This window comes from Agelaius tricolor, unplaced genomic scaffold (assembly GCF_023055355.1).
Source record: "Agelaius tricolor isolate 1412-34295 unplaced genomic scaffold, bAgeTri1.0.p SCAF_161, whole genome shotgun sequence".
NCBI classification, from domain to species: Eukaryota; Metazoa; Chordata; class Aves; order Passeriformes; family Icteridae; genus Agelaius; species Agelaius tricolor.
Window position 1 is genome coordinate 1 of NW_027269421.1, and position 112598 is coordinate 112598.

The 112598-nt window shown below is 63.3% G+C and overlaps 9 protein-coding genes and 2 long non-coding RNA genes across 56 annotated transcripts; 3 read left to right on the top strand and 8 right to left on the bottom strand.

The window, feature by feature from the left end:
* Nucleotides 1-2372: 2372 nt before the first annotated feature.
* LOC139586988 (uncharacterized) lies at nt 2373-3330 on the bottom strand. Of its 2 annotated transcripts, none has more exons than XM_071420778.1 (2): nt 2658-3330; nt 2373-2605 (listed from the first exon to the last, which is right to left on the bottom strand). In XM_071420778.1, exons 1-2 carry the CDS (start codon nt 3328-3330, stop codon nt 2373-2375), a joined length of 906 nt encoding a protein of 301 aa, XP_071276879.1. The 2 variants fall into 2 exon arrangements, with proteins under 2 accessions (XP_071276879.1, XP_071276880.1); XM_071420779.1 differs by having other exon boundaries at nt 2408-2618.
* Nucleotides 2996-9133, bottom strand: LOC139586987 (calsequestrin-1-like). Of its 8 annotated transcripts, none has more exons than XM_071420773.1 (6): nt 6882-9133; nt 5486-5531; nt 5323-5377; nt 5120-5220; nt 4904-4981; nt 2996-3863 (listed from the first exon to the last, which is right to left on the bottom strand). In XM_071420773.1, exons 1-6 carry the CDS (start codon nt 8348-8350, stop codon nt 3633-3635), a joined length of 1980 nt encoding a protein of 659 aa, XP_071276874.1. In that variant the 5' UTR covers nt 8351-9133; the 3' UTR covers nt 2996-3632. The 8 variants fall into 8 exon arrangements, 7 of the variants coding, with proteins under 7 accessions (XP_071276874.1, XP_071276878.1, XP_071276876.1 ...); XM_071420775.1 differs by having other exon boundaries at nt 3724-4382; nt 4546-5220; nt 6882-6952; nt 7802-9133; XM_071420772.1 differs by having other exon boundaries at nt 3724-4382; nt 4546-4981.
* Nucleotides 9134-9854: 721 nt separating this feature from the next.
* On the bottom strand, nt 9855-29115 carry LOC139586990 (sodium/potassium-transporting ATPase subunit alpha-2-like). Its single transcript, XM_071420781.1, is given in 24 exon segments — nt 9855-10018; nt 11303-11394; nt 12249-12350; nt 13904-14034; nt 14761-14906; nt 16108-16231; nt 16673-16827; nt 17231-17399; nt 18426-18576; nt 19365-19501; nt 20347-20403; nt 20405-20523; nt 21469-21658; nt 22436-22570; nt 22657-22766; nt 23303-23501; nt 24423-24691; nt 25232-25349; nt 25769-25903; nt 25975-26088; nt 27015-27218; nt 27664-27723; nt 28739-28843; nt 28942-29115. Coding segments are annotated over 24 exon segments (3210 nt in total). The 5' UTR covers nt 29101-29115; the 3' UTR covers nt 9855-9989.
* LOC139586992 (uncharacterized) lies at nt 20518-21162 on the top strand. Its single transcript, XR_011678117.1, has 3 exons — nt 20518-20690; nt 20858-20962; nt 21042-21162. It is a non-coding gene; the product is annotated as an uncharacterized lncRNA (long non-coding RNA).
* Nucleotides 29116-38753: 9638 nt separating the features above from the next.
* LOC139586991 (G protein-activated inward rectifier potassium channel 3-like) lies at nt 38754-44224 on the bottom strand. Its single transcript, XM_071420782.1, is given in 4 exon segments — nt 38754-39935; nt 41591-42398; nt 42400-42534; nt 44159-44224. Coding segments are annotated over 3 exon segments (1245 nt in total). The 5' UTR covers nt 42526-42534; nt 44159-44224; the 3' UTR covers nt 38754-39624.
* Nucleotides 44225-45953: 1729 nt separating this feature from the next.
* On the top strand, nt 45954-53556 carry KCNJ10 (potassium inwardly rectifying channel subfamily J member 10). Of its 36 annotated transcripts, XM_071420758.1 has the most exons (5): nt 45954-46115; nt 50698-52052; nt 52142-52177; nt 52248-52283; nt 52355-53556. In XM_071420758.1, exon 2 carries the CDS (start codon nt 50698-50700, stop codon nt 51835-51837), a length of 1140 nt encoding a protein of 379 aa, XP_071276859.1. In that variant the 5' UTR covers nt 45954-46115; the 3' UTR covers nt 51838-52052; nt 52142-52177; nt 52248-52283; nt 52355-53556. The 36 variants fall into 36 exon arrangements, with proteins under 36 accessions (XP_071276859.1, XP_071276850.1, XP_071276832.1 ...); XM_071420749.1 differs by lacking the exon at nt 52248-52283 and adding an exon at nt 52178-52230 and having other exon boundaries at nt 50698-52143; XM_071420731.1 differs by lacking the exon at nt 52142-52177 and having other exon boundaries at nt 50698-52124; nt 52195-53093; nt 53131-53556.
* A 675-nt stretch (nt 53557-54231) lies between these two features.
* On the bottom strand, nt 54232-64740 carry F11R (F11 receptor). The gene is made up of 9 exons (XM_071420763.1): nt 64584-64740; nt 61766-61822; nt 60162-60275; nt 59490-59633; nt 58098-58300; nt 57720-57822; nt 56803-56910; nt 55936-56162; nt 54232-55055 (listed from the first exon to the last, which is right to left on the bottom strand). The coding sequence occupies exons 1-8, from the start codon at nt 64702-64704 to the stop codon at nt 56149-56151; spliced, it is 864 nt and encodes a 287-aa protein (XP_071276864.1). The 5' UTR covers nt 64705-64740; the 3' UTR covers nt 54232-55055; nt 55936-56148.
* A 1788-nt stretch (nt 64741-66528) lies between these two features.
* On the bottom strand, nt 66529-77624 carry USF1 (upstream transcription factor 1). Of its 2 annotated transcripts, none has more exons than XM_071420768.1 (11): nt 77470-77624; nt 75311-75379; nt 74680-74729; nt 73745-73863; nt 72474-72575; nt 71438-71627; nt 70609-70696; nt 70194-70252; nt 68965-69059; nt 68752-68880; nt 66529-66980 (listed from the first exon to the last, which is right to left on the bottom strand). In XM_071420768.1, exons 1-11 carry the CDS (start codon nt 77526-77528, stop codon nt 66891-66893), a joined length of 1050 nt encoding a protein of 349 aa, XP_071276869.1. In that variant the 5' UTR covers nt 77529-77624; the 3' UTR covers nt 66529-66890. The 2 variants fall into 2 exon arrangements, with proteins under 2 accessions (XP_071276869.1, XP_071276868.1); XM_071420767.1 differs by lacking the exon at nt 66529-66980 and adding an exon at nt 67034-67152.
* On the top strand, nt 77621-78478 carry LOC139586986 (uncharacterized). Its single transcript, XR_011678115.1, has 2 exons — nt 77621-78218; nt 78277-78478. It is a non-coding gene; the product is annotated as an uncharacterized lncRNA (long non-coding RNA).
* Nucleotides 78479-78513: 35 nt separating this feature from the next.
* Nucleotides 78514-88687, bottom strand: ARHGAP30 (Rho GTPase activating protein 30). Of its 2 annotated transcripts, XM_071420765.1 has the most exons (12): nt 88445-88687; nt 87335-87437; nt 86331-86475; nt 86171-86253; nt 85595-85702; nt 84841-84968; nt 83857-83992; nt 83179-83279; nt 83014-83079; nt 82200-82589; nt 81442-81737; nt 78514-80648 (listed from the first exon to the last, which is right to left on the bottom strand). In XM_071420765.1, the coding sequence occupies exons 1-12, from the start codon at nt 88551-88553 to the stop codon at nt 78588-78590; spliced, it is 3726 nt and encodes a 1241-aa protein (XP_071276866.1). In that variant the 5' UTR covers nt 88554-88687; the 3' UTR covers nt 78514-78587. The 2 variants fall into 2 exon arrangements, with proteins under 2 accessions (XP_071276866.1, XP_071276865.1); XM_071420764.1 differs by lacking the exons at nt 87335-87437; nt 88445-88687 and having other exon boundaries at nt 86331-86922.
* Nucleotides 88688-91361: 2674 nt separating this feature from the next.
* Nucleotides 91362-102683, bottom strand: NECTIN4 (nectin cell adhesion molecule 4). Its single transcript, XM_071420780.1, has 9 exons — nt 102620-102683; nt 99263-99613; nt 98140-98430; nt 96647-96761; nt 95160-95323; nt 93749-93896; nt 93057-93135; nt 92342-92476; nt 91362-91634 (listed from the first exon to the last, which is right to left on the bottom strand). The coding sequence occupies exons 1-9, from the start codon at nt 102681-102683 to the stop codon at nt 91362-91364; spliced, it is 1620 nt and encodes a 539-aa protein (XP_071276881.1).
* Between the last annotated feature and the right edge of the window lie 9915 nt (nt 102684-112598).

Below are 112598 nucleotides of genomic sequence, written 5' to 3' on the forward strand. Positions count from 1 at the left end.
CTCCCCTCCCCCTCCCCGACACCTTCCCACGCCCCCCCCCCCCCCCAGGAACAGACGCTCCCCCCACGCCCCCCCCCCACGCGCGCACAGCCGCGCCCCCCCCCGCTCCTCTCCAATAACAAACCCTGCCCCCCCCCTCCCCCCCCCCCGCAGCCCCCAGCCCCTCCCCCCACGCACAAACCCTCCCCCATCCCCCCCCCCCCCGTGTCCGAGCGCGCGGCCCCTTTAAGGCCGCCCATGACTCAGCCCCGGCCGGACACGGGGCCTTCCGGGGGGGGGGGGCGGGGACCGGGACCCCCCCCCCCCCCCGCCGCTCCCGCCCCTCCCGCGTTCCCAGGCCCGGCCCGGCCCCCCCCGAACCGGGAAACGATCGCGATGGGACCGGGGGGAGGGGGGGGTCCTGGGTATTTCCCACCCGCCCCACACCGTGGGACCCCCCCCCCCCTCCGCCCCATTCACGTTTCTCATGCAAAGCGCCTCATGAATATTCACGAGGGGCGTGGCCCGGCGGGGCCCCATTCAGTGGGGCGGGCGGGGGGCTCGGGGGGTTTTTGGGGGGGATTAATCCGGGTTTGGGGCGGGCACGACACGGGTGGGACGGAGCCCCCCGGCCTTGGCGCCCCCCGTGGGGGGGTTTGGGGGGCGCCCATCCCATCGCTGCCCCCCCCCATGCCTTGCCCACCCCCCCCCCCTTTCGGGGGTGTTTTTGGGGGGGGTTGGGGAGAGCGGGAGGCGGGGGGAGGGTCCCCCACGAGCCCCCCCCACGCAGCGTGGGGGACAAGGGGCCCTTTGTGCCTCGGGGAGCGGCGCGGCCGCCTCCGGCCCCCCCGGGGCCCCCCCGGAATGCGAGGCACGGCCCCGGACCCACGGACACGGCCCCGGACCCACGGACACGGCCCCGACCCCACTGTCCGGCCCCGACCCCACTGTCCGGCCCTGACCCCACTGTCCGGACCCACGGACACGGCCCCGGCCCCACGGACACGGCCCCGGCCCCACGGACACGGCCCCGGACACACGGACACGGCCCCGGACCCACGGACACGGCTGTGCCGCCCCGCCCTGCCCCACCGCCACCCTCCCGCCCCGTGTCGCGGGGGTCCCACGCGTGTCGCGGGGGGTCCCGCCCTGCCCGGCGGCCGCAGCATCCCCGGCCACAGCTGGGGCACAGCTGGGCGCGATCCTTCCCCCCCCGCCCCATACACCCAAACCCCAATCGTGCCTCAGTTTCCCCACGCGGGGCCGCTCCGTGGGACGGGGCACGGGTGGGGTGGGGGGCGTTGAGTCCCGGGACCCCTCCCCAATCCCGCCCCGTCCTGGTCCCTTTCGGGGCCCCCGCCCGGTCCCGGCGCGGGGATGCGGAAGCGGCGCCTCCCGCGGCCCAGTTTGGGACCAGTTCGGGACCAGTTTGGCCCCGGTTTGGCCCCGCTGGGCCTCGCGCGCCCCTTCCCCACGCGCGGGACCCCCCCCCTCACAACCCGAAGTGTCCCCAAAAGCGTTTTTGGGGGGTCCGGGGGGTGTCAGCCCGCCCGGTCCCGGGGGATGCGGTGGCACCGCCGGTACTGGGCGGTACTGGGAGCACTGGGCGGCACCGCGGGCACGGGACGGGACCGGGAGCGCGCGGGGACAGCGCGGGGACACCCACGGGGGGGCTCGGGTGGGGCTGGGGGGGGGAAAGGACCCCGTGTCCCGCGTGGGGAGCGGGACCGGGATGGGGAACGGGACCGGGATGGGGAACGGGACCGAGACCGGGACCGGGACCGGGATGGGGACACCGGGGATGGCGGGGACAGGGACACGGTGGGGAGGGGGGGGGTGGCGGGTCCCGCGTCCCGCGTGGGCCCCGGGAGCCACCGAGTGTCCCCCCCTTCCCCCCCCCAGCGTGTCACGGGTTCGAGCCCCCCCGGCAGCGAAACGGGAAGTGAAAGCGGGGGGGGGATGGGATGGGGGGCACCGGGGGAGGACCGGGGGCACCGGGAGAGCCTGACCGGGACCCCCGGCGCCGTTAACCCCTTCCTGCCCGCCGCGGGGGCATCGCCGGAGCGCGGGGGATGCTCCGTGGGGCGGGGGGGGTCACATAGAACGGGGGGGGGGGCATCGCCGCGGTTCGGGGCCGCCGGAGCGCACCGGGAACGGCCCCGGGAGCGGCCCCGGGAGCGGCGCCGGGAGCGGATGGAGGCGGCGGCCGCGGGGTCCATCCGGTGCCGGAGCGGCCGCGGGGCCGCCGGTGGGGCCGGGGGTCGCTCGGTGGGTCCGGTGCCCCCTCCCCCTGCCCGCACTTACCGGCCGCGGGCGCTGCCGGTGCCGGTGCCGGTGCCGGTGCCGCCGCTCGGGCTCTCGGTGCCGCCGCTCTGAGCGGGGGTGGGCGGGGCTTAACGGGGCGGGGTCGTCGGGGGAGGGGCTTGGAGGGGCGGGGTCAGGCGGGAGGAGCCGCCCCGCCCTCCCCCCTTCGCCCAGGGTCCCCCGCGGCCCAGATTTGGGGTCCCCGCGGTGTCACCGCCCGGGCTGGGGGGCACAAGGGGGGGACAAGGGGGGGACGTGGTCACACAGGGGCCCGGGAGGGCATCAGGAGCTGGGATCCGGTATTGGGGTCTGGAATTGGGGTCTGGAATTGGGGTCTGGAATTGGGATCCCACTATGGGACCTGGAGCAGGGACCCCAGTCTGGGATCTGGTACTGGGATCTGGTAAGGATCCCATACTGGGATCTGGTATTGGGGTCTGGTATTGGGATCCCATACTGAGTTTCCATACTGGGATCTAGTATTGGGATCTGCAGTTGGGATCCCATACTGGGATCTGGTATTGGGGTCTGGTATTGGGATCTCTCCCTGGGATCTCCCATGGGAACCTTGTCTGGGGGATCCCATCCAGGGATCTCATGCAAGGATCTCGCCCAGCTCCATGGATCCCCTTCCCCTGGGGACACTGCCTGGTCCTCTGGGGGTTTTATGGCCTTATGACCATCATCATCATCATCATCATCGTTGTCATCATCATCATCGTCATTGTTTTCATCATTTTCATCATCATCATCATCATCATCATCATTGTCATTGTCATCATCCTTGTCTTCATCATTGTCTTTGTTGTCATCATCACTGTCATTGTCATCATCATCATCATCATCATCATCATCATCATCATCATCATTGTTGCTGTTGTCATTGTCATCACCTTTGTCATCATCATTGTTGTCGTTCTGAGTCATCGTCATCGTCATCATCATCGTCACCATTGTCATTGCTGTCATCTTCATTATCGTCATCGCAGTCATCATTGTCATCATCATCATCGTCATTGTCATCATCATCATCATCGTCATCATCATTGTCAGTCATTGCCATTGTCATCAACATCATCATTGCCATCATTGTCATTGTTGTCATCTTCATCATTGTTGTCAGTCAGCATCGTCATCACCTTCATCATCATCATTGTCATTGCCATCATCTTCATCATCATCGTCACCGTCATCATCATCGTCCTTGTTGTCAGTCAGCATCATCATCGTCATCAACTTCACCATCATCATTGTCATTGCCATCACCTTCATCATCATTGTCATTGCCATCATCGTCATTGCTGTCATCTTCATCATCATCGTCACCATCATCATTGTTGTCATAGCTGTCAGTCAGCATCAACTTCATCATCATCATCATCGTCATCATCTTCATCTTCATCGTCTTCATCTTCATCATCATTGTCATCATCTTCATCGTCATCATCATCATCGTCATCGTCATCTTCATCCTCACCATCCCCAGTGTCCCCCTCCAGGACCTCCTGGAGCCACTCCAGGACCTCCTCAGGCCCCGGCAGATCCTCCTCATCCTCCATGTCCAGCCACACGCTGCTGGCCTGGGGACACGGGGGGGACACTGGGGTGACACTGGGGTGACACTGGGGTGACACAGATTGTGGGGGACACCAGGGGGGTGATGCTCACGTGGTCACTGACATTGACCATGGGAGTGACACTGGGGTGACATTGGGGTGACACTGTGACACTCACAGGGTTGGTGCCATTGACCACAGGGGTGACACTGGGGTGACATTGGGGTGACACAGAGGTGACACTGGGGTGACATTGGGGTGACACAGATTGTGGGGGACACCAGGGGGGGTGATGCTCACGTGGTCACTGACGTTGACCATGGGAGTGACACTGGGGTGACATTGGGGTGACACTCACAGGGTTGGTGCCATTGACCACAGGGGTGACACTGGGGTGACACAGGGGTGACACAGAGGTGACACTGGGGTGACATTGGGGTGACACCAGGTGTGGGGGACACTGGAGGGGTGACATTCATGTGGTCAGTGCCATTGACCACAGGGGTGACACAGAGGTGACACTGGGCTGACACTGGGGTGACACTCACACGGTCGGTGACATTGGTTTACACAGGAGTGACACGGGGGTGACACAGAGGTGACATGGGGCTGACACAGAGGTGACACAGGGGTGACACAGGAGTGACACGGGGGTGACATGGGTGTGACACGAGGGTGACACGGGGGTGACACTGGGGTGACACACGGTGTCATTGACTATGGAGGTGACATTGGTTTACATGGGAGTGACACAGAGGTGACACGGGGGTGACACAGAGGTGACACGGGGGTGACACGGGGGTGACGCGGGGGTGACACGGGGGTGACACGGGAGTGACACAGAGGTGACACGGGGGTGACACGGGGGTGACACGGGGGTGACGCAGGGGTGACACAGGGGTGACACAGAGGTGACACGGGGGTGACACAGGTGTGACACAGTGTGACGCGGGGGTGACACGGGTGTGACACGGGTGTGACACGGGGGTGACACAGAGGTGACACAGAGGTGACACGGGGGTGACACGGGGGTGACACTGGGGTGACACGGGGGTGACACTCACTAAGTCGCTGGCATTGACCACGCCCAGCTGTGGCCGGGTCAGGTCGATGTCGAAGGTGTCCTCCCAGGTGGGGACGAGCTGGGGGAGGGGCAGAGGGGACACCGGAGTCAGGGGAGGGGACAGAGGGGTCAGGGCCAGTCCCAGGGGAGGGGACAGAGGGGACAGAGGGCTCAGAGCCCCCGGGGGGCTGTGGGGGTGTCCCCCCCCCCCCGTTACCCCCGGGAAGAGGCCGGGGTCGATCCAGAGGATGCTGAAGTCGGGCTGGTCCCTCCTGTCCTGGGCCACCTCCCTCAGGGTCTCCACAAACTCGAACCCGTCTGGGGGAGGGGACAAGGGCGGGGGGGGTTCAGGGGGGGGGGGCTGAGACCCCCCCCACTCCCAGGGACCCCCCCCCCAATTCCCTTCCCGCCCCCCCTCACCGGGATCATCCCCGTCGGCGAAGGCCACGATGGGGGTCCCGTGCAGGGCGTCCTCCTGGGGGGGTCACGGTGACGTGGGGGGGTCCCCGAGTGTCCCCCGAGTGTCCCCCGAGGTTTGGGGGTCACGGGGGGTGGGGGGCTGGCGGGACCCCCCCGCACTCACCCAGCTCTCGGCCGCGCTCTGAGCTCTGAATTCCCGCAGAGGGACCCTGGGGGGGTTTTGGGGGGGGGTGAGGGGCACCCCCAAATTTCACCCCCCCCTCCCCTCCCCCCAAGGAGCCGCTGCCCCCCCCCCCCCCCAAAACCCCGAGTGCTGCTTTGGGGGGGGGGGGGCTCAAATTGGGGGGGTCCAGAACAGGCGGGAATGGGGAGGGGGTGACAGGGACGAGCCCCCCCGGGACCCCCCCGGTGTCACCGCTCTGGGGGGGGGGGGCGGGGGGGTCCCGGTGTCCCTCGGGATTGAGGCCGCGGCGCGGGGGGGGGGGGGATGATCCGGGGGGGGATTAAATGCGGGAATCTCCCGGCAGCACCCGGGGCTTTAACCCTGCCCGGCACGGGGGGGGCTCGGCAGCGCCCCCGACCCCTCCCCGGGACCCCCCCGGGACCCCCCCGGGGCAGGGCGGCCCCCCCAGACCGGCGGGGAGACCCCGGGGCTGCCGTGGGAAAAGGAGGGGGGGGAGATGGGGTGGGGGGGGTGAGAATCGGCCGTTCCCATGGTAACCGGATCCCCATGGCAACCACATCCCCATGGCAACTTGTTCCCATGGCAACCACATCCCCATGGCAACCACATCCCCATGGCAACCATTGCCCGTGGCAACCTGGCCCCATGGCAACTTCACCCCCATGGCGACCACATCCCTATAGCAACCGTCCCCATGGCAACCATGTCCCCATAGCAACCACCAGCCCATAGTAACCTCTCCCCATGGCAACCTGTGCCCATGGCAACCACATCTCCATAGCAACCACGTCCCTATGGCAACCACATCCCCATGGTAGCAACATCCCATAGTAATCACGTCGCCATAGCAACCACCAGCCCATAGTGACCTCTTCCCATGGCAACCTGTCCCCATGGCAACCACATCTCCATGGAAACCCCATCCCCATGGCAACCATCACCGCCCAGTGACCTTCTCCCATGGCAACCACGTCCCCATGGCAACCATGTCCCCATGGCAACCACGTCCCCATGGCAACCACGTCCCCATGGCAACCACGTCCCCATGGCAACCACATCCCCATGGCAACAATCCCATAGCAACCACATCCCCATGGAAACTCCATCCCCATGGCAACCGCTTCCCGTACCACCCCCCTCATCTCAGCATCCCGTTCCCATGGCAACCGGCCCTGATTTGGGGAGGGGTCCCTTGGGGAGGGGTCCTTGGGGCCCCCCCAGAAGCTCCGGGGCCGCTCCAGGCCCAGCCCCAGCGCTGCCTGGAATGGGGAATTTTGGGGAGATTTTGGGGGGATTTTGGAGGAATTTTGTGATTTTGGGGGTCCCAGGGGGTGCCAGGGGTCACCCAGCCCCCCCCAGCACCCCCCGGGCTCACCTGGGGGTCGAAGGTGGCGAGGAAGAGGAGGGAGGGGTGGAAGCACCGGGCGGCGACGAAGGAATGGAAGGCTGGGGGGGAATGGGGGAAACTGGGGGAACTGGGAATGGGAACTGGGGGAACTGGGAATGGGAACTGGGGGAACTGGGAATGGGGGATTGGAGACAGGGAACGGGAACTGGGAACGGGAACTGGGAATGGGAACTGGGAATGGGAACTGGGGGAACTGGGGGAACTGGAATTGGGGGATTGGAGACAGGGAACTGGGATTGGGAATGGGGATTGGGAACTGGGAACTGGGAATTGGGAATTGGGAATGGGATTGGGGGATTGGGGATTGGGAACTGGGAATGGGAGCTGGGGATTGGGAACTGGGCATTGGGGGATTTGGAATGGGGGATTGGGAACTGGGAACTGGAAATGGGGATTGGGAACTGGGAACGGGGAATGGGGAATGGGAACTGGGAACGGGGAATGGGGAATGGGGACGGGGAACTGGGATTGGGGGAACTGGGAATGGGAACTGGGACTGGGGAAAGCGAGTGGGGGAACTGGGGAAACAGGGACTGGGATTGGGAATGGGCAACTGGGAACTGGGAATGGGATTGGGGGATTGGGGGATTGGGGACTGGGGATTGGGATTGGGAACTGGGAACAGGGATTGGGGAATGGGGAATGGGAACTGGGAATTGGGGGATTTGGAATGGGGGATTGGGAACTGGGAACTGGGAATGGGATGAGGGAACGGGGAATGGGAACTGGGAATTGGGGGATTTGGAATGGGGGATTGGGAATTGGGAACTGGGAATGGAAAACGGGGGATTGGGGATTGGGGGATTGGGGAGCTGGGACTGGGATTGGGCGCTGGGGACACCAGGGTGGCGCGGTGACACCCAGCTGTCCCCGGTGTCCCCACGCACCCTCCGCTGTCCCTGGCAGCCCCCAGGGCCTTCGGGCTCCTCCTCGGTGTCCCCAAAGTCCCGGAGCTGCTGCACGGGGGGGGGGCCGGGGTCAGGGGGGGTCACAAGGGGGGGGGGGGGGCTGGGGGTGCCTTTGGTTTCATGGGGGGCTCTGGGATTGTCCCCGGGGCCAGGGAGAGCTTTGGGGGGGGGGGGTCCCTGAAGGTCTGGGGGGGATCTGGGGGTCCCCCGGGCTCTGGGGGTGTCCCCTGGGATCAGGGAGGGCTTTGGGGGCGTCCCCAAATGTCTGGGGGGGCTCTGGGGGTGTCCCCAGCCCTGAGGAGGTTGGGAGGCTCTGGGGGGGTCCCGGGGGGGTCTCACCTGGCTCAGGAAATGCAGCAGCTGCGGGGAGGTGTCACAGACACCGGGACAGACAGCGGGACAGACAGCGGGACAGACACCGGGACAGACACCGGGACTGACACCCGGACAGACACTGGGACAGACACCGGGACCCCCCGGGACCCCCCGGGCCAGGGCCAGCAGAGCCAGGAGCCACAGAGGGGACATGGGGGACAGGGACAGAGGGACAGAGAGACACGGGACAGACGGACAGGGGGACAGAGGGACAGAGGGACAGAGGGACAGAGGGATAGAGGGACAGGGGGACACGGGGATGGACACACGGACAGAGGGACACGGGGACAAGAATGGACACGGGGACGGGACGCGGGGAAGGGGATGGACACACGGACACGGGGAAGGGACACACGGACACGGGGAAGGGACACGGGGACACACGGACACGGGGAGGGACACAGCCAGGGGGACAGGGACACCCTGGGGACAGACGGACAGACCCCGGGGACACACAGACCCCGGGGACAGACGGACAGAGCCCGGGGACAGACAGACGGACACCGCCCTGGGCGCAAGGACTCCGGCGACCCCCGCGGGGACACGGCGACAGCGCCAGCCCCTTCCGGCGGCGGGAGGGGACGCGGCGGGGACAGACGGACGCGGCGGGGACAGACGGACGCGGTGCCACCTGCCCGGGCCACAGCGGGACGGTGACACCGTCCCCACCCCGGCTCGGGGGGTGGCAGCGGCTCAGCCCGACCCCTCTGTCCCCAAATGTCCCCAAATGTCCCCCAATGTCCCCAAATGTCCCCAATGTCCCCAAGTGTCCCCCCCCCTCCCTCCCCGCTCCTTTTTGAGAAGGGAAAGAGGATCCGGGGGGGGAGGGGGCTAAAAATAGGGGACCGGCCCTGGGGACACCGCGGGGACATTGGGGGACACTGGGGGGAAATTTGGGGGAAGTTGGTTGAGATTTCGGGAAAATTTAGGAGGAAATTTGGGGGAAATCTGGGGGGAATTTGTGGGAATTTTGTGGAAATTTGGGGGAAATTTAGGGGCAAATTTGGGGGGATTTGGGAGAAATTGAGGGGGGGATTTGGGGGAAATTTGGGGGGATTTGGGGAAAATTTAGGGGGAAATCTGGGGGGATTTTGGGGGGAACTTGGGGGAGAATTTGGGGGGAAAATTAGGGGAATTTGGGGAAAATTTAGGAGGAAATTTTGGGGGGAATTTGAGGGAAATTTAGAGGGAATTTTGGTGGGGAATTTGGGGGAAATGTAGGGGGAAATTTGGGGGCATTTGGGGGAAATTTGTGGGAAATATGAGGGGGAATTTGGGGAAAATATGAGGGGGAATTTGGGGAAAATATAGGAGGAAATTTGGGGGGAATTTGGTGGGGAATTTGGGGGAAATGTAGGGGGAAATTTGTGGGAAATTTGTGGGAAATATGAGGGGGGATTTGGGGAAAATATGAGGGGGAATTTGGGGAAAATTTAGGGGGAAATCTAGAGGGATTTGGGGGGAAATTTGGGGGGAATTTGGGGGAAAATCTGGGAAAACTTGTGGGAATTTCACGAAATTTGTGGGAATTTGGGGGGAATTTAGTGGAAATTGGGGAAGTTTGGGGGAATTTGGGGGAATTTGAGGGGTCTGAGGTCTCCCCGCCCTCCCCTCCCAGTCCATCCCAGTCCATCCCAGTCCATCCCAGTACGCGGGGGGGGTTAAACTGGTTTATTGCTCTGCAGGGGGGGGGGTCCGGGTGCCCCCCAGTTCAGGGGGTCCCGACCCCCCCCGGGTTAGTGTTGGGGTGGGGGAGGGGCTCCGTGGGGGGTCCCAAAAAGGGGGGAGGGGATCAGTAATAGGTTTCCTTCTCCACCCAGCCTGCAAAAAAAAGGGGAGGGGGCGTCAGGGGGACCCCAAATCCCAAAAGCTCCAAAGCCCCAAAGCCCCAAATCCCCAAATCCGGGGTACATCCAAAAGCCCCAAACTCCCAAATCCCCAAATCCCCAAATCCCCAAACCCCGAATCCCAAAACCCCAAATCCCCAAACCCCCAAAACCCCAAATTCCCAAATCCCAAAACCCCCAAACCCCAAATCCCCAAAACCCCAAATCCCCAAATCCCCAAACCCCAAACCCCCAAATCCCCAAATCCCAAACCCCCAAAACCCCAAATCCCCAAAACCCCAAATCCCAAATCCCCAAATCCCAAATCCCCAAATCCCAAACCCCCAAAACCCCAAATCCCCAAAACCCCAAATCCCTAAACCCCAAATCCCCAAAACCCCAAATCCCCAAATCCCAAATCCCCAAATCCCCAAACCCCCAAATCCCCAAATCCCAAACCCCCAAATCCCCAAATCCCCAAAACCCCAAATCCCAAATCCCCAAATCCCGGGTACCCCCCAAATCCTTGGTGTTTGTTTTTTTTGGGGTGCCCTCCCCGTTTTTATGGGGTTTTCCCCTTGGGTTTTGGGTTCCATCCCATTTTTTGGGGTTTCCAATCTTTAAGGTTCCCATTTTTTGGGATTTCCATTTTTTAGGGTTCTCAGTTTTTAGTGTTCCCATTATTTTAGGGTTCCCATTTTTTAGGGTTTCAGTTTTTTGGATTCCCATTTTTTGATGTTCCCATTCTTTTGAGGTTTCCATTTTTTGGGGTTTCCATTTCTTTAGGATTTCCGTTTCCCTCCATTTTTTTACCCCACATTTTCTCACCCCCACATTTTTGGGATTTCCCCACATTTTATTCCCATTTTCCCCCATTTTATTTCCTTTTTTCCCATTTTTTTATATTTCCCCCTTCCCCTCATTTTTAGGGTTCCCCCATTTTTGGGGTTTTCCCCATTTTATTCCCATTTTCCCCCATTTTATTCCCATTTTCTCCCATTTTATTCCCATTTTCCCCATTTTTACAAAAATTTCCCCCATTTTTTCCCCTCGCATTTTTAACCCCTCAATATTTTAGGGTGTCCCCCGCATCTTTTGGGGTCCTCCCCATATTTTGGGGTTTTCCCCCATTTTATTCCAAATTTTTCCGCATTTATTCCCATTTTCCCCATTTTTTTTAAATTTCCCCCCATTTTTCCCCCCAAATTTTTCCCCCAAAAATTTTTTATGGTTCCCCCCCCCCATTTTTTGGGGTCCCCCCCATTTTTTGGGGTCTCACCTCCGGGGTAACGCCTCAGGATCAGTTTCCTGACCTCGTCGTAGGCGAAGATCAGCAGGGAATAGGGGAAGGCGCAGAACCACCAGGTCACCCTGGGCACAAAAACCCCAAAATTGGCACCCCAAAATTTGGGGGACCCCAAATTCCAGGGGGCTCCATTTTTGCCTCCCCCAAGTTTTTTTATTCCCCCCCCCCCAATATTTTAATTCCCAGTTTTGGAGATACCGCCCCAAATATTTTCATTTTCCCCCCATTTTTTTCTGTAGGTTGGGGGATTTTTTTGGAGGGGAATTTTGGGGTTTTTTGGAGGATTTGGGATTTTTTTGGGGGGGGGATTTGGGATTTTTTTGGATGGGGTTTGGAGGGGAATTGGGATTTTTGGGGGATTTGGGATTTTTTGGGGGTATTGGAGAGGTCTGGGGATTTTTTTTTGGAGGGGATTTCAAGAGGAATTGGGGATTTTTGGGATTTGGGATTTTTTGGGAGGTCTTGAGCAGTTTTGGGATTTTTTGGATGGGGGTTTTAGAGGGGAATTGAGGATTTTTGGGGGATTCGGGATTTTTGGGGGGTTTGGAGCAGTTTTGGGGTTTTTTGGGTCCGTTCGAAGAGGGATGGGGTTTTGGAATGGGTTTGGGGGGGAATTGGGGATTTTGGGGGGATTTGGGGTTTTGGGGGGGATTTGGAGCAGTTTTAGGATTTTTTTGATGGCTCGTATAGGGAATTTGGGAATTTTTTGGGGGGGATTCGGGATTTTTGGGTGGTTTGGAGCAGTTTTAGGATCTTTTGAGGGAGACAGGAAGAGGGATGGGGTTTGGCGTGGATTTGCGGGAATTTTGTAGGGGAACCGTGGATTTTTGGTAGGATTTGGGTTATTTTAGGATTCTGGGGGATTTTTTTGGAGGGGAATCGGGGATTTTTGGGGTGGGATTTTTGGGGTGTCCCTCACTTGAGGGGGTACATGCGCAGAGCCACCCCCATGCCCGGGCAGTAGGACAGGAACGCCGCCAGCGCCGTCTCCTCCAGCAGCCCGAAAATCAGGATCTTGTTCCTAAAAAATTGTGGGGGTTTGGGGTTTTTTGGGGAATTTGGGGTTTTTTTTAGGGTTGGAGGGGTTTTGGGACTTTTTGGGGAGGGGTTGGAAGGGGCATCAGGGATTTGGAGTGGGTTTGTGGGAGGGGGATTGGGGATTTTTGGGAGAATTTTGGGGGATTTGGGGTTTTGTGAGGGGCTGGGGGATGTTTTAGGGGTTTGGGGTGGGTTTGGGTAGAATTTTGGGGTAGTTTTGGGGTATTTTTGGGGTGGTTTTGGGATGATTTCGGGTGTGTTTTGGGTGGGATTTTGGGCTGGTTTTGGGTGGGATTTTGGGCTGGTTTTGGATGGGATTTTGGGGTGGATTTGGGGTATTTTTAGGGTGGTTTTGGGATGATTTCGGGTGTGTTTTGGGTGGGATTTTGGGCTAGTTTTGGATGGGATTTTGGGGTGGATTTGGGGTATTTTTGGGGTGGTTTTGGGATGATTTCGGGTGTGTTTTGGGTGGGATTTTGGGCTGGTTTTGGATGGGATTTTGGGGTGGATTTGGGGTATTTTTAGGGTGGTTTTGGGATGATTTCGGGTGTGTTTTGGGTGGGATTTTGGGCTAGTTTTGGATGGGATTTTGGGGTGGATTTGGGGTATTTTTGGGGTGGTTTTGGGATGATTTTGGGTGTGTTTTGGGTGGGATTTTGGGCTGGTTTTGGATGGGATTTTGGGGTGGATTTGGGGTATTTTTAGGGTGGTTTTGGGATGATTTCGAGTGTGTTCTAGGTAGGGTTTTCAGGCATTTTGGGGGCGTTTTTGGGATGGTTTTGGGATGTTTTGGTCTCCAGTTCGTGCCCTGCTGGAAGACGGAGTTGAGGTGGATTTTGGGGAAATTTTGGCTGGTTTTAAGTGGGATTTTGGGGTGGGATTTTGGGGTGAATTCAAGGTAGGATTTTGGGGTATTTTGGGGTGATTTTGGGATGATTTCAAGTGGATTTGGGGGTTGTTTTGGGCAGGATTTTCAGATGGTTTTGGGGTGGTTTGGGGGTATTTTTGGGGTGTTTTGCTGCACTCCATGTCCTGATAGAAGATGAAGTTGTGGCACATTTTGGGGTGACTTCGGGGTGATTTTGGGTAGGATTTTTGGATGGTTTTGGGATGGCATTTTGGGGTATTTTGGGGTGTTTTGGCGCAAGTCATGTCGTGCTAAAAGACAGAGTTGAGGTGGATTTTAGGGTGGGATTTTGGGGTATTTGGGGATAATTTCAGGTGTGTTTTGGGTGGGATTTTGAGGTGGTTTTGGATGGGATTTTGGGGTGGTTTTGGATGGGATTTTGGGGCATTTTTTGGGTGTTTTGTCGCACTTCATGTCCTGCTGGAAGACGGAGTTGCAGCACATTTTGGGGTGGTTTTGGGGTGGTTTGGGGTGGGATTTTGGGGTGATTTGGGGCATTTCTGGGGCGTTTTGTCGCACTTCATGCCCTGCTGGAAGACGGAGTTGCGGCACATTTTGGGGTGATTTTGGGGTGGTTTGGGGTGGGATTTTGGGGTGATTTGGGGCATTTTTGGGGCGTTTTGTCGCACTTCATGCCCTGCTGGAAGACGGAGTTGCGGCGGGTCTTGCAGATGATGAGATCCGCCCACTGCACCACGACGATGCTGGCGAAGAACGCCGTGTGGCACGTGAACTCCACCACCTTGCGCTGCTCGTACGTCTGTGGGGAATGGGGAACGGTGAAAAACCGGGAAAGCGGGGAGGAAACTGGGAATGAACAATGCGGGAAACCAGAGTGAAAAATGGGGAAACGGAGAGGAAACTGGGGGTAAACAACAGGGGAAACTGGGGAGGAAACCACACGTGAACAATGGGGAAACCAGAGTGAAAAATGGGGAAACTGGGGAGGAAACGGGGGAGGAAACTGGGAGTGAACAACGGGGGGAACCGGAAGTGAAAAACGGGGAAACCAGGGAGGAAACCACCAGTGAACAACTGGGAAAACCAGAGTGAAAAACGGGGAAACCAGGGAGGAAACCATGAGTGAACAACAGGGAAATGGAGTGAACAATGGGGGAAACCAAGGAGGAAACCGGGGGTGAACAATGGGAAAAAACAGGGAGGAAATGGGGAAAACTGGGAGTAAACAGGGGAAACCAGGAGTGAACGGGAGAAAGGGAGTGGAAATGAGGCAAAAATAGAAGAGGAAATTGGGCAGAAATGGGTGTGGAAATGGGATGGAAGTGGGTGTGTAACTGGTGTGTAAAGTCGGTGTAAGGGGTGTGTAGGGTCCCTCACCCGCTCCTGCCCCTGGGAATCCTCCAGGTCATTCTTGGAGCAGAGAGTAAGGGCTGTGTAAAGGTTGTGAAGCTGGTGTGTAAGCAGCGTGTAAGGAGCGTGTAACTGGTGTGTAACTGGTGTGTGGGGTCAGCGTAGGGTCCCTCACCCACTCCTGCCCGTAGGAATCCTCCAGGTCATTCTTGGAGCGGTCGTCCCAGGCCAGGCGGATCCCGAGCAGCGTCCCCGGCAGGAACCCGTTCTCAGCCAGGATCACGAAGTAGGTGAAGAACCCGCCCAGAGCCTGGATCATCCCTGAGGGATCGGGATCAGAGCCATGGGATTGGGATAAAAACCATGGGATTAGGATCGGGATCAGGATCAGGATCAGAGCCATGGGATTGGATCACAAAGTGCATGAAGAACCCGCCCAGAGCCTGGATCATCCCTGAGGGATCGGGATCGGGATCAGAGCCGTGGGATTGGGATAAAAACCATGGGATTGGGATGAAAACCATGGGATTGGATCACAAAGTGTGTGAGGAACCCGCCCAGGGCCTGGATCATCCCTGAGGGACCGGGATCGGGATCAGAGCTGTGGGATTGGGATAAAAACCACAGATTGGGATAAAAACCATGGGATTGGATCACAAAGTGTGTGAGGAACCCACCCAGAGCCTGGATCATCCCTGAGGGACCGGGATCGGGATCAGAGCCGTGGGATTGGGATAAAAACCATGGGATTGGATCACAAAGTGCGTGAAGAACCCGCCCAGAGCCTGGATCATCCCTAAGGGATCAGAATTGGGATTGGGATTGGGATTGGGATCAGAGCCATGGGATAAAAACCATGGGATTGGATCACAAAGTGCGTGAGGAACCCACCCAGAGCCTGGATCATCCCTGTGGGATCGGGATCGGGATCAGAGCCGTGGGATTGGGATAAAAACCACAGATTGGGATAAAAACCATGGGATTGGATCACAAAGTGCATGAAGAACCTGCCCAGAGCCTGGATCATCCCTGAGGGATCGGGATCGGGATCGGGATAAAAACCACAGGATTTGGGATCACCTTGGGACCCCTCACTGAGCGATCTGGCCATAGACCATGCTGATGAGCCACTTGTTGACCATGAGTGACCATGAATGACCATGAATGACCCCAGAGTGACCCCAGAGTGACCACTGACCGATCTGACCATAGGCCATGCTGATGAGCCGCTCGTTGACCATGAATGACCATGAATGACCATGAGTGACCATGAGTGACCATGAATGACCACGAATGACCCCAGACTGACCATGAGTGACCCCTGAGTGACCCCTGGGAGTGACCACTGACCGATCTGACCATAGGCCATGCTGATGAGCCGCTCGTTGACCATGAATGACCACGAATGACCATGAATGACCACGAATGACCATGAATGACCACGAATGACCATGAATGACCATGAATCACCCCAGACTGACCATGAGTGACCCCTGAGTGACCCCTGGGAGTGACCACTGACCGATCTGGCCATAGGCCATGCTGATGAGCCGCTCGTTGACCAGTTTGTCGCTGCGGGGGTTCCGCGGTTGCCGTTTCATGATGTCGCTCTCGGCCGCCTCGTAGGCCAAGGAGATGGCGGGGACCTGAGGGGACAACCGTGCCACCCGGTGTCACCCAGTGTCACCCAGTGCCACCTTGTGTCACTCAGTGTCACCCTGTGTCATCCAAAGTCACCCAGTGTCACCCAGTCACGGGATGGTGGCAGTGCCCAGGGACAGGAGGGTCTGGGGTCTCTGCAATGGGTTTGGGATCCCTGGCTGGATGTGGGGTGGATTTGGGGGGTCCCTTGGATGAGTTTGGGATGGATTTTGGGTCCCCGGTTGGATTTGGGATGGATTTGGGATCTCAGGTGGATTTGGGGTCCCTGGGATGGATTTGGGGTCCCTCCTCACCATGTTGGTGCCCAGGTCAATGCAGAGGATGGTGACGGTGCCTAGGGGCAGCAGATTGTTGGCCGTGATGGATTTGGGGTGGATTTGGGGTGGATTTGGGGTGGATTTTGGCAGATTTGGGGTGCCCCTCACCATGTCAGTGCCCAGGTCAATGCAGAGGATGGTGACGGTGCCCAGGGGCAGTGGGATGTTGGCGATGATGAAGAGCAGGAACGGGGTGATCTCAGGGATGTTGCTGGTCAGGGTGTAGGCGATCGACTTCTTCAGGTTGTCGAAGATCAGGCGGCCTGCCAGGGGACAGCCGTGTCCCCAGATGTCCCCAGATGTCCCCAGATGTCCCCAAATGTCCCCAGATGTCCCCAGTGCTCCCAATGTCCCAAACACCACAAATGTCCCCATTGTCCCCAATGTCCCAAACACCACAAATGCCCCCAATGTCCCTAATGTCCCAATACCTCAAATGCCCCCAATGTCCCTAATGTCCCAAACACCCACAAATGTCCCCAATATTCCAATATCCCAAACATCCCCAATGTCACCAATGTCCCCAATGTCCCCAAAGTCCCCAACACCCCCAATACTCCCAACATCCCCACATCCCCAATATCCCGAATATCCCCAATGCCCCCCAATTCCCCCCAGTACCCCCCATGTCCCCGATGTCCCCAAAGCCCCGTGTCTGTCCCCGACCTTCCTCGACGCCGGTGACGATGGAGGCGAAGTTGTCGTCCAGCAGGATCATGTCGGCCGCCTGCTTGGACACGTCCGAGCCCGCGATGCCCATGGCGATGCCGATGTCCGCCTTCTTCAGCGCCGGAGAGTCGTTCACCCCGTCGCCCGTCACCGCCACGATGGCGCCCTGGGGACACCGGGGACGTTGGGGACACTGGGGGCATTTGGGGCCATTGGGAATATTGGGGGTATTGGGGATATTGGTTATGTTGAGGGCTCTGGGGACATTGAGGGTATTGGGGTCATGGGGGCTTTGGGGACACTGGGGACATTGGGGATGTTGGGGTCATTGGTGACATTGGGGACTTTGGGGACATTGGGGTCATTGGGGACACTGGAGATGTTGGGGCCATTGAGGATACGGGGAACATTTGGGATAATTGGGACATTGGGGGCATAGGGGACTTTGGGGGCATTGGGGACACTGGGGACATTGAGAGCGTTGGGGGACATGGGGGACATTGGGAGTATTGGGGACATTGGGGGCACAGGGGTCATTTGGGACATTGGGGACGTTGGGGACATTGGGGACATGGGGAACACGAGATACTGGGGTCACTGGGAGTTTTGGGGACACTGGGGACACTGGGGGCATTGGGGATGTTTTGAATATTGGGGACATTCGGAATGTGGGGAAGATTGAGGACATTGGTGGCTTTGGGGACACTGGGGACATTGGAGGTATTGGGGACATTGGGGACACTTGAGGACCCTGGGGACATTGGGGACATTGGGAATATGGGGAACACTGCAGATAGTGGGGACATTGGTGGCTTTGGGGACATTGGGGACACTTGAGGACATTGGGGGCATTGGGGACACTGGGGGCATTGGGGACACTGGGGGTATTGGGGATGTTTTCAATATTGGGGACATTGGGAATGTGGGGAAGATTGAGGACATTGGGGACATTGGTGGCTTTGGGACACTGGGGACATTGGGGGTATTGGGGACACTGGGGACACTTGAGGACACCGGGGCCGTTGGGAACATGGGGAACACCGCGGATGCTGGGGGCACTGGGGCCATTGGCGTCACCGGGGACATTGGGACGTGGTGACACGGGGACAGGGTGACAGCAGTGGCACGGGCGGCACAGGGACAGTGGCACGGGCGGCACGGGGACAGTGGCACGGGGACAGGGCGCTGTCACCTGCCGCTGGCAGCCCTCGACGATGATCAGCTTCTGCTGGGGGGACGTGCGGGCGAACACGATCTCGGTGTGGTTGCGCAGGATCTCGTCCAGCTGCTCCGAGCTCATGTCCTTCAGGTCCGAGCCGTGCACCACGCACGCCTTGGCCTCCCTGGGGGTGGTCGAAACCCCAAAATCAGCACCCCAAAATTCCTGGGGAAAACCCCCCAGGACCCCAGAATTCCTGGGATCACCCCCAGGATCACCCCAAAATCCCCTCCCCAGCTGCTCCGAGCTCATGTTCTTCAAGTCCGAGCCGTGCACCACACACGCCTTGGCCTCCGTGGGGAGGGGTCAAAACCCCAAAATCAGCACCCCAAAATCTGCTCCAGCACCCCAAAATTCCTGGGGAAAACCCCTCAGGACCCCAAAATTCCTGGGATCACCCCAAAATCCCCTCCCCAGCTGCTCCCAGGTCGTGTCCTTCAGGTGTGACCTGTGCATCAAACGCACCTTGGCCTCCCTAGGGGTCAGCACCCCAAAATCTGCTCCAGCACCCCAAAATTCCTTGAAAGACCCCCCCAAATCCCCTCAATTTCCCCTACCTGGCTCACCTGGGGTTGTCCTGGGGCTCACTTGGGGTTGCCCTGTCTCACCTGGAGCTCACCTGGAGCTCACCTGGGGTTCCTCTGGCTCACCTGGAGCTCACCTGGGGTTCACCTGGAGTTCCTCTGGCTCACCTGGCCTCACCTGGGGCTCTCCTGTCTCACCTGGGCTTCACCCGGGTCTCACCTGGAGCTCACCTGGGGTTCACCTGGAGCTCACCTGGGGTTCACCTGGGTCTCACCTGGGGTTCACCTGGAGCTCACCTGTCTCACTTGGGGCTCACCTGGGGTTCACCTGGCTGACAGGGATGTTCAGCTGTGTCTCACCCATCTCTATCTCACCTGTCTGACTCACCTGGGGTTCACCTGGCTGACGGGGATGTTCAGCCGTGCCGCGATGTCCTCCACGGTCTCGTTGCCCTCGGAGATGATCCCCACGCCCTTGGCGATGGCCTTGGCCGTGATGGGGTGGTCCCCGGTCACCATGATCACCTGGGGGACACCGTCAGCACCTGGGGACACCTGGGGGACACCTGGGGACACCTGGGGGACACCTGAGGGACACCTGGGGACACCTGAGGGACACCCTGGGGACACCTGGGGGATACCTGGGGACACCTGGGGACACCTGGGGGACACCTGAGGGACACCTGGGGGATACCTGGGGGATACCTGGGGGCACCTGGGGGCACCTGAGGGCACCTGGGGGACACCTGAGGGACACCTGGGGGATACCTGGGGGCACCTGGGGGCACCTGAGGGCACCTGGGGGACACCTGGGGGACACCTGGGGACACCCTGGGGACACCTGGGGGACAACAAGGGAAATCTGCAGGACACCTGGGGGATACCTGGGGGCACCTTGGGGACACCTGGGGACACCTGAGGGCACCTGGGGCACAGCCCAGAATGGGGGGGACAAGGGGAAATAGGGATCCCAGGTGAGCTCAGGGGGGTTTTGGGGTCCCGGCTGGGGTTTTGGGGTCCCGGGCAGGGTTTTGGGGTCCTGAGTAGGGTCGGGGTGGGTTTTGGGGTCCCAGGGGATTCAGGGGGGTTCTGAGGTCCTGGGCTGGGGTTTTGGGGTCCTGACTGGGGTTTTAGGGTCCTGGGCAGGCTCAGAGGGGTTTTGGGTTCCAGGTGGGCTCAGGAGGGTTCTGAGGTCCCGGGCTGGGGTTTTGGGGTCCCGGGCAGGGGTTTTGGGTTCCGGGGGGGCTCAGGGTGTGTTTTGGGGTCCTGGGCAGGGGTTTTGGGTTCCGGGGGGGCTCAGGGTGTGTTTTGGGGTCCTGGGCAGGGGTTTTGGGGTCCCGGGGGGGCTCAGGTGTGTTTTGGGGTCCCACCTTGATGCCGGCGCTCCGGCACTTGCCCACGGCGTCGGGCACGGCGGCGCGGGGGGGGGTCGATCATGGACATGAGCCCCACGAAGCAAAGGTCACTGGTGGGGAAATTCACCTCGTCCGCGTCGAAACGGAACCCGCGGGGGAACTTGTCCGGGGGCAGGTACAGGTGACAGAACCCTGGGGACATGGTGGGGGACACTGAGACCCCAAAGACCCCAAAAATACCCCCAGGATCATGGCTGGGGGCAGGTACAGGTGACAGAACCCTGGGGACATGGTGGGGGACACTGAGACCCCAAAGACCCCAAAAATACCCCCAGGATCGTGGCTGGGGGCAGGTACAGGTGACAGAACCCTGGGGACACCATGGGGACACTGAGACCCCAAAGTTCCCAAAAATACCCCCAGGAACTTGTCCGGGGGCAGGTACAGGTGACAGAACCCTGGGGACATTGTGGGGGACAGTGAGACCCCAAAGATCCCAAAAATATCCCCAGGAGCTTCTGTACAGGTGACAGAGCCCTGGGGACACCGAGGGGACAGTGAGACCCCAAAAACAGCCCCAGGAAGCCACGAGAGACCCCACAGGGACCCTCAGGATCATGTCTGGGGACAGGTACAGGTGACAGAACCCTGGGGACATGGTGGGGACAGTGAGACCCCAAAAACACCTCTAGGATTGTGTCTGGGGACAGGTACAGGTGACAGAACCCTGGGGACACTGAGGGGACACTGAGACCCCTAAAACACCCACAGGAGCTTCTGTACAGGTGACAGAACCCTGGGGACCACCAGGTCCCCCCAGATGTACCCGGGACCCCCCAGGACCCTCTCCAAGCCCCTCCCAGCTCCAGGTAGGCATTCTGGAAAGTTCCTCCATGTTCTTATCCAGGATCTTCTCCCCCAGATCCCCTCTGGATCCCCTCTCCAGCCCCCCAGGACCCTCCCCAGGACGCCCAGACCTACCCAGGACCATCTCCCTGAGCCCCCCCAGTTCTGAACGACTCCTCCTCATCCAGGATCTTCTCTCCCAGATCCCCTCTGGATCCCCTTCCAGCAACCCAGGGACCCCCAAATCCCCCCAGAATTTCCCCCAGGACCCCCCCAGCCCCCTGGGCATACCCAGGACCCTCTCCCCGAGCCCCCCCAGCTCCAGGTAGGCGTTCTGGAAGGCCTCGCGCATCTCCTGGTCCAGGGGCTGCTCCTGGCCCTGCAGGAGGATGCGGGAGCAGCGGTCCAGGATGCGCTCGGGGGCTCCCTTCATCACCAGCAGGTAACCCTGGGGGTCCTCCTCGCGCTCGTGGATGGACAGCTGGACACGGGGACGGACAGGGGACGGCGGGGTCATGGGCCATGGTCAGACACGGGCAGCCCAGGGTCACCCAGAGCCATCCCAGTGTCACCAGAGTCCCTCCAGGGTCACCCACATACCGCCCAGTGCCCCCAGTGCCCCCAGTTCTCCCTGTGCCCCCTGTGCCCCATCCCAGTTCCCCATCCCAGTTCTCCATCCCAGTTCTCCCAGTGCCCCCCGATGCCCCAGTTTGCCCAGTGCCCCCAGTGCCCCCAACTCCCCCTGTGCCCCACATGCCCCCCAGTGCCCTCAGTTCCCAATCCCAGTGCCCCCAGTGTCCCCAGTTCCCCATCCCAGTTCCCCCTCCCAGTTCCCCCATTGCCCCCAGTTCCCCCATTCCCCCCGTGCCCCCGATTCTCCCATTGCCCCCATTGCACCCAGTTCCCCATCCCAGTTCCCCATCCCAGTTCCCCATCCCAGTTCCCCATCCCATTTCCCCAATTGCCCCCATTGCCCCCATTCCCTCCATTCCCCCCATTCCCCCCAGTTCCCCCAGTTCCCCTATGCCCCCCATTCCCCCCATGCCCCCTATGCCCCCCGTGCCCCCGTTCCCCCCATGCCCCCTATGCCCCCCATTTCCCCCATTCCCCCCATTCCCCCCATGCCCCCTATGCCCCCCGTGCCTCCCGTGCCTCCCGTTCCCCCATTCCCCCCATGCCCCCCAGTTCCCCCAGTTCTCCCTATGCCCCCCATTCCCCCCATTCCCCCCAGTTCCCCCAGTTGCCCCCCTGCCCACACCTGGTACTTGTTGGTGGAGTTGAAGGGGATCTCGGTCACTTTGGGGTTCCTGTCCCGCATCCTCTTGACGGAGCCACAGGACAGCTGGATGCACTTGAGCAGCGCCGACTCGGACGCGTCCCCGGCTGTGTCCCGCTGTGGGGACACCGCTGTCACCCACCGCCGCCCCCGGGGCCCTGTCCCCTCTGTCCCCTCCCCCGGGGCCGCGGGGACCCCCCCACCTTGGAGATGGAGACGTTCTCCTGGCCCGGCTTGAACACGGCGCGGTTACAGAGCCCCGCGATGCGCGCCAGGGCCGCCCAGGTGGGAGAGCGCTTGTCGAAGGTGGCACCTGGGGACAGTGGGGACCATCAGGGCATGGCCGGTGTCACCAGTGCCACCCATTGATCATCCCAGTGTCACCCATTTGCCACCCCAGTGTGACCAGGGCCACCCAGGTGGGAGAGCGCTTGTTGAAGGTGGCACCTGGGGACATGGGGCACTGTCAGGGCATGGCCGGTGTCACCAGTGCCACCCATTGGTGTCATCCACTGACCACCCTGGTGCCAGGGGATCAGGGTTTTGGGGGATTGGTGTTCAGGGGGATTGGGGTTTTGGAGAATTTGGGTTCCAGGGGATTGGGGTGCCAGGGGATTGGGTACTGAGGTCCCAGGGCATCGGGGTCCCAGGGGATCAGGGTTTTGGGGGATCAGGGTTTTGGAGGATCGGGGTTTTGGAGGATCGGGTTTTGGGGGATCAGGGTTTTGGAGGATCAGGGTTTTGGAGGATCAGGGTTTTGGGGGTTTGGGTACCAAGGCCCCAGGGCTTTGGGGTCCCAGGGGATCTGGGTGCTGGGGGCACTGGGGTTTTCGGGGTGCCCCCGCTCACCCGACTGGTCCTCGGTGGTGTCGGCCTCGTGGATCTGGTTGTCGAACCACATGTGGGCCACGGTCATGCGGTTCTGGGTCAGCGTCCCCGTCTTGTCCGAGCAGATGGTGGAGGTGGAGCCCAGCGTCTCCACGGCCTCCAGGTTCTTCACCAGGCAGTTCTTCCTGGCCATGCGCTTGGCAGTGAGGGTCAGGCACACCTGGGGGGCACCCCGGGGTGTCATTGGGGTGGGATCCCCCAAATGGGGTGAACAGAGCCCCCTGACCCCAAAACTGGCACCAGAACCCCCACAGTGTACCCTCAGTGTACCCTCAATACCCAAACCCCCATTGTCATCGGGGTCAGGCACAACTGGGGGGCACCCTGGGCTCTCATGGGGGTGGCACCCCTGATATGGGGTTTGTGGACCCCTCCCAGCACCCCAAAATTATCCCAGTGCCCTCTCCCATCACGAGGGTGGCCCTTGGGCACGCTAGCCATGATGATGCCCATGAGGAAGATGATGGTGGAGCCATCCAGTAATGCCTCTATTGCCCTCCCAGTGCTCCCAGTGCTCCCAGTTCCTTCCCAGTGCCCTCCCAGTGCTCCCAGTGCTCCCAGTTCCTTCCCAGTGCCCTGTCCCATAGTGACGGTGGCCAGCAGCCCCTCGGGCATCTTGGCCACGATGATGCCGATGAGGAAGACAACGGCCTCGAGCCCCTCCCAGTCCATCCCAGTCAATCCCAATCCATCCCAGTCAATCCTAGTCCATCCCAGTCAATCCCAGTTCATCCCAGTTCATCCCAGTCCCTCCCAGTTTGCTCACCGTGACGGTGGCCAGCAGCCCCTTGGGCACATTGGCCACAATGATGCCCATGAGGAAGATGATGGTCGATGCTCCCAGTCCATCCCAGTTCAATCTCAATCCCCAATATCTCCATCCCAGTCCCTCCCAGTTCACTCCAGCTCACCGTGACAGTGACCAGCAGCCCCTTGGGCACGTTGGCCACGATGATGTCGATGAGGAAGATGATGGTCGATGCTCCCAGTCCATCCCAGTACCCTTTTACACCCCAATATCTCCATCCCAACCCATCCCAGTCCCTCCCAGTTTGTTCCCAGTCCCTCCCAGTTTGCTCACCGTGACGGTGGCCAGCAGCCCCTCGGGCACGTTGGCCACGATGATGCCGATGAGGAAGATGACGGCCTCCAGCCAGGTGTAGCCCAGGATGAGCGAGAGGATGAAGAAGGAGAGGCCGAGGAAGACGGCGACGCCGGTGATGAGGCGGATGAAGTGCTCGATCTCCATGGCGATGGGCGTCCGGCCCACCTCCAGCCCCGAGGCCAGAGAGGCGATGCGGCCCATGACCGTCCGGTCACCCGTGGAGATGACAATGCCACGCGCGGTCCCTGTGGTGGCACCGGGGTGACGAAGGGCCCGGAGGGATGGCACTGCAGGCACTGGGGGAACTGGGGCACTGGGGACATCGGGATGGGGAACTGGGGGCACTGGGGGAACTGGGGGCACTGGGGGCACTGCGGTTACCCATGGAGATGACGATGCTGTGCACAGTCCCTGTGGTAGCACTGAGGTGACAAAGACCCCAGGGGTGGCACTGGGGGCACTGGTGGCACTGGGATGGGGGCATTGGGATGGGGAACTGGGAGCACTGGGGGCACTGGAGGCAATGGGGGCAATGGGGGCAATGGGGGCACTGGGGAGATGACGATGCCACACGCGGTCCCTGTGGTGGCACCCAGGTGACAAAGGGCCTGGAGGGATGGCATGGGCACATGGTGGGGGGAACTGGGGGTACTGGGCGAACTGGGGGCAATGAGGGCACTGGGGGCACTGGGATGGGGCACTGGGATGGGGAACTGGTGGCACTGGTGGCACTGGTGGCACTGGGATGGGCACAGGTGGCACTGGGGACACCAGGGACGCCCCACCTTCGACGCAGTTGGTGGAGAAGAAGCAGATGTTGCGCGTCTCCAGCGGGTTCTCGTGCGTGAACTCCGGGGAGCGTGTCTGGGGCTCCGACTCGCCCGTCAGGGAGGAGTTATCCACCTGGGGGCAGGAGATTGGGGTTATGGGGGGACTGGGGGCATTTGGGGTTATGGGGGGCATTGGGGGGATTGGGGTTATCAGGGGGATTGGGGGGACTGGGAGGATTTGGGTTATGGGGGGATTGAGGTTATGGGGGGATTCAGGGGAAATTGGGGTGTTTGGGGTTATGGGAGCATTGGAGGGGTTTGGGGTTTTGGGGGGATTGGGTGGGGTTGGGTGGGTTTGGATGTCCCCCCCCCCGTGCCCACCTTGCAGCCGTGGGAGGAGATGATCCTCATGTCCGCGGGCACTCTGTCCCCAATGTCCCCAATGTCCCCAATGTCCCCTCAGTGTCCCCAGTGTCCCCAATGTCCCCAATGTCCCCAATGTCCCCAATGCCCCCAGTGTCCCCTCAGTGTCTCCAGTGTCCCCGTGCCCACCTTGCAGCCGTGGGAGGAGATGATCCTCATGTCCGCGGGCACTCTGTCGCCGCCCTTCACCTCCACCAGGTCTCCCACCACGACGTTCTCGGCGTTGATCTGGATCTTCTCTCCCTCGCGGATCACCAGCGCTTGCTGGGGGGCACCGGGCACCTCAGGGGGTGCCCACCCCCCCGGGCCCCCCCCGGCCGTGCCCCCCTGCCCACCTGGGGCACCATGTTCTTGAAGGAGTCCATGATCTTGGAGCTCTTGGCCTCTTGGTAGTAGGAGAAGCAGCCGGTGACGATGACGACGGCGGCCAGGACCACCCCCAGGTACAGCTGGCACCATGGGGGGGGCACCTCAGCACCTGGGGGGCACCGAGGAACCCCCCCGGGGACCCCCAGGGTGGGGGGACAGGGAGGGGACACCCTCGGTGGTTGGACATCCCCCCCATACCCACAGCTGGGCACCCCGAGGGCTGGGGAGGGGACAAGGGGCCACGGGTTTGTGCCACCCCCAGTGCCGCTGTCCCCTTGGCAGCTGTCCCCATGGCACCTTGATGTCGCTGCCCACATGATCCCAGAACCCCCCCGTGCCCCCCAAAACCCCCCCACGCCCCATGTACCCCGCATGTCCCCATGCCCCCCACACCCCCCATGCCCCCCATGGCCCCCCATGCCCCTGGTGTCCCCCACCTCCCTGTGTCCCTGCTGTCCCCATGTCCCCCTGGTGTCCCCGTGTCCCTGGTGTCACTGTGGGTGTCCCTGTGTCCCCGTGCCCCCCATGCCCCCTATACCCCCTGATGCCCCCCATACCCCTCATGCCCTGTGTGCCCCCCATGTCCCCTTTAGCCCCCATAGCCCCCATGGCCCCAATTTCCCCCATGTCCCCCTACACCCCCTGGTGCCCTTTGTGCCCCCCGTGCCCCCCATGTACCCATGGCCCCCATGCCCCCCATGTCCCCCATGTCCCCTGTGCTCCCCATGCCCCCCATATCTCCCGTGCCCCCCACACTCCCCATGTCCTCATACCCCCCATACCTCCCATTCCCCCTGGTGCCCCCCATGTCCCCATGCCCCCCATACCCCCTGATGCCCCAATGCCCTTGGTGCCCCCCATGTCCCCTGATGCCCCCCATGTCCCCCATGTCCCCTGATGCCCCAATGCCCCTGGTGCCCCCCCATTCCCCCTGATGCCCCAATGCCCCTGGTGCCCCCCATAGCCCCCCATAGCCCCCCTGCCCCCCGTGTCCCCTGTCCCTCACGTTGTCGTTGGCGGGCTCGTCCTCCATGGCGGCCTGGATGCCGTAGGCCAGGAAGCAGAGGATGGCGCCGATCCAGAGCAGGATGGAGAAGCCCCCGAAGAGCTGCCGGCAGAACTTGACCCACTCGGGGGTGGTGGGAGGGGGCGTCAGGGCGTTGGGGCCGTCCTGGACCAGGATCTCGGCAGCGCGGGCGTTGGTCAGGCCCTGCGGGACACGGGGGGGACACCAGGGGGACACCATGGTGACACCGGGGACACCAAGGGGACACGGTGACACTGGGGATAGCAGGGGGACAGCAGGGACATGGGGACAGCAGGGGGACATAGGGATAGAAGAGGGACAGCAGGGACATGGGGACATGGGGACACTGGGGGGGACACGGTGACACCAGGGGGACACCAGGGACACGGGGACACAAGGGGGACAAGGGGACACAGGAGAGAGGGACACAGGGACACAGGGACAGAGGGACACGGGGACATGGGGACACAGGGACACGGGGACATGGTGACAGGAGGGACACAGGGACACGGGGGACACAGGGACGTGGGGACTTGGGGACATTGGGATTGAGGGATGTGAGGGTAGAGGGACACGAGGACAGGGGGACAGGGGGACACAGGCACACAGGGACATGGGGACATCTCACCCGGGACAGGTCCACCTGGTACTTCCTGCCCAGCTCATCCAGGGACAGTTTGTGGTCATCCTGAGGGACAAACGCCACCCCTGTCACCGTGCCCCCAGCCACCCCTGTCACCCGTGTCCCTCTGGCTGGGGTGGCATGGCCAGCTGTCCCCAGGCTCCCACACCGCCCACGTCACCCATGCCACTGTCACCTCAGCTGGGTGGCATGGGACAGCTGTCCCCGTGACCCCCCGTCACCCCAGCAGGGTGGCGTGTCCCCGTGTCCCCATGTCACCCACGTCCCTCTGGATGGGATGACACAGCCAGCTGGCCCTGGAGTCCATGTCAACCATGTCACGGTGTCATCCATGTCACCCGTGTCCCTCCGTGTCACCCATGTCACCCAAGTCACCCCCATCACCCATGTCCCCATGAATGCAATGACATGGCCACCAGCTCTGTGTCCCCCATGTGCCCCAATGTCCCCTGTGTCCCCATGGTCCCAGTGTCACCTATGCCCTCCATGTCCCCTGTGCCCCCCCATGTCCCCCTGTACCTGTCATTGCCCCTGTGTCCCCCATGTCCCCTAGCTGTCCCCTGGCTGTCCCCATGTCCCTGTCGCTGTCCCCTGTGTCCCCATGTCCCCTCGCTGTTCCCAGTCCCCTTGATGTCCCCTTGCTGCCCCTATGCCCCTGTCCCTGTCACTGTCTCCTGTCTGCCCTGTGTCCCCATGTCCCTGTCCCCTCACTGTGCCCTGTCCCCCATGTCCCTGTCCCTGTGTCCCCTGGCTGTCCCCTGTCTGTCCCCTGTCTGTGACCCTGTCCCCTGTCTGTGACCCTGTCCCCTGTGTCCCCTGTGTCCCCTGGCTGTCCCCCGTGTCCCCATGTCCCTGTGTCCCCTGTCTGTCCCCCATGTCCCCATGTCCCTGTCCCCTGTATCCCCTGTGTCCCTTGTCTGTCCCCTGTCTGTTCCCTGTCTTTCTCCCTGTCCCTGTGTCCCCTGTCTGTCCCCTGGCTGTCCCCTGTCTGTGACCCTGTCCCCTGTGTCCCTGTGTCCCCTGTGTTCCCTGCCTGTGTCCCCTGTCTGTCCCCACTCACCAGGTTCACCTCCTTCTTCAGCTCATCCAGCTCCTTCTCCTTCTGCTTCCTCTTCCCGCCGCCGTTCTCGGACGTGGTGGCCGCGGGCGAGTACTCGCGGCCGGCCTGCGGGGGACCCCCCCGGTGGGCACGGGGGACCCCTCCCGCGGCCAGGGGACCCCGCCCGGTGCCACCCCCCCCCCCCGCCAGCCCAGGGCCATTACCGTGGGCGTGGAGGTCACGGCCAGCACCGGCGTCACCGTGGCCACCGGCATCGTCGGGGGGGCAGCGGGCACCGGGGCACCGGGCACGGGCGTGGGCGGGGGGGGCACGGCGGGGGGGGGCGCGGCGGGGGGGGTCAGCGGGGACACTGGGGGGGTCATGGGGAGGGGGGGGGTTGTGGTCAATAGGGGGGCATTGAGGCCATTGAGGGGTCACTGTGGTCATGGCGGTCATTGTGGTCACCAGGGGGTCACTGCAGTCACCACAGTGGCATTGTGGCTATTGACAGGGACATTGTGGTCACCAGACTGGCACTGTGGTCACCAGGGGGTCACTGTGGTCATGGCGGGGTCACTGTGGTCATGAGGGTCATTGTGGTCACCAGGGGGTCACTGTGGTCACCAGGGGGTCACTGTGGTCATGAGGGTCATTGTGGTCACCAGAGGGGCACTGTGGTCATTGAGGAGTCACTGGTGACAGGTGACACTGCGGCCATTGAAGGGTCGCTGTGGTCACCAGGGTGGCATTGAGGTCACTGAGGGGTCACTGTGGTCATTGTGGTCACTAGAGTGGCACTGTGGCCATTGAAGGGTCACTGTGGCCATTGAGGTGTCACTGTGGTCATGGCGGGGTCACTGTGGTCACCAGAGTGACACTGTGGTCACCAGGGGGTCACTGTGGTCACTAGAGTGGCATTGTGGCCATGGCGGGGTCACTTTGGTGACACTGTGGTCATTGAGGTGTCACTGTGGCCATGGGGGGGGTCACTGTGGTCACCAGGGGGTCACTGTGGCTCTGTGGGGTCACCATGGCCATGGGTGGTCACTGAGGCCATTAGGAGTCCCCTTGGACACGGGGGTGTCACCGCAGTCAGAGGGTGTCACTGTCCCCACAAGGGTGTCACAGCCAGGGGGGTGCACTGTCACTGTGGGCGTGTCACTGTCCCCGCTGCGGTGTCACTGTCACCATAGGGGTGTCACCACAGCCAGGGGGGTGTCCCTGTCCCCACTGCGGTGTCACTGTCACCATGGGGGTGTCACTGTCACCATGGGGGTGTCACTGTCCCCACTGCGGTGTCACTGCCACCATGGGGGTGTCACTGTCACTGTGGGCGTGTCACTGTCCCCGCTGCGGTGTCACTGCCACCATGGGGGTGTCACCACAGCCAGGGGGGTGTCCCTGTCCCCACTGCGGTGTCACTGCCACCATGAGGGTGTCACTGTCCCCACTGCGGTGTCGCTGTCACCATGGGGGTGTCGCTGTCACCATGGGGGTGTCCCTGTCCCCACTGCGATGTCACTGTCACCATGGGGGTGTCACTGCCACCATGGGGGTGTCACTGTCCCCACTGCGGTGTCGCTGTCACCATGGGGGTGTCACTGCCACCATGGGGGTGTCACTGTCCCCACTGGGGTGTCACTGTCCCCACTGCGGTGTCACTGTCACCATGAGGGTGTCACTGTCCCCACTGCGGTGTCACTGTCCCCATGGGGGTGTCCCTGTCCCCACTGCGGTGTCACTGTCCCCATGGGGGTGTCACTGTCACCGTGGGGGTGTCCCTGTCCCCACGGGGGGTGTCCCTGTCCCCATGGGGGGTGTCACTGTCCCCACTGGGGTGTCCCCACACCCACGGGGGGGTTCCCCCAAGCCGGGCAGAGCAGGAGCCCCCCCAGGGCACCACGGGGCCCCTCCCTGTCCTTGTTGGGTGGGGGTGGCCCTGTCCCCTCCCTGTCCCCTCCCTGTCCCCCCCCCGTCCCCAGGGGTCCCCGCTGGCCCGGGGGGGGGGCGGGGCCGATGTCATGGAAATCTCCGGGAGCCAAAACCAACACCGGGAGCGGGGGGGGCTCAAATTACCGGGGGGGGGGGGCACGGGGGGGGCACCCCCACCCCCCCAAATAACGCCGGGGGGGGAGGCGGGGGGTTCCCTTCCCCACCCCCAACACGGGGGGACCCCAATTGTGGCTCCACATTGAGGGGGGGGGACCCACCTGAGGGACCCCCCCCCCGCTTTTGGGTGTGTTGGGGGTGGGGGCGGGGGGGGGTGTCGGGTGTCGCGTGCGTGTGTCCCCCCCCCCCCCCCCCCCGAATTGGGGACAGCGCCAAGGGGACCCCGCGGGGGGGTTGGGTTGGGTTTGGGGTGGGGGGCAACCCCAACAAACACAGAGGGGTCCCCCCAAAATTGGGGGGAGGGGGGGGTGGGGGGGTTGGGTTTGGGAGGGGGGGGTCGGGGGGGGACAACCCCCAACACAGAGGGATCCCCCCAAATTTTGGGTGCGTGCCCGCGGTCTGGGTTGGGTTTGGGTTTGGGGGGGGTCCGGGCCCCACCCAGAGGGATCCCCCCCAAAATTTTGGGTGCGTGCCCGCAATATGGGGGGGGGGGGGGGTTTGGGTTTGGGGGGTGGTTCCGGGGGGGCGGGCGCGGGGCCAGCGGCGCTCGGGGCCCCCCCCGCGGGCGTTGCCGGGGCACCGGGAGCGGAGCTCGGGGCAGCGCGCGGGCACCGAGCCACGGGCGGGAATTGGGGGGGGGTCCCGCCCACGGGGCCGGCGATTCACAGAGCGGGGGGGGGGGGGGGGGAAGGGGAGGGGATTGGGGACCCCCCCACCCATAAAAAGTGACCCCTGATCATGGGGGGGGGGGCTGCGCCCCACGGGGCTTCTGTGATCCCGGGGTGGGGGGGCGGGAATTTGGGGTGGGGGTCCCGCGTGGGTGGAACACGGGGGGTGCCCTGCAGAGCTGGGGGGGGTCCCGGGGGGGCTGCCCCGCGTGGGGAGGGTCGGGGCTGTGATTTGGGGTGGGGTGGGGGGGGGGTGCCCGGGGGTGGTCACGGGTGGGCGCCGACCCTGGGAAAGGGGGGGTCCCGCGTGGGTTTGGGGTGTCTCGGGTGGGTTTGGGGTCTCTCGGGTGGGTTTGGGGGTGTCCCGGGTGGGTTTGGGGTGCTCCGAGTGGGTTTGGGGTCTCTCGGGTGGGTTTGGGGTGTCTCGGGTGGGTTTGGGGTGTCCCGGGTGGGTTTGGGGGTCTCTCGGGTGGGTTTGGGCTATCCCGGGTGGGTTTGGGGTCTCTCAAGTCGGTTTGGGGTGCTCCGAGTGGGGTTTGGGGTCTCTCGGGAGGGTTTGGTCTCTCTAAAGTGGTTTTTGGGGTTCCCCGAGTGGGTTTGAGGTCTCTCGGGTGTGTTTGGGGTGTCCCGGGTGGGTTTGGGGTCTCTCAAGTCGGTTTGGGGTTCCCCGAGTGGGTTTGGGGTCCCTCGGGTGTGTTTGGGGTGTCCCGGGTGGGTTTGGGGTCTCTCGGGTGGGTTTGGGGTGCCCTGGGTGTGTTTGGGGTGCCCCGGTGTGTTTGGGGTGTCCCGGGTGGGTTTGGGGTCTCTCGGGTGGGTTTGGGGTGCCCTGGGTGTGTTTGGGGTTGCCCCGGGTGTGTTTGGGGTGTCCCGGGTGGGTTTGGGGTCTCTCGGGTGGGTTTGGGGTCTCTCGGGTGTGTTTGGGGTGCCCTGGGTGTGTTTGGGGTCCCTCGGGTGTGTTTGGGGTGCCCTGGGTGTGTTTGGGGTCCCTCGGGTGTGTTTGGGGGTGCCCGAGCTGGGGGGTCTCTCCGCGCGTGGGGGGTGCCCGGTTGGGGGTTGGTTGTTTTTCGGGGCTGTTTCTGCCTGGGGGTGTTTCTTGGGGGGTGCCCCGCGTGTCCCCGTGCCCCGCGTGGGTTCGGGGTGCCCCTGGCCGCCCCCTACTCACCCCTCTGCCCATGGCGCCGCCGTCGCCGTTGCCAGCCCGGGACAATTTTGGGGGGGGGCGCAGCGACAGCGGCCGAGGAAAAAACCCAGCGAGCCCCGCCCGGCCCGGCCCCCCCCCGCCCCAAACCCGCCCCCTCCCCAGCCCCGGCCCGCGGGGGGGCCCTGGGAACGCAGGTGCGCGCGGGGGGGGGGGCGGGTGACCCTTCCTGACCCCCCCCAAATCCAGCGGGACCCCCCCCACATCCGGACCCCCCCTCCCCGGCTCGCATTGAGGGGGAGCCGCTCGTTTTTGGGAGGGGGGGGGGGGCGCTGCCCTGAGGCTGCCGGAGCCTCGGTGCCCCCCCCCCCGGGGGCAGGGGGGTGGTTTTGGTGGTTTTTGGTTTTTTTGGGGGGTGTCGTTTGTTTTTTGGGGGGTGTTGTCTGTTTTTTGGGGGCTGTTGTTTGTTTTTTGGGGGTGTTTTTTGGTTGTTTGGGGGGTGTCGTTTGTTTTTTGGGTGTTGTTTGTTTTCTGGGGGTGTTGTTTATTTTTTTGGGCGTGTTGTTTATTTTTTGTGGGGTGTTGTTTTTTTTGGGGGGTATTGTTTATTTTTAGTGGGGTTTTGTTTATTTTTTGGGGGGTGTCATTTGTTTTTTGGGGGTGTTGTTTGTTTTTGGGGGTTTTGTTTATTTTTTGTGGGGTGTTGTTTATTTTTTGGGGGTGTTGTTTATTTTTTGAGGTGCTGTTTATTTTTGGGGGTGTTGTTTATTTTTTGGGGGTGTTGTTTATTTTTTGGACGCGTTGTTTATTTTTCGGGGGGTGTCGTTTGTTTTTGGACACGTTGTTTATTTTTTGGGGGTGTTGTTTATTTTTTGAGGGTGTCGTTTGTTTTTTGGGGGGTTTTGTTTGTTTTTGGGGGGTTTTGTTTGTTTTTGGGGGTTCCCCAGCCTGGGGGGTGCCCGGAGCTCCCGGTCCGACCCCGCCTGGCACCGGGAGGTGCCCGGGAATGCGGCCGGGGGCTAAAATTAGCCCGGAATGGGGAGAGATGGGGGGACAGCAAGGGGGGGGAAACGAGGGGGCTGTTCCCAGGATCCGACTGTTCCCAGGGTCCGGCTGTTCCCAGGATCCAGCTGTGCCCGGGCTCCAGCTGTTCCCAGGGGATCCATGGTGCCACAGGAGCGGTTGTACCAGGGGACACGGCTGTTCCCAGGCTCTGGCTGTTCCCAAAATCTGGCTGATCCCAAAATTTGGCTGTTCCCAGGCTCTGGCTGTTCCCAGGGTCATCTGACTGTTCCCCCGGGTCTGATTGTTCCCTGGGATCCAGCTGTTCCCAGGGTCTGGCTGTTCCCCTGAATCCAAATGTTCCCAAAATCCGGCTGTGCCCAGGGTCTGACTGTCCCTGGGATCCAGCTGTTCCCGGGGTCTGACTGTTCCCAAAATCTGACTGTTCCTAGGGTCTGACTGTTCCCAGGAATCCGAATGTTCCCAAAATCTGACTGTTCCCGGGATCCAGCTGTGCCCAGGGACCGACTGTGGCTAAATCCAGCTGTTCCCGAAATCCAGCTGTTCCTGAAATCCAGCTGTTCCCAGGGTCTGACTGTTGCCAGGGATCCAAATATTCCCAAAATTTGGCTCTTGCCAGGGTCTGACTGTTGCCAGGATCAGGCTGTGCCCACCCCGCTTTGTTCCCGGTGTCTGATTGTTCCCAGGCTCCGGTTGTTCCTGGGTCTGGTTGTACCCGTGGAGACTCTTCCAGGTGTCCCCTTGTCCCCAGATTCCGGCTGTTCCCAGTGTCTGGTTGTCCCCCAAATTCCGTTTGTCCTGTGTCCAGTTGTCCACAGTGTCCGTTTGTCCTGTGTCCATTTGTTCCCAAATTCCGTCTGTTTGGGCTGTTCCCAAATTCCGGCTGTTCCCAAATTCCGGCTGTTCCCAAACTCCGGCTGTTCCCGCCCCCCCCACCCGTCCCCATCCCCCCCCAGTGTCCCCAGTTCGGTGCCAAGGTCCCCTCCCAGTGCCCCCCCCCCTCCCCTTCCCGGCTTTATCTCCATGGCAACCGCCAAGGGCAGCTCAAGAACGGGGGGAGGGGGGGGCACCAGTGACACCAGTGAGGGACACCAGTGACACCGGTGACACCAGCGACACCAGTGACACCAGTGACACCAGTGACACCGGTGAGGGACACCAGTAACACCAGTGACACCAATGAATGACACCAGTGACACCAGTGAGGGACACCAGTGACACCAGTATGTGACACTTGTTACACCAGTGACACCAGTGAGGGACACCAGTGACACCAATAAGTGACACCAGTAACACCGGTGACACCAGTGAGTGACACCTTCAACACCAGTGACACCAGTGACACCAGTAACAGCAGTGAGTGACACCAGTGACACCAGTGAGTGACACCGGTGACACCAGTAACTGACACCGGTGACACCGGTGACACCAGTGAGGGACACCAGTGACACCGGTGACACCAGTGAGGGACACCAGTGACACCAGTGAGGGGCACCAGTAACACCAGTGTCACCAGTCCGCACCAGTTATCGGCTCCCCCAGCCCGCGGCTCCGCTCCCTGCGCCGGCCGCACCCTCCAGCACCGCCCAGTATCCTCCCAGTATCCTCCCAGTATCCCCCCAGTATCTTCCCAGTATCTTCCCAGTACAGAGCCCGGCGCTCCCCGTGCAGCCCCACACCCTCGGTGCACACCAGTAACCCCAGTGCACACCAGTAACCCCAGTGCATTCCTGCACCCCCAGTACCCCCCAGTTTGTCCCAGTACTGCCCAGTCATTGTCCCCAGCACCTCCCAGTCCTCCCAACGCCCCCCAGTTCCCCCTGTGCTGCTTCTTCCCAGTGCTCCCAGTCCATCCCACTCCTCCCAGTGCCTGTTTGTTCCAGTCCCCCCAGTCCCCTCAATCCATCCCAGTCTCCCCAGTCCGTCCCAGTCCTCCCAGTCCATCCCAGTCCCCTCAATCCATCCCAGTGTCCCCAGTCCGTCCCAGTCCTCCCAGTGCCTCCCCGTCCATCCCAGTCCTCCCAGTCCCCTCAATCCATCCCAGTTTACCCAGTCTGTCCCAGTCCTCCCAGTCCATCCCAGTCCCCTCAATCCATCCCAGTCCCCCCAGTCCTCCCAGTGCCTGCCTGTCCCAGTCCATCCCAGTCCCCCCAGTCTCTCCCAGTCCCCCCAGTCCCCTCAATCCATCCCAGTTCCCCCAGTCCCTCCCAGTCTCTCCCAGTGCCGGTCTGTTCCAATCCCCCCGGTGCTCCCAGTGCCTCCCAGTCTATCCCAGTCCCTTTGTCCCCTGTCCGTCCCTCGGTTGTCCCCCCCTGCCCCCCCTCCCCAGTCCCCGCTGTCCCCCCCGTGTCCCCCCCCGCTGTCCCCCCCCGCTGCCCCCCAAGCTGAACAAACAGCGCTGACGCGGGACCGGGGCCCCGTGCCGGGACCGTCCCCACGGGGGACCCGGGACCGCCCCACGCCCCCCCCCCCGCCCCCTCCCGGAACACAGCCCTGCCCCCAGTCCGTCCCAGCCCCTCCCAGTCCGTCCCAGCCCCTCCCAGTCCATCCCAGTCCCCCCAGTCCATCCCAGTTCTCCCAGATCCCCAGTCGCCCCCAGAGCTCAGACCCCTCAGTCCTCCAGGCCCCCCCCAAAGTCCCCACAGTCCCCCCAGTACCACCCAGTCCCCCCCAGTCCGTCCCATTCCTCCCAATCCCCCCCAGCACTCCCAGTACCCCCCAGTCTATCCCAGCCCTCCCAGTAGCCCCCAGTCCATCCCAGTCCCACCCAGTCCTCTCAGCCCATCCCAGTTCTCCCAGACCCCCAGTCTTCCCTGTTCCCCCCACTCCTCAGAGCCCCCTGTCCTCCAGGCCCCCCTAAATCCCCCCAGTCCCTCCCAGTTCCCCCCAGTCCGTCCTGCTCACTCCTCCCCAGTCCTCCCCAGTCCATCCCAATCCTCCCAGTCCCCCCCAGTTCCCCCCATTCCTCAGACCCTCAAGTCCTCCAGCCCCCCCCCCAAGTCACCCCAGCGCCTCCCACTCCACCCAGTCCATCCCAGTTCGTCCCAGTTTGTCCCAGTTCTCCCCAGTCCTCCCACTCACCCCAGTCCCTTCATTCCCCCCCCTTCCCCAGTCCCCTCAACCCCCTCCCAGTCCTCCCCAATTCCCTCCCAGTTCCCTCCCAGTCCCCCCAACTCCCTCCCAGTCCATTCCAGCTCCATCCCAGTCCTTCCCAGTGCCCCCCCATCCCCTGCCCGTCTCCGCCGCCCCCCGCCCCGCGCAGCTGCTGCCCGTGGGCGGCAGGAATGCGACAGGCGGGGGGACACGGGGGGGGGACAACACGCGTGACACCCTCAGAACACACGGACAGGACACGCGTGACACACGCAGGACACACGGACAGGACACGCGTGTCACACGCAGGACACACACAGAGGACACACGGACAGGTCACACCCAGGACACGCGGGGGGTCTCGGGGGGGTCCCTGTGCCCCCGGTGTCGCTGGTTTTGGGGGTTTTGGGGGGGGTCGCAGCCTCTGCCCCCCACGCGCGACAGGGGAGGGGGCGGGGTCAGGAATGGGCGGGGCTTTGGTGGCCCTCAGCCCCCGTTCGGCTCCGCTCGGCCCCATTCGGGTCCTTTCGGATCCGTTCGGCTCCTCTCGGCCTCATTCGGGTCCTTTCGGATCCGTTCGGCTCCGCTCAGCCCCATTCGGCTCCTTTCGGATCCGTTCGGCTCCGCTCAGCCCCATTCGGCTCCTTTCGGATCCGTTCGGCTCCGCTCAGCCCCATTCGGGTCCTTTCGGATCCGTTCGGCTCCGCTCAGCCCCATTCGGCTCCTTTCGGATCCGTTCGGCTCCGCTCAGCCCCATTCGGGTCCTTTCGGATCCGTTCGGCTCCGCTCAGCCCCATTCGGCTCCTTTCGGATCCGTTCGGCTCCTCTCGGCCTCATTCGGGTCCTTTCGGATCCGTTCGGCTCCGCTCAGCCCCATTCGGCTCCTTTCGGATCCGTTCGGCTCCGCTCAGCCCCATTCGGCTCCTTTCGGATCCGTTCGGCTCCGCTCAGCCCCATTCGGGTCCTTTCGGATCCGTTCGGCTCCGCTCAGCCCCATTCGGCTCCTTTCGGATCCGTTCGGCTCCGCTCAGCCCCATTCGGGTCCTTTCGGATCCGTTCGGCTCCGCTCAGCCCCATTCGGCTCCTTTCGGATCCGTTCGGCTCCGCTCAGCCCCATTCGGGTCCTTTCGGATCCGTTCGGCTCCGCTCAGCCCCATTCGGCTCCTTTCGGATCCGTTCGGCTCCGCTCAGCCCCATTCGGGTCCTTTCGGATCCGTTCGGCTCCGCTCAGCCCCATTCGGCTCCTTTCGGATCCGTTCGGCTCCTTTCGGCTCCTCTCGGCCTCATTCGTGTGATTTCGGCTCCTTTCGGCTCCTCTCAGCCCCGGCTCGGCTCCGCTCGGCCTCACTAGGCTTCTTTCGGTTCCTTTCGCCCCCTCTCGGTTCCGCATCCCCCAGCACCGCCCCCCACCCCTAATCTGGGGGGGGATCCCGTGGGGACATTGGGGAGGGGGCAATGAGGGGGGACCCCCTGCCCACCCTGGGGGTCCCCATGTCCTTGGGAGACCCCAAACCCCACTCTGGAGGTCCCCATGTCCTTGGGAGACCCCAAACCCACCCTGGGGGTCCCCATGTCCTTGGGAGACCCCAAACCCCACCCCTGGGGGTCCCCATGTCCTTGGGAGACCCCAAACCCCACCCTGGGGGTCCCCATGTCCCTGGAGGGGTGGCACTGACCCCTTCCTGCCACCCCTGCAGGATTTGGGGTCGGGGCACCCCGATTTCACCCCAGATTCCTCACTGGAGCCTCTGGATTTCCCCTCCCCCGAGGCCCCAAACCCAGGGATACCCCAAAAAGCCAGGGACACCCCAAATCCACCGTCTGCACCCCAAAAACAGCTCCACCATCGGAATGGGGGTTTTTATTTGATGCACCCAAGGTTTGGTGCCTGCAGGGGCTGCCCAAGGTCCCGTTGCCCTCTCCAGGGGATTTCGGGGTCCCCATCACCCCATAAACCCAGGGACACCCCAAATCAATCAATCACACCCCAAAATCACCACCACCATCAGAACTGGGGGGATATTTAATAAATAAATTCGTGTTTTGGGACCATCACTGCAAGTCGGGGCTGGTCGAGGACCCGTTGGTCTCCTGAGGGATTTTGGGGCCCCCTTTGCCCCCATAAACCCAGAGACACCCCAAAACCACCACCACCATCATAACGGGGAGGATTTTCACTATTTACACCCAGATTTTGGTGGTGTCACCTCGACTTGGGGCTGGCCAAGGTCCCATTGATCTCCTGAGAGATTCTGGGGTCCCCCTTGCCCCCACAAACCCATGGACACCCCAAACCCACCACCACCATCATACTTGGGGGGATTTTTGCTATTTACACCTGGATTTTGGTGGCATCACCTCAACTCAGGGCTGGCCAAGGCCCCATTGCTCTCATGGGGGATTTTGGGGTCCTTCTTGCTCCCCAACAAACCCAGGGACACCCAAAAAACTCAGGGACACCCCCAAATCCACCGTTCTCACCCCAAACCCACCACCTGCACCATAACCGGGGGGATTTTCCCTATTTACACCCAGATTTTGGTGGCATCACCTCAGCTCGGGGCTGGCCAAGGTCCCGTTGCTCTCCTGAGAAATTTCGGGGTCCCCTTCGTCTCCCCAAACCCAGGGACACCTCAAACCCACCACCACCACCACCATCATGGGGAGGATTTTTCACTATTTACACCCAGATTTTGGTGGCATCGCCTCAGCTTGGGGTTGGCCAAGGTCCCATCGATCTCCTGAGAGATTTTGGGCTCCCCTTTGCCCCCACAAACCCAGGGACGCCCAAAAAACTCAGCGACACCCCAAACCCACCACCACCACCACAACAGGGGAGGGTGATTCTCCCTATTTACACCTGGATTTTGGTGGCATCACCGCAACTCGGGGCTGGCCAAGGTCCCGTTGCTCTCGCGGGGGGACATTTCGGGGTCCCCCTCGCCCCCCGCGGCCGCAGCCTCGTCCAGGCGGCTGGGGATGGACCAGTACAGGTGGGCATCGCGGCGGGCGGCGGCGGCTGCCAGCTGGCGGGCGCTGCAGGCCGGGGTGGGCACGGGCACCGTGTGGTGGAAGCCCCCGTAGTCCACCTCGTAGAAACCCTCCTCCAGGCTGAGCAGCGGCGTGAAACGGTGACCCCAGAGCACCTCGTCCGCCAGGTAGGAGCTGCGAGCCTGGCACGTCATCCCTGGGGGGCACGGGGTGGGGGGCACCCCGATATCTCAGTCAGTCAGGGCATGGGGGACCCCAATTCCTGAATCACTCAGGGCATGGGGGACTCCAGTTCCTGAAGAATCCAGGACATGAGAAACCCCAATTCTGATAGGAGGGGTCTGTGAAACCTCCAGAGTTTGGGGCACCCCAATTCCTGAAGGTTCCTGACCCCAGAGCACCTCGTCCGCCAGGTAGGAGCTGCGAGCCTGGCACGTCATCCCTGGGGGGCACGGGGTGAGGGGAACCCCGATATCTGGGTCACTCAGGGCATGGGGGACCCCAATTCCTGAAGCCCCCAGGGCATGGAGGACTCCAATTCCTGAAGAATCCAGGACAGAAGAAACCCCAGTTCTGGTAGGAGGGGTCTGTGAAACCCCCAGAGTTTGGGGCACCCCAATTCCTGAATTACTCAGGGCATGGGGACCCCAATTCCTGAAGGTTCCTGACCCCACAGCACCTTGTGGGACCCCAAAACCTGAAGGTTCCTGACCCCAGAGCACCTCGTCCGCCAGGTAGGAGCTGTGAGCCTGGCACGTCATCCCTGGGGGGCACAGGGTGGGGAGAACCCCGATATCTGAGTCACTCAGGGCATGGGGGACCCCAATACCTGAAGCCCCCAGGACATGGGGGACTCCAATTCCTGAATGACTCAGGGCATGGGGACCCCAATTCCTGAAGGTTCCTGACCCCAGAGCACCTCATCCGCCAGGTAGGAGCTGCAAGCCTGGCACGTCATCCCTGGGGGGCACGGGGTGAGGGGAACCCCGATATCTGAGTCACTCAGGGCATGGGGACCCCAATACCTGAAGAATCCAGGACAGAAGAAACCCCAAATCTGGTAGGTGGGGTCTGTGAAACCCCCAGAATTTGGGGCACCCCAATATCTGAATCACTCAAGGCATGAGGATCCCAATACTTGAATTAGGGCATGGGGACCCCAATACCCGAAGAATCCAGGACACAGGAAACCCCAAATCTGGTATGAGGGGTCTGTGGAACCCCCAGAGTTTGGGGCGCCCCAATACCTGAAGGCATCTATCCACGTGGAGATGACACGGCCCCACTGATGTGTCCCCATGGAGATGAGGTGTCCCCATGGAGGTGATGTGTCCCCATGGAGGTGATGGGTCCCCATGGAGGTGATGGGTCCCCATGGAGGTGATGTCCCCACAGAGATGAGATGTCCCCATGAAGATGACGTGTCCTCATGGACATGTCCCCATGGATCTGTCCCACAGAGATGATGTGTCCTCATGGAGATGTCCCCATGGAGATGAGATGTCCTCATGGAGATGTCCCCATGGATCTGTCCCACAGAGATGATGTGTCCTCATGGACATGTCTCCACAGATGTGTTTCCCATGGACATGATGTGTCCCATGAAGAAAATACATCCCCACAAAGACGATGTGTCCCACAGAGGTGACATCTCCATGGACGTATCCACACAAAGACACCAAATCCCTGTGCCACCAAAGCATCCCCGTGCCACCGAGGTTTCCCCGTGCCACCAAAGCATCCTCATGCCACCAAGGCGTCCCCGTGCCATTGAGGCATCCACGTGCCGCCAAGGTGTCCCTGCACCACCGAGGCTTCCCCACGCCACCGAGGTGTCCCCGCCCCGTTTACCTGTGGCCTCCACCATGCCCTCGAGGATGACGACGATCTCGAAGTCGTCCCTCTCCAGCTGCCCCCGCGACACGTCCCAGAAGGGGCTGCGCTCGTCGATCTCATGGCTGATGATGAGCGGCGACACCAGGAAGAGCCGATCATCGCCGGTCTCGAATCCCACGCTCAGGTCGGTCTGGTCGAGCGGGATGAACTCGCCCTCCTGGGTCTGCTTGGACTGGATGAGCTTGGCGCGGATGGAGGCCTCCACGATGTGCGAGTCGCGCAGGTCGCCCACGCGGAACATCAGGCACAGGCGGTCGTCGCGCAGCGACACCACGGCGTGCGAGGAGAACACCAGCGTCTCGGCGCGCTTGTTGGGCTGCGAGATCTTGACGAACATGCAGCCCACCATGAAGGCGTTGACCATGGAGCCCAGGATGGCCTGCAGCAGCAGCAGCACGATGCCCTCGGGGCACGTGTCCGTGATGACGCGGTGGCCGTAGCCGATGGTGGTCTCGGTCTCGATGGAGAACAGGAAGGCCGACACGAAGCCGTTGAGGTTGTTGACGCACGGCGTCCAGGTGTGGTCGCCCAGGTGCTCCAGGTCGCCGCGGCTGTAGGCGATGACCCACCAGATGAGGCCGAAGAAGAGCCAGGTGAGGGCGTAGGCCAGGATGAAGATGAGGAGGCTGAAGCGCCACTTGAGGTCCACCAGGGTGGTGAAGATGTCGGTCAGGTAGCGGTAGGTCTCGCGCACGTTGCCGTGCTGCACGTTGCACTTGCCGTCCTTCTCCACGTAGCGCTGGCGCTTCCGGGCCCCCGCGCCCCCCCCCGGCCCCCCACGGGCGGCGTTTGGGGGCCTGGGGGGGTTGGGGAGGGGGCTTGGCCTCGGCCGGGACCCCCGTGGGGACCCCCTCGGGGACCCCGCAGAAGGCGGCGTTGTCCTGAGCCATCGGCGGCGGCTGGGGGGGGACAGGGGGTGAGGACTGGGGGGCACTGGGGACCTCAAACTGGGGGGACTGGGATGGGGGGAAAGGGGGGATGGAGACCTCAAACTGGGGGGGACTGGGAAGGAATGGGAGGATTGCACCCCCAAAGACTGGGAGGAAGGAATGGGGGGATGGAGATGCCAAACTGGGCGCACTGGGATGGGGGAGTGGGGAATGGAGCCCTCAAACTGGGGGGACTGGGATGGGGAAATGGAGGATGGAAGCGCCAAACTGGGGAGACTGGGACGGAGGGAATGGAGGCCTCAAACTGGGGGAACTGGGAGGGAGGAATGGGGGGATGGAGACCTCAAACTGGCGGTACTGGGGGGAATTGAGACCTCAAACTGGGGGGAATGGGAAGGAAGGGGGGGAATGCACCCCCAAAGATTGGGAGGAGGGAATGGGGAGATGGAGCCCTCAAACTGGGACGACTGGGAAGGAATGGGGGGATGGAGGTGCCAAACTGGGGGAACTGGGATGGGAGAATGGAGCCCCCAAACTGGGGGGACTGTGAGGGAGGAATGGGGGGATGAAGGTCACAAACTGGGGGGACTGGAATGGGGGAATGGGGGATGGAGGTGCCAAACTGGGGGAACTGGGATGGGGGAGTGAGGGATGGAGGTGCCATACTGGGGGGACTGGGAGAGAGGAATGGGGTCATGGAGCCCTCAGACTGGGACAACTGGGATGGGGAAATGGGGGGATGAAGGTCACAAACTGGGGGGGACTGGGATGGGGGGGAAAGGGAGGATTGCACCCCCAAACTGGGGAGACTGGGATGGGGAAATGGCAGACGGAGATCTCAAACTGGGGGAACTGGGACAGGGCCTTGCACGCGCGCCGAGCTCCCCCCCCGCCCTTGCACACTCACCCCGGGTCACGCGCGCACCCCCACACCCCACAACCCCCCCTTACACACGCGTGTGCCCCGATTGGGGGGGGGGGGGTCCCTAAATCACCACCCCCAATCCCCCCCTCCCCATTCATTCCTGGATTTTGGGGGGCACGGCCGGGTTTGGGGGGGCCTGGCCCGGTTGGGGGCGGCATAACCGGGTTTGGGGGGCACGGCAGGGTTTGGGGGGGGCACGGTCGGGTTTGGGGGGGGCACGGTCGGGTTTGGGGGGGGCATGGCCGGGTTTTGGGGGGCACGGCGGGGATTGGGGGGGGTCTGGCCGGGTTTGGGGGGCACGGTGGGTCTGGGGGTGGCATAGGCGGGTTTGGGGGGCACGGCCGTGGTTTGGGGGGGGGCACTGCCGGGCTTGGCGGGCACGACCGGATTTGGGGATGGCATAGGCGGGTTTGGGGGGCACGGTCGGGTTTGGGGGTGGCATAGCCGGGTTTGGGGGGCAGAGCCGGGTTTGGGGGTGGCATAGCCGGGTTTGGGGGGCAGAGCCGGGTTTGGGGGGCACGGTCGGGGTTTGGGGGTGGCATAGCCGGGTTTGTGGATGACATAGGCGGGTTTGGCGGGCACGGCCGGGTTCGGGGATGGCATAGGCGGGTTTGGGGGGCCCGATCGGGTTTGGGGGGCCCGGGCAGGTTCGGGTGCGCCCGGCCGGGTTCGGGGGTCCCCCCCAGCCCCCCCCCCGCCCTCTCTCACCGCTGCCGCAGCCCCGCTCGCTCCGCGCTCTCCGGGTCCCCCCCCCCCCGCCCCGTTCCCCGGCAACGGCCGCGCTCGGATAAAAATACCGGGAGCCCCCGCCCCCCCCCACCGCACGGACACCGGCCCGGGGGTGGCCAGCGACAGCCCAACCCCCCCCACCCCCCCCGCGATCCGTTTCGCCCCCATCATCAGCGCAACCCCCCCCCCATAATTAGCGCAACCCCCCCATAATTAACACACGCCCCCCCCCCCCAAAATAATTAACCGGGGGGGGCTCCTCATTAACCCAGCCCCCCCTCCTCATCGCCAGCTCGGGGGTGTCCAGCGCTTGCCCAGCCCCCCCAAGCCATTATTAGCCCCTCATTAATTAGCCCGTCATTAATTAGCCCAGCCGCCCCTGCGCTAGCCCAGGGCTGCCGTTCGCTCCTTCGGATTAGTCCCCCCCCCCCATAATTAGCCAGGGGGTGCCCGTCATTAGCCCAGCCCCCTCCCCGGCTCAGCCCCTCCCTCCCCCCCCCCTCATTAGCCCAGACCCCCCCTCATTAACCCAGACCCCCCCTCATTAGCCCAGAGCCCCCCTCATTAGCCCAGACCCCCCCCTCATTAGCCCAGACCCCCCCTCATTAGCCCAACCCCTTATTAGCTCAGACCCCCCCTCATTAGCCCAGACCCCCCCTCATTAGCCCAGAGGGGGTCCCCTGACAGGCCCCGCCCCTCCGGTAGCCCCGCCCCGAGGTCACTCGCCCGCCCCCCCCCCGAGTGGACAAAGGATCTTTGTGACTCCGGAGCGGCCGGGATGGGCCGGGATGGGCCTGGCGTGGGGCAGCCACGGACACACGGACACAGGGACACAGGGACAAACGGACACATGGATACACTGACCAGCCAGCCACAGACACACGGACACACTGACCAGCCACCCATGGACACACGGACACACGGATACACTGACCAGCCATGGAAGCACGGACACACGGACACACTAACCAGCCATGGACACACGGACACGTGGTTACGCTGACCAGCCACCCATGGACACACGGACACATAGACACACAGATACACGGACACACTGACACATGGACACATGGACACACGGACATATGGACACACGGACACACGGATACACTGACCAGCCACAGACACATGGATCCACAGACACACGGACACACAGATACATGGACACACTGACACACTGACCATCCACCCACGGACACACGGACACATGGACACACTGACCAGCCATGGACACATGGACACATGGACACACTGATCAGCCACGGACACATGGACACACGGAAACACAGACACACGGACACTGACCAACGCACTGACCATCTACCCACGGACACACGGACACACTGATCCATGGACACACTGACCATCTACCCACGGACACACGGACACACTGATCCATGGACACACTGACCATCCACCCACGGACCCACGGTGTAGCCCCAGGCACTCCCCGGTGCCCGCGGGACCCTGCCCGGACCCTCCAGGACCCCCCTTGGAGGCACCGGTGCCCAGGGGACCCCTATGAGACCCCCGGTGTCCCCAACGGGACCCCCAGTGCCCGGGGCACAGGGCCCGACCCCCGGGTGCGGTATCCCTGCCTGGACATCCCCCCTCGTGCCCCCCGGTGCCCCCACCGGGCCCCCCATTGCCGGTCGCGATGCCCGCACCCCCCCCACCCCCCAGGGACCCTCATGGCGGTGCCGGTGCCCGCGGGCGGGGTCCCCCTGTCCCCCCCCCGTGCCCGGTAACGTGACCCGGTGCCGGCCGGCTCCTTTTCCACCCCATTAACCCCCGGCCCGCCCCCGGCGGCTCCTCCCCGGTTCCGCGGGGGGGTGGGGGGGGGTGCCCGTCCCGCCGCCGCGGCCCCGCCGAGCCATAAAGCCCATGGGGAGCCGGCCGGGCTGAGCACGGCGGGACCCGCGACCCCCCCAGCAAGGTAAGGGCGGCCCGGGGGGGTCCCCGGGGGTCCCCCATCCCATCCTGGGGGGTGCCGAGGGCGGCGGGCACCGGCCGGTGGCGCTGGGATGGCACCGGCGCTGCAGAGGGGAGCCCTGGGACCCCTTGTCCCCCCCCGCCCTGGTGGCACCGTAGCCCCGATGTCCCCACATCCCTGTGCCGCCATCACCCGTGACACCGTGAGGCCACGTCCCCGTGTCCCCGTGTCCACCCATTGCTGGTCCCCAAATCACTGTGTTGCCCAGTCCCTCATGCCCACGTCCCCAAATCCTTGTGTCCCACATTGCCATGTCCTCGTTTCTCTGGATCCCCATGTCCTGATGTCCCCATGGCACGTACCACCCTGTCCCTGTGTCCCTGGATCCCCATGTTCCACGTATCACTGTATCCCCACATTCCCAAATCCCTGTGTCCCTGTTTCCCCACGTCCCCATATTCCCATGTCCCCATATCCCAGCGTCCCCATGTCCCCATATCCCAGCGTCCCCATGTCCCCATGTCACGTACCACCCTGTCCCTGTGTCCCTGGGATATGGGATACCCATTCTCACATATCCCAGTGTCCCCATGGCCCCATTCCCCCATCACCTTGTCCCCATGTCCCCATATTTGCCCATATCCCAATGTCCCCATGTCCTCATGTCCCCATATCCCCATGTCCCCCTTATTCCCGTGTCCCTGTGCCTCACAGCGATGTGTCCCCATTCCCCTGTGTCCCCATGTCCCCACACTCTCAGATCCTGTCTCCCTCTCCCACGTCCCCAACACCCTGTTCCCCACATCCCCATGTCCCCATGTCACATATCCCCATGTCCTCTGTCCCCACGGCCCTGTCTCTGTATCCCATGTCCCTGTGTCTCCGTGTCCCCATCCCATGTCCCCATGTCACTTATTCCGTGTCCTATGTCCCCATGTCCCCCTGCCCCTCTATTCTGATGTCCCCATGTCTCTGTGTCCCCTGTACCCCACGTCCCCACCCCATGTCCCTGTGTCATGTATTCCCAGGTCTGATGTCCCCAAGGCCTTTGTCCCTTTATCCCTATGTCCCCATGTCCCAGGTGTGTGTTATCCCGGGTGTGTGTTATCCCGGGTGTGAATTATCCTGGGTGTGGGTTATCCTGGGTTGGTTATCCCAGGTGTGGGTTACCCAGAATTTGAATTATCCCAGCTGTTGGTTATCCCGGGAGTGGGTTATCCCAGCTGTGGGTTATCCTGGAATTTGGGTTATCCTAGGTGTGGGTTATCCTGGAATTTGGGTTATCCCAAGGTTAACCCACATTAACCAGGTGTGGGTTATCCCAATTATGAGTTATTCCATTATTCCAGGATGTTGGGTATCCCCAGGTGTGGGTTATCCCGGGTGTGGATTATCCCAGATATGAATTATTCCAGGTGTGAGTTATCCCAGCTGTGGGTTATCCTGGAATTTGGGTTATCCCGGGTGTGGGTTATCCCAGGTATGGGTTATTCTGAGTGTCCCAGTTGTGGGTTATCCCAGAATTTGGGTTATCCCAGATGTGGTCTAACGTGGGTGTGGGTTATCCTGGGATGTGGGTTATTCTAAGTGAGGTTTATCCTGGGATGTGGGTTATCCTGGGTGTGGGTTATCCCCGGTGTGGGTTATCTCAGCTGTGGGTTATCCTGGAATTTGGATTGTCCTGGATGTAGACTATCCCAGGTGAAAGTTATCCTTAGTGTGAATTATCCCAAAGGTGAATTATCCCAGGTGTGGGTTATCCCAGGTGTGGGTTATCCCAGGTGTGGGTTATCCCAGCTGTGACCTAAGGCTCCATTCTGGGGTCCCCCTGATGCAGGGAATGGGACCTGGGACCCCCCCAGGACCCCCGTGGTCACCATGGGGAGGGGGGACACCCCCGGGGCCCCCAGTGGGGACATGGAGGGGACAAGGGTCCCCCAGGTCACACAGCGGGGCCAGAGTGGGGACCTGGGACCCTCATGGTGGCACTGACAGTGACAGAGGACCCTGGGACCCCCAGTGGTGGCCGTGATAGTGACAGAGGAGCCACAGGACCCCCGTGGTGGCCATGAGAGTGTCAGGGGACCCCTGTGGTGACAGTGACAGTAACGATGGAGGTCCCTGTGCCCCTCTCGGTGGCTCTGGCAGTGTCATAGGCCCCCCCTTGGTGACAGTGCCATCAGCCATTGGGATCACTGTGCCCCCCTCGGTGACAGTGGGGTCCCTGTGTCCCCTTGGTGACAGTGCCATTAACCATGGGGGTCCCTGTGCCCCTCTCGGTGGCAGTGCCATTAATGACGAGGGTCCCTGTGCCCCCCTCGGTGGCAGTGCCATCAGCCATGGGGGTCCCTGTGTCCCCTCGGTGGCCCTGGCAGTGTCACAGCCCCCCCTCGGTGGCAGTGCCATCAGCCATGGGGGTCCCTGTGTCCCCTCGGTGGCCCTGGCGGTGTCGCGGGCCCCCCGGGACCCCCGCGCTGGCGGTGGCGGTGTCGCGCGGGGCTCTGCATCTTAACGAGGGCTCCGTCAAAGCGCCTTTGTCCCCCCGCCAGCCCCATTGAAACCTCGGCTCCGGCCGCACAATGGCCCCACTGTCCCTGTCCCCGTCCCTGTCCCCCCCCCCGCCACCGCCACCCCCCCCTCCACCCCCGCCGCACCCACCCCGCGCCCCCCTCCTCAATTCGGGGACCCCTCCGCGGGGCTGGGGGGCCGCTCCTTCACCCCCCCCCAATCCCAGTTACCCCAGTTTGGAGCAGCCCCGCGCCCCAGTTTGTGGGGAGGGGGGGCGCGGCTGGCGGGGCGCCCGGTCACGCCTGGCACCGCCGCGCCGTGGGAACGGTGCCCGCGCCGCCGGTGCCAGCGGGACGCGAGGAACGGGGACGAGTCCCTGGGGGCCCCCCCTCAGTCCTCCTGTACCACCCCCGCCCCCCCATGTAGGGCCGGGCCTTTACGGTGACCCCCAAAGTGACCAGAACACCCCCGAGGGGAAACTGAGGCACGGGGCGGGTGTCGGGGGGGGTTAATGGGTAACCGGTTGTGCCGCGGGCACCGGGAACGGGAACAAGCTGCGGCTTGTCCCGAACCGTGTCCGGCCACCGGAGCACGCCCGGGGGACACGGGGGGCACGCGGGGCCCCTCCGAGGGGGCGGAGACCCCAAAAATGGGGCAGGGGGGTGGGGAGACCAAAAATGGGGGGTGGGGGGGAGAAAGGGGGGGGGGCAGGAGCATAAAAAGAGGGGGGGAGGGCCCCAAAGAGGGGGGGCAGGGGTGTGCAGAGACCCCCAAAGCAGGGGGTGGGGACACGGTGGCTTTGGGGACATGGGGGGACTCTGGGGACATGGGGGGCCTTGGGGATATGGGGGGCCTTGGGGACACGGTGGCTTTGGGGACATGGGGGCACCTTTAGGGGGCAGAGTGACTGCAGGGACATGGGAGGCCCTGGGCACCCCAGGAACTTGGGGACACAATGTGGCCTTGGGGACAGCTGGTGGCTCTGTGGACACAGTGGCTCTGAGGGGACATGGTGGCCCCAGGGACCCCCACAGCCCATCTGGGAAGGAGCAGCTCCGTGTCCCCTCTTTGGGGACACCGATGTCCCCTCTGTCCCGGCTGTCCCCGTCCCTCCCAGGACATTTCCCTGGCGCAGCCAGGACGGTGGCAGTGCCACTCGTGTCCCCCAGCCTTGGCTGCCACGGGGACACCAGGCTCCAAGGGTGCCACCACCCCCCGGTGTCCCCGGCACACTGCCCCTTCCGCGGCGGAAACGGTGGCGGGGCCAGAGGCTGGCGGGGGCTGAAAGGGCCTTTTTTGGGATGGGGACACCGGGACACGGGGACACGGGGACACCGGGGAGGCGCCTGGCGCTGCCCCCGGCCGTTTGTCCCTGTCACCTCCCATTCATCCTCTTCCTCTTCCTCCCGGATGCCTGGGACACTTCCACGGCCACCGGAGCTGCCAGGGGACAGAGGGGGACACTGAGGGGACACGGAGGGATTTGGGAATGGGGGGAGGCACGTGGAGGGATGGAGGGACAGGGGGATGGACAGAGGGACATGGGGATGGACAGGGGGATGGACAGAGGGACATGGGGACACACAGTTACAGGGATGACCACCCTGGTTCCCCCCTGATGTCGTCCTCCACCTGTCCCTCCCCAGTCCCTCACCTGGCCCCATGTCCCCACAGATGTTCTCCACCTGTCCCTCACATGTCCCCCATGTCACCTTCGATCACCGCCCCACCTGTCCCTTACCTGTCCCTCTGTCCTCTGCAGGTGCCCCTCTCTACTTGTCCCTCCCCTGGCCCTCACCTGTCCCTGCAGATGATCTCCTCTATTAGTTCCTCACCTGTCCCTCACCTGTCCCCGCAGATGACATTCTCTACCTGTCCCTTACATGTCCCCATAGATCATCTCCTCCAGTTGTCCCCCACCTATCCCCTACCTGTTCCCCACCTGTTCCTGACGTGTCCTGCACGTGTCTCCCACCTGTCCCTCACCTGTCCCCGTGTCCCCACAGATGATCTCCTCTACCTGTCCCTCCCCTGTCCCCCACCTGTCCTCACCCCTCACCTGTCCCCTGTCCCGCAGATGACGTCCTCCACCAAGGTGTACTACAGCCAGACCACGCAGACCGACAGCCGCCCTCTGATGGGGCCGGGGCTGCGGCGGCGCCGCGTGCTGACCAAGGACGGCCGCAGCAACGTGCGCATGGAGCACATCTCGGACAAGCGCTTCCTGTACCTCAAGGACCTGTGGACCACCTTCATCGACCTCCAGTGGCGCTACAAGCTCCTGCTCTTCTCCGCCACCTTCGCCGGCACCTGGTTCGCCTTCGGCGTGGTGTGGTACCTGGTGGCGGCGGCGCATGGTGACCTGCTGGAGTTCGAGCCGCCCGCCAACCACACGCCGTGCGTGATGCAGGTGCACACGCTGACCGGAGCCTTCCTCTTCTCCCTCGAGTCGCAGACCACCATCGGCTACGGCTTCCGCTACATCAGCGAGGAGTGCCCGCTGGCCATCGTGCTGCTCATCACCCAGCTGGTGCTCACCACCATCCTGGAGATCTTCATCACCGGCACCTTCCTGGCCAAGATCGCGCGGCCCAAGAAGCGCGCCGAGACCATCAAGTTCAGCCAGAACGCCGTGGTGGCGCAGCACGACGGCAAGACCTGCCTGATGATCCGCGTGGCCAACATGAGGAAGAGCCTCCTGATCGGCTGCCAGGTCACCGGCAAGCTGCTGCAGACCCACCTGACCAAGGAGGGCGAGAGCGTCCGGCTCAACCAGCTCAACGTGGACTTCCAGGTGGACACGTCCTCGGACAGCCCCTTCCTCATCCTGCCGCTGACCTTCTACCACGTGGTGGACGAGGCCAGCCCGCTGCGGGACGTGTCCCTGCGCTCGGGGGACGGCGACTTCGAGCTGGTGGTCATCCTGAGCGGCACCGTGGAGTCCACCAGCGCCACGTGCCAGGTGCGCACGTCCTACCTGCCCGAGGAGATCCTGTGGGGCTACGAGTTCACGCCAGCCATCTCGCTGTCGGCCAGCGGCAAGTACGTGGCCGACTTCAGCCTCTTCGACCGCGTGGTGAAGGTGGCGGCGCCCTGCTGTCACCACGAGGCCGTGCGGTTCGGGGACCCCGAGAAGGTCAAGCTGGAGGAGTCGCTGCGGGAGGCGGAGCGGGACGGGGAGGGGGCCCCGCTCAGCGTCCGCATCAGCAACGTCTGAGATGGGGGGACACGGAGGTGACATCGGCGCCGGGGCCAGGGGTGGCAGCGGAGCGAGGGGGTGGTGGTGGGGGTGGTGGAGCAAAGGGGTGGTGGCGGATGGTGGAGGTGTCGCCAGGGGCAGGGGGGTGCCAGCATCTGGGGGTGTCACCAGCCCCAAAGGGACATCAACATCTGGGGGTGTCACCGGATTCAAGGGGACACAAAGATCTGGGGGTGTCACCAGCCCCAAAGGGACATCAACATCTGGGGGTGTCACCGGATTCAAGGGGACACAAAGATCTGGGGGTGTCACCGGATTCAAGGGGTCACCAGCCCCAAAGGGACACAAACATCTGGAGGTGTCACCGGATTCAAGGGGTCACCAGCCCCAAAGGGACACAAACATCTGGAGGTGTCACCGGATTCAAGGGGTCACCAGCCCCAAAGGGACACCAGCATCTGGAGGTGCCACCGGCCCTGGAGGTGCCACCAGCCTCAGAGTGTCACCAAGTCTGGAAGTGTTGCCAAGTTTGGAGTTTTCACCACTTTCAATGGGACACCAACCCCTGGAGGTGTCACCAGCCCCAAAGTGTCACCAGCCCCTGGAGGTGTCACCAACCCCAAGGGGATATCAGTGTCTGAAGAAGCCACCAGTCCCCAAGCGTCACTGGTGCTGAGATGTCACCAGCCCTGGTGGTGTCACCAGTCCTTGGAGGTGTCACCAACATGTGTCTGGAGGTGTCACCAGCCCTGAAGTGACACCAACGCCTGGAGGTGTCACCAACACTTGAAGGTGACATCAAAGTTTGGAGGTGCCACCAGCCCCAAAATCCTACCAATGCCTGGAATTGTCATCAACATCTGGAGGTGCCACCAATCCCAAGATGCCACCAATGCCTGGAGGTGCCACCAGGTCCTGAACGTACCACCAGCCCCAAAGTGTCACCAACACCTGGAAATGCCACCAATGCCTGGACGTGTCACCAGCATCTGGAAGTCCCACCAGCCCCGAGGTGCCACCAGCCCCAAAGTGTCACCAATGCCCAGAAGAGCCACCAGCCAAGACTCCACAAGTGTCTGGAGGTGCCACCAATGCCTGGAAGTGTCACCATCTGGAGGTGCCACCAACCCCTGGAGGTGCCACCAGCCCTGGAGTGTCACCACCCCCTGGAGATGCCACCAGTCCCAAAGTGCCACCAACCAAGCCCTGGAGGTGCCACGAGCCCTACGATGGCACCAGTCCCCAGAGGTGACACCAGTCCCTGGTGCCCCAAAGTGCCACCAACCCCTGGAGGTGCCACCATGTCTGGAGGTGCCACCAACCCCTGGAGATGCCACCAGCCCCCAGGACGCCGCTGCTCCCCCCCCTGCCAGGGGAAACTGAGGCAGGAGCCCCCCCCCTGCCCCCCCCAAGCGCTGGAGCCCCTCCCCGTCCCCCCCCCCCCAGCCCCGGGCAGTGTCGGGGGGGTCCCCCCGGGGGTGTCACCGATAATCGGCCACCGTGTCCCCTCCCCCCCCGCCCGTCGCTGCTGCTTAACGTAGACCCCGCAATTAACGCGGCCCCCCCCGCGCCGGGGCAATTAGTGCCACTAATTAAAGGTGTCGGTAATGAGGAAGGAGCGGGACCCCCCCCCCCCCCGCAAAACCGCCCCTCCCCCCCCCCCCAAGGGGGGGCCCGAGCTCGGTTTGGGGGCGGGGGGGGAGGGGCAGGAGTTCAATAAAGGTGACGTCGATGGTGGGGGGTGTCCCCAGTGTCCCCACGGTGTCCCCGATGTCCCCTCAGCCCCAGGGACCCCCCCGCAATGTCCCCAGTGTCCCCCAATGTCCCCACTGCGACCCCCAATGTCCTCACTGTGACCCCCAATGTCCCCACTGCGACCCCCCAGGGACCCCCCCCGATGTCCCCACTGTGACCCCCAATGTCACCTCAGCCCCCAGGGATCCCCCCAATGTCCCCAGGTGTCCCAAATGCCCCCCCTAAAGGGTCCCCCAATGTCACCAGGGACCCACCCAATGTCCCCAGAATGTCCCCTCACTGTCCCCAGAGACACCCGCAGTGTCCCCCTCAATGTCCCCAGTGTCCCCTCAATGTCCCCAGTGTCCCCCCAATGTCCTCAGGGTCCCCTCAATGTCCCCAGTGTCCCCCCACTAATGTCCCCCGAGACCCCCAATGTCCTCCACTGTCCCCCCCCATTGTGCCCCCAGTGTCCCCCCAACGTCCCCAACGTCCCCCCAGTGTCCCCAGGGTCCCGCCAGTGCCCCTCCAATGTCCCCAGGGTCCCCCCATTGTCCCCACAATGTCCCCAGTGCCCCCCCACAATGTCCCCAGTGTCCCCCCCCATTGTCCCCCCGCAATGTCCCCAGTGTCCCCCCCCATTGTCCCCATTGTCCCTCCCGGTGTCACCAGGCCAGGTAAAGGACACAGGTTTATTTCCAGTACCCCCCCCCTGCACACTCCCAGTTCAGGGGGGCCACTGGGACCAGTGGGACACTGGCGCTGTCCCCAGGTGGTGGCACCAGCCCTGTCCCCTCCCAGAGCCCCCCCGGGGACAGAGAGGGGACAAGGGGGGACAATGGAGGGGGGGGGACAAAAAGGGGGAACGAGGGGAGGGGACAAAGGGGACAAAAAGGGGGACAAGGGGAGAATGGGAGGGGACAATGGGGGGGAACAAGAGGGGACAATGGGGGAGACACAAAGAGGGGACAAAGGGGACGTGGGGACCCCCACATTCCAGAGGCAGCGGCGGCGAAGGCACTGGAGAGGCTCTAAAAAAACCGCGGCGAAAATCCCGCGGGAATTCCCAAAAATCCTGCGGGAATTCCCAAAAAATCCTGCGGGAATTCCCAAAAATCCCACAGGGTTCCTGAAATCCCATGGAACTCCTAAAATCCCACCGAATTCCCAAAATCCTGCGGGAATTCCCAAAAATCCTGCGGGAATTCCCAGATCCCACAGGAAATTCCTCAAATCCCGCAGGAAATTCCCCAAATCCTGCAGAATTCCGGATATCCCGTGGGAATTCCCCAAAATCCCGTGGATCTCCTAAAATCCCCACAGAATTCTGAAAATCCTGCTGGAATCAGCAAAATCCCACAGAATTCCCAAAATCCCGTGGATCTCCTAAAATCTTGCGGAATTCCCCAAATCCCGCGGAATTCCGGGAATTGGGAAAAAGTGTCCGGGGGGTGGCGGGGACGACTTCACACCAGGAATGAGGAGGTTTGCTTGAACTCGCCCTGCGGGGACATGGGGACAGCCATGGGGACACGGGGACAGCCATGGGGACATGGGGACATCAATGGGGACACAGGGACATTGATGGGGACACGGGGACAGCCATGGGGACACGGGGACATTGATGGGGACAGGGATGGGGACACGGGGACATTGATGGGGCCATTGATGGGGACACGGGGACAGCCATGGGGACATTGATGGCGACATCAATGGGGACATGGATGGGGACAGTGAAGGGGACAGGCATGGGGACAGGTATGGGGACATTGATGGGGACACGGGGACATTGATGGGGACAGGGATGGGGACAGGGATGGGGCACTGACAAGGACATTCTTGGGGACAATGACAGGGACATCAATGGGGACACTGGGACATTAATAGGGACACTATGGGGACATCAGTGGGGACATCAATGGGGACAGGGAGCCCCGTGAGCCCCCTCCCTCCACCACGATCCCCAGGGACACTGGGGACATTAAAGGGACACGGTGACATCAATGGTGACATGGGGACATCAATGGGGACATCACTGGGGACATGGAAACAGCAATGGGGACATCAGTGGGGACATGGGGACATCAATGGGGACACCCATGGGGAGTTGGGGACATTAATAGGGACACCAATGGGAACATGGGAACAGCAATGGGGACACCCATGGGGACATGGGGACATTAATTGGGACATGGTGACATCAATGGGGACACGGGGACATCACAGGTGACACCATCCCCTCCCACCACCCCCCCTGGACCCTCCTGCCAAGGGACACTGAGGACACCAGGGTGTCCCCCTGCCACTGGGGTGTCCCCACCGGGGCGGTGGCAGGTCCCTGCGGTGTCCCCGTGGTGTCCCCGCGGTGTCCCCTGTGCTCACCTCGCTGCGCCGCGAGGGCTGGCTGTAAATCACCTTCTTCCCGCCGGCGCTGCGGGAAAATCGGGATTTTGGGATGTGCCACCCGCCCCCGTGTCCCCTCTGTCCCTACCAGGGGAAACCCCAGGGACCGGGGGGACACCGAGGTGACACCAGGGTGACACTGGGGGGATGGGGTCACCCAGGAGGAGGAGGAGGAGGTGGCTCTGGTGTCACTCACTCTGTTTTTTCTGGAAAAAAGGGAAAAAACGGGGATCAGGGAAGGGAGGGGGACACAGCGGGGACATTACTGGGACATGGGGACGGACATGGGGACATCCCCAGGGACACAGGGCCATTCCTAGTCCACCCCAGACCATTCCCAGTTCCTCCCAGTCCATTCCAGTCCTATTCCCAGTCCCATCCCAGTTTGGTCCCAGTCTCATCTCAATCCGTCCCATTCCCTCCCATTCACTCCCAGTCCACCCTAGACCATTCCCAGTCCCTCCCAGTCCATTCCCAGTCCATTCCCATCTCATCCCATTCCCTCCCAGTTGCTCCCAGTCCCTCCTAGTCCATTCCCAGTCCCTCCCAGTCCATTCCCAGTCCCTCCCAGTCCCTCCCAGTTCATTCCCAGTCCATTCCCAGTCCCTCCCATCCCATCCCAGTCCCTCCCAGTTCATTCCCAGTCCCTCCCATCCGATCCCAGTCCCTCCCAGTCCATTCCCAGTCCCTCCCAGTCCATCCCATTCCCTCCCAGTCCATTCCCAGAACCTCCCAGTCCATCCCATCCCATCCCAGTCCCTCCCAGTCCATTCCCAGTCCCTCCCAGTCCCTCCCATCCCATCCCAGTCCCTCCCAGTTCATTCCCAGTCCCTCCCAGTCTCTCACTGCTGAAGTAGCCGCGCCTGTGGGCGAACCAGACCCCGAAGGCGGCGAGGCCCAGGACCAGGAGCAGCAGCACCACGGCGGCCACGATGCCGCCCACGTTCACCTCGCCTGCAGGACACCCGGAGGGGAGCGGGGGATCCCGGGGATCCCATGGGATCGGGGGCATCCCACGGGAATGGGGAGACCCCACAGCTTGGGGGGGTTGGGGGGATCCCACGGGATTGGGGGGGATCCAACGGGATTGGGGAGATCAGGGGGATCCCATGGGATGAAAGGGATCCAACAGGATCAGGGGGATCGGGAGGGATCTGCAGGGATCCTACAGGACTGGGGGGATTGGGGGAATCCCACAGGATCAGGGGGGATCGGTGGGATCCAACGGGATTGGGGGATCCAATGGGATTGTGGGGATCAGGAGGGATCCAGGGGATCCAATGGGATCGGGGAGACCCCATGGGATTGGGGGGATTCAATGGGATCAGGAGGGATCCAACAGGATCAGGGAGATCCCGCTGGACTGGGGGACTGGGATCAGAATGGGGATTGGGATGGGGATTGGGATCAGGATAGGGACTGGGATTGGGAAGGGATGGGGATCAAGATTGGGATCAGGATTGGGGATCAGGATTGGGATCAGGATGGGATCAGGATTGGGATCGGGATTGGGATCAGGATAGAGACTAGGACTGGGAGGGGATGGGGATCAAGATTGGGATCAGGATAGGGATGGGGATTGGGATTGGGGATCAGGATTGGGATGGGGATTTGGATCAGGATAGGGATCAGGATTGGGATGGGGGAATGGGGATCAGAAAAGGGATCAGGAAAGGGATCGTGATGGGGAATGGGGATTGGGGATCAGGACTGGGATCAGGAATGGGATCGGGATTAGGATTGGAATTGGGATCGCTCCTTACTGGCCTCCATGCGGAAGACGTCGGATTTCTGGGGGCTGCCCACGTTGTTGGAGGCCTCGCAGTGATAATCGCCCGTGTCCCAGCCCCCCACGGGCTCAAAGACCTGCGACGGGGCAGGGGTCAGGGAAATGGGGGAAAAATGGGGGAAAATAGGGGGGAAATGGGGGGGAAATGGGGGGGAAAATGGGGAAAAAATGGGGAAAAAACGGGGGAGGAAATGAAGGGGAAAGCAGGGCAGGAAAAGGGAGAAAATGAGAGGAAAACAGGAAAAGGGGGAAAGAGTGGAAAACAGGGAAAGGGGCAGGAAAAGGGGAGGAAAAGAGGGAAAAGGGCAGGAAAAGGGGAGAGGGAGAGGGGCAGGAAGGCCCCAGCACTGACCAGCTCCCCCGTGCGCGGGTCCAGGCTGTAGGAGGAGTTGCGGAAGGCGGGGCTGGATTTGGGGTCCTGGGGCAGCTCCGTGCCGTCCTTGTACCAGCGGAAGGTGGGAGGGGGCGAGCCCTGGGCCTCGGAGCAGCGCAGAACGGCCCGGGCACCCACGGTGGCTGAGCTGGGCACGTGGGCCAGGGGCTTCCCCGGGGGCACTGCGGGGACAGGGACAGTGACACAGGGACAGGGACACAGGGACAGTGACACAGGGACACAGGGACAGTGACACAGGGACAGTGACACACTGCCCAGAGTGACCATGGGGACAGTGACAGTGACACAGGGACAGCACAGCCCAGGCACCCACGGTGGCTGAGCTGGGCACGTGGGCCAGGGGCTTCCCCGGGGGCACTGCGGGGACATGGGGACAGTGACACAGGGACACAGGGACAGTGACACAGGGACACAGGGACAGTGACACAGGGACAGTGACACACTGCCCAGAGTGACCATGGGGACAGGGACAGTGACACAGGGACAGTGACACACTGCCCAGAGTGACCATGGGGACAGGGACAGTGACACAGGGACACAGGGACAGTGACAGGGACACAGGGACAGTGACACACTGCCCAGAGTGACCATGGGGACAGTGACAGGGATACAGGGACAGTGACAGGGACAGTGATGGCACAGCCCGGGCACCCACGGTGGCTGAGCTGGGCACGTGGGCCAGGGGCTTCCCTGGGGGCACTGTGGGGACATGAGGACAGTGACAGTGACACAGGGACAGTGACACAGGGACAGCACAGCCCGGGCACCCACGGTGGCTGAGCTGGGCACGTGGGCCAGGGGCTTCCCCGGGGGCACTGCGGGGACAGGGACAGTGACACAGGGACAGTGACACACTGCCCAGAGTGACCATGGGGACAGGGACAGTGACAGCATTGCCTGGAGCCACCATGACATGGGACAGGGACAGTGACCAGCACTGCCCAGAGTCACCGCAGGGACAGGGACAGTGACAGGGACAAGACCAGGGACCAGGACAGGGACGGGGACAAGGCCGGGGACCAGGGATGGGTGACAATGACATGGCCAGGGACAAGGTCAAGGACAGGGCCAGGGCCAAGGCCAGGGATGGAGACAAGGATAAGGGACAAGGATGGGGCCGAGGACAAGGCTGGGGACAAGGGACAAGGCCAGGGCTGGGGACAGGGGACAAGGCCGGGGTTGGGCACAGGGGACAAGGCCAGGGTTGGGCACAGGGGACAAGGCCAGGGCTGGGGACAGGGGACAATGCCGGGGTTGGGCACAGGGGACAAGACCGGGGTTGGGGACAGGGGACAAGGCCGGGGTTGGGGACAGGGGACAAGGCCGGGGTTGGGGACAGGGTGGCCTCACCCTGGACGATGAGGTTGACCTCGGACTTGGCGATGTGGCTGCCATCCCCCACCACCTCGCAGATGTACTTGCCGCTGTCCTCCCGCGTCACCGACGCGAAGCGGATGGACGTGGGCGAGAACTGGACACGGTCCCGGTACGGCTCTGGGGGACACCGGGCTGGGACATCGAGGGGACACCCCAGGGACACCCCCATGGCCCCACGGGGACACCCTGATGGCCCCACAGGCTTGGGGAACCCCCCAGTGTCCCTGCAGAGAACCCCCCAAATGTCCCCATGGGCTTTGGGACCCCCCAAATGTCCCCACAGGCTCAGGGCCTCCCTGATGTCCCCACAGGGCCCCCCAATGTCCCCAGTGTCCCTGATGGCCCCCATATCCCCAGTGTCCCCGCTGTCCCCAATGTCCCCAGTGCCCCCCAGTGTGCCCATTGTCCCTAGTGTCACCAATGTCCCTGGTGTCCCCAATATGCCCAATGTCCCCCAATATCCCCCAGTGTCCCCAATATCCCCTGCTGTCCCCACTGTCCTCAATGTCCCCGGTGTCCCCCAATGTCCCCGCTGTCCCCAGTGTCCCTGATGTCCCCCTGTCCCCCAGTGTCTCCAGTGCCCCCAATGTCCCCGCTGTCCCCCAGTGTCCCCAGTGCCCCCCAGTGTCCCCGCTGTCCCCGTACCTGTGAGCTCCCCCCCGTAGTAGATCAGTGTCAGGGATGAGCCCCTCTGGAATTTCCACTCGATGCGGGCGCTGCCCGAGCTGGAGCGGAACGCGGCGCAGCGCAGCTCCACGGCTGGGGAACGGGAACGGGTCAGAACCGGGAATGGGAACGGGTCAGAACTGGGAACGGGAACGGGTCAGAACCGGGAACGGGGGCAGAACCGGGAACGGGGGCAGAACCGGGAATGGGAACGGGAACGGGTCAGAACCGGGAACGGGTCAGAACCGGGAACGGGGGCAGAACCGGGAACGGGGGCAGAACCGGGAACGGGGGCAGAACCGGGAATGGGAACGGGTCAGAACTGGGAACGGGAACGGGTCAGAACCGGGAACGGGTCAGAACCAGGAACGGGGGCAGAACCGGGAACAGGGGCAGAACCGGGAACGGGGGCAGAACCGGGAATGGGAACGGGTCAGAACTGGGAACGGGAATGGGAACAGGTCAGAACCGGGAACGGGTCAGAACCGGGAACGGGTCAGAACCGGGAATGGGAACGGGAACGGGTCAGAACTGGGAACGGGAACAGGGGCAGAACCGGGAACGGGAACGGGGTCAGAACCGGGAATGGGAACGGGAACGGGTCAGAACCAGGAACGGGGGCAGAACCGGGAATGGGAACGGGGGCAGAACCGGGAACGGGGGCAGAACTGGGAACGGGAACGGGGGCAGAACCGGGAACAGGAATGGGGCAGAACCGGGAATGGGGGCAGAACCATGAACGGGAACCAGGGCAGAACCAGGAACGGGGGCAGAACCAGGACAAAACCGGGACCAGAACCAGGAACGGGAACAGGGGCAGAACCGGGAACGGGGGCAGAACCGGGAATGGGAATGGGGTTGGAACCGGGAACGGGAATGGGAGCAGAACCGGCGTCAGAACCAGGAACGGGACCAGAACCGGGGCAGAACTGGGACCAGAACCAGGCAGAACCGGAACCGGACAGAATCAGAATCAGAACCGGGACGAGGATCAGAACAGGGACCGGGGGCAGAACCAGGGTCAGACAGAACTGGGACCGGCACCAGGGTCAGAACAGAACCAGGGTCAGAACCAGAACTGGGACCAGAACCAGGGTAGGACAGAACCAGGACTGGGCAGAATGGGGTCAGACAGAACCGGGACCAGGACTGGGACCAGACAGAACAAGGGTCAGAGAGAACTGGGGTCAGAAAAAAACGAGGTCAGACAGAACCAGAACTGGCACTGGGACCGGGGTCAGACAGAACCAGGACTGGGCCCAGGATTGGGGTCAGACAGAACCAGGACCAGGATCAACCAGAACCCAGCTCAACCCCAACTGGGACCACCCAAAACTGGGATCAGCCCAAACCCAGGATCACCCTGAACTGGGATCAACCCAAACTGGAATCAGCCCAAAACTGAGACCACCCAAACCAGGCTGACCCCAAACTGACCCCCCCAAACCTCCCTGGGTGGAGCCCCCACCCCTGGGTTCGGGACAGCCCCAGGTGCATCCCCGGGCTGGTGACACCGCAGGGACACCATGGGGACACCGGGGACACCACGGGGACACCACGGGGACACTCCCGGGGTCACTCACGTTTGTTCTCCGGCACTTCCTGGTCCTCCGAGGTCACCTGGGCTGCGGCCAGCACGGCTGCGGGGACACCGGAGGGGAGGGGACGTCACCCGGAGCCCCAGCAGGGCCACCAGGAGCCAGGGCAGGGTCACCGGGGCCGCGAGGTCACCGGGAGCCCCGGGCACGGCCACCAGGAGGTCACTGGGCACGGCCACCACCGGGAGCCGGAAAATCCCGTCCGGCCACTCCTGCCCTGCCCAGCTCCTGCCCGGTTTCTGCTCAGTTCCTTCCCAGTTTCTGCTCAGTTCCTTCCCAGTTTCTCCCCAGTTTCTGCTCAGTTCTCTCCCAGTTTCTCCCCAGTTCTTTCCCAGTTTCTACTCCATTTCTGCCCAGTTTCCACCCAGTTTCTACCAAGTCCTTTCCCATTTTCTGCCCAGTCTTTTCTCAGTTCCTGCCCAGTTCGTACCCAGTTTCTACGCAATTTTTGCCCAGTTCCTGCCCATTTTCTACCCAGTTCCTGCCCATTTTCTACCTAGTTTCTGTTCAGTTTCTGCCCAGCTCTTTCCCAGCTCCTGCCCAGTTCTTTCCCAGTTCCTGCCCAGTTCTTATCCAGTCTCTGCCCATTTCCTGCCCAGTTTCTCCCCAGTTCTTTCCCAGTTTCTACCCAGCTCCTGCCCAGCTTCTTTCCAGTTCTTACCCAGTTTCTGCTCAGTCTCTGCCCAGTTCCTGCCCATTTTCTACCCAGTTATTTCCCAATTTCTGCCCATTTCCTACCGTTTCTTCCCAGCTCCTGCCATCTCTGTCCAGTTCCTGCCCAGTTTCTGCTACCCCTGCCCAGTTTCTGCTCAGTCTCTGCCCAGTTCTTTCCCAGTTTCTCCCTCGTTCTTTCCCAGTTTCTGCCCATTTCCTGCCATTTCTGCCCAGTTTCTCCCCAGTTCCTGCCCATTTTCTGCCCATTTCCTGCCCAGTTTCGCAGGAAACCGGCTGGGAATGTCACAACCCCGAGCTCCCTCGTGTCCCCTCCGTGTCCCCCCCCGGAGCTGGGACATTCCCGGTGCCGGGATTGGCTCCGGTGACTCATCCCAAGCGGGATTGTCACCGGGAATGTCGCCGGGAACGCCTCGGCCGCCACCCGCCCGCGCCACCTTTGCACCCCGGGGCCGCTGCCAAGCGAAACCCGGGCGGGAAAACCGGGATTGGGGGGGAAAAATCGGGAGTTCTGGGGGAAAAATCGGGATTTTTGGGGGAAAAATCGGGATTTTGGGGGGAAAAATCGGGAGGTTTGGGGGAAAAAATTGGGATTTGGGGGGGGGAAATCGGGACTTTTGGGGGGAATATTTTAGATTTGGGAGGGAAAAATTGGGATTTTGGAGGGGAATCGGGATTGGGGGGTGAAAACTGGGATTTTGGGGTGGGGGGAAATCGGGATTTTCGGGGGGAAAATGGGGATTTGGAGGGGAAAATCAGGACTTTTAGGGGGAAAGTTGCGATTTGTGGGAAAAATTGGGATTTAGGGGGGAAAAATCGGAATCGGGATGGGATTTTGGGGCTGTTTGGGTGGATTTGGGGAATAAACAAAGGATGGGAACATCCCGTGGGAGTCTGGGATCAACCCGGAGTCGGGGCCTGCCAGGACCGAGTTTAAATCTGCGGGGATTGGGTAAATCCCGACCTGGTAAATCCCAGCCTGAACCGGGACCATATTTGGGATCGGGCTCATCCCAACCCAGTCTGGGTCTAAATAAACCGGGACTGGGTTAATCCCGATCCATTTTGGGTTTAAATAAACCAGGATCGGGTTAGTCCCGACCCGGTTTAGTTCAAATAATTTGGGATCAGGTTAATCCCGACCCATTTTGGGTCTAAATAAACGGGGATCGGGTTAGTCCCGACCTGTTTCAGTTCAAATAATTTGGGATCGGGTTAATCCCGACTCCTTTTGAGTCTGAATAAACCGGAATTGGCTTGATCCCGACTCATTTTGGGTCCGAATAAACCGGGATCGGGTTAATCCCGACTGGGGCCGGGTCCAGCCCAGGCGGGATCGGGTTAATCCCGGGCCTGTCGAACACAATGGAGGGGACAGGAAGGCCACCCCCGCCCCCACCCCCGCTCCCGGTGCCTCCGCTCCGGAATTCCCGGGGCTCGGGGGGGGGGGCCCGGGGCCGCCGCTGCCGCTCCCGGTGACCCCGAACCGGGGGGGTCCCTCCGGGGGCACAAACACCGAGCGCCCCCCCCGGTACCGGCACCGCACGGGGGGGTCCCCATGGCCTCTCCGGTACCGGGACCGGCTCGGGTGCCCCCAAACCCTCCCCGGGCCCGTGACCCCTGCGGTGACCCCGGCCCGGTCCTGACCCCTCCCCCGGTACCGATCTTGCCCCCCACGTGCTCCCGTTAACGATCCCGCTCCCCTTTCCCGAGCCTTCTCCGGTACCCACCGAGCCCTTCCCTTAACGACCCCGCGTTTCCTGAGCCCCCCCCCGGTTCCCGGAGCCCCCTCCCCAATTTCCCGCCCTCCCCCCCGGTTCCCCTTCCCCCCTTCCCCAATTCCCGTTCCCCTCCCACTCCCGCTTCTCCAAGCCCCCTCCCCCACCACTTCCCGAGCCCCCTCCCCAATTCCCGCCCCTCCTCCGCTTTCACCCCCCCCCTCCCCTCCCCTCCCCAATTTCCCGCCCCCCGGTCCCTCCGGTTCCCTGCCCCCCCCACCAGTTCCCGAGCCCTCTCCACAATTCCCGCCCTTGCCCCCGGTTCCCTTTCCCCCGCTCCCCAATTCCCGCCCCTCCCCCGGTCCCCCCGGTCCCCCCCGGTTCCCGGAGCCCCCGACCCCCCCCGCACTCACCGAGCCCCCCCAGCAGCAGCAGCAGCCGCAGCCCCGCCCCGGGCGGTCCCCAGCGCCGTCCCCGGGGCTGTCCCCGCTGTCCCCGCTGTCCCCGGGGCTGCCCCCGCTCCGCTCCCGCCATGGCGCCGCCGCCGCCCCGCTCCAGGTGCGCCCGCCCCGCCCCGCCCCGCCAAACCCCGCCCCTGCCCCACCCAGGCCACGCCCACCCCGCCAGGTGCCGCGCGGGCCACGCCCCCTCCGCGCTCTTATTGGTTGTCCCGCCTATCGGTTCAAAGCGGCGCGCGCTGATTGGTCCGCGCGGTGCCGCCCGCGTGGTTTGATTGGTTAAAGGGGAGGGCGGGGAGCGGCGGCCAATGGGAGAGAGCGCCGCAACTTCTGGCCAATGGGAGCGCGCGAGGGGCGGGGCCTGGCGTTGCCGTGGAGACCGCGCGGCTTCGGCCGGTGGGGGGCGCTGAGGGCCCGGGAGGGGCTCCCAGTCCGGACCAGTTGGGACCAGTTGGGACCAGTTGGGAGCAGTGACCCCGCCCAGGGCTCCCAGTTGGGACCAGTGCCCCCCAGTGGCCACCAGTGACCTCCAGTGACCCCACCCAATGACTGCCCAGAGCTCCCAGTTTGGACCAGTTTGGACCAGTGACCCCCAGTGACCCCGCCCAGTGCCCCCCAGTGACCACCCAGGGCTCCCAGTTCAGACCAGTGCCCCCCAGTGACCCCCCCCAGTAACCACCAGTGGCCACCCAGGGCTCCCAGTTTGGACCAGTTGGGACCAGTGACCCCCCCAGTACAAACCAGTGCCCCCCAGTTTGGCCCAGTCCCCCCACAGTGGTGGCACTAAAGGGGGGGGGGATGAAGCTCCTGGGAGGTTTTGGGGTCCCTTTGGGGTTTTCAAGGGGATTTTGGGGGTTCCTGAAAGAATTTGGGACAATTTCAGGGTCACTTTTGGGGTTTCAGGGCAGTTTTGGGGTCTCTGAGAGAATTCAGGGGGGTTTTGGGGTCCCTTTTGGGGTTCCAGGGCAGTTTTGAGGTCCCTTACGGGGTTTTAGGGGATTTTGGGATCCCTTTGGAAGTTTCAGGGCAGTTTTGGGGTCCCTTTGGGGATTTTGGGGTCCCTTAGGGAGTTTTAGGGAATTTTGGGGTCCTTTTGGGGATTTTGGGCTCCCTTTGAAGGTTTTGGGGTCCCTTTTGGGGTTTTAGGGGATTTTGGGGTCCCTTTGAGGTTTTAGAGGATTTAGGAGATTTTTGGGAAATCCCTTTGGGGTTTTCAGGGGCATTTTGGGTTCCTTGAAGGAATTCAGGGGGATTTTGGGGTCCCTTTTGGGGTTTTAGGCTCCCTTTGGCCCTTTCAGGAGGATTTTGGGGCCTCTTTGGGGGTTTCAGGGAATTCTGGGGTTCCTTTGGGAGTTTCAGGGTCCCTTAAATGGTTTTAGGAGATTTTGGGAGTTTTAGGGGTCGCTTTTGGGGTTTTAGGGTCCCTTTGTGGGTTTTAGGTGATTTTAGGGTCCCTTTGGGGGTTTTGGGGTCCCTTTTGGGTGGGGATGGGCTCTGGGAAGAACCTTAAGGACCCTAAAAAAAACAAATCCCTGTTTTTTATTTCTTTTTTTTTTTTCTTTGTTTTTTTTTTTTTGGTTTTTTTTCTTTTTAAGCCTGGAATTATTTTTTTTTTTTTTCTTTTTGGGGTTTTTTTTTTTGTTGGTTTTTTTTGCAATTCCGAGAGTTTAAAAAAAAAAAAAAATCCCAAAACCCCGCGGGGGGAGGGGGGAGGGGAAAGGGGAAAGGGAGGGGGGAGGGGCAAAAAGGGGGGGGGTGGGGGGGGGGGAGGGGGCGTGAGGGTCCCAACACCCCAAACCCCCCCAAAAATCCCCTCCCCCCCCCCCCCCAAAATCCCAAAACCCCCCCGGGGGCCGCGGGGTGGGGGGGGAGGGGCGACCCCAAATCTCATTTTTGAGTGGGGGGGGGGGGGGAAGGGGAGGGGCCCCAAATTTTAAGGGGGGGGGGTGGGAGTGGGGGGGGGGAGGGGTCCCAAAATGGTAGGGGGTGGGGTGGGGGAGGGGCCCGCCGGGCCGAGAGCGTGGGGGGCGAATTTTGGGGTGCGGGGGCGACTTTTGGGGTGATTTTGGGGTGATTTTGGGGGGATTTTGGGGAGGGGGGGAGGTCACATGATTGGGGGAGGGGAGGGGCAGAACCGAGCGCGGGGGGGAGGGGCTGCGGGGGTGGGGGAGGGGTCCCGGGGGGTTTTTGGGGTGCAGGGGAGGGAGGGAGGGGCGGGGGGTGTTGGGTGGATTTTTGGGGTGAGTTTTGGGGTTTTTGGGGTCAGTGGGTGTCGTTTTTGATGACGATCTCCAGCCCGTGCTGGCGCAGCTGCGCCCGCAGCAGGAGGTTCTTGTTCTTCAGCTCCTCCACCTGCGTTTGGGGACCCCAAAACATCCCCCAGTGACCCCAAAATATCCCTCTGCACCCCAAAATATCACCCAAGACCCTAAAATATCACCCAGTGCACTCCCAGTGTTCCCAGTATAGCCCAGTAACTCCCAGTAACCCAAACCAGCAGGTTCTTGTTCTTCAGCTCCTCCACCTGCGTTTGGGGACCCCAAAACATCCCCCAGTGACCCCAAAATATCACCCAGGACCCTAAAATAACACCCAGGACCCTAAAATATCATCCAGGACCCTAAAATATCCCCCAGTGCAGCCCAGTAACTCCCAGTGCTCCCAGTAACCCAAACCAGCAGGTTCTTGTTCTTCTGCTCCTCCACCTGTGTTTGGACACCCCAAAACATCCCCCAGTGACCCCCAAATATCAGCCAGGACCCTAAAATAACACCCAGGACCCTAAAATATCATCCAGGACCCTAAAATATCCCCCAGTGCACTCCCAGTACAGCCCAGTAACTCCCAGTAACCCAAACCAGCAGGTTCTTGTTCTTCTGCTCCTCCACCTGTGTTTGGGGACCCCAAAACATCCCCCAGTGACCCCAAAATATCACCCAGTGACCCCAAAATATCACCCAGTGACCCTAAAATATCCCCCAGTGACCCCAAAACATCCCCCAGTGACCCTAAAATATCCCCCTGCACCCCAAAACATCCCCCAGTCCCCATCCCAGTGCTCCCCAGTCCCATTCCCAGTCCCATTCCCAGTGCTCCCAGTCTGACCTGCTGGTGCAGCACCTCATTGTCCATCTGCAGCTGCTCCAGGCCCATTGATCTCAATCCCAGTTGATCTCAATCCCATCCCAATGACCCCAATCCCATCCCAGCCCCATTCCCATGACCCCAATCCCATCCCAGCCCCATTCCCATGACCCCGATCCCATCCCAGTCCCATTCCCAGTCCTATTCCCAGTCCCTCCCAGTGCTCCCAGTCTGACCTGCTGGCGCAGCACCTCGCTGTCCATCTGCAGCTGCTCCAGGCTCATAGATCCCAATGACCCCGATCCCATTCCAGCCTCATTCCCATGACCCCGATCCCATCCCAGTCCCATTCCCATGACCCCGATCCCATCCCAGTCCCATTCCCAGTCCCTCCCAGTGCTCCCAGTCTGACCTGCTGGTGCAGCACCTCGCTGTCCATCTGCAGCTGCTCCAGGCCCATCGATCTCAATCCCAGTTGATCTCAATCCCATCCCAATGACCCCAATCCCATCCCAATGACCCCAATCCCATCCCAGCCCCATTCCCATGACCCCGATCCCATCCCAGTCCCATTCCCATGACCCCGATCCCATCCCAGTCCCATTCCCAGTCCCTCCCAGTGCTCCCAGTCTGACCTGCTGGCGCAGCACCTCGCTGTCCATCTGCAGCTGCTCCAGGCCCATCGATCTCAATCCCAGTTGATCTCAATCCCATCCCAACAACTCCAATCCCATCCCAATGACCCCAACCCCATCCCAATCCCATTCCCAGTCCTTCCCAGTGCTCCCAGTCTGACCTGCTGGCGCAGCACCTCATTGTCCATCTGCAGCTGCTCCAGGCCCATCGATCCCAATCTCAGTTGATCTCAATCCCATCCCAACGACTCCAATCCCATCCCAACGACTCCAATCCCATCCCAACGATCCCAATCCCATCCCAGCCCCATTCCCATGACCCCAGTCCCATCCCAGCCCCATTCCCATGACCCCAATCCCATTCCAGTCCCATTCCCAGTCCCTCCCAGTGCTCCCAGTCTGACCTGCTGGCGCAGCACCTCGTTGTCCATCTGCAGCTGGTCCAGGCCCTGCAGCTCCTCGCTCAGCCGCAGGTTGCTCTGCCGCAGCTCCTGGATGTAGTCGCAGGCCTTGGACAGGATCCCGCCCTTGCTCTGTGGGGTTTGGGGGTCACTGCTGGGGCCCCAAACAACCCCAAACAACCCCAAAAAATCCCAAATAATCCCCAAGGCATGGACCTGTCCGGATTTGGTGTTCTCCATGGAGCAGTCAGGGATGATCTTGGACAGCTGCACGATCCAGTTGTTGATCTTGTCCCGGCGCCGGCGCTCCACTGAAACCGGGATTCCCAGTGGGATTGGGATTGGGAATGGGGGAACTGGATTGGGATTGGGAACCAGGAACGGGCATTCCCAAAGGGACTGGGAATGGGGAATGGGAATGGGGGAATTGGGAATGGGATTGGGAACCAGGAACGGGCATTCCCAAAGGGACTGGGAACGGGGAATGGGAATGGGGGAATTGGGAATGGGATTGGGAACCAGGAACGGGCATTCCCAAAGGGACTGGGAACGGGGAATGGGAATGGGGGAACTGGGAATGGGATTGGGAACCAGGAATGGGCATTCCCAAAGGGACAGGGAACGGGGAATGGGAATGGGGGAACTGGGAATGGGATTGGGAACCAGGAACGGGCATTCCCAAAGGGACTGGGAACGGGGAATGGGAATGGGGATTCCCAGTGGGATGGGGATTGGGAACGGGGATTGGGAACAAGGATTCCAAATGGGATTGAGAACGGGGATTCCCAGGGGGATTGGGAGTGGGGATTGGGAATGGGATTCCCAGTAGGAATGGGGATTGGGAACAGGGAATGGGAACGGGAATAGGGATTCCCAATGGGAACGGGGAATGGGAACAGAGAATGGGAATGGGATTTCCGGTGGGGATGGGAATGGGGGAATTGGAAATGGGGATTCCCAATGGGAATGCAAACATGGAATGGGAATGGGGATTCCCGGTGGGAATGGGATTGGGAATGGGGAATGGGGATCAGGAATGGGATTCCTGGTGGAAATGGGAATGGGAATTGGGAACGGGGATTCCCAATGATAATGGGGAATGGGAACAGGGAATGGGAACGGGGATTCCCAGTGGGATTGGAATTGGGAACGGGGATTGGGAACAGGATTCCCAACAGGAATCGGATTGGGAGTGCGGAATGGGAACGGGGAATGGGAATGGGGATTCCCAATGGGAATGGGATTCCCAGTAGGACTGGGATGGGGGAATGGGATTGGGAATTCCCAGTGGGAATGGGAATGGGGGTTCCCAATGGGACAGTGGGAATGGAACGGGGAACGGGGAATGGGAACAGGAATTCCAGGTGGGAATGGGGCACTGGGAACTGGGGTGTCCCTTTGGGATTGGGGTGTTCCTTTGGGATCGGGGTCCCCCGCCCCGGTACCTTCGTTGTGCTGTGCCCGGCGCTTCTCGTCCCGCGTGGCTCGAGGAGCCTCCGACTTCCTGGGGAGGGGCACAGGTGGGCACAGGTGTGTTTGAATGGGCACAGGTGTGTTTGGGCATGTCCCAGGTGTGTCCTGGGTGTGCCCAGGTGTCCCCATGCCTGCCCAGGTGTGCTCCAACAGGTCCAGATGTGTTTTAAGCGTGTCCCAGGTGTGCCCCAGGTGTGTTTGGATGTCACCCAGGTGTGTCAAGGTGTCTCCATGTATGTCCCAGGTGTATCCCAGCACATCCAGGTGTGTTTGGGTATGTCCCAGTGTGTCCAGGTGTGACCATGGGTGTGTCTGAGCGTGTCCCAGTGTGCCCCAGGTGTGTCCCAGGTGTGTCCCAGGTGCCCCCAGGTGTGCCCAGGTACTCACGGGGAGTAGGGGTGTGCTCGGGGGGCGATGGAGCGCTGGGCCCCCCCTGGGAGCACCTCCTGTGGTGACATCATCACAAAAAACTGCCCTGGAGCCCAGAGCCACAGGTGAGACTCAAACACATCCACATGATCCCAACCCAACCCAGGTGACCCCAAACCCATCCAGGTGAGTCCCAACCCATTCCAGATGTCACCAAACCCACCCAGGTGAGCCCCAGTTCAGTTCAGGTGTCCCCAAACCCAACCAGGTGCCCCCAAACCCAACCCAGACATCCCCAAACCCAACCCAGGTGAGTCCCAGATCAGTTCAGGTGCCCCCAAACCCAACCCAGGTGAATCCCAACCGAGATGACCCCAAACCCACCCAGGTGAGCCCCAAACCCAATCCAGGTGAGTCCCAACCCAGACGACCCCAAACCCACCCAGGTGACCCCAAACCCTATCCAGACGCCCCCAAACCCACCCAGGTGAGCCCCATTTCAGTTCAGATGCCCCCAGACCCACCCAGGTGGGTCCTAACCCAACCCAGATGACCCCAAACCCAACCCAGATGACCCCAAACCCAATCCAGGTGAGCCCCAAACCCAATCCAGGTGCCCCCAAACCCACCCAGATGACCCCAAACCCATCTAGGTGAGTGCCAAACCCAATCCAGGCGTCCCAAACCCCCCCAGGTGAGTCCCAAACCCAATCCAGGTGCCCCCAAAACCCAATCCAGATGCCCCCAAACCCAATCCAGGTGCCCCAAACCCACCCAGGTGAGCCCCAAACCCACCCAGGTGAGCCCCAAACCCACCCAGGTGAGCCCTTTCCAGCCAGGTGCTCACCTGTGGGCGTGGGCTGTCCCAGCAGCGCCTCGGAGCTCTGCGTGGTCACCACGGCGGTGGCGGCGGTGGCGGCGGTGGCGGCGGCGCCGTCGGCCACACCTGCCGCGGGGAAGTAGGTGTAGTGAGTCTCGCTGGGAGCCGCCTCCGAGTCCACCTGCTCCTCGCTCGTGAACGCGCCCTGGATCACCGCCTGGGGACAGCGAGGGACAGGTGAGCGGCAGGTGAGGGACACAGGTGGGACAGGTGAGGGACACAGGTTGGACACAGGTGGGACACAGGTGGGGGACACAGGTGAGGGACACAGGTGAGGGACACAGGTGAGGGACACAGGTGGGACAGGTGAGGGACAAGTAAGGGAAAAGTGAAGGACAAGGGGGACAGGTGAGGGGCAGGTGAGAGACACAGGTGGGACACAGGTGAGGGACAGGTGAGGGACAGGTGAGGGACACAGGTGAGGGAAGGTGAAGGACAGGGGGACAAGTAAGGGACAGGTGAGGGACAGGTGAGAGACACAGGTGGGACAGATGAGGGACAGGTGAGGGATGGGGGGACAGGTGAGGGACACAGGTGGGACGGGTGTGGGATACAGGGGACAGGTGAGGAACAGGTGAGGGGGGACAGGTAGGACAGGTGTGGGACAGGTGAAGGACATAGGTAAGGGAGGTGGGACACAGGTGGGACAGATGGGACAGGGGGGACAGGTGAGGGACAGGGGGACAGGTGTGGGATAGGTGAGTCCAGCAGGACACAGGTGAGGTACACAGGTGAAGGACACAGGTGGGACAGGTGGGACAGAGGAGAGACAGGTGAGATGGGGGGATACAGGTGAGGGACAGGTGAGGGACAGGACACAGGTGTCACCCTGCCCCATGGCACAGCCGGGTCACCACCTGGGTGGGGCACAGGTGAGGCCCAGGCCATGGCAGGGGGTGTGGCAGTGGGCGTGGCACTACAACACACCTGGGCCATGGACTGTGTGGGGCACAGGTGGGGTGGGGACAGTGGGTGTGGCAGTGGGCGTGGCCAGGTGACGCACCTGTGTCATGGACTGCGTGGCCGGGTAGCCGCTGATGGCGCTGGTGCCCTCGGTCTGCGCGTCCAGCTGCCCGTCAGCCACCTGGATCACCCGGTACATCACCTGCCACAGGTGGGACAGCACACAGGTGAGACACAGAGACCCCCAGAGCCACCCAGTGTCACCACCTGGATCACCTGCCACAGGTGGGACAGCACACAGGTGAGACACAGAGACCCCCAGAGCCACCCAATGTCACCACCTGGATCACCTGGCACAGGTGGGACATCACACAGGTGAGACACAGAGACCCCCCAAAGCCACCCAATGTCACCACCTGGATCACCTGCCACAGGTGAGACACAGAGACCCCCCCAGAGCCAGCCAGTGTCACCACCTGGATCACCTGCCACAGGTGGGACAGCACACAGGTGAGGCACAGAGACCCCCAGAGCCACCCAATGTCACCACCTGGATCACCTGCCACAGGTGGGACATCACACAGGTGAGACACAGAGACCCCCAGAGCCACCCAGTGTCACCACCTGGATCACCTGGCACAGCACCTGCCACAGGTGGGACACTCAGGTATGACGGAGACCCCAAATCCCCAGTGTCACCACCTGGATCACCTGGGACGGGTGGGGCACCTCACACAGGTGTGATACAGAAACCTCCTCAGAGCCACCCCACGGTGTCCCCCAGGTGTCCCCAGGTGTACTCCAGGTGTATCCAAGCCCCCCCACGTGTGCCCAGGTGTATGCCAGGTGTGCCCAGGTGTATGCCAGGTGTATCTTAGGTGCCTCCCAGGTGTGCCCCAGGTGTATCCCAGGTATATCCAAGCCCCACCAGGTGTGCCCAGGTGTACTCCAGGTGTGCCCAGGTGTACTCCAGGTGTATCCCAGGTGCCCCCAGGTGCACCAGGTGTATTCCAGGTGTACTCAGGTGCTCCTAGGTGTGCCTGGGTGAATCCCCAGGTGTGCCCAGGTGTACTCCAGGTGTATCCCAGGTGCCCCCAAGCCCCTCCAGGTGTACCCCAGGTGCCCCCAGGTATACCCAGGTGTACCCCAGGTGTATCCAAGCCCCCCCAGGTGCCCCCAGGTGTACCCAGGTGTATCCAAGCCCCCCCAGGTGTATCCCAGCTGCCCCCAGGTGTACTCCAGGTGTATCCAGGTGCCCCCAGCTGTATCCCAGGTGCCCCCAGGTGTCCCCAGGTGTACCCCAGGTGTCCCCAGGTGTACCCAGGTGTACCCCAGGTGTGCCAGGTGTACCCAGGTGTGCCAGGCGTGTACCTGCGTGCCGCCGCCCTCGGTCCTGAACACATACTTGACGCCGGGGTCGGGGAAGGTGGCGGCCGATTGGATGCTGGCGATGGCCACGCTCGTGGGGTCCTCGCCCGTGGCCACCGAGCCTGGGGACGGGGGGGAACACGGGATTGGGGGGGGGGGATCCCCAAATTGGGGAGGGGTACCCCAAACTGTCACCCCAAACTGGGGAGGGGGAACCCAAACTGTCAGCCCAAACTGGGGAGGGGGAACCCAAAGTGGAGTGGGCACCCTAAACTGGGGAGGGGAACCCCAAATTGGGGAGGGAAAATCCCAAATTGGGGGTATATGGGATTGGGGAGGGGGAACCCGAAACTGGGGAGGGGGTACCCTAAACTGGGGGGGCACCCAAATTGGGGAGGGGGTACCCTAAACTGGGGAGGGGGACATGGGATTGGGGAGGGGGCACCCCAAACTGTGGGGAGCACCCAAACTGGAGTCGTGGAACCCCAAATTGGGGAGGGGGTACCCTAAACTGGGGAGGGGGAACACTAAACTGGGGGGGCACCCCAAACTGTGGGGAGCACCCAAACTGGAGTGGGGGAACCCCAAACTGGGGAGGGGGTTCCCTAAACTGGGGAGGGGCATCCAAACTGGGGAGGGGAACCCCAAATTGGGGAGGGGGGAAGGAACCCAAAACTGGGCAGGGAGAACCCCAAATTGGGGAGGGGGCACCCCAAACTGGGGATTGGGGGACACAGGATTTGGTGGGGGGGGGGGCACACCCCAAATTGAGGTGGGGGCACCCCAAACTGAGGGGGGATACGGGATTGGGCGGGACACGAAACCTCCCAAAAACCTTCTCAAATCCCCCCCAAAAAAACCCCAAAACCTCCCCAAATCCACCCCAAAACCTCCCCAAATCCGCCCCCCCAAACCCCAATTTCGGGGTCCCCCCTCACCTTCCTGGATCTGCACCGTCCCCTCCTCGGTCTCAGCTGCTTTTTGCTGCCTGGCAGGGGGGAACAAAACAGTGAGGGGGTGGTCCCTGAGCCCCCCAAAATCCCCAAACCCCAAATCTGGGACACCCCCAAATCCCCCACCCCTCGTGTGCCCCACCCATGGGGCAGTTTTGGGGGTCTTTGGGCTATTTTGGGGTTCCAGATCAGATTTGGGGGGGATCTTTGTGCAGTTTTAGGGGGTCCCAGATGAGATTTGGAGATCCTGGGGCAGTTTGGGGGGGTCCCAGGTCAAAGATTTGGGGTCCTGGGGCCATTTTGGGGTCCCAGGTCATCTTGGGGGGTTCCTAGAGCAGATGTTGGGGGTCCCAGGTGAGTTTTGGGGTTCCAGAGGAGATGCTGGTGTCCTAGAGGAAGTTTTGGGATCTCAGGTGAGATTCTGGGGTCCCAGGTGAGATTTTGGGGACCCCAGGTGAGAGTTTGGGGTCCCAGGTAGGTTTTGGGGTCCCAGATGGGTTTTGAGGGTCCCAGGTGAATTCTGGGGTTCCCAGAGCAGATTTTGGGGTTCCAGAGCAGGTTTTGGGGTCCCAGAGCAGATTTTGGGGTCCCAGGTGGGTTTGGGGGTCTCACTCACCCCTTCATGGCTCGGCTCCCTCGGGCATCAGCGGGGCGGGAGCGGAGCAGCCTCACGGCCTTCAGAGCCCTGCGGGGACAGGGACACGGGGACGTGGGGACATGGGGACAGCAGGGACATGGGGACAGCAGGGACACAGGGACATGGGGACAGCAGGGACATGGGGACAGCAGGGACACAGGGACGTGGGGACAGCGGGGACGTGGGGACAGCAGGAACGTGGGGACACAGTGGGGACACAGGGACAGTGGGGTCAGGGACACCAGAACACAGGGACAGTAGGGTCAGGGACAGCATGACATGGGGACAGTGGGACATGGGGACACAGGGACACAGGGACATGGGAACAGCAGGGTCAGGGACAGCAGGACACAGGGACATTGGGACACTAGGGACATCAGGGTCAGGGATGTTGGGAGACAGGGTCAGGGACACCAGGACACAAGGGACACTGGGGTCAGGGACAAAGGGACACTGGGACACAGGGACACCAGGATATGGGGACACTGGGGTCAGGGACAGGACAGGAGCATGGGGATGGGGATAGGACAGGGATGGGGACAGGGACAAGGGGGGTCAGGGACAGGACATGGACACAGGATGGGGACAGAGATGGGGATACAGGGACAGGGACAAGGGACGGCAACAGGGACATGGGGGTCACAGGAGGTCAGGGATGGGGACAGGAGCTGGGACAGGACCAGGACAGGACATGGATGGGACACTGGGACAGGACACTGGGATGGGACACTGGGATGGGACACTGGGACGGGACACTGGGACAGGACACTGGGACGGGACACTGGGATGGGACACTGGGATGGGACACTGGGATGGGACACTGGGACGGGACACCGACCATCCTGACCAGACATTGGCCACCATCATGGGACAATGGCCACTGTGACCTGACACTGGTCACCACCATGGGACAGTGGCCACCATAGCAGGACAGTGACCACTGTGACCAGCCACCAGCCTCCATGGGACACTGGCCACCATGACCTGACACTGGTCACCACGATGGGACACTGGTCACCACCATGGGACACTGGTCACCACCATGGGACAGTGGCCACGGTGACCTGACACCAATGGGGACCTGGCCACCACCTGTGACCACAGCCACACCTCCAGGTGCCCCCTCACTGCCCCCTTCCCCCCCAGGTGACAACGTGTCCCCAAAGCCACCAGCTCGCCCAGGGTGGCACTTTGGGGTCACCCCAAGGTGGCCGTAACCTCCCGCTGTGTGTCCCCAGTGTCACCCCAAGCAGTGACACCACGGGCACCCCAGTGTCACACCGGGGGGAGGGGGGGCTGTCCCTTGTCACCTCCCCCGGGATGGGGAAATGGGGGGGACACCAGGAGGTGACAAACTGGGGGTCACTGAAAGGGGGGTGACAGATGGGGGACAGGGATGAGGGGGTGACAGTGACACACCCAGAGGGACAAGGACCGGGGAGGGACATTCAGTGGGGTGACAGTGACGGTGGGGGGGGGGACACAAGGAGGGGGTGACAGTGACAGAGCCAGGGAGAGACACAAGGTGGGGGAGTGACAAAACCGGAGGGGGGTGACAGTGACAGAGCTGGGGGGGCAGGAAGGGGGTGACAGAGTGGGGACACACAAAGGGGGGGGGTGACACGGGGGGGGGTGACGCGAGGGGGGCGTGGGTGACACGGGGGGAGGGGACAGACACGGAGGGGGGGGTGACAAACAGAGGGGTGACAGCGACATAACGGGGACACACACACGGGGAGGGGGGCGGACAGAGGGGGGGAGGCGACACAAAAAGGGTGACAAAGTGGGGGAGGGTCCACAACGGGGGCGCCACTGCCACGGCGGGGGGTGGGGACGGGACACACGCAAACGGTGACAAAGTGGGGGGGTGGGGGGGGTGGCGACACTCACGGCGGTGACACCGACACACGGGGGGGGTGGTTACCGAGCGGGGGGGAGGGGACAGCACCGGGGGGTGACAGTGACACCCCGCCGCGCGCGCCTGAGGGGGGGTCACCCCCGCCGCCCCCCCCCCGCCCCTCCCCGCGGGCCCGGCGGGCGCGGCCGCTCCCCCCCCGCCGCCGGGGCTGTGCCGGGGCCGCGGTGCCGCCGTTCCCGGCGGGGTTCGCCCCCCGGGGCCGCCCAGGCCCCCCCGGTACCTCTCGGCCTCGGGCCCTGCGCGCCTTCGGCCCCTTGTCTCGCCATGGGCCCCGCACATGCGCACGGCGCCGCCGCGCCGCCATCTTGGGCTCGGGCGGAAGTTCCCCCCTCACGCGGCCCCGGCCCGGCTTCGCGCCGCCATCTTGGGCCGGGGCGCCGCGCCGCAGCGCCGCGCCGCCATCTTGGCGCCGGGCAGGGCCGCCCTCACGGCCGGGCGCCATCTTAGCGCGCGGCGGCTGCGGGCGGCGCCATCTTAGACGGCGAAGGCGCGCGGCGCTTCCGCTGCCCCGCCGCCATCTTAGGTGAGGGCGGCTCCATGTTGGAAGTGGGCGGCACTCGGTGAGGGCCGCGATGGCGGCGTGGGGAAAGGATCGGGCACTGCCAAGGGTGAGGGATCCCCGCCCCACCCGTGGGTACCGGAAGGGTTCGGGGGATGAGCTCGGAGAGCCCGGGCCGCCCCCGTGGTGAGGCCGCGGTGGGCGCCGCCATGTTGAGGCAAAGATGGCTGCGGTGTAAACAAAGGCCGGGGTTTGTGGCCGGCCCTGTGTGGCCTCAGCGTCACCTCGGTGTCCCCCTGTCCCCGTGGGTCTCTGTCCTCATGTTCCTGTATGTCTGTGTGCCCAGGTGCCCACAGCCACGTGTTCTCCTGTCCCTGTATCCCAATGTCCCCATGTCCCCCTGTCCCAGTGTCCCCAAATGACCTCATGTCACAATGTCCCCATGTCTCCCTGTCCCAGTGTTCCCAAATGTCCCCAAATCCCCTTAACCCAATGTCCCTATGTCTCCCTGTCCCAGTGTCCCCAAAGGCCCTCATGTCCTATGTCCCCAATGTTTCTAAATTAAAAAAGAAATTTAAAAAATTAAAATAATAATAATTTTTAAAAATAAATAAATTAGTAAAAATATTTTAAAATAAATATTCAAATTCAAATTCAAATAAAGTAAAATAAAATCTTAAATTAAATTTAAAACTATAAAATTCAATTTAAATAAAAAAATAAAATAAAATCTATAAATAAACACCAACAACCCACCAGCATCTCTGACGCTGGAATTCTCACCTTGGTATTTTTATTATTATAATTTCATTATCATTTCATTCTCACTTTATCATTATTTATTTGCACTCTGCTCTGGGGGGGCCCTGCCCACGCTCAGCGCTCGCCCCCCCCCAGGGCTGCCAGGGGGTCCCGGGGGGACCTGGGGGGGTCCCAGGGGGATTTGGGAGGGTCCCAAGGGGATCTGGGGGGGTTCCAGGTGTATTTGGGGGGGTCCCTGGGGGTGCCGGAGGAAATTTTGGGGTTCCCAGGGGGATTTGAGGGGTTCCCGGGGGTCCCGGGAGGGCACGGGCAAAGTGGGGTTTGGGGGGCACCACGGGCACGGCCCGGGCCAGCATCACCCGCGCCCCCAAAATGGGGAGGGGGCGGCGGGAGCTGCGGGGGGGGTCCGGGAGAAGCCCCAGGGATTTGGGGCGCCCGTCCCGGATCGGATCTGGGGGTCCCGGGGGGTCCTGGGATTTGGGGGGCCCAGCCAGGAGCAGCCCCAGGGATTTGGGGCGCCCGTCCCAGGTCGGATTTGGGGGTACCGGGGTGTCCCAGGATTTGGGGGGCTCGGCCAGGATCGGCTCCAGGGGTCTGGGAGTGTCCCAGGATTTGGGGGGCTCAGCCAGGATCGGCTCCAGGGATTTGGGGCACCTGTCCCAGATCAGATTTGGGGGTCCAGGAGGGTCCCGGGATTGGGGGGCACCATCCTGGGTCACATTCAGGGGTCTGGGGGGCTCACCCCAGATCGGCTCCAGGGATTTGGGGGCGTCCCAGGATTTGGGGGGCTCACGCCAGATCGGCTCCAGGGGTCTGGGGGGCTCTGAGATTCTGGGGGGCTCATCCTGGATCAGCTGCAGGGATTTTGGGGGCTCATCCCAAGTCGGCTCCAGGGATTTTGGGGGCTCCAGGGGTCCAGGGAGCTCCAGGGATTTGGGGGGATCAGCGTGGATCAGCTCCAGGGGTTTGGGGGGCTCATCCCAGATCAGCTCCAGGGGTTTGGGGGGCTCATCCCGGATCAGTTTTGGGGACCCATCCTGGATCAGCTCCGAGGGCCTGGGGGTCCCCAGGTTTTTGGGGGGCTCGTCCTGGGTCAGCTCCAGGTTTTTGGGGGCCAGGGCAGGGGGAGAGGGGGAGCTTGGGGTGGTCCCGGGGGTGACACCAGCCCCGTCTGGGACCCCCCTGGGAACAGACCCCGGGGCTGGGGGCTTGGGGGGCTCTTGGGGGGGCTCAGCCAGGGGTGGGGCTGGAGGAGACCCCCCTAAATCCCGGGGATCCCCCTCCCCCAGGATGAGGGGCTGGGATCCAGCTCCATCCGCACCCCCTTTCCCAGCGGGACCCCCAGGCCCTCCTCCCTCACCCCACACCCCCCTCCTGGGGCTGGGGTCTCCCTCTGCAGCCCCCTCCCCATGGGGGTGCTGGGGGGGGTCCCCCAATCCTGGACCATCCTTTTCTGGGGGTGTTTGGGCCAGAATCTCTGGGATTTCGGGGGTCTCCGGGATCTCTGGGATCTCCAGGACTTTGAGGGTTTTTGGGATCTCTGAGATCTCCAGGACTTTTGGACTCCCCAGGATCTCTGGCATCTCCAGGATTTTTGGGGTCTCTGGGATCCCTGGGATCTCTGGGATCTCCGGGTTCTCCAGGACTTTTAGGATTTTTGTGGTCTTTGGGATCTCTGGGATATCTGGGATCTCCAGGATCTCTCGGTTCTCCGGGATCTCCGGGGGTTTTGGGATTTTTGGGGTCTCTGACATCTCTGGGATCTCTGGGATCTCTGGGATCTCTGGGATTTTTGGGATCTCTTGGTTCTCTGGGATCTCTGGGACCTCCAGGATTTTTGGGGTCTCTGACATCTCTGGGATCCCTGGGATTTCTGGGATCTCTGGGATCTCCGGGATTTCCGGGATCTCTGGGCTCTCCAGGATCTCTGGGTTCTCCAGGGTCTCCAGGGCTGTCCCCTCACTCGGGGGTCCCTCGGGGGTCCCCAGGGGGCTGAGCTCGTCGTGGGCACTCAGGAAGATTTCGTCGGGGTCGGAGTCGGGCTCGGAGGCGCCGGGGGCCAGGAAGAACATGTCCTGCTCCGTGCACTCCTCGATGGACAGGTAACTGTCGGGCTGCTCCGCCCAGCACTCACCTGGCTGAGGGGGGGGACATGGATGGGACCCCCAGGCACGCCGGGAAACGCGGGTGGGTTCACTGTGTCCCCCTGTCCGTCCCATCCCATCCCACTGATCCCATCCCATGGATCCCATTGATCCCATCCCATCAATCCCCTCCCATCCCATTGATCCCATTGATCCCATTGATCCCATCCCATCAATCCCATCCCAACCCATTGATCCCATTGATCCCATCCCAATGATCCCATTGATCCCATCCCATCAATCCCATCCCAACCCATTGATCCCATTGATCCCATCCCAATGATCCCATTGATCCATTGATCCCATCTCATTGATCTCATTGATCTGATCCCATTGATCCTATCCCATTGATCCCATTGATCCCATTGATCCCATCCTATTGATCCCATCCCAATCCCATCCTATTGATCCCATCCCAATCCCATCCCATTGATCCCATTGATCTCATTGATCCCATCCCATCCCATTGATCCCATCCCATCAATCCCACCCCAATTCCATTGATCCCATTGATCCCATCCCACCCCATAGATCCCATCCCATCCCATCAATCCCATTGATCCCATTGATCCCTTCCCATCCCATTGATCCCATCCCATCAATCCCACCCCAATTCCATTGATCCCACTGATCCCATCCCACCCCATAGATCCCATCCCATCCCAATCCCATCCCATCCCAATCCCATCCCATCGATCCCATCAACCCCACCCCAATCCCATTGACCCCTCCCGCCTCCTCCAGTCCCACCCATCCCCAAATCCCGGGAATGCCGCCGGCTGCTCACGTTCATGAACCCGCTCTCCATCCCTTCCTCCACAGCCGGGAACCCGTCCCCGATCCCGGGGGTCCCATCCTCGATCCCGAGTGTCCATTCCTCGATCCCAAGGGTCTCATCCTCAATCCCGGGGGTCTCATCCTCGATCCCGGGGGTCCCATCCTCCATCCTGAAGGTCTCATCCCCGGTGCCGGGGCTCCCCGCCGCCTCCGTGTCCCCGCCGCCCTCCAGCCACGTCTCGGGGCCGTCCAGGAATGCGAAGGAGTCGCGGAGCTCCAGGGAGAGCCGGGTCTGCTCCGCTTCTTCTGCGGGGAGAGCCGGGAGCGCTCGGTACCGGCACCCACCCCATCCCGGTGTCCCCGCCGATCCTGGTGTCCCCGTGATTGTGATGTCCCCCAATCCTGGTGTCCCGCCGATCCCAGTGTCCCCACAGATCCTGGTGTCCCCTCTATCCTGGTGTCCCCCTTATCTCAGTATCTCCCCTATCCCAGCGTCCCCTCTATCCCAATGTCCCTCTGATCCTGGTGTCCCTCTAATCCCAGTGTCCCCTCTATCCTGGTGTCCCCATGATCCTGATGTTCCCTAATCCCAGTGTCCCCCAATCACGATATCCCCCTTATCCCGATGTCCCCCCAATCCCGGTGTCCCCCGTTCTCAGTGTCCCCGTGATCCCGGTGTCCCCCAATCCCGGTGTCCCCTCTACCCCGGTGTCCCCCCAGTCCCGGTGTCCCCGCGGTCCCTCAGAGGTCCCCACCGCGGGGTCTCACCGGAGCGGGGCCGGGGCTCCGGGGCGGGCTCGGGGGCGCTGCCGGGGCTCTGTTCCCGTTCCAGCGCGGGGCACGGGAGCCCGCGGGTGAGGCGGGACAGGTTGGAGGTGATGTGGAAGGGGACGGTGACCGAGAAGGGGCCCGAGATGTGCAGCCCCGCGCATTTCTCGGCGCGGGAGCGGCCGCCGACCCCCGGCCCCGGCCGCGGGGCTTTGGGGGTGGTGGGCTCCGACTTGGTGCTGCTCTCGGCCGCCGCTTCCAGCGGCTCCTCCAGGCTCTCGTCCAGCTCCGGGGGCGGCTCCGGGGCCGCGGGGGTCTCGTCCGAGCTGTGCTGCCGCTGCGGCCGCAGCTTCACCGACAGCTTCGGCAGCAGCCGCGCCGCCTCCGGGCCTGCGGACGGGCGCGTCCGGAGCGGGGCCGGGGGAACCGGGGGTGCCGGGGGGATCACGGGGAGCGGGGTCAGAGGGACAATCCCCATGAGTACAGAGGGACAATCTCAAGGGATGGAGGGACAATCCTGAGGGGTCAGAGGGACAATCCCCAGGGGACAGACAGACAGACAGTCCCGAGGGGTCAGGGGGACAATTCCTGAGGGGACAGAGGGACAATCCCAAGGGGACAGAGGGACAATTCCTGAGGGTTTGGAGGGACAGTCCCCAGGGGACAGAGGGACAATCCCATGAGGACAGAGGGACGGTTCCTGAGGGGACAGAGGGACAATCCCCAGGGGACAGAGGGTCAATTTTATGAGGACAGAGGGACAGTCTTGAGGGGACAGAGGGACAATCCCCAGGGGACAGAGGGCCCCCCTTACCGGACGGTCCGGAGCTGAGCGAGTCCATGCTCTTGGCCGGCCGCAGAGTGACCTTCCCACACTTCTCTGGGAATGGGGCAGGAGAAGGGGATTTGGGGGATTTGAGGGCATTTGGGGACACACCCCCTGCCCCCCCCAGTCCATGGGATCTCCCTGAATTCCCACCTTTCTCCTCCGCCTTCCCCGATTTCCGCTTGGCCTCGTGCCCGGAGCGGCCCAGGTTGAAGATGGATCTCCACTTCTTGGCCTTGAGGGAGCCCTTGCTCCTGTGGGGACACCTGGGATACACCTGGGATACACCTGGGGACACCTGGGATATACCTGGGGGCACCTGGGGACACCTGGGCACAGCTGGGGGCACCTGGGATACACCTGGGGGCACCTGGGATATACCTGGGATACACCTGGGCACACCTGGGCACACCTGGGATATACCTGGGCATGCCTGGGGGTGCCTGGAATACACCTGGGACACATCTGGGGACACTTGGGTTACACCTGGGCACATCTGGGGGCACCTGAGGATACCTAGGATACACCTGAGCACACCTGGGGGACACCTGAACATATCTGGGGGCACCTGGGATACACCTGAGGGTACCTGGGATACACCTGGGCACACCTGGGGGACACCTGGGATATACCTGGGGACACTTGGGATACACCTGGGCACACCTGATGGACATCTGAGCGCACCTGAACACACCTTGAGGGACACCTGGGGGGCACCTGAACACACCTGGGGCCACCTGTGTCGCAGTGAGTTGGGTTTGGGGGTCCCTGAGGGTCCCCAGGGTGGGTTGGGGGTGTCACCTGTGCCCAGGTGGCCGCAGGTGGCCGTACCTGTGCTCGCTGAGCTCGATGATGGTGTGGTAGGGCCGCATCTGGGGGGGGCCATCGCCCTGGCTCAGCGCGGCCGGGACGTGCAGGGGGGGGACACCCCCGGGCAGGAGCAGCGAGCGACGGGGACTGTCCCCACCTGGGACCCCAAAACGGGACAGGGTCACCTCAGGGACCCCAAATGGGACAGGGTCACCTCAGGGACCCCAACCTGGGACCCCAAAATGGGACAGGGTCACCTCAGGGACCCCAACCTGGGACCCCAAATGGGACAGGGTCACCTCAGGGACCCCAACCTGGGATCAGGGAGTGACAGAGGGACTGTCCCCACCTGGGACCCCAAATGGGACAATGTCACCTCAGGTACTCCATCCTGGGACCCCAAAACGGGACAGGGTCACCTCAGGGACCCCAAAATGGGACAGGGTCACCTCAGAGACCCCAACCTGGGATCAGGGAGTGACAGAGGGACTGTCCCCACCTGGGACCCCAAATGGGACAATGTCACCTCAGGGACCCCAAATGGGACAGGGTCACCCCAGAGACCCAGAGACCCCAACCTCGGACTCCAAATGGGACAGGGTCACCTCAGGGACCCCAAATGGGACAGGGTCACCTCAGGGACCGCAGCCTGGGATCAGGGAGTGCCATGGGGACAGTCCCCACCTGAGACCCCAAAAGTTTTGACAGTGTCACCTCAGGGACCCAAAATGTGACGGTGTCACCTCACCTCCACCTTGGAGACTCCCAAAAACGGGGCGTTAACGTTCCCTGGGACTCCCAATGTCCCCTTGGGACCCCCCACCCAAGGTCAGGGGGGACTCCCCACCTGGAGACCCCAAAAAGGTGTCCCCGCAGTGTCCCCCTGATGCCTCTGTGGTGTCCCCACGCTGTCCCCCCAATGTCCCCGCAGTGTCCCCCTGATATCCCACAGTGTCCCTGCAGTGTCCCCACGGTGTCCCCACGGTGTCCCCGCGGTGTCCCTGCCTGGGAGCGGCGCGTCCCCGAAGAGCTGCTCCACGTGTGTGAGGATGAACTCCACCACGATGGACTGCACGCGCACCTCCATGAACGCCGCTGTGCCGTTGAACCCCGAGGCCTCGATGTCCCTCGAGCTGGGGACAGCGGGGTCACCTCAGGGTGAGGGGACAGTGGGGACACATGGGATGGAGGGTGATGGGGCTGAGGGTGACAGGGGTGACAGTGACAGGGTTGGCAGTGACAGAGCTGAGGGTGACAGGGCTGAGGGTGACAGGGCTGAGGGTGACGGTGACAGGTGACAGGGACAGGGGTGTGACAAGACTGAGGGTGACAAAGGAGTGAGGGTAACAGGACTGATGTGATAGTGACAGGTGACAGTGACAAGGCTCAGGGTGACAGGACTGAGGGTGACAGGGCTGGCAGGGGTGACAATGACGGGGCTGGCAGTGACAGGGGACAGGTGACTGGACTGACATCAACAGGTGACAGTGACAGGTGACAGATACAGGTGACAGCAACAGGGCTGAGTGTGACAGGGCTGAGGGTGACAGGGCTGGCAGGGGTGACAATGATGGGGCTGGCAGAGACGGGGACAGCGACAGGTGACAGCAACAGGTGACAGCGACAGGGCTGAGTGTGACAAGACTGAGTGTGACAGGGCTGACAATTACAGGGCTGGCAGTGACTGGACTGACAGGGACAGCGACAGGTGACAGCGACAGGTGCCAGGTGGCACTGCCAGGTGCCAGGTGCCCCTCACCGCAGCAGGTTGGGTGCCCAGACGATGGCCAGGTTCCTGGCGTGCATGTTGGTGCGCCCGCTGTGCGCCGCCATGCGCAGCAGGTGCCGCATCAGGAACTCCAGCGTCCTGCGACAGCGCCACACCTCAGTGCCACGCCTCAGTGTCACACCTCAGTGTCACGCCTCAGTGTCACACCTCAGTGCCACGCCTCAGGGCCACGCCTCAGTGTCACACCTCAGTGCCACGCCTCAGTGCCACACCTCAGTGCCACGCCTCAGTGTCACACCTCAGTGCCACGCCTCAGTGCCACACTTCAGTGTCACACCTCAGTGCCACACTCAGTGTCACGCCTCAGTGCCACACCTCAGTGCCACCCTCAGTGCCCTCCTCAGTGCCGCACTCAGCGCCACGCCTCAGTGCCACGCCTCAGTGCCACACCTCAGTGCCATGCCTCAGTGCCACACTCAGTGCCACGCCTCAGTGCCACACTCAGTGTCACACCTCAGTACCACACCTCAGTGCCACATCTCAGTGCCACGCCTCAGCGCCACCGCCCTGGGGACACCGCCCTGGGGATGTCCCCACCCCCCTCACCTGTAGTGAGGCGCCGGCAGCTCCTTCAGCACCTCCTTGATCTTCACCAGCCGCGCCTCCTCCATCTGGATGGCCACAGCATCCTGTGGGGACAGCACAGTGACGGGGGCCACCCGCCGCCCTGGGGACGCTCTGGGGACACGTGGGGACAGGGACTCACGGCGAACTTGTCGTAGAGCTGGTAGGTGAGCAGGGGGTTGGGCAGCTCGCGGCAGTAGGCCTTGCACAGGGAGCTGACGCAGTGAACGTCCTGCAGGTAAATGTCCCGCGACAGGTCTGGGCTGCGCTGCGCCTCAAACTCCTGCCTGTGGTGGGGATTTGGGGTTTGGGAATTGGGGTTTGGGATTGGGATTTGGAAATGGGGATTGGGGTCTGGGCTGCGCCGTGCCTTGAACTCCTGCCTGGGGTTTGGAATTTGGGGTTTGGGGTTTTGGGATTTGGGATTTTGGACTGGGGATATGGGAATATGGGATTGGGGTCCAGGCAATTCTGGGTTGCCCCAGGAACAGGGGAGAAAAGCACCCAGAGAAAGAAGCAGAGGAGGGAAAAACTTCCCCGGGGAAAGTGAAAGAGAACGGGCAGGGAAAACCCCAAAAGCAATAAAGAGGGAAAAAGGGAAGGAAAGGAGCAGGGGAAGAGGGGCCAGAGTGGGATGGGGGAAGGGAAGGGGCCGGGGGAGGGAGGATGGACCCATCCCCCCCTGCTCCCCGTCCCCGTCAGCCCGAGTCCAGTCCCATCCCTGCTTCCACCTTTTCTCATCCCATTCCTGTCCCCTCCCTCCCGCCCTCTCAGTCCCGGCATCCTCCAGACTCCACCCCCATCCCACCCCCATTGCATCCCATCCCATCCCATCCCATCCCATCCCATCCCATCCCATCCCATCCCATCCCATCCCCGATCCCAATCTCAATCCCGATTCCATCTCATTGATCCCATCCCATCCTGTCCCTGATCCCAATCCCAATCCCATCCCATCCCATTCCCATCCCAATCCTGATCCCAATCCCATCCCATCTCATCCTGATCCCGTCGATCCCATCCCATCGATCTCATCCCATCGATCCCATCTCATCCCATCCCATTCCCATCCCATTCCCATCCCATTGATCCCATCCCACTGATTCCATCCCATCCCAATCCTGTCCCCATCCCCGTCCCGCTGACCGCAGCCGCTGTGTGTTGGAGGACACCCCGGACAGGCGGTAGATGCCATCGACCACCCCGTGCTGCTCCACGAACTCCGTGCAGCTCCGGAGCACCTGCGGCACTGCGGGACACGGCCCGGCCCCGCGGGGCCCCGGTGAGCCCCATCACACCCGATCCCAGTGATCCCTGATCCCATGGGATCCCAGAGCCCATCACACGTGATCCCAGTGAGCCCTGATCCCATGGGATCCCACTGAGCCCTGATCCCACAGGGTCCCACTGATCCCACAGGGTCACTGGTTCCCAAGGGATGGGGCCACGAAACCCACAGGAATGGGGCCACCAACCCCACAGGATGAGGCCACCAAATCCCAATAAATGAGGCCACCAACTCCACCAGGATGAGGCCACCACATCCCAAAGGATGGAGCCACCAAATCCATGGGGATGAGGCCACCACATCCCAAAGGATGGAGCCACCAAATCCTGAGGACCAGGGCCACCAAATCCACAGGGATGAGGCCACCAAATCCCAAAGGATGGTGCCACCATCTCCAGAAGGACAGAGTCACCAAATCCCAAAGGATGGAGCCACCAAATCCACAGAGATGAGGTCACCAAATCCGCAAGGATGAGGCCACCAAATCCTAAGAAATGAGGACACCAACTCCACCAGGATGAGGCCACCACATTCCAAAGGATGGAGCCACCCTCTCCAGAAGGACAGAGTCACCAAATCCAAAGAGATGAGGCCACCAGATCCACAGGGATGAGGCCACCAAATCCCGAGGAACAGGGCCACCAAATCCAAATGGATGGATCCACCAAATCCGCGGGGATGAGGCCACCAAATCCCAAAGGATGGAGCCACCAGCCCCAAGGTGCAGACCCCGCCACCCCTGAGGCCCAACCCCCCTGAGATTGGAGCACCAGCGACCTCCAACCCCCCCAAATCCCGGCCGAGCCCCGGTGGCCACGACGCTTCCTGGAGCCCCGGTGACGCAACGGGTGGCGCAAGTCCCCTCCGAGTCCCCTCCGGGGCCCCTTCCCCACTTCCCCGGGTGGCCCCGGTGGCCCTGGTGGCCCCCGGGGGGCTCGGGGGGGGTCGGGCAGGGTGGTGGCACTCACCGTCCTGCCCCGAGCGCTGGAGATGCTCTTGGAGGTCGCAGCCGAAGAGCCGCTCCCGGGAGCCGCCCTTGCGCCTCGCCCGCTGCCGGGCCTTGAGCGCCAGGGACATGGGGACACGGGGGACACGGCCGGGGACAGCACGGGGGACACGGCCGGGGACGCGGGGGCCACGCCAGGGGGGTCCCGGCGCTGTCCCCGCGGGGGTGGCAGGAAGGCAGAGGCCGCGCTCGAGGCGCTTCCTGCTCCCCGCGGCCACAGCGAAACCACAACGAGGGCGGGGACGCCTGCGCACACGCGTGTGCAAGGGGCACGCCCTGGGGACAGGGGACACGGGAGTGTGCGAGGGGCACACCCTGGGGACACCTGAGTGTGCGAGGGACACCTGAGTGTGTGAGGGGCAGGCCTGGGGACACCCGAGTGTGCAAGGGACACCTGAGTGTGTGAGGGGCAGGCCCTGGGGACACCTGAGTGTGCAAGGGACACCTGAGTGTGTGAGGGGCACACCCTGGGGACACCTGAGTGTGCGAGGGACAGGCTTGGGGACACCTGAGTGTGCAAGGGACACCTGAGTGTGCGAGGGACAGGCCTGGGGACACCCGAGTGTGCGAGGGACAGGCCTGGGGACACCTGAGTGTGTGAGGGGCAGGCCTGGGGACACCTGAGTGTGCGAGGGACACCTGAGTGTGCGACGGACAGGCCTGGGGACACCTGAGTGTGCAAGGGACGCGCCCTGGGGACAGGGACAGGCCAATGTGCAAGACACACCTGGAATCACTCGGGCACATCTGGGTGCATTTGACCACACCTGGGGACACACCTGGGGACATCTGGGCACACCTGGGGACATCCTTGCACGCCCCCTTGCACACTCCCCTGCCACCCCCCCCAGCTCACCTGCAACCCCAGCCCCACCCCAGCCACCCCACCAGGCCACCCCCAGTGTCACCCCGTGTCACGCCCATGTCACCCCTGCGTTACCTGTGTCACCCATATACCACCTGCGTGTCACTGTGCCAACTGCATGTCACCTCCATGTCTCAGTGTCACCTGTGTGCCACCTGTCTCACCCCCGTGTCACCCGCGTGTCTCAGTGTCACCCCCAGGTCACTGTGTCACCCCCATGTCACCTGTGTGTCTCAATGTCACCCCCATGTCTCAATGTCACCCATGCCATCTCCGTGTCACCTGTGCGTTACCGTGTCACCCGCATCTCTCAGTGTCACTCCCATGTCACCTCCATGTCACCCACATTACCTGTGTCACCCGCGTCTCGGTGTCACCCCCATGTCACTGTGTCACCCGTGCCATCCCCGTGTCACCCACGTCACCTGTGTGTTACCGTGTCACCCGCGTGTCTTGGTGTCCCCCCAATGTCCCCAAGGTGTCACACACAGGTCCCAGTCCCGCGGGTCCTTTATTTACAGGGTCTATACACGGCTGTACAGCCCCTCCCCCACCCGGGAGAGGGGACACGGCTGTCCCCAGTGCCACCACCCCATGGTAAAGGGGACACGGCTGTCCCCAGTGCCACCCAGCCCAGGGAGAGGGGACACGGCTGTCCCCAGTGCCACCACAACATGGGAGGGGACACGGCTGTCCCCAGTGCCACCACCCCATGGGAAAGGGGACACGGCTGTCCCCAGTGCCACCACCCCATAGGAAAGGGGACACGGCTGTCCCCAGTGCCACCACCGCATGGGAAAGGGGACACGGCTGTCCCCAGTGCCACCACCCCATGGGAAAGGGGACACGGCTGTCCCCAGTGCCACCACACCATGGGAGAGGGGACACGGCTGTCCCCAGTGCCACCACACCATGGGAGGGGGGACACGGCTGTCCCCAGTGCCACCACCCCATGGGAGGGGACACGGCTGTCCCCAGTGCCACCACAGCCCGGGGGGGCGGGGTTTGGGGGGACAGGGGGCTCCCTGGTGTCACCACAAGTGTCCCCAGCCCATGGTTGGTGGCACCTGGGGACAGGAGCTTGTCCTGGGGCTCGGTGGTGTCCCCAAGGCTGTGACAGCAGGGAGGTGGCACCTGGGGACAGAAGCTTGTCCCCAGTCCTGTGACAGCACGGAGATGGCACCTGGGGACCAGAGTCCATCCCTGACCCCACACCAGCAGGGAGGGGACACCTGGGGACAGGAGCTTCTCCTGGGGCTCGTCCCCAAGCCTGTGATGGCAGGGAGGTGACACTTGGGGACCAGAGTCCATCTCTGAAGCGGGGAGGTGGCACTTGGGGACCGGAGAATGTCCTTGAGCTCGGTGGTGTCCCCAAGGTGACACCTGGGGACTGAAGAATGTCCTGGGGCTTGGTGGTGTCCCCAGCTCCATGTGCCAGCAGGGAGGTGACACCTGGGGACCGCAGCCAGTCCTGGGGCACTGTCCTTGTCCCCAGCCCCACACCAGCAGGGAGGTGACAGTTCTGGGGCACTGTCCCTGTCCCCACACCAGCAGGGAGGTGACACAGTCCTGGGGCACTGTCCTTGTCCCCAGCCCCACACCAGCAGGCAGGTGACAGTTCTGGGGCACTGTCCCTGTCCCCACACCAGCAGGGAGGTGACACAGTCCTGGGGCACTGTCCTTGTCCCCAGCCCCACACCAGCAGGCAGGTGACACCAAGGACCAGTGTCCATCTTGACCCCACACCAGCAGGGAGGTGACACCCGGGGACTGAAATCCATCCTTGACCCCACACCAGCAGGGAGGTGACACAGTCCTGGGGCATTGTCCTTGTCCCCAGCCCCACAGCAGCAGGAAGGTGACACTTGGGGACCAGAGTCCATCTTGACCCCACAGCAGCAGGGAGGTGACACTTGGGGACCGTAGCAGAGGGGACAGAGCCGAGTGGGCACAGGGGAGGCTGGCTGTCCCCAGGCGTCCCCAGGTGTCCCCAGGTGTCCTCCCGGGGCCCGGCTCACACCAGGTGGCCGCGGCCGTTGATGTAGATGCCGTTGGAGCTGGGCTTGGCCTGCAGCATCCCGTTCTCCTGCACAAAGTGCGTCATGGCCGCCTTGATGGGGTCCCCCCCGCCGCCCCCACCCTCCTCTTCCTCCTCCTTGGGCTCCTTCCCGCCGGGCGGCGGCGGCACCGCGGGGACAGCGGGGACAACGACGGGGACGTCGGTCTGCGTCTCGATCTCCCGCACCGTGGAGAGCGTGGAGTAACTGCGGCCCTCGGGCTCCTCGCTCTGGGGACAAGGGACAAGGGACGCGTCAGGGGTGCCACTGGGCATGGGGTGGATTTTGGTGGGGACGTGGGGACCAATGGGGACATGGGCACTGTGGGGATATGGGGACAAATGGGGACATGGGCACTGTGGGGACATGGGGACCATGGGGACATGGGGACCAATGGGGATGTGGGCATTGTGGGGACATGGGGACCATGGGGACATTGGAACTACGGGTACCAATGGGGACATGGGCACTGTGGGGACATGGACACCGTGGGGACATGGGGACATGGCATTGATGGAGACACAGGGACCATTGGGATGTCCCCATGGGCACTGATGGGGACCAATGGGGACATTGGAACCATGGGGACCAATGGGGACCATGGGGACATGGGCACTGATGGGGACATGGCACTGCTGGGGACATGGCCACCATGAGAGGACACAGACACTGCTGGGAACATGGGTGCCACCAGGGACATGGCCACCATGGGGACACAGGGATCAATGGGGACATGGCCACCATGGGGACATGATCAGAACAAGGACATGGACAGGGACATCAGTGGGGACACTGCGGGGGGGGCAGGTGATTTGGGCACCATGGGGACATCACTGTGGGGGACATGGGTGCCACTGGGGCCAGGAGTGTCACTGGGGCCAGGGACATTCCCAGGAACACGGTGACCCCGTGTCCCCTGGTGTCCCCCGTGTCTCACCATGGCGGAGCAGATGCTGGTGCCACGCAGGCTGTCCCCCCTCAGGCTGTCCCCCCTCAGGCTGTCCCCTCGCAGGCTGTCCCCTCGCAGGCTGCCCTGGCGACTCTCCGTCCGCAGCTGCAGCGTCTCCTCCAGCTGGGACAGGCTGGTCAGCGCCCAGGACACCCCGGACACCCCACGGACACCCCACGGACAACCCAAAGTCTGACCCCATGGACACCCCATGGACACACCAAAGTCTGACCCCATGGACACCCCAAAGGACACCCCTGGACACCCCATGGACACACTATGGACAACCCAAAGTCTGACCCCATGGACACACCAAGGACACCCCATGGATACCCCATGGATCCCTCAGTTTGATTCCATGGAGACCCCATGGATATCGCAAAGTCTGAACCCATGAATGCCCAATGGACACCCCATGGACACCTCAGGGACATCCCAAAGCCTGACCCCATGAACATTCCATGGACGCCCCAAAGTCTGATCCCATGAACATTCCATGGACACCCCATGGATACCCCAAAGTTTGACCCCATAGACAACACAAGGACACCCTATGGACATTCTATGGACACCCCAAGGACACCCCAAGGACATTCCATGGACACCCCACAGCCCAACCCAAGCCCCCCTTCCTTGGGCACTCCGAGCCCCCAAACCCCCCACCCCAAGCCCCCCCCGGTCCCCCCCATTTCTGTGTCCCCACCTGTGCCCGGGGGTCGCTGCTGTGGCTGGAGTGGAGCCTCCGGATGGAATTTTCCCGGGTCAGCGTCAGCTCCTCCTCGCTGGGGACACAGGGGACACTCAGCACCCCCGTGTGCCCACAGGTCCTGCTGGGTCTCCTTCTGTGTCCCCCCGTCTCCTCCCATGTCCCCTTGTGGCTGTGTCCATGTCCTCCCTTGTCCCGCTCTGTCCCCCATGTCCCTCATGTCCTGCCATGTCCTCTGTGTCTATCCCATGTCCCCATCGTGTCCCCATCATGTCCCCATCGTGTCCCCCTGCGTCTTCCATGTCCTTGTGTCCACCCTGTCCCCCACATCCCCCATGTCCCCAGGTCCCTCATGTTCCCACATCCCTCCACGTACCTGTGTCCCCCAGTGTCCTCCCATGTCCCCCAATGTACCCCATGTCCATCCATGTCCCCATGTCACCTGTGTCCCCATGTCCCACAGTGTCCCCCCCATGTCCTCGTGTCCCTCCATGTCCCCTATGATCCCCATGTCCCTCATGTCCCCCTGTCCCCATACACCCTCATACCTACCATGTCCCACCATGTCCCCTGTGTCCCCATGTCCCACCATGTCCCCTATGCCCATCCATGTCCCCTGTGTCCCCATGTCTCTCCATGTACCTGTGTCCCCCGCCCCGTGTCCCCATGTCCCCTGTCCCCTCCCTTACTACTTCTCGGAGATGCGCTGTGTCTTGCGTTTGTGGTACAGGGTCATGACCACCACGACGATGACGAGGACGCAGAGCAGGACGGCGGCGATGACCCCGACCACCACCACCGAGGCTGACACCAGATCCACGCGGCGCACCGTGTCCTCTGCAGGCACCCACAAGGGTCAGGGGCACCCCGAAACGGGGGGACACCTCACAGGGGTCAGGGGACACCCCAAACAGAGGGAGACCTCAAAGAGGGCCAGGGGGACACCACAAAGACAGGAGATACCTCCAAGGGGTCAGAGGACATCCCAAAGATGAAGGAGACCTCAAAAAGGGTCAGGGGGACACACCCTAAAGTGGGGGGACACCCCAAAAACAGTCAGAGGGACACCCCAAAGAGAGAGCAGACCTCAGAGAGGGTCAGGGGGAACACACCAAGTTGGGGAGACCATATGGATGGACAAGTCTGTGGATGGGCAGATGGATGGACAGATGGACGGACAAAGACATCCAGGGGCGGGATGATGGACAGATGGACAAGCCCATGGACAGCAGGTGGGTGGGTGACCAGTGGGTGGGGATGGACAGTGAGAGGTGTCAGAGGATGGACAGATGGATGGACGGATGGATGGATGGATGGATGGATGGATGGATGGATGGATGGATGGATGGATGGATGGATGGATGGATAAGCCCAAATCTGGAGGCATGACCAGATGGGTGAGTGGACAGAAGGGTGGAGGAGTGGACGGAAGGATGAAGGAGTGGACAGAAGGATGGATGAGGGGATGGAAGGACAGATGAGTGGACAGCAGGGCGGGTGAGGGAACGGCAGGGTGGGTGAGTGGACAGAAGGATGAAGGAGTGGACAGAAGGGTGGAGGAGTGGACAGAAAGGCTGATGAGTGGACAGAAAGGCTGATGAGTGGACAGAAGGACAGAGGAGTGGACAGAAAGGCTGATGAGTGGACAGAAGCGTGGATGAGTGGACAGAAGTGTGGATGAGTGGACGGAAGGGTGGAGGAGTGGACAGCAGGGCAGGTGAGGGGACAGAAGGACGGATGAGTGGACGGAAGGGCGGATGAGGAGATGGAAGGGCAGGTGTGAGCAGGCAGTGAGTAAAGCTGGGCTGGATGAGCACACGATGAGTGGACGGGCGTGGAAGAGGGATGGACCTTGGTGGGATGGGCACAGGATGGGAGGAGCGGAGGAAGGAGGGACAGACGGGTGGATGAGTGAATGAATGGATGAACAGATGAGTGGACAGAGGGATGGGTGGATGGATGGACGGATGGATGGATGGATGGATGGATGGAGGATGGATGGATGGATGGATGGATGGATGGATGGATGGATGGTCAGATAAACAGACAGATGGACATACAGAGAGATGCAGAAACCAAGCCCCCTGTCCCTGTCCCCACCTGTGGCGCGTCCCCGGATGCTGACGTTGGCCCGGGCCTCCTTGGCAGCCACTCGGTTGGACACTCGGCACACGTAGTCACCAGCATCGGCCACGGCCAGCGGCCGCTGGAACAGCAGCGTGTCCCCCTTGACCCTGACACCCGCGGGCAGCGGCGCGTCCACCCTGCGGGGACAGCTCGGTGTCAGCCCCACGACAGCCACGGTGACATCTCCCCATGACAGCCCCGGTGACAACCCCGGTGACAACCATAGTGACAATCCCCGGTGTCAGCCCTGGTGTCAGCCCCAGTGTCAGCTCCGGTCACAGCTCCCATAACAGCCCTGGTGACAGCACCCAGTGACAGCCCTGGTGACAGCCCCCACTGATCCCTCCCGGTGACAGCCCCGGTGACAGTCCCAGTGACAGCCCCAGTGACAGCCCCTGGTGGCATCTCCTGGTGACAACCCTTGGTGACTGCCCTGGTGTCAGCCCCTGGCAACAACCCCAGTGACACCCTCTGGTGACAGCCCTTGGTGACACCCCCCAGTGGCATCTCCCAGTGACACCCCTCGGTGACAGCCCTGGTGACTGCCCCTGGTGACACCCCCCGGTGACACTCCCCGGTGACAGCCCCGGCCTGCCCGGGCGGTGCCGGTGCCATCGGTGCCATCAAAGCCGCCGTGCCGGTTCCCACGGGTGCCGCCCAGCCGGGGCCTGCCCGGGCACGCGGCACTGCCAGGCCCAGCCACGGCGGCACCGGCACCGGAATGGCACGGGCAGGGGCAGGACTGGGGGTGGGGAGGTGGGACAGGGACGTGACAAGGGGATGTGACAGGGACAGGGGGATGTGACAGGGACAGGGGGATGTGACAGGGACAGGGGGACACAGCAGGGACAGTGGATGTGACAGGGGGATGTGGAAGGGACAAGGGGACACAACAGGGACAAGGGCACAGGGAGATGGCAGCGACAGGGTATGTGGCAGGGACAGGGGGACACAGCAGGGACAGGGGGACATGGAAGGGACAGGGGGACACAGCAGGGACAGGGGGACATGGAAGGGACAAGGGTGACACATCAAGGACGTGGCAGGGACATGGGCACGGGGAGATGGCAGGGACAGGGGGACACGAAAAGGACAGGGGTGACACAACAGGGACATGGCAGGGACATGGCAGGGACAGGAGGGACACAGCAGGGACATAGGGGACAGGGAGAACACCAGCACAGGCAGCGGGGACACAGCAGGGCCATGGGACACAGACACAGGCAGGGACACGGTCAGGGGGACACAGTGGGGACAGAGCTGGGGCAGGGGACACCACAAGGACACCACAGGGACACGAACCTGCTCCAGACCCTGCTGGGGACACAGGGGGACACAGGCAAGGGGACCCAGGGCAGGGGGCCATGGGGAGGTGGCAGGGGGTGACAGGGGGTGCCCTGGGGTGACACAGGGGGGGACAGGGGGTGACAGGGGGGGACAGGGGGGGACAGGGGCCTCACCGTGTCCAGTTGTACGTCGGGGGGGGGTTGCCGTCCCCCAGGCAGGTCAGCGCCGCCCCCTCCATCCCCTCCTGCCACTCGGCCGTGTGGCCCAGCACCGACGCGTCCGACAGGTCTGGGGACACCGAGGGGACAGTCAGGGGACAAGGTCCCACGGCCCTGCCGTGCCCCCCACGGCCACGGTGTCCCCCTGTGTCCCTCATCCTCCCCATGCCCAATGTCCCACCCTCCGTGTCCCCAAGGTCCTCCTTGACACCATCGCCCAGTGTCACCTGTGTCCTCACACTGCCAATGTCACCTGTGTGCCCCATGTCCCCAACAGCCTCCACCTGCCCAGGGCCCCCAGTGTCCCCAGAGTCTCCAATGTCCCCAGATTTCCATGTCCTCAATGTCCCGTGGTGCCCAGGATGTCCCCAACACCCTCCAGTGTCCCCAATGTCCTCCACACCTCTCAATGTCCCCAATGCCTCCATGTCCCTCAAGGCTCTCCATGTCCCCAGTGCCCATCGTGTCCCCAACACTCTCCATGTCCCCCATGTCCCCCATGTCCCCCATGCCCTCCATGTCCCCAACACCCTCCATGTCCCCCAGGTCCCCAGTGCTCCCCCTGTCCCCAATGCCCATCATGTCCCCAGCGCTCTCCATGTTCCCAACTCCTTCCATGTCCCCAACGCCCATCACACCCCATGTCCTCAATGCCGTCCATGTCCCCAACACCGTCCATGTCCCTTGTCAACCCTCATGTCCCCAGTGCCCCCAACACCCTCCATGTCCCCCATGTCCCCAGAGATCTCTACACTCCCCATGTCCCCAACACTCTCCATCTTCCCTGTCAACCCCCATGTTCCCAACACCTCCCATGTCCCCAGTGCCCCCCATGTCCCCAACACCTCCCACATCCCCAACACCCCCCCATGTCCCCCATTACCCCCAATGTCCCCAACACCCTCCATGTCCCCTGTCAACCGCCATGTCCCCAATGCCCCACCATGTCCCCAGAGCTCTCCACATCCCCAATGCCCCCAATGCCCTCCATGTCCCAAATACCTCCCACACTCCCCATTATCCTCTGTGCCCCCAACACCCACCATGTCCCCCATGTCCCCAACACCCCCCATGTCCCCAACACCCTCCATGCCCCCAACACCCACCATGTCCCCCATGTCCCCAACACCCTCCATGCCCCCAACACCCACCATGTCCCCCATGTCCCCAACACCCTCCATGCCCCCAACACCCACCATGTCCCCCATGCCCCCAACACCCCCCATGCCCCCAACACCCTCCATGTCCCCAACACCCCCCATGTCCCCAACACCCTCCATGTCCCCAACACCCTCCATGTCCCCAACACCTCCATGTCCCCCACACCCCCCATGTCCCCAACACCCGCCATGTCCCCCATGTCCCCAACACCCTCCCTGTCCCCCATGCTGCCATCACCCCCAATGCCCCCGTCACCCCCCAGCCCCCATCACTGCCCGCTGGCGCACAGGCGACGCTGAGCTGGTGCGTGATCCTCTTCTCATGGCGCAGGCCGGGGTGCGCCACCACGCAGGTGAGGCTCTTGCCGTTCATGCTGCGCCCGGGCACCAGGAAGAACTCGCTGGTGACGGAGGCGGAGCGCGCGTGGGCCGAGCGCCGCGTGGCGTTGGTGCCGCGCACCTCGGTCTCCCAGCGCACCGAGGGCACCGGGCTGCCCTCGGCCGTGCACGAGGCCGCCAGCGTCCGGCCCTGGCCCTCCTCCAGCGGCGGGCCCGGGTTCAGGATGGGCAGCGGTGGCACTGATGGGGGGGACGGGGTGGTTAGGGGAGCGGTGGGATGTTGGGGGTTTATCGGGGGCTTGGGGTGTTGGTGGCGTGTGGGGTGTCCACGTGGCATCGTTGTGTCCCCAGTGCCCAAAATTCCCCAATCCACCATGCCCATGGTGTCCCCTCTGCCTTCCATGTGCCCCATGTCCCCTGTGTCCCATGTCCCACATGCTCCCCATACCCCTGTGTCCCATGTCCCCTGTCCCATGTACCCAATGTCCCATAGCCCACGTTCCTCACCCTCCATGCCCCACATCCCCAGTCCCATGTGCCCTATGTGTCCCATGTCCCCTGGGCCCCCCATGTCCCCTGTGCCCCACATCCCTGTCCCATGTCCCCCGTGTCCCATATGTCCCATGTGCCCCACATCTCTTGTCCCACATGTCCCACGTGTCCCACATGTCCCATGTCCCCCGTTCCACATGCCCCATGTCCCTGTGCCCCTCATACCCTCCATGTGCCCTGTGCCCCACATGTCCCACGTCCTCTGTCCCATGTCCCCTGTGTCCCATATGTCCCCTGTGCCTTTTCATCCCCATGTCCCCTGTGCCCCATGTCCCTTGCCCCATGTGCCCCACATCCCACGTACCCGATGTCCCCTCTGCCCCCCACCCCTGTCCCACACCCCCTGTGCCCCACATCCCTGTCCCATGTACCCCATGTCCCCTGTGCTCCCCACGTTCCCCACACCCCTTGTGCCCCCATCCCTGTCCCACGTCCCCTGTGCCCCCCATATCCCCCACGTCCCCTGTGTCCCACGTGTCCCCTGTGTCCCACGCTCCCCGTGCCCCTGTCCCCCGCTCACCGAGCACCCTGAGCGTGAGGCGCCCCTCGAAGTTGCCCATGGGGAAGGTGATCAGGTGGCACTCGTAGTCGCCCTCGTCGCCCTGCACGGCGTTGCGCAGGACGATGGCGCCGTCGCCGAGGTCGCCGTGCCCGTGGCGCAGGACGCGGCCCACGAAGGGCTCCTGCACGTGCTCGCCGTGCTGCGGGTTCAGCACGGCCACCTCGGCGGGCGCCGCGCCCGCGCCGCCGCGCTTCAGCCACGTCACCTGCACCACCTGCTCCTGCTCCTGCGCCCGGTACCGGCACGGCAGCACCACGTCCTGCCCCAGCACCGCCGTCACGCTGCGCGGCACCTCCACGCGGCCACCGCCTGTGGGGACACACGGGGGGACAGCTGAGTGACACCTGGGGACACCTGAGTGACACCTGTGACACCTGTGTGTGACACCTGTGTGTGACACCTGAGTGTGGGTACAGGCACCTCCACGCAGCCACCACCTGCAGGGACACGGGGACACCTGAGTGACACCCGGGGACACCTGAGTGACACCACCTGTGACACCTGTGTGTGACACCTGTGTGTGACACCACCTGTGACACCTGAGTGTGGGTACAGGCACCTCCACACGGCCACCGCCTGCGGGGACACGGGGGGACACCTGAGTGTGGCACCTGGGACACCTGGAGGACACCTGAGTGTGGGTACAGGCACCTCCATGCAGCCACTGCCTGCGGGACACAGGGACACCTGACTGACACCTGAGTGGGACAACTCAGTGACACCTGGGACACCTGTGGTGACACCTGTCTGTGGGTACAGGCACCTCCTCGCAGCCCCCACCTGCAGGGACATGGGGGGGACACCTGAGTGACACCTGAGTGTGACACCTGTGTCACCCGGTGTGGCACCGAGGAGCACGGGGATGTGCAGGGGGACAGAGATGTGGCACCTCCACCTGCAGGGACACACGGGGACCTCAGCGTGGGCCCTGTGCCACCACCTGTGGGCACCTGGGCTGATTCCAGGTGTGTGAGAGCAACACCTGGGCACAGCTGGGCACACCTGCACAGGGCTCAGGCACACCTGGGCACACTCACACACACATGGGCACCCCTGCACAAGGCTCAGGGCACATCTGGGCACACCTGGGCGTACCTGCAGGATTTGGGGTTCAGGTTCAGGGGCTGGCTGGGCTTTGGGGTCGAGATTGGGGGTGCAGATTTGATCTGCAGGTTTGGGGTGCGGGTGCTGCCTTAGGGTTTTGGGACAGTTTTGGGGTTCAGGATCTGGGGGTCTGATCGGTGGGGGGGTTTAAGGTTCATTTTTGGGGGTGCAGTTTTAGGGTGCGGTTTTGGGGACTCGCTGAGGTTTTTGGGGGGGAGGTTTGTGGTTGAGAATTTGGGATGCGGGATTTGAGGTGCATTTTTGGGGTGCAGTTTTGGGGACTGGCTGAGGTTTTGGGGGGCAGGTTTGGGGTGGAGAATTTGGGGCACAGAATGTGGGGTGCAGTTTTGGGATGCGGGATATGGGGTGCGGGATTGTGGTTGAGAATTTGGGGTGCGGGATTTGGGGCTCATTAGGTGCCTTTAGACTCAAGTTTGGGGTGCAGGACTCGGGGGTCTCCTTGGGGGGGGTCGGGGGTGCATTTTTGGGGGTACATTTTTGGGGAGGGGGCGTGTCCGGGAGGGGAGGGGGGCGTGTCCCGCGGCCTTGGGGGGCGTGTCCCGCCCCGCCGCCGCCGCCAGAAGCGGCCGGGCCGGCCCGTCCAGCCCAACCGGCCGGGACGGATCCCGCGCTGCCGCCCCCGCCGAGCCCCCCGGGGGCTCCCCAAAATGCCCCCCCCACCCCCCTAAACCCCCCCTCAGGACCCCCGACTCATTAACCCTTTCATTAACCACCCCGCAGCCCCCCCTCCCTCCCCACCACCACCACCACGTGCCTCAGTTTCCCCCGAGCGCCGCCGCTCTCGCAGAGCCCAACCGGGGGTCCCGGGATGGCTCCGGGGGGGTCCCGCGGGGGTCGCGGCGGCCGCGGGGCCGTTCTGGGGTTCCCTGGGGAGGTTCCCCCCCCCTCGGGGCGTCCCCACCCAGCGGGGCCCGAGCGCGTGGGAACGGGCGCGGGGAACCGGCAGAACCGGCCCCGCGGCCCCCACGCCCCGGCCGCGCTCAAAACGGGGCGGGCGGGGGGGGGGGGGGGGGGGGCCCAAAAACAGCCCCGGCAGCGGCCACCGGGGGGTCCCGGGGGCGGGGGTGAGGAAGGGGGGGGGGTCCCCCAAATCCCAAATTCCCACGGGGGTCGAGCCCCGCGTGGGGGGAAGGGGGGGGGAGGCGCTCGGGGCGGGTTTTTTTTTTTCCCACGGGGACGCGCGCGCACGTGCGGGGGCACCCCCTGTGCCCGCACCCCGGGATTGGGGAGTGGGGGGCACGCGTGGAAGGGACCCCCCCCCTTTCCCACCCCAAAAATCCAAAAGAATCGCTCGCACGCGCGTGGGAACCCTTGCACACTCGTGGGAACCCCTTGCACACGCGTGTGCGCCCCACGCCCCCGCAGGGCTCCAGGGCGGGCGCGGGGACCCCGCCGAGTCTCCCGTGGGGTGCGGATCCTGCGTGGGTCGGGGTGGGGGGGGCTCAGCACCTTTCGGTGGTCCCCAGCCTGTTCCCACGGGTCCAGAGGGGAAACTGAGGCACGGCGGGGGAGGGGGGGCGGGGCAGAGCGGGGACCCCCCCCCGGGGCATCCCGGTGGTGTCGCCGTTCCCACGGTTTGTCCCCCACCCCCCCCAGCTTCCACCCAGGGTGTCCCCAAACGGGTCCGCGTGCCCGGGGGGGGGGAGCGGAGCCCACGCAGAGGCGCAGGTGCGCACGCACGGGCACGCGCGCAGGTGTGTGCGCGCACACGCGTGTGAAGCGCCCGCGGCGCCGTCCGCCCCCCCCGTACACCCCCCCCCTTCCATCATCATCATCATCGTCCTCCCCCGCCTCCCCACCACGGACACACGGACACGCGCAGCACGGACAGACGGACACGCGGGGCCGCAGGTGCACACGCGAGCGCTCCCACGTACACACACACACACACACACGCGCGCACCTGCACACGCGCCTGTGCGCGCACACCCGCGCGCGCCCCCGCCGCTCCCGGTTTCACCCCAACCCCCGCTCCATGGGATCCCCGCTCCCGTCCCCCCCGATCCCGGTCCCGGTTCGGCCCCTCCGGGAGCTCCGGGCTGGCCCCGGTACCCCCGAGCCTCGGTGCCGGTCGGGGAGAACCGGGGGAGCCGCTCCCGCCCCCGGCCCGACTCGCAGCCGGGACAGCCGCTCCCGGTCCTTATCCCGGTCCTTATCCCGGTGCCAGTCCCGGTGTCCCGTGGCCCTTACCGGTCACGGCGAGCAGGAAGCCGAGCAGGAGCACGGGCGCCCCGGGCATCCCGCGGGGCTCCATGCGGAGCGCTCCGGGCTCACGGCGCGGCTCGGGGCCCGGGCAGCACCATCCGGACCGGAGCGGGCCCCACCGGCACCGCCGGGACAGCGCCGGGACAACCGGGCACAGCCTCGGCGGCTCCCTCCGGGCAGTACCGGGAAGCACCGGGAGCCACCGGGAAGCACCGGGAGGCACCGAGGGGCTCCGGGCTGAGCCGGGCCGGACCGGGCGGGACCGGGGCCGATCGGGCCGAGCCGGGCCGGTGGCGGCGGAGGGGCCGGTGCTGCTCAGCTGCGGGACGGTACCGGGGCAGGGGCGGGGCGGGGCGGGGTTCAGGGGGCGGGGCATGGAGGGGCGGGGCAGAGAGGGGCGGGGCCGGGCGGGGCGGACCGGTCCGGCAGGTCCGGCCGGGGGCGGGGCCCAGGGCGCGGCCTTAAAGCGGCGATGGCCGCGGGGGGAGCGGTGGGGCCACACCCGGCGGGGGGAGCGGCGAGGCCGGGAGCGCTCCCGGTGCCGCCAGTGCCCCCAGTACCCTCCATGGACCTCCCAGTGCCCCCAGTACCCTCCATGGACCTCCCAGTGCCCCCAGTACCCTCCATGGACCTCCCAGTGCCCCCAGTACCCTCCATGGACCTCCCAGTGCCCCCAGTACCCTCCATGGACCTCCCAGTGCCCCTAGTACCCTCCATGGCACCCCCAGTGCTCCCAGTGCCATCTCCACGGACCTTCCAGTGCCCCCAGTACCCTCCATGGCACCCCCAGTGCTCCCAGTGACATCTCCAAGGACCTTCCAGTGCCCCCAGTACTCCCAGTGCGCTCCACGGACCTCCCAGTCCTCCCTCCCAATGCTCCCAGTGCCCTCCATGGACCTCCCAGTGCTCCCAGTGACATCTCCATGGACCTCCCAGTGCCCCCAGTGACCCCCCCATGGCATCCCCAGTGCTCCCAGTGACCCCTCCATGGCATCCCCAGTACTCCCAGTGCGCTCCACGGACCTCCCAGTGCTCCCTCCCAGTCCACCCAGTAACCCCCCATGGCATTCCCAGTGCTCCCAGTGCCCCCCCATGCACCTCCCAGCGCCCCTCGTATCCCCCCCAGTCCATCCCCGTCCCCTCCCAGTACCCCCCCCAATCCTTCCCATTCCTCCCCCCAGCATATCCCAGTTCCTTCCCACACCTGGGGCCGTCACCGACGCCCCCAAAAGAAGTTTTGGGATCCCCGAATTTCCCCCAAGGAAACCCACGGGGAGCTGGAGGGGGGCTGGCGTTTATTGGCACAGCAAAAATTGGGAAATTTGGGCAAAAACAGGGAACAGGAACGGAGGGGGATCAGCAGAGGCCAGACCCAGCTGAGCACATCCGGGGGACCCCAAAATTGGGGGAGGGAAACAGGGACCCCCCCCCCCCTCAGGACCCCCCAGCTTCGGAGCTCTCCGGGGACGGGTCCTTGGAAGCGGAGCAAATGTGGAAAATCCCTTGGGGGGGGGGGAAAAGGAGGGGTTAAGGGGGGTGAGGAGGGGATTTGGGAACCCCAAAAGATGTGGGGGGCCGAAATCCCACCCTTTGCAGAGCCTGGGCACAGGGCAGGGCAGGGATGGACCCCCCCCGTTACCGTGACCCCCCAAATCCCCGTTCTGCCCCCCTGTTCCCGTTCCCTCCCAGTCCCGTTCTCCCCTCCCCGTTCCGGTGTCCCCCCCGTTCCCGTTTTCCCCCCACCCAGCTCCCCGTTTCCCCCGCCCCGTTCCCGTTCCCTCCCGATCCCGTTTTCCCCTTCCCGTGCCCCCTCCATTCCCGTTTCCCCCCCCGTTCCCGTGCTCCCCCCAATTCCCCTGACCCCCCCCGCCCGTTACCGTGACACCCCCAAATCCCCGTTCCCCCGTTCCCGTTCCCCTCCCTTCCATTCCCGGCTCGTTTCCCGTTCCCGTTCTCGTTCCCCCCATTCCCATTTCCCCCCCCCGTTCCCGTTTTCCCCCCCCTGTCCCGTTCCCCGCCCCCTTCCCGGTGCCCCCACCCCGCCCCGTTCCTGTTCCCGTTCCTCTCCTATTCCCGTTTCCCCCTCCCGTTTCCGTTCCCTGCCCGTTCCCGTTCCCTCCCCCGTTCCCATTTCCCCTCCCCATTCCCCGGTTCCCGTTCCCGGTTCCCGGTGCCGCTCCCGGTACCGGCCGAGCCCAGCAGCGCCGCCGCCACCCAGGCCAGGATGAAGGACCAGGAGAAGCTCCAGGAGCTGCGGGGGGGGCCAGCAGGGCCAGGGCCCCCCCAGAGCCCAGCCCGAGCCCCAGGAGCGCCAGCAGCCCTGGGACACCGGGGGGGTCAGGGACAGTGGGGACAGGGACAGCAGGGACAGCGGGGGACAGCGGGGACAGCGGGGGCAGGGACAGGGACAGCAGGGACAGTGGAGACAGGGACGGTGAGGATAGGGACAGGGACAGCAGGGACGGGGGACAGGGGGCAGCGGGGACAGGGGACAGGGACAGGAACGACAACAGAGCAGGGACAGGGGACAGTTCGGGATGGGGACAGCAGGGACAGGGGACAGCAAGGACAGGAGTGACAAAAGAACAGGGACAGGGGACAGCTCAGGGCAGGGACAGCAAAGCAGGGACAGGGGACAGGGACGGGAGTGACAATAGAGCAGGGACAGGGGACAGTTTGGGACACTGATGATCCCCAAATTCCCACCCAGCAGGGACAGGGGACAGCTCAGGGCACGGGTGACACTCCCAGCAGGGACAGGGGACAGGGCACAGCTCAGGGCACGGGGTGACACTCCCAGCAGGGACAGGGACAGCCCCGATGTCCCCAAATCCCCATCCCGCCCAGCCCAGCCCAGCCCCTATGGGGACAGTCCCCAGCCCCCATGTCCCCCATGTCCCCCCGTGTCCCCGGTGTCCCCCGATGTCCCCGGTGTCCCCACGCACCTGCCAGCAGCAGGGTGGCCCCGGCCGCTCGTTCCCGCTCCCGCCGGCCCCGCCGGGCCCCAGGGGCAGCCCCAGGACGAGCCCCGCGGCCGCGGCGACGACCGAGAGCAGCAGCAGCGCCCGGGTGGCCTCCAGGAGCGCTGGGGGGGGACGGGGACACGGCGTGGGGACACCGCGGGGACACGCGGGTGACACCCCCGGCTGCCATATCTGAGGGACACTGCGGGGACAGCTCTGGGGGTGGCAGCGCCAGGGACAGGGGTGGGGACGTTGGGGACAGGGATGGGCCCCCCCCCAGTTCCACCCTGTAGGGGGGGTGACACCTCCGGGGGACGCTGGGGACACCCGTGGGGGACAGCGCTGGGGTTGGCATGGCTGGGGGACAGTGGGGACACCCCAGGGGTGGGGACGTTGGGGGACAGGGAGGGACCTTCCTCCAATTCCTGCCCTGCATGAGGGTGACATCACCGGGGGACACCCGCGGGGACAGCTCTGGGGGTGGCACCACCAGGGACAGACACCTCTGGTCTCCGGGGGACACTGGGGACACCCATGGGGACATCTCTGGGGTTCCCCATGGGTGGCACCGCTGGGGACAGCAGGGACATCACAGAGGGACCCAGGGCTGGGGACGTTGGGGACAGGGATGGACCCTCCTCCAATTCCTGCCCTGCACGGGGGTGGCACCTCCAGGGACATCCGTGGGGACAGCTCTGGGGTTCCCACGGGTGGCACCACCACAGGGACAGCGATGACACCCCCAGGGGTGGGGACATTGGGGACAGGGCTGCCCCCCCCGGGTTCCCACCCCTTGTCCCCCCATGCCGGGCGTACCTGGGGTGGTGGCGTGGGGGTGGCACTGTCCCCCGAGGCAGCCGTGCCACAGCCCCAGGCTGGCCGTGCCCCCCGGTGCCCGGCGCTGTGCCCAGAACGGGGTGGCCGTGGCGGCCACCAGCAGCGCCAGGCCGCTGGCACCGCACAGAGACCCCCCCAGCGGCATCCTGAGGGGACACGGGGACAGCTGGGGACAGCTGGGGACAGCGTGGGGACACAGGGACAGGTGGGGGCATCTGGGGACAGCTGGGGGCAGCTGGGGACACAGGGACAGCATTGGAAGAGCATGGGGACAGGCGTGGGGACATGGGGACAAGCATGGGGACACAGGGACCATATGGGGATAGTGTGGGGACGTCTCTGGGGGACACGGGGACAGGTGTGGGGACACGGGGACAGCCTGGGGACATGGGGACAGTGTGGGGACACAGGGACAGCTTGGGGACCTGGGGACAGTGTGGGGACAGCCTGGGGACATCTCTGGGGGACACGAGGATCCCCAGGATGTCATCTCATGGGGACACTGGGGACACCCGTGGGGACATTCCTGGGGGAAGGGGCTACACGGGGGTGGCACCTCTGGGGACATGGGGGACATTCCTAGGGGAGAGCGGGGGGGGGGGACGACACTGGGGACAGACATTGGGGACATTGGGGACATTGGGGACATTGGGACTCACCTGCCGTCAGCAGCTGCGGTGCCGCTGGCCCATGGCCGCCTGTCCCCGTGTCCTGCTGTCCCCAGGGAGGGGACAGGGCCCCCGGCACGTGGCACTGCCATTGTTGGGGACACAATGCGGGAAGGCTGTGGCTGCTGAGGTGGCACGAGCCTGTCCCCAGGCGGGTGACACCGCGGGGGAGGGGGGGACACAGCTCTGGTGACACGGCCGGGTCCTGCCAGGCCTTGGGGACAGTGGGTGACATCCCCGAGGGCAGGGCCAGGCCAGGCTGGGCTCGGGACCCTGCCCGGCTGGAGAGGGGACACTGGGGACACTGGGGACATGGGGACACTGGGGACACTGGGGATGGGACACTGGGGACACTGGGACAGCAGGGCCAGGGGTGCTGGGGACATCAGAACAGGGACATGGGGGACATTGGGGACACTGGGGACATGGGGACACTGGGGACACAGGGACAGCAGGGCCAGGGATGCTGGGGATGGGACATTGGGGACATTGGGGTCAGGAACACTGGGGACATTTGGGACACGAGGGCAGTGGGGTCAGGGATGCTGGGGACACAGGGACAGGGATGTTGGGGACATTGGGGACATTGGGGACAGCGGGGACGGGGACACTGGGGGATGGGACATTGGGGACATGGGGACAATGGGTACAGGGACATTGGGGACACGCACAGGTGTCAGTGCCCGCGGGCCGGTGGCAGCAGGAGGGCCCCGGTGACAATGGCGGTGACAATGGCGGTGACAATGGCGGTGACAATGGCGGTGACAATGGCGACGATGCCGCGGCCACCGCGCGGGGGGGCTCCGGAGCAGGGGGGGCTGCAGGGGGCACCTGGGGCAGAGAGGGGGCGACAGGGGCGACCCTCAGGGGCTGCAGCCCCAAATCCCACAGAGAGACCCCACAGAGAGACCCCAAATCCCACAGAGACCCCACAGAGAGACCCCAAATCCCACAGAGAGACCCCAAATCCCACAGAGCCCCCCCACATCCCATCAAGCCCCCAGACCCATCACGGGAGAAGGGCTGGGGGGGTTCAGGGTGGGGGTCCCGGGGGGGGGGTCCTGGGGGTATTCCAGGATTTCTTTCCGGAATGTTCCCCAGGGTTCCTGGGGGTCCCGGGCAGGAATCTCGGGGGGAGTCCCGGGTGTTCCTGGGGGTCCCGGGCAGGACTCTGGGGAGGGGTCCCGGGGCTGTTTCTGGGAGTGTTTTGGGGCGGGGTCCCAGGGGTGTTCCCGGGGGTGTTCCCGGGGGTGGTTCTGGGGGTTCCGGGGCTGTTCCCGGGGATGTTCCCGGGTGTTTCCGGGGGTGGTTCTGGGGGTCCCGGGGGTGATCCCGGGGGTGTTCCCGGGGTGTTCCCGGGGTGTTCCCGGGGATGTTCCCGGGTGTTCCCGGGGGTGGTTCTGGGGGTCCCAGGGGTGTTCCCGGGGGTGGTTCTGGGGGTCCCGGGGGTGATCCCGGGGGTGGTTCTGGGGGTCCCGGGGCTGTTCCCGGGCTGTTCCCGGGCTGTTCCCGGGGGTCTCACCGAGTGGCAGCCGCAGTGTGACGGTGCCACAGGCGCAGTCGCTGTCCCCCACCAGCAGACACGTGAAGGTGCCACTGTCCCCTCCCCGCACGTCCCGCAGCTCCAGCGACACGGGGGCGACATCGGCGGCGACATCGGCGGCGACACCGGGGGTGACACCGGGTGCCACCAGCGCGGCCCTGGCCCCGTACGGAGGGTGGCAGCGCGGGGGACCCCGGCCCCGGCTGCACACGGGGACAGCGGGGACAGCGGGGTCACCCCCAAAGTGCCACCAGCGCACGGTCACCAACCGGCCCAGGGGCGCGCCCGCCGCGGGACAGCCCAGGGTGACACTGGAGCCCAGGGTGGCGTTGGCCACCGCCAGGCCACCGTGGGGGCTGCGACACTGCTCGCAAGCCCCCGAGGGGTCGCCTGTGGGACCTGGGGACAACGCCGAGTGTCACCCGCGGGGAGTGGCACCGGAGCCGTGGTGGCGCTGGGGACAGATGCGGGGAGCGGGGGGGTCCATGAGGGGACCCTGGAGGTGTCACCGTCCCATGGGTGACACTGCTGGGGGACACTCGGGGACGGCCACCAGCTCCGGACAGGGCGGGGACAGCGATGGGGACAGGGACGGTGACAGGACGGTGACAGGACAGTGACAGGACAGTGATATCCCCCAGCCCCGAGTCCCGCACCCCAAATCTCGCCCCCTGTGCACCCCCAGGACCCCCCGAACCCCCCAGACCCCTCGAACCCCTCGACCCCACGTCCCCCAAGCCCCCCCCCCACTCCCGGCACCCTCAGTTCCGCCCCCAGACCCCCAAAACCCCCCTGAACCCACAAACCCCCCAGACCCCCCAGACCCCTCAATCCCCCGGCCCCTCTGATCCCCCCCAAAACCCCCCGGACCCCCCTGACCCCCAACACCCCAAATCCCCCGGATTCAGGACCCGCCCGGACCCCCCAAACGCCCCCAGAACCCCCCTGAATCCCAAACCCCCCTGGACCCCCCGAACCCCAAACCCCACAGACCCCGGACCCCCCCTGAACCCCCCCAGAACCTCCTGAACCCCAAACCCCACAGACCCCGGACACCCCCAGAACCCCCCCGAACCCACCGGGGGTCCCCAGGGCCGCCCCCAGCCCCAGGGGCAGCAGCAGCAGCAGCTCCACATGGCCCGGGGGGGACACGGGTGACACCGGACCCCGCCAGCCGCGGGGCGGGGGGGGACACGGGGGGGGTGACACGGGCCCGGCCCTGCCACGTGGCGGCCGCTCCTCCCCGCGGGCCGCGCGGGCTGTCCCCGAATGTCCCCGAATGTCCCCGCGGGTGTCCCCACGCCAGCCCCAGCCGAGTGCTGGGGTCACCTCCCCGTGTCCCTGTCACCCCCGTGTCCCTGCCCGGGTGTCACTGTCACCCTTGGGTCCCCCCCCCCCCAGGGTGTCCCTGTCACCCCCGTGTCCCCACAAAGTGTCCCCGTGTCCATCCAGGCTGTTCCTGTCCCTCCCCCAGGAATGTCCCATGTCCTCCCCAGGTGTCCCTGTCACCCCCGTGTCCCTCCAAAGTGTCCCCGTGTCCCTTCCAGGCTGTTCCTGTCACCCTTGTGTCCCCCCCAGGACGTTCCCATGTCCTCCCCAGGGTGTCCCTGTCACCTCCATGTCCCTCCAAAGTGTCCCTGTGTCCCCCCAGGGTGTCCCCATGTCTCATCCAGGCTGTCCCTGTCACCCCCCCTGTCCCCTCCAGGTGTCCCCATGTGTCTCTCACACCCCCGTGTCCCCCCCAGGGTGTCCCCATGTCCCCCCCCAGGTGTCCCTGTCACCCCCATGTCCCCCAAGGTGTCCCCATGTCTCATCAGGCTGTTCTTGTCACCCCAGGGTGTCCCCATGTCCCCCAGAGTGTCCCCGTGTCCCCTCAAAGTGTCCCCATGTCCCCCAGGGTGTCCCCATGTCCCCCCAGGGTGTCCCTGTCACCCCTCGTCCCCCCCCCCCCCGCTGTGTCCCCCCCTCCATGCTGTCCCTGTCCCCCCCCCAAGTGTCCCCATGTCCCCCAGCCATGTCCCCCATCCCCCGATGTCACACGAGGGGACGTTGAACAACCCAACCCCCCCCCCCACCACCACCACCCTCGACCCCCCCGGACCCCCCCAGTGCCACCCCCGGTGTCCCCCCCCCATTGTCACCCCCGGGTGTCACCGGACGCTCCCGCCCCTCCTCGGAAAGCCACGCCTGGATCTCGAGTGCCACCACGGGCCCTTTATTGGGGAGGGCGGGGGGGACCCTGGGGACCCCCCCATCCTGTGACCCCCCCCCCCCGCCCTTTCAGTCCTCCAGGTTCCGGAACGCCGCCACCATCTCCTCCTGCAGCTGCGCGTAGGCCGCCAGGGATGCGCTGCTCGCCGTCCTTCACCGGGTCCTGGCCACGGGGACACCGGGGGGACACGGGGGGACACGGGGGTGGCACCGTCAGAGCCGCACGGGGGGGGTCCCCAAACCCCCCCGGGGCACCCACAGTGAAATTTGTGAGGGATCTCCCCAAAAAATCCACCTGAGACCCCTAAATGGGGTCACAGCCTCCGTTCTATGGTCACAAGGGACACGGGGGGACACGGGGGGGGACACGGAGGTGGCACCGTCAGAACCGCACAGGGGGGGTCCCAGAACCCCCCTCAGGACACCCACATTGAGATTCCTATGGGACCTTCCAAAAATCCACCTGGGATTTATTGTAGGACCCTCAAATGGGGTCACAGCCCCCGTTTTGATGGTCACAAGGGACACGGGGGGGACACGGAGGTGGCACCGTCAGAGCCGCACAGGGGGGGTCCCCAAACCCCCCCGGGGCACCCACAGTGAAATTTGTGTGGGATCTCCCCAAAAAAATCCACCTGAGACCCCTAAATGGGGTCACAGCCCCTGTTCTGATGGTCACAAGGGACACGGGGGGACACGGGGGTGGCACCGTCAGAGCCACATGATGGGGTCCCCAAACCCCCTCGGGGCACCCACAGTGAGATTCCTACGGGACTCCCCCAAAAATCCACCTGGGATTTATTGTGGGTCCCTCAGATGGGGTCACAGCCCCCGTTCTGATGGTCACAAGGGACACAGGGGGACACGGGGGTGTCACTGTCAGAGCCGCACAGGGAGGTCCCCAAACCCCCCCCGGGGCACCCACAGTGAAATTCCTATGGGACTCCCCCAAAAAAAATCTACCTGAGATCCCTAAATGGGGTCACAGCCCCCATTCTGATGGTCACAAGGGACACGGGGGGGACACGGGGGTGGCACCGTCAGAGCCACATGATGGGGTCCCCAAACCCCTCCGGGGCACCCACATTGAGATTCGTGTGGGACACCCCTCCCACAGGGGTCTCTGCCCCCAAATCCCCCTTTAACCTCCCCATGGGACCCCCAAATCCCCTTAAACCTCCCCAAGGACCCCCAAACTCCCCCTAATCTTCCACCAGGACCCCTAAATCCTCCCTTAACCTCCCGTGTGACCCCCAAACTCCCCTTAACCCTCCCCCAGGACCCCAAATCCCCCTCTTAACCCTCCTGTGGGACCCCCAAATCCCCCTTTAACCTCCTCCAGGACACCCAAACCCCTCCTTAACCCTCCCCAAGGACCCCCAAATCCCCTCTTAACCCTCCCGTGGGACCCCCAAATCCCCCTTTAACCCTCCTCCAGGACCCCCAAACCCTCTTTAAACCCTCCCCCAGGACCCCTAAATCCCCCCTTACCCTCCCGTGGGACCCCCAAACCCCCCTTGGAGCTCCCCCGGGACCCCACCTGGAACTTCATGGCGCTCAGGCGGTACAGGATGTCGCCGAGGCCCTCGCGGATGGTGGCCCAGGTGACGCGCTGCTCCTCGGGCCCGCCCCCTCCACCGCCCCCCGCGCCAGCTCGTAGAAGGTGATGAGGTTCTGCAGCATGCCCACGGTCTTGTAGAACGGGCAGAACCTGGGGGGGCCCAAAGGGGGTCAGGATGGGG

Excerpts from the sequence above, each read along its gene's own strand:
- KCNJ10 (XM_071420751.1), top strand. The coding sequence starts at position 50,698 with ATGACGTCCTCCACCAAGGTGTACTACAGCCAGACCACGCAGACCGAC.
- USF1 (XM_071420767.1), bottom strand. The coding sequence starts at position 77,528 with ATGTGCGGGGCCCATGGCGAGACAAGGGGCCGAAGGCGCGCAGGGCCC. Across the intron at positions 74,730-75,310 it reads GGGAGCCGAGCCATGAAGGG|GCAGCAAAAAGCAGCTGAGA; the intron begins GTGAGTGAGACC and ends CCCCCCTGCCAG. Across the intron at positions 68,881-68,964 it reads AGAACACCAAATCCGGACAG|AGCAAGGGCGGGATCCTGTC; the intron begins GTCCATGCCTTG and ends CAAACCCCACAG.
- NECTIN4 (XM_071420780.1), bottom strand. The coding sequence starts at position 102,683 with ATGGAGCCCCGCGGGATGCCCGGGGCGCCCGTGCTCCTGCTCGGCTTC. Across the intron at positions 96,762-98,139 it reads GCACCAGCTCAGCGTCGCCT|ACCTGTCGGACGCGTCGGTG; the intron begins GTGCGCCAGCGG and ends CGGTGTCCCCAG. Across the intron at positions 93,897-95,159 it reads CATCCGGGGACGCGCCACAG|AGGACACGGTGCGCCGCGTG; the intron begins GTGGGGACAGGG and ends GGGTGCCTGCAG.
- LOC139586988 (XM_071420778.1), bottom strand. The coding sequence starts at position 3,330 with ATGATGATGACGATGATGATGATGATGACAATGACGATGATGATGATG. Across the intron at positions 2,606-2,657 it reads GTACCAGATCCCAGACTGGG|ACCCCAATTCCAGACCCCAA; the intron begins GTCCCTGCTCCA and ends CCCCAATTCCAG.
- LOC139586987 (XM_071420769.1), bottom strand. The coding sequence starts at position 8,350 with ATGTCCCCTCTGTGGCTCCTGGCTCTGCTGGCCCTGGCCCGGGGGGTC. Across the intron at positions 5,378-5,485 it reads AGAGCGCGGCCGAGAGCTGG|GAGGACGCCCTGCACGGGAC; the intron begins GTGAGTGCGGGG and ends TGACCCCCCCAG. Across the intron at positions 5,221-5,322 it reads CGCCGACGGGGATGATCCCG|ACGGGTTCGAGTTTGTGGAG; the intron begins GTGAGGGGGGGC and ends CCCCTCCCCCAG.
- F11R (XM_071420763.1), bottom strand. The coding sequence starts at position 64,704 with ATGGCGGGAGCGGAGCGGGGGCAGCCCCGGGGACAGCGGGGACAGCGG. Across the intron at positions 58,301-59,489 it reads GGTCAACCTCATCGTCCAGG|TGCCCCCGGGGAAGCCCCTG; the intron begins GTGAGGCCACCC and ends CTGTCCCCGCAG. Across the intron at positions 56,911-57,719 it reads CGTCTTCCGCATGGAGGCCA|GCGAGGTGAACGTGGGCGGC; the intron begins GTAAGGAGCGAT and ends GGTGTCCTGCAG.
- ARHGAP30 (XM_071420764.1), bottom strand. The coding sequence starts at position 86,864 with ATGGGTCCATCCTCCCTCCCCCGGCCCCTTCCCTTCCCCCATCCCACT. Across the intron at positions 86,254-86,330 it reads AGCTCTACGACAAGTTCGCC|GATGCTGTGGCCATCCAGAT; the intron begins GTGAGTCCCTGT and ends CTGTCCCCACAG. Across the intron at positions 81,738-82,199 it reads GGAGCCCCGGCCCCGCTCCG|AAGAAGCGGAGCAGACCCGG; the intron begins GTGAGACCCCGC and ends CTCTCCCCGCAG.